Source organism: Homarus americanus, unplaced genomic scaffold (assembly GCF_018991925.1).
Source record: "Homarus americanus isolate GMGI-L3 unplaced genomic scaffold, GMGI_Hamer_2.0 scaffold32929, whole genome shotgun sequence".
NCBI lineage: Eukaryota > Metazoa > Arthropoda > Malacostraca > Decapoda > Nephropidae > Homarus > Homarus americanus.
Genome location: NW_024737097.1, coordinates 3955412 through 4099590, shown reverse-complemented (window position 1 = coordinate 4099590; position 144179 = coordinate 3955412). Strand labels below are relative to the sequence as shown.

Below are 144179 nucleotides of genomic sequence, written 5' to 3'. Positions count from 1 at the left end.
ATGAAGAGATAAATGATAGATGAATGAAGAGATAAATGATAGATGAATGAAGAGATAAATGACAGATGAATGAAGAGATAAATGATAGATGATTGAAGAGATAAATGATAGATGAATGAAGAGATAAATGATAGATGAATGAAGAGATAAATGATAGATGAATGAAGAGATAAATGATAGATGAATGAAGAGATAAATGATAGATGAATGAAGAGATAAATGACATGAATGAAGAGATAAATGACAGATGAATGAAGAGATAAATGATAGATGAATGAAGAGATAAATGATAGATGAATGAAGAGATAAATGATAGATGAATGAAGAGATAAATGATAGATGAATGAAGAGATAAATGATAGATGAATGAAGAGATAAATGATAGATGAATGAAGAGATAAATGATAGATGAATGAAGAGATAAATGATAGATGAATGAAGAGATAAATGACAGATGAATGAAGAGATAAATGATAGATGAATGAAGAGATAAATGACAGATGAATGAAGAGATAAATGATAGATGAATGAAGAGATAAATGATAGATGAATGAAGAGATAAATGATAGATGAATGAAGAGATAAATGACAGACGAATGAAGAGATAAATGATAGATGAATGAAGAGATAAATGATAGATGAATGAAGAGATAAATGATAGATGAATGAAGAGATAAATGATAGATGAATGAAGAGATAAATGATAGATGAATGAAGAGATAAATGACAGATGAATGAAGAGATATGAATGATAGATGAATGAAGAGATAAATGAGATGAATGAAGAGATAAATGATAGATGAATGAAGAGATAAATGATAGATGAATGAAGAGATAAATGACAGATGAATGAAGAGATAAATGATAGATGAATGAAGAGATAAATGACAGATGAATGAAGAGATAAATGACAGATGAATGAAGAGATAAATGATAGATGAATGAAGAGATAAATGATAGATGAATGAAGAGATAAATGATAGATGAATGAAGAGATAAATGATAGATGAATGAAGAGATAAATGATAGATGAATGAAGAGATAAATGATAGATGAATGAAGAGATAAATGACAGATGAATGAAGAGATAAATGATAGATGAATGAAGAGATAAATGACAGATGAATGAAGAGATAAATGACAGATGAATGAAGAGATAAATGACAGATGAATGAAGAGATAAATGATAGATGAATGAAGAAATAAATGATAGATGAATGAAGAGATAAATGATAGATGAATGAAGAGATAAATGATAGATGAATGAAGAGATAAATGATAGATGAATGAAGAGATAAATGACAGATGAATGAAGAGATAAATGACAGATGAATGAAGAGATAAATGACAGATGAATGAAGAGATAAATGATAGATGAATGAAGAGATAAATGACAGATGAATGAAGAGATAAATGACAGATGAATGAAGAGATAAATGATAGATGAATGAAGAGATAAATGACAGATGAATGAAGAGATAAATGACAGATGAATGAAGAGATAAATGATAGATGAATGAAGAGATAAATGATAGATGAATGAAGAGATAAATGACAGATGAATGAAGAGATAAATGATAGATGAATGAAGAGATAAATGATAGATGAATGAAGAGATAAATGACAGATGAATGAAGAGATAAATGACAGATGAATGAAGAGATAAATGATAGATGAATGAAGAGATAAATGATAGATGAATGAAGAGATAAATGATAGATGAATGAAGAGATAAATGACAGATGAATGAAGAGATAAATGACAGATGAATGAAGAGATAAATGATAGATGAATGAAGAGATAAATGATAGATGAATGAAGAGATAAATGATAGATGAATGAAGAGATAAATGATAGATGAATGAAGAGATAAATGATAGATAAATGAAGAGATAAATGATAGATGAATGAAGAGATAAATGATAGATGAATGAAGAGATAAATGACAGATGAATGAAGAGATAAATGATAGATGAATGAAGAGATAAATGATAGATGAATGAAGAGATAAATGATAGATGAATGAAGAGATAAATGATAGATGAATGAAGAGATAAATGATAGATGAATGAAGAGATAAATGACAGATGAATGAAGAGATAAATGATAGATGAATGAAGAGATAAATGACAGATGAATGAAGAGATAAATGATAGATGAATGAAGAGATAAATGACAGCTGAATGAAGAGATAAATGACAGATGAATGAAGAGATAAATGATAGATGAATGAAGAGATAAATGATAGATGAATGAAGAGATAAATGATAGATGAATGAAGAGATAAATGACAGATGAATGAAGAGATAAATGATAGATGAATGAAGAGATAAATGATAGATGAATGAAGAGATAAATGATAGATGAATGAAGAGATAAATGATAGATGAATGAAGAGATAAATGATAGATAAATGAAGAGATAAATGATAGATGAATGAAGAGATAAATGATAGATGAATGAAGAGATAAATGACAGATGAATGAAGAGATAAATGATAGATGAATGAAGAGATAAATGATAGATAAATGAAGATAAATGATAGATGAATGAAGAGATAAATGATAGATGAATGAAGAGATAAATGATAGATGAATGAAGAGATAAATGATAGATGAATGAAGAGATAAATGATAGATGAATGAAGAGATAAATGATAGATAAATGAAGAGATAAATGATAGATGAATGAAGAGATAAATGACAGATGAATGAAGAGATAAATGATAGATGAATGAAGAGATAAATGATAGATGAATGAAGAGATAAATGATAGATGAATGAAGAGATAGAATGATAAATGACAGATGAATGAAGAGATAAATGACAGATGAATGAAGAGATAAATGACAGATGAATGAAGAGATAAATGAAGATGAATGAAGAGATAAATGATAGATGAATGGAGAGATAAATGATAGATGAATGAAGAGATAAATGATAGATGAATGAAGAGATAAATGACAGATGAATGAAGAGATAAATGACAGATGAATGAAGAGATAAATGATAGATGAATGAAGAGATAAATGACAGATGAATGAAGAGATAAATGACAGATGAATGAAGAGATAAATGACAGATGAATGAAGAGATAAATGACAGATGAATGAAGAGATAAATGACAGATGAATGAAGAGATAAATGACAGATGAATGAAGAGATAAATGACAGATGAATGAAGAGATAAATGACAGATGAATGAAAGGATGACTGAAAGATGAATGAATGGATAAATAAATGAAAGATGAATGAAAGGGATAGATGATTGAAGAGATAAATGAAAGTTGATTAAAAGGAGATAGATAAATCAGAACTTACTTTCTCACTACAGTAATCTAGATAATAATAAACCACAATAAAAAATGAGAATTAATTTTTGTACATGACATAGAGAGGTAAGAAATGACCTTAGATTCAATGACCTTAGAGACAGTTGCAGCATGGGGAGACTGCCATCGGGTATTGTAGCAACAGATTGTCCTCACAAGTATGGAAAATGGCCTGAAAACGTCACTACACACTGTACTGTATATATATCGTTCCACAGCATGAGTATACAGGGTTCATGGAGAAGAGCAGGAGTACGGTACGGTCAGGTCAGGTCAGAATAATCTCGTGTTATGGTGTGACACTAATTGACAGTTGTTAGTGAGATCATCTGACCTGTCAACAATGGCTTTAACTGTGAGAAGACTAACATTAACACCAACTGGGATCACAAGGTCTATCATTACTCGTTCCTCAACTTGTGTAAGCTACGACACACCTCACTGATACACCAGACTGTAGCCATACATGTAGTCAACCAAGAACTGTACTGTACTTGGGGGGGGGGAGGGGGGAGTCCTTTTATAATTACAGTAACTGGTAAAGGATCAATTTTCCATCACTTTACCTGACAATATATTTAGGACTTTGTATCAGAAGAAATTAACTGTTCTGTCATGAGGATACAACTCCTTTGGGTGTTTACATTGTCTTACCTAATAATAAGGTGGCTACAAGTACAACCAATGAAATACATTTTGTAACGTAGAGATGAGGTAAAAACAGGGAGGTTAAAGTGTAACTATATTAACGTGAGGGATATTAGACACTATTACCTCCCGTTCTTACACGTTATTTCCCTCTCAGACTCGAGGTACAGTACTGTAGCTTGGACCAAGAGTACCACAGACCTTATCTTATTCCTTGTTCTTCACTATTTTCTACCAGCTTTTCCAGGTCTATTCTCTGATTGTCTCCTCTTCCATAATAAGGTCATACGATATCCTGATTTACCCATGATGAACCTTATATCACCCTAACATCCCACACTCGCAGCAGAACCTTCCACTCCCCGCCAGGCTTCCCCATCACTGTTTCCTTGAGGTCTACTCCTCTTCCAGCTAATGCCTCCATCACCTCAAGAATTGTTGAGGATAAGAATTCATACAAAATTTGTATCAGTTTATTTCACTTAATGTGAATTTTCATGAACTGCCTTCAAAATAAATGTTACAATTTGTCAACAAAATATTCTATATAATTTAAAAATACTTAGCCTAAAAATATGAAGATAATAAAACAATTTGTAAATGTTATTAATATATGCAGTTAGGTCTTAGATGCAACTTTAAGAAGACTAAGTGTGAAGTCTTCACCATATTGACTTTCAGTCATAATTTGACTTGGTATTTTTTCAACATCCATATTAGAAAACATTCCTGTGAAAAAGTTAGCAGTTGTTAGATTGGTAATTGAAGGTGATTTAGCCATAGAAGATTGATCATTTTCTTCAGAATGTCCATTTATATTATTACTGAGAGACCCATTAACAGTAACTGGGTCTTCAGACAAGAGACCCACTGTTAACAGGTCCTGGGTCTCTTGTGTCATGTAATGTGTCATCCATTGTTCACCCTTGTGTCTCTTGGTGAGTTTTTTTGTCTTGTTAACTTTGCCAGATAAGTGTTGGCTAGGATTTGGGATGGTGGGATTGAAGCGCATTTCTGATGGGTCGTACATCCCAAAAAGTTCGTCGGCCGGTCTGTTGACAAAAAGAGATGAAATAATATCCTTCTAATTTTTGAGGAGGAAAATTATAAAGGTCAGTTATTTCATCAACAATGTCTTAGCTTTGAAATTAGATAAATTATATTTCCACCACCACCATCGTCATTTTACGGCCATTTTCCATGCTTGTGCAGATGGCAGTTCTCCCTCATATACATTCAAATAACATACCTGTACTCCTTAATTACTTGCTTTCTCAATGCCAACTACTGACTACAACTACACATGCATATATACTACTTCACATGGTACCCTGTCAAATACCTTCTAGTCTACAAATATGAAGTACAATTTTCTCTCAAATCAAGTCTCTCGTTCATACCTTTTAGTGAGGGAGTAAGGTAAAGTTCCTTCACCTTGGAGAGGGGCCCCGAGCAATATGTGGGTCGACATCTGCTGGACAGTTTTGTGGTAGTGTCGCTGAAAAGAGCACAATCGTGGATCATCAATTCATCGTAATTAATCTCCTCTCTCAAAATAATAAACAAGCATTATCTCAACTATCTACATTCCATAGTTTTCATGCCGGCCGTCCACACTGACAGCCCAACACCCCCTGAAAATCATATCTCAAATCAACTAAACATCCCTCATGACATTCTTAACAACTAATCACTCCCTTTTTAACCTTTACCTCAAAAACTCTGAATTGGAAGTAAACTAATACCCAATAACTACAATGACATGGAACTACAGCTTCACACCTTGCACCAAAAATAAAAATGAGAGGAGTTTTCAGTTACATTTTTTTTTATTCCTTGTCTAGGGTAAAATATCAACAGAAGAGAGAAGGAAGATGTAAACTGAGATTATTATTGATACCTAGAACCCCTTAATGTGATCTACGTTCCTCAAGACTCACTGTAAGGTAATGAAGTTCCCAAAAGCACGAGGCAGCAGCATTACTGTGTTCTGGCTCTTCTATCTCTGCTGAAAACAAGCCACTGGTTCCCTCTGTGTCTGTCTCCAGTAGTGCTTCAGTGCTTGGGTGGTGCTGGAAGACAATTAACATACTGTACTACTACTCTCATGGGCTAAATTTAGTTTTTTTTATACATATCTTTCTTTGTAACCTTGCCTATAACATCTAGCTTAACCCTAAAAAAAAATCATCAATGAGCAATAATCATATTTCAGGAATACAGTATTACTCTCACTGAGCAAGTTTCAGATAAGCTTCATTGTATTTTTAATGAAATAGATTTTGAAGGAATAGTTGTATTTTTACATAAGTACATCTTCCCCAGTAACAGTACTTTAACTTTACCAATATTTCTGTCTAGTTTTACCTGCACTGGATATAGAGCCACAGCTTCTACTGAGTTCTACCAGCTGGAGTTTACCAGTGCATGGATCACAAGTCTGGTATATCTAACCCAAGTTCCCCAATCAAAACACTTACCAAGATTATACTACGAAGAGTGGCGAGGGAGGCAATGGTGCCACTGTGGAGGAGGGTGAGGCTCAAGGTGGCCAGCCTCTTAGCAAAGGCCTGGACTCGCACAGCACTCACACGCTTACGCCGCTCCACCAACATCTGCTTCAGGGACTCCACAGCAGATAAGATGTCATTGTGGTTTAAGCCTGTAAAATAATTGTAACAATCTCAATTAGTATTTATTATTTTATTCCTAAATAACATGCGATGATATCGGTGAGTTTGTTTACAACTATCTCCAATGTTTCATCCCTTTAAGAACTCCTCTGAGCCATGACACAAGTCTCTATGCTATCTTTTCTAGTGCAGCACATCAACTCTATACACCTCCAGCAATCATATGAGTTCTTGTAATTTCTCCCCAACTCTATGACATTAATAGCTACATTCTACTGTAGATGTAAGTGGTGGTGATGATGAATGCCATCTTGTTATAAACTCATCCAAGAGTTTTTCTTAAACTTCTCATCCCAACAACTGCCTTTTTTATTATTTCTATTATTTAACCCATGAAAACTGGGGACCAACCCCCAAATCCTTTTTTCATGACCAGTGACAAAAATGTGGTGCAGTCTGTTAGAGCTCGACTGTATCTGGAATAACCAAGGTTTCCTGTTTCATTATGGCAGCTAGACTATCTCAGGCACAAAGTGGAGGCATGATCTTTAGTGGTCTTGTAACTTTTGGGTCTTAAATCACAACATTCATATCCTCCAGGAACCTTTTTCTTGTTGAAGGTGAGATCTATTTCACAGGTCTTCTCTTATAAAGACATAACACAAACTTTACAAACCTAAACTTAAGTTGAACATGTTGACATATAAGTATTTGTAGAATCTATGGGGGTCAAGGGTGAGCACTTCGCCTTGGCCTGAGAGGATGGTGCACACCACTTGGATACAGTGCAGAGACTCCCGAAACTTGAGGGTGCCTTCAGCCATAATCTCACTCATACAGTTGAGTAAGTCTGCAAAGAATTCTATGTTGATCAAGTGCGCAAATCTGCAAAAAGGTGGAAACAATCATTTAGAAATTGTTCAGATATTTACTAAACTATCTACCTACCTAAACAGTTGTCCTTTTCCAGCTTGCCAGAGATTTAAGGGGAATCTTTGAAAAAATATTGATATGAATTAAAGTTTATATAAGAACTGCATAAAGGTGTACTGTACTGCATTGAATATAAGTTGAAAAAAAAATTACCATTGATCATGAAATCCATTTTTCACACACTACCCATTGGTTAGTGGTTCCCATAAATGATAAGACTTACTAAGGGGCCATTATATCTCTCTCTGTTAATCTATCTATTATAGCTGATAACTCTTCTTCCTCCTTCTGCATGTGTACAGTCAATCTCAAAGGAGGAATGTGCAGCATTTGCCCTCCCTCCTCGGAAGGGAATAGAGAGAAGGTTAAGTCTGCTTACAGCTTGTGTCTAATCAATCAGCATCAACTACACCAATACATTAAATCTCCCTCCTATGAATCCAGACTAGATGTTAATGCCAGAGGAAGTAGAACAGCACACACAAACCACCTGGCTATGGGCTCTGCCAGGTACAGTACAGGGATGCCAGAATTAATCCTCCATTCCCTCACCAGGCAGCTCTTGTCATCCAATGTAAAGTAAAACAAGAGGGAGAAGAAGGTAATATAAAAACTCCAAAAGTTAGAAAGACACAACTTCCCAAAACAAGAGTTGATCCTGGCTGCTCATACCTCGGAAAAACTGTCTTACCCAACAGGTCTCACGTTACCACAGATCCCTCTAAAAATATGTAATCCTTTAGATGACATTTACCTACCAAGAACCATGTAACAAACAACTAAGTCATTGAAGAAAGTCTTTTACATCATCTGTAACTATGGTAACATGTGATGAGGAGAGATAAAAAAATATATTAGCAAGATGATCACTTACTTGGCAAGACCTTCCAAGACAATTCCCATCAACTTCTGATTTGGCCGCCGCTTCAGCACGTGGATGAAGAGACCGAAAACCAGCTGGATGATGCTGGTGTGATATGTGTTGCGCACCTTCTTTGACTTCTCTTTCTTTATCTCTTTCACCTGTTCCTCCAACTTTCTCTTTTTTCGGTACCTCTGATGAGAGAGACGGTGGTGGTGGTACAGATACATTATACAGGTACACAAGATAAGTGTCCAATCCATGTGAGGTTAAATGTGCTTGACAAGACTACAGTGCTCTGAAGACTTAGAAAAATCAACTAAAAACGAACTAGTGACACAGAGTACACACATAAAAGGACTTCGGGACTCCTATGAAACGTTTATTAATTATTATTTGCAATTCCATCATAACTCTACGTCCACCGCCTTTTTAAACTCAATCTGAATATAACTCCAACCTGTAGATTATCATATGACTCAATAGATCAAGCTAAGGAGTCCACTTTGGTTCCTCACTTATCAAGGTAACATTGTGGTAGGGAAATAAATGCTTCTCTCATCCCCCCTAAAGTCAATTATTGCTGTTACTTATCACTATTACTATGGTCAAGAATAAAACAATAGTAAATCCTCCCAAAAGTTAAAAAAAAAAAAATCTAACCTTCGCTTCCTTATTAGACTTCTTCTGTTTGTTTTTCTCAGTAAGCTTTTTCAACAATTTCTCCTTGTGGGTTAGTTTCCTCTTGGCTGTCAGCTCGGCCTCTAATTCAGCATCTAAACTCTGGACGTTCTTGATCCTTAGCCCCAGCAACACCCTTAACACCTGTGGCTGAACTCTGAAGGTTCTCCTGCGCACGAACTGATCTATCCGCTGCACCACCTGCAAGATAGTGTTGTTAAACTTTGAGGTGTTAGGTTCCGGAGACATCACAAACTTGCTTCTCTACCATAGCAAACACAAATGGGTAACATGAAAGTATGTTCACAGTATCAGTGAGGTCTTGCACTAAGCTAAGTCAAGATGGTTCAGTTCAGTAATGTGGAAAGAATGGAGGACACCGACTGGGTCAAGAGATGCATGAGTTTGTATGTGGACGATGGAAAGTCACGGGTGTGCCAAAAAATGACAAGGGGATGAACCTGATGAGGGGAGGGGGCTCACTGTACAGTATAGAGAGTTGCCATCAGGTAATCACAGCTAAGCAATGTAAGTATGGGAATTGGCTGCAAAATAATGACAACGATGAGAGGAAATACAAATAACACAAACGTGATTAAGGGATAAAAATACATAAAAGGAACTAATACGATACGATGGTTTATTTACTGTTAATGGAACCATCTTTTCCCACTCGCGATCAAAATATTACCTCAAAGTAACAGTTTACATATTTATATAAAGAAAATAATACTAACTTCCAAAGAAATGCGGCCCTCTCTGTCGTCCTTAAAGAGCCTGGTGAAGTAAGAGGTGGCCTGAGAAAAGAAATCGTCATCCGAGTGATTGAGGTACGGCACAAGAGCTTGGATGAGGTTGCCGGTGTAGTTGAAGTGGCTGTGTTTCATCAACAGCTCACCCAGGCACTTCAGAGCCACCATAGCCATTTGCTGAAAATTAAATAACAAAGTATTTAATATAAGAACGGACAAAATATTTTTCTCTTTCACTCAAGCAAACCGTCTCCTATTATATTATAGAATGGCTAAAAACCAAGAACACATTTAAAAATAGTGACTAAATACACCATAAGGCCACAGTTAGCTGGTAATAGATGAGAGTACGGCAGATGACGTCCGTTCAGATTACCTTAAGAGCCGGGTTCTTGCGCTTCTTTCTCTCTTCCTTCAGCAACATTTCCTCCAGACTCTTCAGGTAGGCTTGGTAAGCTGACAACATTTGGTTTTCGTAGAAGTATAACCTCCTCGTCTCTTTCTTTACTGTAAAGGAACAGAATTTTGAGTGGCTGCTGTTTCATTGCCAAGATACTTCAAACCATCATTGAGAACTCTACAGCAACTGTTTCAACCATTGTTAGAATTATTAAGTTGGTGAAACAAGTAGGTGACAATTTTAACATGATCTTCAGCCACTTGGGATAACTATTTTATTATATTCTCCTCAGGTAAGGCTGACAATACAGGGAGAACCAAAGGGTAATAGGTGTTGGGGAGTCTTGTTCAAATACTTAAGGAACCCAAGTAAGTTGCTGTGTAATATAAGACCCCTAGCTGAAGACCACCAACCATAATCAACTTCTAACTAAGGATATATTCCAAATACAGTATAAAAGGCAGATATAAAGGAACTGTACTTACATTTTTGGTCAGTATCATTATGGTGGATGCTATATGATGGGATAATATAGTGGAACACCTCCAGCAAACTGAGAGCAGCGTACTTCTTGATGGTGATGGCAATGTCTGGATCTAAGCCTTTCATACAGTGCAGTATACTGGAGAGAGCTGATATCTGAAGACACAAAATGAATACAACCCTTTAAGAATGGTGAAATACAAGGGTGAGGACAACAAAGACTACATGAGTGGTGATTCAAAGCTCACACAACACTGTTACAGTAACCTTTGTGTAAGTATATACCTGTATACAGTAGTTATATATATATTGTGTCGCTCAGCCAAAAAATTAGTGATGTGCCAACTTTGAACCCTTATATTTTTATACATATTTAGAGTGGCATGACAATGAAATTTAGTTGCACACTCACACAGGTTCCTATAGTATCATGCCAACTTCAAACCCTCAATATGACCACAAATTTGAGAGGTTAATCAACTACACCAAAATTTTTAACCTTTGAGTCATGTATTGAAAGGTCTGGCAGATGACCTAGGCTTATATTCCATCCCTCCCTTGGCAATGGTCAAAAGCAGCAGTTCATATTATACATATTATATTGACAAACGACTGTCAGCATTAAATAAACAATTAACGTATGTAAACACGTATATAAATTGACAGATGTTAATACTATATACACAAAGTTAAGACAGAGATAGACAAGCACAGTACAGATAAACTATGAGCGACACGAGACACTACTCACTCTCTCTTGGGGTTCCTCAATAAAGCTGGCTGAAAGACAACCAATCTTGACCTTCATCAACTCCAACTTTCTGTGTCTCTCTAACAAAAACTCCAAGGTCGACTTTTTCTTATCTCGCTCATCCTTAGTCTGCTGTTTTTTCAACTCTTCATCAGTTGGTGGTGGCGGCTGCTGATCATCTTCGTCACCTTCCTCGGTTTCCTCTGTAAAGGTGAGAGAATAATAATAGATCAACACCAGATTAATAAGCACGGAACCCCTTCTATTGGTCACGTTGCCAGAAGAACCCACAACTAACTCACTGTGACATAATAAAGAATAACATTAAAAGGGGACTGCAATCCTAGGAGTCCCTCAGACCTGGAGTTACCCCACAGTCAACTCTCATGACCTCTATTCCACAAGCCTCACTTAACCCCCAGTGTGTCTATGAACGCTACCAATAAATGACATAAATGACTACTGGCGACACTTCTCTATCGCCTTTTAAAGAATGTATTGACGGTAAAGTTAAAATTACCCCGTGTCTTGCCATAACAGTACGAAACCTTCACCTGGGGAGTACAATACTATATATATTACTCTATAACCTGCACATTTACTTACCCTTTATTTCCATGTATCTTGGGATAATGCCCTGGTCAGTCTTGATAGGGAGCAGACTTCTCATGTTGCTGGCCAGGGGATTTTTGTCAAAGCTCCGGTCCTCGTTCTCGTGTGCTATGGTGGCCGCCTCCTTCGCCTCCTCGGCAGCTAACAAATCCTGATACTTCTTCTTCTTACCTTCACTGTTGACGAATGAAGTAAAAAAAAAAATCACTAAAATAAGAAATACTGATGACTTTATCCATTACACACTATCTCACTACAGGATATGCTTTAAGGGATAAACTTCTCATCTACGTACAAGTAATTAACAATCAAATTTCTCCATGAACCATTTTATCACTTGGATTCTGTTCCTCATATCATCATCCTTGGGTAAACCTTAACTCCCGTGGACATAAAATTTATCTGGCAGCACAACACTGTCATTCAGGTCATGTACTATACTGTGTGAGAAGGAAATGTTTTCTTAGAGAGTACATAACATCCTACACATAACCAGCAACAGCCTACCTAACATCACATTACCTATAGGGAGACCACACTATGCAAATTCCCCTCTATGCTATTTATATCATACATGAGTTATGTTCTAGGTAAGGAAACGATTACATACTGTATGCCAGATTGACCTAATTGTACCATATCTTTTTTTTTGTCAGCATAACAAAAAAACAATACTAAGACCAGTACTACTCACGTTTCTATCAGGTAAGTGAGGTCGTCTGGGTCCATCATGTTCATCATTTCCTCTCCTGTTAAACGATAAAGCGAGTCACACAATCAGTTAAAACAGAGAAAAACACCGGATAGCATTTAAGTTATCAGTTAAAACAGAGAAAAACACCGGATATCATTTAAGTTATCAGTTAAAACAGAGAAAAACACTGGATATCATTTAAGTTATCAGTTAAAACAGAGAAAAACACCAGATATCATTTAAGTTATCAGTTAAAACAGAGAAAAACACTGGATATCATTTAAGTTATCAGTTAAAACAGAGAAAAACACCGGATATCATTTAAGTTATCAGTTAAAACAGAGAAAAACACCGGATATCATTTAAGTTATCAGTTAAAACAGAGAAAAACACCGGATATCATTTAAGTTATCAGTTAAAACAGCTTATAGTGTTCCTCCTAAATCCTCTTCAGTCATAGCGTAGGATATAAAGATCATGGCTTCACTTATGGCTAACTTCTTTACCTATGGCTAACTTCTTTACCTATGGCTAACTTCTTTACCTATGGCTAACTTCTTTACCTATGGCTAACTTCTTTACCTATGGCTAACTTCTTTACCTATGGCTATCTTCTTTACCTATGGCTAACTTCTTTACCTATGGCTAACTTCTTTACCTATGGCTAACTACCACACATTTAAGGGTTAGGTTCATATACAAGTTAAACTATGCCTTGGTTACACACACACACACAGGTGATCGTGTCATCGCTGTACCTACCTGTAATCTCCGCCGTGAGAGGATACGCCTCCTCGTCCGTTGCGTATATCGCCTGAAGCTCTCTGAACTTCTTCCTGTCCTTCTGTATCTTACAGAACGCCTCGTGCTTTCTTGCTTTCTTGTCTTCATCTTTCTTCTTCTTCTGGGCTGGTGTCAGGATTCCTTTCTTGGCTTGTTTGTACTTTTGGATATTCGAGATCTTGGCCGCGGAGAGTCCCTTTTTCTTACCCTTATTCTTCAATCTGCTGACACGTTTCTGGAGGACGTGAGAGAAAGCATTAGCATTCGAGAATTACCCAGTTGGTATCGTAATACTTGACGAGAGTGGTCTGGCCTCGGCTCCCACTAGGGAAAATTTCTCCATGGACAATAAGTTTTCTTATTTCGAAATACAGACAGAAATAAAGGAGACATAACTACTGTAGAAATGGTTACTTTAACAGAGAGGAATTTTATTATATTTAGGTGAATCATATAGCAAATAACTGTAGTATATTATTTTAGGTTAAGTTAGGATAGGTTATGTGAAGCTCAAGTTTAGATAAATTTCATTTTAACAGATTGATTTGGTTCATTCTCAGAACAATAAAATACAGTAAATAATGTAGTAGTATATGACACTTGAGAAAGTTCCCCGTCTCGATAAGTGTCAAAAATGGCATCTTAAATTTACGTCCATTAAATACAAGATCACCTGATACAAGTTAGTCTCAGGGTCCCTCAACTGATAGTTTAGGTGACAGGCGCTGTGGTTTAATAATAACAGCCATATGCAATTACATACCTAACAATTTTGTTATTACAGAATGGATACAACCACCACCTCGGCTTGGGCTGTACACTTACCGCCATGGTTGTTCTGGAAAAAGTATGGGAGTTTACGTGACTCAGTAAGTCCCCCGGTGTTTAAATAAGTGCTGGGAAGGTTCAACTGTATAAATTCCCCGAATAATAACATCCAACAGCCGCCTCACACAATCTCACGTGTAGCGCAGGAGACGAATCCGTAATTTAATGTTTCCCGACTGTTGGGGGGAGTTACATAGTGACGTCATGAATACGTCATTAACTTTGTATGGTTTCTAAAACATTGTTTTTATGTCCTATGGATTAAATCAATATATAGTGTGAGAGTTTTTTCAAATAATAACCTAGTATGTTAATTATTTTTATTTAAAATGTATTTTTAACGTTACGATATATCAAAGTGGGATTTTATGACGTAATGCTTTAGCTCCTGCTATTGCCTCGGAAATAATACCAAAGGATGTAGCGATTGTAGATATAAAATAAATAAAACACATTATAGATATCCGAAATATAAACATATAAGTCGTTGATGATCCTCTTTCGCTATCGTCCTGATAAAGAGGCAGACACTAATTTGTATGTACCATACCCAATCCTCCTTACCCCTCATCGGCCTGTAAGCCACATGGGCTGTCTGTCTGTTACACACCTTTTTCTTTGAGCCTTTTCGTCGCGGATCGGCTTGTTAGCCACTCAGACGGTCGGTTACGTTTGTTACACACTGTTGGCAAGTACAGTATTGGGATGGAACTGGCTCCAGAATGTATCTGTACATGCGCCAGTGTTGGTAAAGTCTATCTTGAAAGAGCTCACACTCGGTGCTGTCACAACACTCTCTGGTATATTGTTCCAAGAGTTTACAACTCTCACTCGAAAAAGTTTTCACTTACGATTTTCTGGACCTGTGGCTTCTTTAACCCTGACTTGTGACCTCTAGAAACTGTCAATTGATTTAAGATATCCAGAGGAAGGCTACCAGACTGGTGCCTGCACTCCGGCACCTCATTCACTCTGAGGGATTGAAACGCTTGCAGTTACCTACAGCTAATACTATATGTGGGCAAGAGGTGACTTAATATAAGTCTATAAACACCTCAGAGAACATTACTCAGTTGAGTGTTGATACCTGGAACTAGCAGATGCCCAACCCACTTGATTTACACGGCCACTCTCAAGAACGTAACTTCCGTGTGTAAATCGAGAGATGGATACATGATACATAAAGATAACGCGACGTGTAGACTTGAATAGGTTGAATGATTTTCACGTGGATAAAAAACATTGTTTATTTTTAAATCTAATTTGTATCATATCTAGTATACAAAAGTTTACTCCTACATCTAGTACACAAAAGTTTACTCCTACATCTAGTACAGTACACAAAGTTTACTCCTACATCTAGTATACAAAAGTTTACTCCTACATCTAGTATACAAAAGTTTACTCCTATTAATCTAATGAACACAAATTTATTCCCTACATACAGGTATATCTACACAAGTTTACCCTCTGTTGGTAGCGATCAATCTCTCCATCTTGCACAGTTCAATCTCCTTCAGTTTCATGTCGTCTGCACCCTTTGCGTCTTTGTGGATTTTCCTCAGATTTGGCGAGAGTTTGAGACACACCAGGTTACCTCTAGAGTGAGAGATAGGTATTTTAGTTTATTTTTTAATCCCTATGGTGTGTGTGTGTGTGTGTGTGTGTGTGTGTGTGTGTGTGTGTGTGTGTGTGTGTGAAAAAAATGAAGAACAGGCATAAAATGGTGACCTAAAATGCACTTGCCACCAACACCCTAATCGACCTGTGTTGACAATAACCTACCCTTACCATGATATAAACTCACTTTTCATCCCAAACTATGATATTAACTCACCCTAAACCATGATATTAACTCACTTTTCACCCCCAACCATGATAACGGGATGGAAGGGGTTAAAGGAAACACAGGTAGCAGCCACACGTCGCCTCTGAACCAGACTCTGGACACACAGGGGCCGACATTTACGGGTGAAGAGATCGTACACATGCACACGTCCTTCGTCTGACACTGCCACGAACACACTGCTGCTGTAGGGAGACCACGTCACCCCGGCCACTGCCCCACCCAGGTCCAGCACCACTAGAGGCGACCTGTAAATGCAACTTGGTGAGAGGGATGACTTGTAAATACTACCTAGTGAGAGGGATGACCTGTGACACTACCTGGTAAGAGAGATGACCTGTAAATACTACCTGGTAAGAGGGACGACCTGCAACACTTAACAGGTCCACCTCCACCACCACTATACAAGGGATATAATGTAACACTGTAATAAGAGTGCAAATAAAAACAGCAATTACGTGATTTTTATTTCCGGTTTCCATTTCGTTCTGGTACTGAAAGCAAATTTAGAGAACTCGATACCCACAGATGGTATTAATGTTAAGAGAACTCAGTACCCACAGAAGGTATCAACATTAGACAACTTCTCGGTACTTACAGGTGGTACTGAAACCAGACTTTGACGGTCCAATCTACCGAACAGGATATGAACACCTTGTGATGATGGATATTCCACACGACTGCCCTGACCGCGGCAGTATGGGCGGGGTAGCGGGTGAGGGCGTGTACCGTAGAGAGGGTGGAGCACTGGAAGACGGCCCCTGTGTCCACGCCCACTAGTACCACGTCCCCGTCATCTGGGCGGAAGGCTGCACACGTCCCAATACCTGTTCAATAGTGAGGAATGAACCTTAGTCAGTGAAGTGGGGGGTCGAAATTCATAAAAGGTTAAAAAATGAATGTAAAAGGTTCAGATTCAATGTAAAAGGTTCAGATTCAATGTAAAAGGTTCAGATTCAATGTAAAAGGTTCAGATTCAATGTAAAAGGTTCAGATTCAATGTAAAAGGTTCAGATTCAATGTAAAAGGTTCAGATTCAATGTAAAAGGTTCAGATTCAATGTAAAAGGTTCAGATTCAATGTAAAAGGTTCAGATTCAATGTAAAAGGTTCAGAATCAATGTAAATACTGTAGTTCAAATTCGACAAGATATAAACTAATACATCTCATTACCCGTTTACATGGCAATAGAAACGCGTGTCTGATTTTTTTGGTGAAGACACAAGCCCAGCACTTACCCTCGAGCAAGATTTTGTCAGTGGTGAAGTGCTGTGAGGGTAAATCAGCATCGAGAAAATGAAGAATATCGGTGTGAACGAGAGCCGATGCCCTAACCTGCCACTGGGTAAGGCGACCGTCCATAGCCACTGAATAGAGACAGAGCTCTTCACCAGGTTCTGTCTTCACCCACACCACCTGTTGAGGGTATGATATGTGTAATACTCGTACACACACACACACACACACACACACACATACACACACACACTGTCATGTTCACCTCTGATCATTTGGTGTTGTGATGTAAGGACACAACACAAGGTATTCATATACAGTAATATACTCGAAAATACCTGAGAGAGAGAGAGAGAGAGAGAGAGAGAGAGAGAGAGAGAGAGAGATCATTTTTTTTATATCCAAACCACTCATTAAAAATCAGGGCAGAATTTAAAGTCTCATTCACTCATAAATACCAGTACCACCACACACCCTCTCATACCGTGAAGACCTCAGTACAGTACCTGGGTGACGGGGAGGAGATGCTTGCCTGCCGTGGTAGTGGATGGGATGACAACAGGTGACGAGTTGGATCGGATATCATACACGACCACAGTGCCATCACTCCACCCCGCTGCTACTAGGCTCCCGTGCTGTAAGGTCAGGTCAGGTCAGGTCAGGTCAGATTTGGTCATTTTAAGTGTTAGGTTAGATCATTTTAGGTTATGTTAGGCCATATCAGAGGTTAGGTTAGCTCAGTTTAGGTTAAGTTAAATCATATCAGGAGTTAGTTTAGATTAGGTTAGGTTAGGTTAGGGAATGATTACCTTGAATTACCTCATTACAAACTAGACTAGATCACCTTGAATTACTTTACGGACCTTTTTTTTAGATAAACACAGATTCCCTTTATTGATTTAACCTTACCACTACGGATTACCTTAGGATGAAAGGTGGCACAGGTGACGCCACAGGGGGCTCGGAAGACGCGCTCAGGTGAAGTAGGATTCTTCAAGGTGTACACACAGAGCATACCTGACCCCTCTGGACCACCTATCTCACCTGTTGGTATACACACACACACATACATACATACATACATACACACATCTGTTTAGATATGTTAGGTTACAGAGGTCAAGTTAAGGCTGTGTTAAGGGGTTACTTCTGGTTAGGTTTATGATGTATTAGGGTTAGGTTAGGGGGGTCTGTTAAGGGTTAGTTTGGTTAGGAGTAGATTAGGTTAGGTTATATTAATCTAGGTTATGTTGGGGATATTTTTGGTTAGGTTAGGTTAGGTTAGGGGGGTCTGTTAAGGGTTAGTTTGGTTAGGTTAGGTTATATTAATCTAGGTTATGTTGGGGATATTTTTGGTTAGGTTTGGTTACAAGTAGGTTAGGTTAAGTTAGGTTAGAGGAAGGATAGGTTAGGTTAAGTTAGGTTAGAGGAAGGATAGGTTAGGTTAAGTTAGGTTAGAGGAAGGATAGGTTAGGTTAAGTTAGGTTATATGAGAAGTTAAGTTAGGTTAGATATGCATTAGGTTAAGTTATGTTAGAGCAATTGAGATTAAGCTAAAAGTAAGTCAACCTAACTTAACCTAACCTGTACACATCCAACACACTACAGTTATTTTATTACTATATTTATCATTCTTTTTCATCTACCTATTTTACCATATTATCCTATTCTTCCTTATATCTATATATTTTATTTATATATCATGTATCTTCTGCCTATAACACCTCAATCATACCACTTATACCCCACTCACACCTCTCATATCCCTCTCACCCCACTCACAACACCCATTCTACCCATCCCCTACCCCCATTCACACACATACCTCTCACACCCCCACTCACACCTCTCATAACACACTCTACCCATTCCCTACCCCACTCAAACACCCCACACCCCCACACACTACCCATTCCCTACCCCACTCAAACACCCCACACCCCCACACACTACCCATTCCCTACCCCACTCAAACACCCCACACCCCCACACACTACCCATTCCCTACCCCACTCAAACACCCCACACCCCCACACACTACCCATTCCCTACCCCACTCAAACACCCCACACCCCCACACTACCCATTCCCTACCCCACTCAAACACCCCACACCCCCACACACCACCCATTCCCCCTACCCCACTAAACACCCCACACCCCCTGCTGACACACTACCCCTCCTCCCCCCCCTCCCCCACTCACTGACCAGCGGTATAAGCAGCGGAAAACAGATCGGGATACACGGGGCTCCAACACACATCAGATACTATGAGTGTACGTGACCTCTCGTGGCTAAACTTCCACAGTGGTAAGAGTGATCCTTCAAGCGGTCTAAACTCATCGCTGCCGTCCTCCCAATACTTGAAATCTGGAGAAATAGAAAAAAAAATACAGTTTATAGTTAAAGTTTATTTTCCTATGTAGTGATGGTGTATGGTGTATTTCTCTGTGTATGTGATGTATAAGTTGTGTATTGTATGATGTATGGGTACCTATCCTAATCTAGTTTAACCTAACCTAACCTAACCTAACCAAATACCTTGTGAGATGTCGTCATATGTGTTCTGGTTCACCATCCGCTCCACCACCCTGGCTGTGTTGTTTAGCTTGGTCAGGTCCGGCGCCCCGTTCGAGTACTTCTTGGGCAGCGGTTGAGCGAGTACCAGGGGGTCTGATGCTACTGCCGCAGGAGCCTGTGAAGTTAGGTGAGGTTAGGGTGATGTTAGGTGATGTGAGGGTGAAGTTAGGTGATGTGAGGGTGAAGTTAGGGTGAAGTTAGGTGATGTGAGGGTGAAGTTAGGTGCGATGAAATTTGGTTGGGTTGGGTTGGGTGGGATAAAATTTGGGTTGGTATGCAATGGGTTGGGATGGGTTAGATTAGATTAGGTTAGCATTAGGTTCATTTCAATCGAGTTAGTATTACATTAAACTAAGGCTAAGTTAAATTGTGTTAGGTTAAGAGTTAACCTTAGGGTGTTAAATCATCAGGTGAAATAAACTAGAATATCAATTTTTTTATTTTTTCCCCTTCAATTTTTCCTTTTTTTCCCTTCAATATATTATAATACCAACACGAAACTAACCTTCTTTGCTTTACCTCTTCCTCTTTCTCTCTCTCTCTCCCTCTCTATCTCCCTTTCCCTTTCTTTCTCCCTCTCTCTCTCGCGCTCTTTCTCCAGGATTTTGAGGTAGTGCTTCTGGTAGGCATCGTACACTTCGGCAGGACCTACGTTGACGGTGAAGGCGGTGCTGGGAGGAGGCTCTGTCTGCATGGCCAGGTTCTGTAAATAACCGCCCGCTGCTGTTCTAAGGGGTTCTGATACCTAGATATGCTGTTTTAAGGGTACTGATACCTAGATATGCTGTTTTAAGGGTACTGATACCTAGATATGCTGTTTAAGGGGTTCTGATACCTAGATATGCTGTTTTAAGGGTACTGATACCTAGATATGCTATTTTAAGGGTTCTGATATCTAGATATGCTATTTTAAGGGTACTGATACCTAGATATGCTATTTTACGGGTTCTGATACCTAGATATGCTGTTTAAGGGGTTCTGATACCTAGATATGCTATTTTAAGGGGTTCTGATAACAGATATGCTATTTAAGGGTTCTGATACCTAGATATGCTGTTTGCTGGGTTCTATTACCTAGATATGTTAAGCTTATGGGGTTCTGACAATTTAGATAAAGCTTGGTTTTATGGCACCTGATACCTTATTATGCCATTTTAAGGGTTCTGATACCTAGATATGCTGTTTGTTGGGTTCTGATACCTAGATATGCTGTTTTGCTGGGTACTTATTACCTAGATATGCTGTTTAAGGGTTCTGATACCTAGATATGCTGTTTTATGTCTAATACCTAGATATGCTGTTTAAGGGTTCTGATACCTAGATATGTTTAAGGGTAATTGATACCTAGATATGCTGTTTAAGGGTTCATTAATTAAATATGCTATTTTAAGGAAGTACTGATACCTAGATATGTTATTTATGTAAATGGATACCTAGATATGCTATTTTATGTTCTGATACCTAGATATGCTGTTTAAGGGTTCTGATACCTAAATATGTTATTTTAAGGGTACTGATACCTAGATATGCTGTTTTAAGGGTACTGATACCTAGATGTGCTATTTTTAAGGGGTTCTGATACCTAGATATGCTGTTTAAGGGGTTCTGATACCTAGATATGCTGTTTTAAGGGTACTGATACCTAGATATGCTGTTTAAGGGGTTCTGATACCTAGATATGCTGTTTAAGGGGTTCTGATACCTAGATATGCTGTTTTAAGGGTACTGATACCTAGATATGCTATTTTACGGGTTCTGATACCTAGATATGCTGTTTAAGGGGTTCTGATACCTAGATATGCTGTTTTAAGGGTACTGATACCTAGATATGCTATTTTAAGGGGTTCTGATACCTAGATATGCTATTTTACGGGTTCTGATACCTAGATATGCTGTTTAAGGGGTTCTGATACCAAAATATACTGTTTTAAGGGTTCAAACACCAGGACATGAAAACAAACACTATATAGTATTGGAAAACAAACATCACAGCTCTAGAAACCTAACCTAACCTGACCAAACCTGACCTGACCTAACCTGACCAAACCTGACCTGACCTAACCTGACCTAACCTAACCAAACCACAATGTAAACAGAAACCGTATGTTTACCCTGAGTGTGAACCTGGTTGTTTGGGACACTCGCTCGCTGAAGTTAAAGGGATTTGGTTGGGCATCTAATCTAGCCAACTCTTCTTTGGTGACCATATCTTGATACACCTCTTCCATGATCCTGGCTGCCTCCTCCGCTCTTGGATCTGTAAGAAGGAGGGGAGATTAGGAACACACTAACCCACCAACCCACCCACACACCAACCCATCAACCCACCCACCCATCAACCCACCCACCCACCAACCCACCCACCCACCAACCCACCTTGCTCCGTCTGTTGTTGTTGTTGTTCCTGGAGATCAACATGGATGATCCTTGAAGGGAGAGTGAGCAGGTCGAGGAGTAGGTCATCTGTATATACTCGTTGGTAACTCCCGAGGGTGAAGTCATAGCGGATTTGGTTGTTTATTCTGGCGCTGGTAGAGGTTAATCTGATAGCTACCTCTGGTTCCCGTGTCCCCTGCTGAGAGGTCAACTATAGGTCACTGTTTAGTTCCCCTTTGACCTGACCTTCCCCCCCACGTCTCTTAACTAACCTAACCACTGCCTCTACATCATCCCCTATATTACAACTACTACTACAACCACTACTACTACTACTACTACTACTACTACAATTACTACAACGTGTAATATTTAACTATCAGCATACCTATTGCCATACCTATTGTCACATTATACTAGACAACAGGGTACCAGGTTTTAAAATTGTAAACACGCTCCCAAAATCCCAAGTTGGGTTTAATCTCGGTTTTATCTATTCTAAGTTCGGTTTATTTCTACTTGACTTAAACTAACTTCTAAAAAAAAATAAAGGGTTTAACTTAATGAGTTTTATCCATTCTAAGTTCGGTTTATATTTACTTGACAAAGACTCCTTATAAAAAGTACTAAAACTACTACTACTACCACAACTTTTACTACAATCTACAACTAGCATTACACTAATAACCATCCCAACTAGCAATATATTAGCTAATTAATAACAAACTAACATTAATAATAATCAACTCACTAAACTAACAGAACTATGTATTAATGTAATCAATAAGATAACTATGTATACGTTTATTAATTAACTAGACATACGTTAGAATGATTTAACTATGCATTAAATTTGATTAACTACAGATACAATTTAACTTAACTAGAAATACATTAGATTTAGTTAACAATACAATAAATTTAGTGATCTAGTAAATAACATCACAGCTACATAAAATTATACCCGTAAAATTTATCTCCATACAAGAAAAAATATAAAGCAAAAAATTGATACAAAATTCACACAAAAACCGGCAAGCTGAAGCAAAAACAAAAATACAGTATGTTTAAAAAAAATTACATACAGCCAAAAAAATAATAATTTAATTAATGACCAAATTATGGCACCAAAAATAATGTTGCCATATGAAGGTCACTTATTAAAGCCGAGTCATAGCGGGCGATATTGGGTTAGAAAGTGTGTGTGTGTGTGTGTGTGTGTGTCGAGGGGTGATGTGGGGGTGGGGTGTATGTTGGGGGAGTGGTGTGGGAAGGGGGTGTGGTGGAAGGGGTGTATTGGGGGTGGAGAGGAGGTGGCGAAAGTGGTGTAGGTGTGTTGGGGAGGGCGTTGGAGAGTGTAGGTAGGTGTAGGAGGGTGTTGGAGGGTGTAGGTGTGTTGGGGGAGGGTGCTGGTGGAGGGATATTAGAGGAGGGGGAGAGGGGAGGGTCATAAACACAGGTCTTCTCCCCTCCTTCCCCCTCCACCTCCATCTCCTCCTCGGCTGTGTAGGGCCTTACCTCCCTCCCCTCCTCCTCCTCCAGCTCTCCACGGCGTCTGAGGCGGAGCTTAGGAGCCACACGAGCCAACATGGTTTACAGGGCTCGCTTAGGCTACAACACTGTTATTAGTTACCATAATAAAGGAATGTAAACACAAAGGCTATTTATTATAAAAGACAAGAGAGCGTCACTGTGCGTAGGAATGCGTAGTTAACACGTCACTAGGCGTTGGAATGCTCAATAAACAGTCACTATGCACAATAATGCTCAGTTAACATCACTATGCACAATAATGCTCAATAAACACCTCACTATGCACAGCAATGCTCAATAAACACCTCACTATGCACAGCAATGCTCAATAAACAGTCACTATGCACAATAATGCTCAGTTAACATCACTATGCACAATAATGCTCAATAAACACCTCACTATGCACAGCAATGCTCAATAAACACCTCACTATGCACAGCAATGCTCAATATATATCTCTAAAACTAATTCCCAAACATATCACCGTGCACAGCAACACATTATATAGGATACAAAACATTATATAAATAAGGCTCCACCAAAAAAATAAATAAGGCTCCCCCAAAAAATAAATAAGGCTCCCCCAAAAAATAAATAAGGCTCCCCCCAAAAATAAATAAGGCTCCCCCCAAAAATAAATAAGGCTCCACCAAAAAATAAATAAGGCTCCCCCAAAAAATATACACCAAAAAATAAGTATTATAACAAACATACACAAAGCAGTCAGCAATAATATGATACAATGCAGAGCGAGAAATGTGTCAGCAAAAATACGAAAAAAATAAAAAATAAAAAATAAAATTGTCAGTCAACACCAAATTGTAGTTATCAGGCTGAGTGTGACGTAGACTAATGACCTTCCAGTATCACCTGTATGTGTCACCTGTGTGTGTCACCTGTGTGTGTCACCTGTATGTGTCACCTGTATGTGTCACCTGTATGTGTCACCTGTGTGTGTCACCTGTATGTGTCACCTGTATGTGTCACCTGTATGTGTCACCTGTATGTGTCACCTGTGTGTGTGTCACCTGTATGTGTCACCTGTGTGTGTCACCTGTGTGTGTCACCTGTATGTGTCACCTGTATGTGTCACCTGTATGTGTCACCTGTATGTGTCACCTGTATATATGATGCAAAGACACATGATACATTCACTATTACTCATTCTAATCGGTATAGCGAAGATGATGGTGTAGTGATGATGATGACGAAGATGATGATGATGACTGTGGCGTGATATAAGATAGTGACAAATAAAGCCAGACTGGTCAACTCTCTCTCTCTCTCTCTCTCTCTCTCTCTCTCTCTCTCTCCTCCGTCATGGTAATTGTCTCATGCTATCACGCTAACACTATCATGCTCTTCCTCGTACTTGTGTTAGGTTGGTGAGTGGGGGGTGAAGGGAGTGGGAAGGTGTAGGGGTGTGAGTGAGAGGGACTGAGAGGTGAGTGAGAGGGACTGAGAGGTGAGTGAGAGGGACTGAGAGGTGAGTGAGAGGGAGTGAGAGGTCTTACTGAGGGAGTGGAGTATAAGAGTTGTGCATAAGGAAGGCAACAATAGGATCGATATTAGGGCGTCTTGCTATAGGGAGGAGGCGTGGGGGGCGTGGGGGGAGGCGTGGGGGAGGGGAGCGTAGGGAGGGAGGAGCGTGGGAGGCGTAGGGAGGGGGTGTGCAAAAATAATTAAGGTGTATTCCTTTGTTCTGTGGTGGCGGCTGTGACGTTAATGGTGGGGGAAGGGGGAGGGGGAGGGGGTGGAGGAAGAGGAAGAAGAGGAAGAAGAGGGGAAAGAGGGGAAAGAGGAGGAAGAGGGGGAAGAGGAGGAGGAAGAAGAAGTGGTGGTAGTAATGGTGGTTTTAAGGGAGGTTTAAGTTATACTGCTTGGGGGGGGGATTAGGTTAGGTTAGGTTACGTGTAAGTTAACCTATGTTAGATTATGTATAAGTTAGGTTATGGTTAGGTTAGATTATTTACAAATTAGGTTAGGTTAGGTTAGGTTATGGTTAGGTTAGGTTAGCTTAGCTTCCGGGTTCAGGCCAGGGGATTAATTAGTCCTTGAGGTGAAATGATGACCAACAACAACAACAACAACAGTCCAACACCGGAAGGTCATTGTCACGCCACACAAACACACACACACACACACTTCACCAACACTGTGGCCACAAACTTACCCACACCAACAGCTATATCCCCTTAGCTGCACCATACAGCTCTATATATGCCAATCTTAATAACTGACTGACTGACTGATAGAAAATTTCCAGAGAGAGGAGGAAGAGGGAACGTTTATTGGTCACAGTGAATGGTGAATGACATTAAAGAGGTTTATTTAAGGTTTATCGGGTGGTGGTTTAATCTACTGGTTTATAAAGAAGACACAATAGTGGTTTAAGCCATCCCTGGAGGAAGCAAACTGAGAGTAAAATAGCGATGGTTTGTTTTAATAGCAGCAATAGCAGCGGGCGGTGGTTGCATTTAAAGTCCATTCCATCCACTCCCTGGCAGGATGACACACACACACACACACACACACACACACACACACACACACACACACACACGTCTCAGTACCTTCTTAACCATGCCAACGAACCCACGTAGATTCCTCATCTTGTTCCCCACTTTGTCTAGAGGTGAAAAAAATAGACAGGTTAAGGCTCAAACAAGGGAGCTTCAGGTGTGTAGTGGGTCAGGTGTGTTGTGGGTCAGATGTGTCATAATGGCAGGTCAGGTATAGGTATAGGTAGTGACAACAAGAGACAGGTCTGGTATAGGTAGTGACAACAAGAGATAGGTCAGGTGTGTCATAATGGCAGGTCAGGTCAGGTATAGGTAGTGACAACAAGAGACAGGTCAGGTATAGGTAGTGACAACAAGAGATAGGTCAGGTGTGTCATAATGGCAGGTCAGGTATAGGTAGTGACAACAAGAGATAGGTCAGGTGTGTCATAATGGCAGGTCAGGTCAGGTATAGGTAGTGACAACAAGAGATAGGTCAGGTGTGTCATAATGGCAGGTCAGGTATAGGTAGTGACAACAAGAGATAGGTCAGGTGTGTCATAATGGCAGGTGAGATGAGGTCAGATCAGGAGGTCAGGTCAGGTATAGGTAGTGACAACAAGAGACAGGTCAAATGTATCATATTGGTCATATGTGTCATAATTACCAGGTCAGGAGAGGTCAGATGTGTCATAATGAGGTAGATAACTAAATAGCATTTAACACCAGACGCACGGTAGGGAAAGAGGTGGTGACCTAGCATGTCAGACGACCATTATATCATGGTGTTGGCATGCCACTGTACCATGACCCAGCTTGCCCCTTTACGTCCACTTGCACCCGTGTCAGTTAACCACACATAGACATTAACCACAGAGTAACCACAAAGTCTTAAGCCCTGTATTAGAGGATAACGGAGGACTTAACATAGATATTAATAAGGGTTAGGTTAGGGTTTTTTTTTTACCCTCCTTCTCCTTTTTCACCTCCTTCTCTAGTCACTGCCCCACTCTCATTGGATCATCGTCAGTGTGTCATACTAGATGGGAAGGATCTCTTTAGGCCTCCCACAGTCGAGAGGTTTTATTGAGTCATTAAAGGCGGCCACACTCGTATAAAAAGTGCAGGTGATAAAACTTGTGGCTTAATGTATTTACAGCTTTTGTTTATACTATAGTGATGCTCTTTTGTTATTATTATTATCACTAGTATTACCATTGTTATTATACTTTTCTCGTTATTACTACTACTATTGTTATTGTGAGAGTCTTCCTACAATAGGTGCAAGACCTCCACCAATCAGTACTCAAGACTCTGTATCTGGATGACGTTGAGCCAATCATGTAGCATTCTGCATCCTTGGAGATGACGTGACCAATCAGAGGCCATAATTTTATCATGTGTTTTATCATTGGAGATGGCGTGATCTCACCTCCCCACTAATCAGAGGTCCTATACCCTACCCTAGGCGACATTGAGCGAATCAAGTAACAGGTTCCATCATGGGAAATGACGTCAACAGATTGTATAACCAATAAGAATCCAAGAACTTATTATATAAGACGTTCAACCAATCAAGTACCATTGGAGATAACGTCACCATACCTCCTCCACCAATCAGAGGCTCTAGATCCTACCGTAGACAACTGTGATGTACTTTTGTTGTGTGTTATTTGTGAAAATGGTGTCGTGATGACTCAGGTGCTGACTATTGACCATCCTACCTCCTGCACTAACTCCTTCCTGTACCTCTCCCACTGACTACACGACTCACCAACACGAACCTAACTTAACCCAACCTAACTTAACCTAACCCAACCTAACCCGACCCAACCTAAACCAGTCTAACTTTACTCACCATAAAAAACCTAACCTAACCTAATCCCACAGGTAACGTAAGGGTGTTCAATCATCAGGTACAGGTGGAATAAGTTAGGGGGTGTCTATCATCAGGTGAAGCCATTAAACTTGAGAGCGCGGTGACCGAGTAATTAAGGAGAGCGCGGTGACCGAGTAATTAAGGCGAGCGCGGTGTCCGAGTAATTAAGGCGAGCGCGGTGTCCGAGTAATTAGGAGAGCGCGGTGTCCGAGTGGTTAAGGAGTTAGACTTAAAATCTAATGGGCTCTGCCTTCATGGGTTCGAATCCCATTCGCGCAGAAACTTTTAGGGGAGATATGATAGAGGTGTACAAGTGGGTAAGTGGGATTAACAAGGGTAAAATGGAAGATGTTCTGAAGCTCAGTAATAACGAAATAACTAGAACAAATGGCTTTAAATTAGATAAATTCCGATTCAGAAAGGATATAGGCAAGCACTGGTTTGGTAATAGAGTTGTGGATATGTGGAATAGGCTACCGAGTGCTATAGTAGGATCGGTGGCCGCTCAGGTGGGTAATGTTGATAAAAAAATGAGATAACATGATATTTGTAAACTGTCATGACTGTGTTTAACTCATGTGCGTGGACAAGAGACGGTCATGATTTGGTACTGTCTCACGCATATGGCATGAACGAATGTATTATATTAGGTATATTTATATCAAACAGACTCAAACACATACACACACATGCACACATACATGCACACACACACACACATGCACACACACACATAAAACACACACATATGCACACACACACACACACACACACACACACACACACATGCACACACACACACACACACACACATGCACACACACACACACACACACACACACACATGCACACACACACACACACACACACACATGCACACACACACACACACACACATGCACACACACACACACACGTACACACACACACACCACGAATCGCCTAATTGTCGACAGAATCACACAAGCGTCACTAAATAGAGTTAAATATTGTACCTGTGCTTCTGTGTTAATTAATTAGTGTTAATTAAATACCTGTATGGTTAAAGGTAAGAGATACAAGAAATTTATTACTTGACAGGTGAATTTATTATGAATTTATTACTTGACAGGTGAATTTATTATGAATTTATTACTTGACAGGTGAATTTATTATCAATTTATTACTTGACAGATGAATTTATTATCAATGTATTCTCAATTTATCCTTAACCAACTCCCTGTCAAACTAACTGAAATATAAACACGGTCGGTTCCCTCTGTTATATGCACCGGATGAAAACAACGTCATCTGATTGGCTGATTCGCTCAACAAGAAAAACAAAGGCTTCTCATTGGCTGATTCGCTCAAAGAAAAAAACATGGGGCGAGAGGCCGATAAATTGGAGTTTTTCGTTCTCTCTCGCCACGTAATGGGGGGGGGGGGGTTCAAGAACTCTCCGAGAGGTCAAGGACTTTCCAGGGAGGTCATTAACTCTCCGGAGGTCAATAACTATTCAGGGACGTCAAGAACTCTCCAAGGAGGCCAAGAACTCTTCAGAGAGATCAAGAACTCTCCAGGAAGGTCAGGTGAGGTCAAGTCAGCTCAAATATCCATAATTGAATGGCAGAGTTTATAAATTTCAACCTAATCTAACCCTAACCTATACCTACCCTACCCTAACCAGACCTACCCTACCCTACCCTACCCTAACCTATACCTACCCTAACCTGACCTAACCTACCCTAACCCCCCCAAAAAAACTTCCTTTCTTCTCTACTAAACCACAATAACCCGGAACATAAAGGTTATAGTTGTGATCGGAGGTGTACCCAGGAGGTTGTGTGATAACTTAGTGCAGGTTTGATGGGATTAAAACAGTGGGATATTTTTTTTTGGTTTTTGTCTTTGCTGAAAATACTTGTCAACACGCGAGGGGATGATGACCGTCTGGTACCCTGATGTTCTTACACTTCGACAGCAGGTATGGACTCATTTTTATCCTAGGATGATCGTCTCTATATCTGTACCCCTCATATAGACAACGTATTTTTTTTTCCTAGGGTGATCGACTCCTTATCCTGGTACCCTGATGTTCCTACACTTCGACAACAGGTATGGACTCATTTTTATCCTAGGATGATCGTCTCTATATCTGTACCCCTCATATAGACAACGTATTTTTTTTTCCTAGGGTGATCGACTCCTTATCCTGGTACCCTGATGTTCCTACACTTCGACAACAGGGATGGACTCGGTATTTTTTTTCCTAGGGTGATCGACTCATACCTGTTATACTGATAGACAACAACTACGATTTTTCCCCAGGTTAATCTACTCCTTAAAGATTACAATCATAAGATACAAGAGAAAGAAAGAATTGAATTAAATCATCATTTTACTTGTCTAATTAAATACAATTAAATAGATCTTTCTTATCAATCATCAACTCTCGTGCGCCATCTTGTTGTGATTGTTATTCATCGCTCATTGGTCAGGAATCAGCCAATCAAAGCCCGTCGTTAGGTTAATGGATACCTGTTGTTTATATTACAAGACGACAGGGAACCAGATGTGTGTGTGTGTGTGTGTGTGTGTGTGTGTGTGTGTGTGTGTGTGTGTGTGTGTGTGTGTGTGTGTGTGTGTGTGTGTGTGTGGACTACGTGAGCATTATAAATTGAAACAGTCAAACGAAAAGAAGAAAAATTATCTTCTCTCTCTTTCTTTCTTTCTGTCATGCGATGGTGAGTCAGAGAGAGCCCCCAGACAGACAGACAAAGGACATAATCAATACCCCCCCCTCCACAACAAGCATAAACAAACACACACAAGCAGATACATCTCATTAAACTCCCATCCTCGGGCTCCTAATCCTCATTCGACCAATCACCAAAGAGCCAACGCAACAGACGCTCCTAAATCCTCTTATGATTGGTTGGTCTGAGCCGATGCTGTGGTCCAGGTGACAAGGTAAACAATATGGCGACGACGAGGAAACAGTGTAAACAAGGGAGTAACAATGTAAACAAGATGGTGAAGAGGAAACAGTGTAAACAAGATGGTCAAATAATCACAAACACGTACACACACACACATGCACACATCCATACAGACATACATAAATACACACACACACACACATACATACATACATAAACAGTGATTGGTTTCCTAATCCTTAAATAAAGTTACTGATTACCACGCACACGGTAAGTCACCCCTCACGTCATTCCCCCATTACCTGTGCTCCCCTTACCCATTACCTGTGTTCCCCTTACCCATTACCTGTGTTCCCCCTTACCCATTACCTGTGTTCCTCCTTACCCATTACCTGTGCTCCCCATACCCATTACCTGTGCTACCCCTACCCATAACCTGTGCTCCCCTTACCCATTACCTGTGTTCCCCCTTACCCATTACCTGTGCTCCCCATACCCATTACCTGTGCTACCCCTACCCATTACCTGTGCTCACCTTACCCATTACCTGTGATCTATTTACCCATCACCTGTGTTCGTTACCCATTACCTGTGTTCCCTACCCATTACCTGTGCTCACCTTACCCATTACCTGTGATCACACCCATTACCTGTGTTCACGTTACCCATTACCTGTGCTCCCTTACCCATTACCTGTGATCTGTTTACCCATTACCTGTGTTCACGTTACCCATTACCTGTGTTCCCTACCCGTACCTGTGCTACCCCTACCCATTACCTGTGCTTCCCTTACCCATTACCTGTGATCTGCTTACCCATTACCTGTGTTCCCCCTTACCCATTACCTGTGTTCCCCCTACCTATTACCTGTGATCTATTTACCCATTACCTGTGTTCACGTTACCCATTACCTGTGTTCCTCCCTACCCATTACCTGTGATCTGCTTACCCATTACCTGTGTTCCCCCCTACCCATTACCTGTGCTCACCTTACCCATTACCTGTGTTCCCCCCTACCCATTACCTGTGCTCACCTTACCCATTACCTGTGCTCCCTTTTACTCTTACCTAACCTAACTTGGCCTAACCTTAACCTAACCAAATCTAACTTAACTGAACTTTACCAGAGGGGAGAGTGAGTGAGTGATAGAGAGGGGAAAGTATGAGTTAGTGAGAGGGGAAAGTGAATGGGTGAGAAGGGAGTGAGTGGGTGAGAGTGAATGGGTGAGAGGGGAGTGTGAGAGAGGGGAAGAATCCTGCGGTATACGAACAGAGCCATCTAATGCCATAGACTCCCCTCACCCTCTTCCCCTCCCCTCTCATCCCCTCCCCTCACCACTTCCCCTCACTGCCGCACAACCAAACACGCTCACATAACACTATACTGTTTTATTACTACTACAAATTATAACTAACCTAGCCAAACCTAACCTAACCAAACCTAACTTGACCTACGAAACCTTGCGTATATAAAGTTTGTTTTTGTTTAATTTAGCTATAGTAGTTAGTAATAATATCTATGGCAGTATAACTTAGTATAATAGCGCAGGTACTCGGTATAACTACGCCTGTAAAGTTTAGTATAATCACTACGGCAGCATAATTTAGTGTTATAGCACATTTAGTATAAGTAACTACGGCAGTCATTCATTATTATTGAATATTTATAAGGAATCAATTATATAACAAATTCGTTTATAAGGTAAATAATTAATTATATATCTACAAGTCGGTTTTAAAGGACCATAATTATTAAGTGTTCAAAGTGTGTGTGTGTGTGTGTCAAGAAATCAGTGTTATGCCAACTTTGAATCCTTGCAATGACACACACACACTTTGAACGCTCTAATCAACAACAACAAAAAACACATTATTTTCAGTGTCATTAATTACCGTTACTGTACATATCCTGTTTTCCTTCACTAGAGGGCGTGTGAATGATGGCAGATGGCTGTCGTGCCGTCAACCAGCTGGCGGAAGTAAGCTATATCACCACTACATTACCACCTGTGGTCATATATACACACAAACACACATACACACACAGATGGTTCAATGCACTAACTTACTTACATACTTGGGTTAAATTTCTATATTCTCTACACTAATACACTGTAATGTAAGAAAAGATATATTTTTTTTCGTTTAACTTGGCAGTAAAATGCCTTTGAATTAGTTAATGTCGCGGCGGTAAGGAGGTGGTTGTGTGGGCCGGAGGAGTGATGTAGCGTAGAGCGTCAGGCAAGAGCGCGCGCCACCCACTACCACCAACCAACTCCCCTCCCTCACTTTACCTCACTACACCTCACCCACCCCCGCGCCAACTTCCCTCACGCCTCGCCGCAGAATTATTCTATTTTGGGGCAAATAACAAGTTAGAGGGGATGTCAGGTAATCTTATAATACTAAAAAATCGTCAGGATAAATTTTAAGATGGGTCGAGATGATGTGGAAAATTAGGCGAGAGTTACGAGGACAGGCCAGATCATTAGGCGACGCCGTCACCATGGTAACCAGGTAACAATGCGCTCATGTAAACTGGAAAAGGTTAATGCTGACAACACAGGCAAACTTTTATAAACACTGTATGGATACAGACACACACACACAACTAACTGGAAATATAACAATCAATATATTCCTTGGAGGATATTTAGGGGAGTCTGTGTACACAACACACCTGTGGTTCTTATAAAAACACGTGTACAGGTGTATTGAGTAATGTACTCTTTGTGGGTTGTGACTCAGACTACATGTGAGTTTGTATGTGTGTGTGTGTGTGTGTAAGAGAAGACGTTTATAACGTGTCAATAAACTCATAAGCTATCGTCATGCAAAATGCGAACCTTGACCTGACCCTTACACACACACACACACACACCTCAAAATACACTAGTCAATATATAACTTCAGCAACACAACAGTTCCCCCAGCACTTACCACTAATGAAATAATCCCCACCAAACTGATCAACCATGAAATGCAGAAAATCCCCCCCTAGAAAATAAATCTCCCGTACTTTTTTAATAACTGCGCATGTGTGGCATCAAGATAATCAATGGCTCCTAATAACAGGGAAGGTTCATAAGACGAGTGGTTAATTACTATTATTATCTGTGCTGCAAAACATAAATTCGGGGTTAATTTGAGCGCCTGTGTGGTCCTGACAATCGTGTTGAAGTCCACAGACACCATTAATTACACTAGCATTTGTTTTGTGTTTATAAATATTTATACGAATATTTATATGCAGACATCGTGACTTTAAAATTGTCTTCTTTGTTAAATATGTATACGATTATTTCTTATGATGAATATAACATGATCATTACTTTCACGGTTAAATATTCTTATATTTTTATGAAGGATTTGGTGGTAGTTAGGATAATCTGGTGAGGGTCTGACGTCATCGAATGCTGAGTGAGGATGAACCGGAAGTAATTTTTTATGAAAGAATTACCAAACTTCCGTCACGAGATCTTCCATACCATGACTTACACCACCATAATTACCACCACCATAATTACCACCACCATAACTACCACCACCATAACTACCACCACCATAATTACCACCACCATAACTACCACCACCATAATTACCACCACCATAACTACCACCACCATAACTACCACCACCATAACTACCACCACCATAACTACCACCACCATAATTACCACCACCATAACTACCACCACCATAATTACCCACCACCATTACCACCGCCATAAATACCACCACCATAAACCACCACCACCCCATACTACCACCACCATAATTACCACCACCATAACTACCACCACTACCACCACCATAATTACCACCACCATAACCCACCACAATAACCTCCACCACATAACCTCCACCACCATACCACCACCATAACTACCACCACCACCAATTACCACCACCATCTACCACCACCATAACATACCACCACCATAACTACCCCCACCATACCACCACCATAACTACCACCACCATAACTACCACCACCATAACTACCCCCACCATACCACCACCACCAGCATCCTACCTGCCCCATGCGCCAGTGTAAGGTAATTAAAATCCCGAGCCATTACTCCTAAAAGACTTCATATAATTCTTAAGATAATCTGTAACGTAACTTTCCTCTTTCTATTTTTTTTCGATTCACCTAAAAATAATAGTTCCTCCCCCTCAGCTTATTTCACCTTATGATTAAACATCCTAGCATTACCTGTGGGGGAATTAAGCTGAGTTAAGCCGAGTTAGATACGGATTAGTTAGGTTAAAACTTCATTAGTTAACACCTAACGTAACGTAACCTAATCTAACCTAACTTAACATCAAGTAAAAGTGAGATAGATAGATAGATAGATAGAGATAGATAGATAGATAGATAGAGTGATAGATAGATATTGGGGCGGAAACAACAACCTGACACACACAGGTAAATGTTATAGTAATTAGCTGTGACTTACCTGAATACGCTGTGACGTTTAGCAGAAGCTGACAGCAAAGACGTCAACTCCACCCAGTAGTCCTGACATGACATCCTGGACCTTGGCTGATGTCAAGTCCTTCCTGTCAGCTGCTCATGTCACTGCCAGATGCTTTTGTGGGCTGTTATTTATCCTGTCAACTTTCAACTCGTCACTGTCACTTCTCACTGTCACTTTCACCTGCCAATGCCCGCTCTTCCTGTCACCTTCACTTGTTACTGTCACCTTCACTTGTCACTGTCACCTTCACTTGTCACTGTCACCTTCACTTGTCACTGTCACCTTCACTTGTCACTGTCACCTTCAAATAACGCTGTTAATTCCTCCTGTTACTGTTAATTCAATTCTTCCCGCCACCGTAAACGCCGCCATACACACCACGAGTTCAAACACCGACTCCTCTGAACCCGAATACTCGAGTCGACAAGTATGAACCCAATACCAAACCCCACGAGTTCAAACACCGACTCCTCTGAACCCGAATACTCGAGTCGACAAGTATGAACCCAATACCAAACCCCACGAGTTCAAACACCGACTCCTCTGAACCCGAATACTCGAGTCGACAAGTATGAACCCAATACCAAACCCCTGAACCCCTGTTGAAACGAGGCCATATTTCTCAGTAATTAAACATAATTTACCTAATAATTTACGATAATTATATTAAATATGAGTATATTTATCCACATGTAAGAAAGTTTAAGTAATTCAGCTGGACGTGGCAGATATGACAATTGTAATTTTTGAAGGAATTAATGCACTTTTGTTTGTGATGGATGTAATGCCATTTCCAATTCGCCAATATATTACAGTATATAAGATAGATCCAAGCTGAGGTAAATGTGGTTGGGCGGGCTAATCCTAATGTGTTGTTAATTTTTACCATATTTAATTGTAATAATATTTGGAGATAATTATATTCTCTGATATTCTTGATGTATATGTCTGCAAGACTGACAACCTTCCTACACTGTATCAGATAATATTGGCAGGTAAATAGCCACGTTTATCTGACCTACTATAGAGGGTTTACAGTCTGACAAGAAATTAAAAAACTTTCTTGGTATAGGAAAACATGGATAAGCATCTGAAGGCTTTGTTGGCTATCCTTCATTGAGTCGTGGTCACACAGTTATTACCAAGCACCATCAACATTTCCTGGCCAGTTTCCATGCTTGTATAGGTTAGCTTCATACACTAGATGACAGCTGTTGGGAAAACAAAAATTTTATGTCTCCCCTTCCTCCCCTACACATACCCTGATGCTGGGCCCTGCCTAAGCACACCTGACCAGAAAGTTCAGCAGATACCAGGGGATGGGCAGATCTCTGGTGAGCTAGTTACTATCAGGCATGTCGAAGAAAAGTTTTATGATTTGATGCCCTTCCTATCAAGGTGAGAACAGATGGCAAAGCAAGGATGCAACTCCTTGAGGTAATCATAGACTACCTGCCTACCCTAAGAAAAATTATAAAACCAAAATCTATAAAATAATTTATAATCAGCAATATTTGTGAACACATTGTCTCATATTATGGCTGATACAGCCTTCAAAGAAGAGAAACATCAGCTTATGCCTCAACCACTGTAGATAAAGACTCATACACTGAGTACAAAATACACAGAAAACCCTCAGTGTTCCTCTCATATGAACATTATACTGTACAGTAACATCCTAGAACTTTCCTGCAGTTGGGAAAACATGTGGTTGGCAAAGGCTGGGAGGGTCTATTGTGAAATAAGAGGTTAGGGGCAGTGACCCCTGACTAACATACCACCACCTAAAGTCCTAACAGCTCAAGGTTAAAATACAGTAAGTACAGAAGACAGTGTATGATATACTTACAAGACAGTTTATTATTCTCTATATAAATACTGAACAGTACATAGTGCATACTATACAGTATTAAAAAACATGACACTATCCCTTACATCACAAATAATAAGTGTATGAACAAATAATATGTGTACTGTACAAGTGTGTATGAACAATATATTTATTGGGCCAACCAAAGTAAGTTTATATCTGCTTCATCCATCTGGCAGCCACACTTCTCAACTCTCCCCAGCAGTACACTCATGGATGTAGTGCGTGTCTTTGTGATTATTTCTCCAGGTTTTTTCAATGTCATTCTGTTTTATATGACTCTTCTATTATTTGATATAGAAAATTGTAAAAGGGTTCTCAGAATTTAGAATATATTGTTCATCACAATTAAAAAAAAATTAACTTAGAAAAAAATTTAACACATCTTGGATGAATTAAAATCCTTCAATTTAGTGAAGAAAAACCCCTGGTGTTTCTATATTACTGAGAACATATTATTGCAATAAAAGTATAAACAGTTTAGAGTGATAGTGACTCAATGTGTGGCGAGGCTGCACCATGACCATGATGGTGTGGCTGCCCGGCCCTCAGTGTTAAGTAATGACTGTTGGCGGGACAGTAGACAGCCATACAGTACTGTACAGCTTGTAATATGGGGAATGAAAATAAGCAAATTTATTTAAAAAGTTTAGAGATGGAAGATCAGCTGTGTGTGGTAGATGATAACAACTGTTGTTTGAGGAACTTACATATGATGAAGCAAACAGTTAAGCATTCCCATCGTGCTAGCCTAAAACTTTTCTGTGCTGGCCGTGGCAACCTGCAAATACTTAACCCTTTCAGAACTTTTTGATGACGATAGTATAACCCTCTGATGATGATGACAGCTTAACTCTTTAAGGACAATAGTATAACCCTCTGATGATGATGACAGCTTAACTCTTTAAGGACAATAGTATAACCCTTTGATGATGATGACAGCTTAACTTTTAGGGCGATAGCTTAACCCTTTGAGGATGATGACAGCTTAACTCTTTTAGGACAATAGTTTAACCCTTTGAGGATGATTATCTAACCCTCCAGGCCTCAAAGGGTTAAGATTAAATAACATGGTTGGTAAAACAGTGACAGTGTACAAATTCACACCTTGTTGGTTACCATTCTTATTACAGTACTGTACATATGTAATCCAGCCTCAACCAAGGTTTATTTAAAAGAAAGTATCACAGTTCCACCTATTAAAATATTACATAACAAATTCTGTAACATTATACAGTAATATATATGAAGTGTACAGTAGCTAAAATAACTATCAGTGCAGGTGGGGGTCGATATGGTCCAAAATTTTACGTGTGACTAGTGACAGCCCTCATATACCAAAATTTATCGTCCATGGTCTCATATTGTTTCCCACAAAGTATACACAGATAGTTGTTTTAGCTACTGTATATTTTTAAGATATTTTTTTTAGGCAATGTTATAACCAACCTTCCATTTTATTTGTTTTATCTTTGATCTAAAGCCAAAATATCAGCTGAAAACATTTTAAAGCAAGCAAATTAAATGCTGTGTTTGCACCAATGTCACCACCCTCTCCCTCCCCTCTAAATAAAAGTGGCAACCATTTTATTTAATTTTTGGATTAAGGAAACTGTCCAAAAACACAATGAGTGATTCCCTCTGGTTGACACTTGAGGTAAAATAGATCTCTGGAGGCTCACTATAAACAGGACTGGAATATGTTTTTAATCTAATCTAAGCCTAGCCTAACCTAAACCTGAAATAACATCACATAATCTAACCTAAACTAAACCTGACATAAGCTAACCCAATCTAACTGTAACTAAAACCTAATCTAAACTAACCATCACAAGAGCCTTAACCTTAGGCCACCTTGACAAGACTTCTATACAGTATTCCTATCTACTGACTCCACTGTACTGGGTCACATTACTGCAAATACAAGCATTCACTTATCACTTATCATGGCTGTGTGATGCTGAAGAAACGTGCATAAATATTTTTTCCCTTCTGATGATTATTTATCATAAGATATTTACTGGTTAGTTAAATGAAATAGTACAGGTAATGAAAATAATAAATAAATACAGTACAGTATATACATTAAAATATTATTATTATTAAATATGAAACCTAGAGAAGCCCCCTTTATCATACAAGCTCGTTACAGTCTCCCTCACTTGTTCTTGTCAACTATTACCAAACTCTCTTAGTATTTTCCTCTGGCTAAAAATTCATAATAAACATAAGTTCAAATATAATCAACTCTTTCTCAAGGCAATATAAGATCCAACGATTTTCTGTCGATTGATGTTCACATTGTTGATATGTTTTAAATTCAACAATAGGTCCCAATAAATATGAAAAAAGAGATAAATTTCCGAGCTGATACGTACAATATACTGTACAATAGGTATATACAAAATGGTTTATCAACATTTTGGAATGTAACGGAACAGACGTGAGGTTATCTTTTTGGCTGTTTTTAGGATATGAGTCTTCGGGACTTTAACATCCTTTCGAGGCGGGCGATCTTGCTCATCTCGTGTTCTGGGCTCGGAGCAGATGTGGGGTTCATGCCGGCTGTGGGTGAGGTCTGGCTAATGGGGTGCTGGGCGGCGGGAGCAGGTGGCTGACTGCCGCCACCCGTGACTCCTGCATTACGATGAGGAGAGTTTGTCGAGGAACCGGTGGTGCGCTGGCGGTACATCTCCAGCACTGAGGCTCGATCCTTTACCCCTCTCATCTCCAACACCTGTAAAGTGACAACACACACATACCATATTAATCTGCTGATATTTCACATTAACTTAATTGAGAAAAACAATTTTGAATACACTATCTCCTCTATCTATTTTCTTTTCTACATTCTTCTTTTTGTGTTGGGTCAGATGTAAGGACTCAGGAGCCTCAGGAAAGAGAAATTAAAGACACATGAAGAAAGTAAATAGAAAGTACAAGTATTAGAACAAGTAGCAACACACACACACAACTTGCTCACTGTCTATAAGCAGTAAATACAAATGTCTCCTAGGACAATAAGTGCTGATAAGTGTGTTATCAAATTCAGGTAATACAGTCCTCACCTTCTGGAAATCTGCAATGGTGGCATCAGGCAGAAGACGGTTAAACTTATCAATGAGGTCACTGTGTGTTGCGTACTCCCCCATCACGACCTATAAAACAATTTCAAGTAATAACTTTAAACCTGAATACCTCAATTGTCTATACATAATCTACAAAAGCATTGATAGCAGTTATACATATACAACACAGTAAAAATTCCCTAAGCAGTAAATTCTCGACACATTGCTATGTTTCATCAGTAACAGATTCTCTACCCACCTGCAGTACCAGTTCAGCCCTTGCCATGCCTCGGACCACCATTCTGGTGTATGTTTGAGGAGGATCACGTCGTACCTGCCATAAAGCCATAATGAATTTCTTGGTCATCAATTAGCACATCAAACAGTATACTGTACTCACTTTGCCCCTTTAGCCTAATGTAGAATCTAAAAATTTCAACTCCTCTGCATTGGATATTTATAGACTTAGAGCCTGTTAACAGACCCCACTGGGGGGTAAGAACTATAGAGACAGATAAGTGCCAAATCAGGATATCTCTTACATGTGAAAGAGGTTCATAAAAATTGGTATATTTTTCTACAACTAAGGAGAAATCAAGGACATTAAAGTCAGAGATTCATTTTTGTTAATGAGTGAAAAATATGGTCTTGGAGTGATGTGTGAGGCTGGTGTTGAAAGATATGACAAGCAAGTTATTAAAGTATATGTTCCAACGTCGTATTATCGGGAGGTTGCAGATAAATGTAAAGGGTTTTAATCACTATGGATGGCTCCCACACCGACACCAGACAACAGGAGCTACACTGTACTAACATTACCCAGCACAGGAACATATTCAGTCCTCTATGGTATTGGAGACCTTTGGAGGTGTTTATCTTCTTGAGCTTTACACAACACAAGAATTTTATTATACTAACTGTAGTCAGAATTAAACAAACAACTACAAAACTAAATATTGACAATGAGTTTTAATTCCTTACTTGTGAGGCAACAACCGGCAGCTGAAGCATGACAGCCTTGAGAGCATGGCAGTCTAACAGCAGCTGCTCACACCCCACGCCACTGATGGGACGGCACTTGTACACCTGCATATAATGTGCCAAACCTTTAGTAACAATTCTTTTTTATTAAATAGTCATGAAAGTAACCACTACTGATAGAAACTTGAATATTCATATACTGTACACACAACATTCTGAAAACTTACCTGCTGCACGAACTTGTTGAGGATCGCAGCCGCTAACTTGTCACAAAACCTGTAAGAGAGAACAATAGTTTACCTCACTACTGTAGGAGAAATGTACAATAATTATCAGAAGGAAACAATGATCACACGACGGAAAAGTTTATCATTGAGGTTGAAATGGATTACTAAAAACCAGGAGAGAAGATTAAACATTGAATGATATCTGTGGAACGTTCAGTAAGGGAAATAAAACTGTATTGCATTTTTTGGAGGGGTGGGGAAACATCCATCTTGTTATGTGGGTTATGGTGACTACTGTAAATACTAAGAAGATTAATTAAAACTACACACCTGGTGAAGTATTTACGAGACGTGTGAAGGTTGTGCCTGACTAGTGGTACAGAGGCAGTGATGTGTTGAGAGATGGCTGTCACGTACGGGCTCTGATCACCAGTCTGTTCCATCATCCAGTTCACTTTGGTCATGGAGGTGAGAGCTGGATCACACAGGCTCTCCACATGAGTCACAAGAAGAGCAATACACTGCAACATTCAGAGATTTTATCGTTGAGGTGTCTGTATGTCAACGGTGCAGTGGATCAACAATAAAATTTTTCTCATATGTCATTACCTAGACAACATTCTACAATGGATAATATTTATTTCCTCTGACTAAATACAATTCCGACCCATCTAGTACCTTCTATCCTCCTCCACTTGTGTGTTAGAGGGGCATGAGGTATAAAAATCTCAAAGGACAGGATAAAGATGAGTGAATGATCCTGAAACCCCACGTATAATAATCACTCTTGGATCACGTGACTCACACGGCTCATGACCGGGATGCTAAGGACCATTTGAAGGGAAGTACTGTCGAGAAAATCCACTGACCTGTGCTAAGACTGCATGGAAGAGATCTTGTTCCTGGGTAAGACTGATGGAAGGTACAAGTGATGGGTGACTTTTTTCTTTCAGTTTAGCTTCTAATCGCCCAGTCATCTCTTCGCAGTATTCGGCAGACACCAGCACTGAACACACTCGACGGACATCATCATCCCCTAACTTGGGATGGTCACCCTCACGCCACAGTGTCTGCACCTGGAAGCATCATTTGTCATCTAGAATCAAGCACACTTCCTAAAAATAACAACATTATATCACTTTCAAAAGGACACAGTTTAATAATATCCCTCAGTAGTTAAAATTAAATTACTGTACATTATCAGGTGTTTTTGTTAGTGATGGAACAAACCTTTAGAGAACCAGCATCCTACTAAAAGCTTCTTCATGCACACAGTGGCTTCCTGGATATCCAAACCCTTCACATCTACTCTAGTATGTCCTTCACCCCATCCTTTCATCTCCTTCTAAGTCTTCCTTTCTCCTTCCTACCATCACCACTTGATTATATTCTGTTTACCTTAGCCCCATCAGTGCTAAAGTTGAAACACCTAACATTACTGAAGTGTTGTGCCAATGTGAACAAAATCAAGGATGCTTCATTGCTAATCTGAATATTGCTTCCCTCATTTGAGTGTTATTGCATATTTAAATAAACACTGGAATTACTGTATGTTATTGATTAACAATATCCCATTAATGCTGGTTGAAAGGTTCTATTCTTCCACCAAGAGAGATCCCAAAGTAATGATAATATACCACTGTTTCTTTAACCCCTTGTGTATGTGGTTGCCTCTGAACTGAATAAAATATTAAGTGACATCCCTGTAGTGAAGGGATTAAATTGACAAACCCTTTAATCCAGCCCTTATAAAAGTAAGAGAGAAGCAAAGAGGTACACAAACATCAGCCATTACAACAGATTCTATGTGGGTTTACCTGTGCCAGAACGGCTGTCAGCTCCTTCATGTTAATGTCCTTAGGCATGGGGATATTGGCCCCAACTTTTGGAAGCGCTGCTCGCACCACCTTCGTACAAAACTCCCGCAGGTGTTTCTGAAGTACCTCCACCAATCCCCCAAGACCCTCTCCAGGTCCTAAGCGTAAGAACTCGACCAACACATTCTGTAATATAACGTACGGTATATTTTACATCATATTTCAAAAACATTAAATATAACATCTTAATAGTACCCAATGTGAAAGTCACTAAGTTGTAAAATGGATAACTAGACACAGTTAAATGATTTAAAAACCTGCCAATAAAAGTATTTACCTTGTATATAGTGAAGAGCTCTCCACAGTATGGAACAACATTAGACTCCTCAGCATCAATGTGTTCAAACTTATAATTTCTCATTTCACTGGCAAACTTCTCTATTTGATCATTAAGACGCCTGTTGAAGAACGAGAAAATACAATATCAGGACAAAAGAAAATAACCATGACACACTGATCTAAATGACCTGCACACTGCTGAATTACTGTAATTTTAAAATGTTGGCCAATATTAGTGTTCCTTTAATGTCAAAAATATGCCTGAACTTAATAATGTGTTTTGGCACTTGAGGTCATATAATGGATTTTGTTCAAATTTCTTACAAAGGTACTGCTTAACATGCTGATTAAGGATCTGGGTTCACAATTTAAAAATTCGAGTAATGAGTGTTAATTAATGACCTGTGAAATAATTAAAGACATTCAGAATATTAAAAAAAAAAGTCAATTATGCTGTGACGGACTGTACATTCATCCTGTACATTTTAATTACCCACTTCCTAAACCTTATTTTCCATTTACTCTAAGACAAGTCCTTCCCTTTCTCTAATGACAGTTCAACTAAGTTCTTTAACATAAATTTTTATCCATAATTCGTCCGACTTTCTCTAAAATTACTCCTCTCATCCTTAGTTTACTCTCACAAAAGAAAGTCTTACTTGTCAACATTATCTATGTAGACCCTGAGGTATGGCTGGAAGCATCGGCAGACAGCTCCATGGAAGGGGGACACAATTGTCTCTCCTGGAGCTTCACTCTCCACAAATGGGTTCGTATTGATTGGATTGGCCGACTGTTCATTTTTGTGAGACTGTTCATCCTGAAAATATTTAATAATTTAATGATGGAAGTACCTACACATGCACTAATGGATGAACAGAAAGATGGAAGGCTGGGCAGGTGAATATCCATAAGCCTCTGTATGGCACATAATAATATTTTCCTTATAATATACAACACGAACGCACATGCTATCACCTACATCAATATCTTACCTCCAGGAAGGGGTTAGTTGATATGGAGGAGCGAGGAGTTCGGTCATATATCTGGAACCCTGCATATTTTCTCACCAAGAGGCTCTCCAACTCGGACATCACCTGTACAATAGAAAACAGACACAGTTATACCTGAACACCTTATCAGATATACAGAATCACACCCTATACATTCACTAGACATCTAAGAGAGCAGCTGGCCAGTAAGATCTTCATACGAGCTACTGGTTATAAAAACATACAAGAAAACAGACTTGAATTTGATCATGTGGTCATGATTCTTGTACACAATGCATCCCTTGATGGTTATATGAAGCATAACAAATTTAATCCCACTGTTAACTCTTATCAGATTCCTGTTCCTGGATAGAGTCAATACTGTATACTAACAACTTAATCGTTCAGTAAACATAAAATGAACAACAGACAACTGCATGAATTCAATCAGCCTTATGAATTGTTACAAGTATTAACCCTTAAACAGTGACCATCATCGGTGAAAGATAGTTGTAAGGACGGCAGCCATCATTAGTGGAAGTTTCATGTTCCTTGCTGTCACTTAAGGGTTAAAAATTACTGTTCAGAATTAAACCATAAACTATCAGTTCCAACACACAAAAATACCCACCTTGTGAGCATGAAGGAGAGTTCCAACATCAATGTCTTGGGTTCTCAGCTCCATGGCCCGAGATAACTGGGATCTGGTCACCTCACAGAAGGAAAGTGCTAAACGTGCTGGCACCTAAAACAGGACACACACATATACTGTATAGTGTGTCTCAACAAAATTAATACACACTACCTTACTTATTTTTGTGAAGATTATATTAATGATTATATTACAAGAGAAACATTACCTTCATTTGTGGGAGTCATTTATTTCTGAGATTAAGATGAACAGATAAACACAAATACAGTATTCAAATCCACGTGACCAAAGACGTATTGTATATATTTCATACCTGCCAAGATGGAGGAAACATCGCTGCTAAAGTTTTCTCAAATTCTACAGCAGTTTTCAGGAACCATTTACGTCTCAAGTCCACTTTGGTGAGCCAGGCGTCACTCTCACCACCGGCAAACAGCACCTCATACTCAGCCAACTGTGTCTTCACTACATCCTCTATGATGGTTCGCCTGGAAGTGATTAAATTTATAAAGGCATCGGTCATTTATACTTGCATTTGGATGGGCGTGTATATAGACTATGAAGTTATACAGTTTAGCATAAATATGGACAAGGTACTGATGTAGGTATACAGCGTACATTGACCATGGGAGTACAATACAGTATATAGTTTCCTGCGTGCCGAGACAGTGCCACGACAACTTACTTGACTTTAGGGTCCAACTCGGAGACGACTAGACAAGCTTCCGCAAGCTCTTTGGTGGGAGCAAAACGCCTGGCATTGGGGCCGTGAAAGGCTTGGTGAAAATCGTCCAAAATTTGTTTCTCCAGTTCACTCCTTATCTGTTCAATCTGTGAAGAAGTAATATTTTGTACAGGAGAGACAAATCATTCAGCTAGAAACATTGAACAATATGACGTTCTTCCCTTATATTTTCCCAAGTCTGCCTAATTGACTGAATGACTAACTGTTTATCTACAAGACTGACTGAATGATTATGTCAGACTGATTAACTGTTTTACTGCCTATCTAATTGACAGACAGATAACCTTCTACACTCAGACAATTATTTTATTCGGGATATATCTTCCCTTAAATAGAAAATGCTTTCTCTTAATAGGTTTATGCTTAAGACACCATTTTCTAAGTGATACATTAGCTGAAAAAATGAAGAGACAGATAGCAAGCTACAACACCCACCTGGCAAGCTACAAACACCCACCTGGTGAGCTACAAACCCACCTGGCAAGCTACAAACACCCACCTGGCGAGCTACAAACATCCACCTGGCAAGCTACAAACATCCACCTGGCGAGCTACAAACACCCACCTGGCGATTTAAGTCAGCAACCTGGGGAATGTGCTTGTATCGGTTGAGATGGTCCAGCACGTTCATCACCCCCTGGAGCAATGTGGCAATCTCCCCATACTCTCGACGGACCTTTAGAGCCCTGTAAGTGGGATTAAATATCACTGAATCTCACGAACCTAAGACTCCTCCACTTAACATTAGGTTATTTAATCATCAGGTGAGATAAGCAAGGAGTTCCTCTTGTTCTGTTCTTCATATCGTCTTATTAAAATGATCTCCTATTATTACTGCTGTCTGATAAAGTCAAGCACATAATCCAAACAGTGTCTCATTTTCTCATCAATTCTGTTTGACAATAATTAGGGTATAAGATTTGGGAAGAACATATAATGCAAGGAGGTACAGGTCTTACAAGGCTTGGGAACTCAAGTCTGAAAAAGGTGGGATTTATTTACACTAAAATCCTCAAGGAAGTTTTTAAGGATTTGCCCAATACTGTACATGAAAACTCACATCATCTCTGGGGATGTTGGATAAGGAATGTTCCTTTTACAGTCTACATGAGTCTTAAAAGCAATGAAAGATTTCCATACATTTATCCAGTGAAGAAAATTCACCAAAGAAACATTGGTGACTGAAAGTTTAACTTATCCAACTTCCCAACTGACATAGCCTTCAATACTGCATAAAATAAGTTTGAATTCCCTATGCTACTTCAACTAAGAATTCTTGAACACCTTGCTCTCCACATATTTACATACACCGCTACTTTCTATATGATTATGATGACAATACTACTCACTGTAACTTCTGGACGCCCTCCACTAACATCTGCAGGTGGTTCAGTGTGGTGATAGAAGTAGTGAGGTTCCTCTTGGCTGTGTCCAGCTGCTTGATGTCTCGGGTGATCTCCTTCACTCGCTGCTCTGACTCACCCGCCTTCTCCTGCAACACCAAGTCTTAGTAAACATATTGATACAATGGTAACCATTATATAAAAGACCCTAAGACTCACACACTACACTAATAGCCAATCACATCCAACCACATCAGTTAAAAGTGACATATACTGTACAGTAAAATCTTCATCAAGAAAGCATATTTTGGATTATGATCAATTGTTTACACAACACTGTTTATCAAGGATGTAACCACTGTGTAAACTTAGGTCCAATTATATTGACAAACAAACTGTATATACTATATTGTCGTCCATACCTTGATGTCTTGAAAGCGTAAAAAAAGCTCAGTGATGGCTTCCTGGGCATTGAGTAACGACGTTCGTCCATCCTGAAATACAGAGAATGTGAAGAGTCTACAGCACCATCACCTTATTCCTGCTAAACCTGAATGCTTCTGTTTTCTCCTACTGTACTAACTAGTGTGCATATTCCAGTGACCCAAAATGAATCCGAGTGTTAGTGATATATTCGTGAAATCACCAAGAGTCACACCACGGTACATACTTACGCTTTATACTCTACATTAAGAGGTTTAAAGTGGATGGAGTGATCCCCTATACGTAAACCATGACCACCACATAATATTTTTTAAATTTTGTGTTGGCACAATAATCTAACAAATATTGTGCCATTTCTGGGGTCAATATTCATTCTATTAGCATCTACCAAGGTTAGTAAGAGTACAGAGCAGTGTTCTTACATTTTAGTACTGTACACCTTCCAATAGTTATCTAACAAATGGAGTCAAATTCTTCACATTGGTGTAACCATTCCCTAAGTTCTGACTATTTCACTTACAGTTTTTCTTGACCAAGCAGCTATTACTGAAGGTTTACTATAATAACAGTGTAAATGTATGTGTAAGATAACTCAGCCGGAGTAGGACCCATTTTTAGTCATATATGGTGTAAGGTTGTAGTTAACTTGAATAAAAGGAACAACACTTTCTTTCAAAATATGTCTTAGGTACCCACTATTGTATGGAAACTTTTTATTTTCTCCAACAGCCCAGTCTTACTCTATGATTATTGTCTTATTAAAATACTCACTTGATCAACATTAGTGAGAGACCTAACAACTGTCCTGATATGATCGTCAGTGGATGTAATTTTCAGTCTCATCTCCTCCAATACATCGTCAATATGATGTAGAGATTGTTCAGCTGGGAACCGTGTGTTGATGTACTCCACAGTATTAAAGTCTGGTGCATCAAACGGGTCATCACTGGGCAAAATCTGGAAACATAAGTATATAATATAATGTGGTCTACAGCTTGTATAATGTAGTTATCATTAAAATATATTCATTCTTACAAATACTCAAATGGGATTTTTTGAGTTAAGAATTTTTATTCTATAGAGGAATTTTCTGAAGTTATTGGTTAACCTGCAATACTGTCATTAAGTATTACACATATTGTTTTTCATTACAAGTGTATTTTCTTCAATAATAAATACAATTATATACATGTCAAAATATCGTTTAAAACCGTATGCAGTTGAACATAAACTTTATCTACACTACCGCCGGTAATAACAGATCGCGGCTAAACCTTACCTCTTGTATAGCTTGGACTACTTCTGGTGGGAAATCCAGGTTTAGCTTCTCCACTTCTGTGATGTTGTCAGCCTCCATCAGCCCGCCCGCCACACCTCTCAACTTCTCCGTCTATCAACGATTCTCTTCTTATTGCAATGTCAACTTGGAGTGTTTCTCCCTTGGTATCTTCTCAAACTAGGCTTCTGTTTATTTTCTTCTAATTTATCGATCTATTCGTCCTGTTTCGTTTTTCTTCCCCCTCTTTTTCTCAGCACTTGCTGTTGTTGTTGACACGACGGCAAAACTACCGAAGTTAAATACGGACCACGAACAGCTTTGCTTAAACCATTATTATTCTTTTTTAGTGATAGACAATCTTAATTTAGTCAATTTATAATTAATAATATTCTATTATATCTATCTATATAAAGATATACTTGGTTATCTTGGTTTGTATGAGCTGACTGTAAACTAAATAGGATTCTCGTTTTTGTTCGTGGTCTTATTTTAACGTTAAGCATTTTGTAGTGGCCCTGTGTTTACCTGAACATTCGTATGTACAAGAACCATAAATATAATTTCAAGTTCACAACAAATATATATTAATCCAATAATTTATTAGATTTATACAACATATTTATATGTGATAAAATGGATTAATTGAAATATATTAGTTATAAAATACACTCCATTGCAAACGCGTGACACTAGAGAGAGGGAAGAGGGAGGGAGTAGTTGAGTGTGATCCTCATGGCAGGTTTTCTTCTCTCCTGAAGTAACGCTGCATAGCCAAGTACCGGTAACAACGAACAAACCAACTTCCAGAACGTCTAATAAACTCATAAGTGGTGAAATGATGAATAAGATCTTGATGAGACAAGTGAGTGTTCAATTGACCATGTACAATACTTTGACCAACATTTTCCCTTCATATTAATATTAAAGGATGACCCCCACCCCCTTACTCTCCCAACCTATAACTCTCCGTAAATATATGTTATACAGTACAGACAGTCGGAGTACAGTATGTATAGATAGTATTGTGTAAGCTCGAGAAACCCGTCAAGTACTAATGCGAATGAAGCATTTATTAGGGATAGCCTCGTGTATAAGTTTACACCCGCTACATAATTTTCATTGTAGCCAAATAACCTATCCTTCACACCTACCATAATACTTACTTATTTTCTCTATTACACCTGTTGGCAAGTACTGGGTATCATGTAGGGGCTATCTGTTAAGCATTGGACATAACTAAGTATATTTTCCATAGTAACAGCACTTCATTTTTACAATTCAACCCACGAGTTCAATCAATCATATAACAGATTCAAGTAATTATTATCTTCACAAACAGCGTCAGATCAGGCCAGTCAGAAGTACAGTAGCAGTCAGTAAGTCAGTCAATCAATCAGTCAGTCAGTCCTAACTTGGAGTGCTGCTCTCATATCTGGGGTGGCTCGCCTCCTTTAGTCGACAACCTCTCTTCCCTTTCTCTTCGCCACAATGTTGCTTCACTCTCTCTCTTTTACAGGTACTTTAACGGGCAATGTTCAGTGGATTTGGCATCCTGTGTACCGCCGGCAAGGCCGTGGGTTCGTAACACACGTCTTGCCCGCGGTGCCCACCGTTTCTCTGTGGATGTCGGTCACACTAGAATAACCCGTTATAGTACCTCCTTCTTTCCTCACACAGCCAAACTGTGGAATGCTCTGCATTCTTCCGTGTTTCCATGCTCTTACAATCTGTCTCACTTTAAAAACTGGTTTTCCGGCATCTTCGTGGTGTAGATTAATACAGTATAACCTTTTTTTTCTATATTTACAATTTCTTTCCGTTCTTTTTTTTTCGCCCCCCCAGGCTCCGTTGTGGGTCGTTTGACCTGTGCCCGGGTGGACTTGTAGCGTACTGTATGAGGCCAGTTGTCAATTATCTGTAGTTGTCTATTTTCTCTTTGTATGGGCACACAAACGTACGTACATGTAGATATCTCACACTCAGGAATGAGGTAGAATAGAAACTCACAATGCGTTTTCTGTATATATATATTGTTGTACAGTGCAGTGCTAAGGAGTTACTAGGTGAGGAGTAGCTTGCTCAGAGGTCCTGTAGGGCGAGGAGGTTTCTGAGGAAGCTGGGTGGTGAGGCGCTGGAGAGAGATGTTGCTGGTCCGGTAGCCGAGTGTAGAATGACCTCCCCGAATGAATGAATGAATAAAAGCTAGTGACAGGGGGGAAAGAGGTTCAGGGGAAGGATACAGGGAGGATTGAAGTGAATTTTAGAAGGAGAGAATAGGTGCAGTGGCTAAACACCGCTTGCGTGAGGGGGCAGGCAATGTGCCCTGTAGGTGTAACACTCACATTCAGGACGAGGCAGAGGGAGGGCGGGAGCAGGATCGGGTAGGCAAAGGTCCAACGCGGGTGCTCTGGTTGTCGTCTTAGCTCAGGCAGTGTTGGCAAAGCGGAGGAAGAACCGCCCCGCCACGGCGGTGGCGCAAGCAGAGAAGCGCAGGTGGACGGACGCACAGGCCACACACGGTCAAAGTAACAATGAAGGTGAAAATGGAAATGTAGCTAGTCGTAGGGTTGTTTGGAGAAAGATGAAGGTAAAGTCTTTGAGCTATGTCAAAGAGGAACGGAGCGAGTTGGAGGAAGAGTTTTAAATCTTTGAACTTGAAATGTGAAAGTGTTCGTAGTAAGGAAGGATGAACGTATCGTAGGAGAGTTTTTAGTAATAGCAGGAGACAGATTTGAGCTTTTCTCAAATTATGAACGGAGATGAGGATGAGATATAGGTTGATTGGTTTCAATGTTGAGTTAGGTCGATTTTATTGAGAGTGGATGTCACAGAGGTCGGGTATGTTTGATTTGGTTCTAGAGAGTTGTAGTATTTATGTAAGGCTTTGTCTGGGGGGGGGGTGTTGTGTTTGGGGTTGGTTGTGGAGGTGGTATGTTGATTTGTGCTGAAATTAGGATTGCTTAGAGGGTTGTTGTGTGAGTCAATATAGTGGGGAGGAAGGAGGATATTAGTAAGGTCAGGTATGGTGAGTTGTTGGGAGGAATTTGGGTTTTGGGGAGAGAGGGGCTTTGGAGGTAGTTAGGTTGATTTATGGTGTAGTAGGATTTCTTAGGGGTGATTTGATTTGTGTGGTTAATGAATAGTTGTATTGAGTTAAATGTACATTTTTTAAAGGGGGGTCGAAGGGGGTTGTTAGAAAGGTCGGGTATATTAAGTTTTTGTTTTGGGAGGATTGTAGGTTTTGATTAGTGGTTGGATAAGTTTAGTTTTTTTTTTTTGCCAGCCGGGCCCGTATTTATGTGATTTAGAAACCTCACGATTTGAGGCGCTCGTAGCGCAAGAGCCAATCACGGGAGAGAAAGCATAAGGTGTGAAACTCTCTGATCCTGAGCTGGAAGTTGAAGGTCGAGACTAGGTCGGCGATCGTACCCCTACGTCCACTGCATAGACCTAGTCTCTCGGCGTAGCTGGCTGTACGCTGATTGGCTGGCAGGCGCACGGCCGGAGCTCAGTTGGGAGTTGTAGGGGAGAGGAGCCACTACAGGCTAATTCCCGTAAAGAAAAAAAAAGTCTAGCAGTGTGAATATTTCCACAGAATCAAAGAACACTATCCTTACAACCAAATTCCATAAATATAAATAATAAACAAATAAATAATCTCTTACTTATTTAGTATTTATAACATAAATAAATGCATTTACTTTATTTATTGCAATGGTAAAAAAATATAACAGAACAATCGGTAAGTAATCGGTTTTGTATCAGCAAGAACTAGGTACTGTATCTTGCTGATAAACAGTGATATCAGGGGAAAAAGTGCTGAATGATATGCTTGACTTTACGGAATGTTATTGGTTTGGTGGTTGAAGTTAGACTAGGGTTAGCTAGGTTAGTTTATGTTAGGTCAGGATAAATTATGTTTAAGGTTAGGATAAGTTAGATTAGGAAAGGTTAGGTTAAGTTAGTTTTGCGATAAAGTGACTAACAATTAACGGAAGTACAAGTTAATATTTCCGTTAAAGTCTTCAAAAAATAATAATTATAAATAAATTAATGTAATATACTAGTAAATGTGTGTAATTCTGTATATAAATTCGTTAAATTCCACCTAAGATTATTTTTTTTTCGTTAGGTTTTGCCTCAAAATATTACATCCACTTTGAAGTGTTTTTGATGAAGATAATGTCGCGATACTGAATAAAAAAAATATTTATCATTTAATATATCTGATCTTAGTTTTTTTTCCATTACACGCAAGATATTCAAGGTATCCGTAAATTGTTTGACCCATTTTAAAGCTCTAATTAAAATCCGGAAACGCCTCAGTGGCCATGATGGATCACGTCATCACGCATCAAATTTGTTTTCTTTTGTAGACGGTGTTAGGCCCAGACTCCCAGAGGTCTCCTAATTTTTCTGCAGAATTTTGGATCTACGGACACCACTGCTCCATTCGATTGACTGCGGACCTACAAAATGCCTGAATATGCTGCCTATGGATGCACATCATGACAACATAAAATAAGAGAGAAAGGAGTAACTTTCCATGGTTAAGATGATTTGAGCTGTTAAACTGTTTCCTATGTGTGAAGAAGTGTTTCCTTATATTCGTCCTGAGTTAGTTTATTCCAAATGAAGTTCAAGATGAGATTTATGTCAGCTAATTCATGCCTAGTACTTGCCAATAGTGCGAAAGAGCGACCGCCCAAGCGGCTGAAGAGCCGAGATCAGTGGCGAAGAGGATAAAAGTACAAAATAAAGTAAAAGGTAATACAGTTTGAAACAATCAGATTTACAAAAACAAAAATAAAACAGGATGGAAATTGAGCATATGAATATTCCTTGAAAATTCGTGTAAATTGACCATTATTAGTTATATTTCCTGTTGAAATCACTCTTATGGCGTAAGAGCAACGTTAGGAACACCCGCTTATTTCACCTGATGATTAAACACCCTAATGCTAACGTAACTGAACTCAATCTAAAATGACCTAAACTACCTTAATTGAACATAATCTAACCAAACCTGACCTACTAATATAACCTAACCTAAGCATTAGCGTGTTTAATCATAGGTGAAATAAGCTGGGTTTCCTATTCGTCATGATATCCACTAAAGCCAAACTTTGGAAGGTGTGCAGGTAATGAGCTTGTTTGCCTGTTTCCATTTTTTTTGAGGGCAGGACATTGTTTGGGTTGTCTCCTGTTGTATACTAGTGACGTCGCACGAGACATCACGAGATGCTACCCTTGAAAGCATCCGTTGAAAACACAAGAACATCGAAAATCTGTAACGGTGAGGTGTGTAATAATTTTACTGAGGCAGAAATTTACGTCTTTTCAACTAACTGTTCTCGTGTGACTGTGTGATGCAATTATCTGAGTCATTTGCACCGATGAACACCTCCCTCCCCCTCACCCCTCCGCCACCCTGCACGACCAGTCTCGTCCTCGCCTCAGGCTGGGGGGTCAAGGGGGGTTTTGGCCATCTTGGGAGGCCGGGTGACGGGCCTCACCCAGGCTCACCGAGTTACCGTCTGGATTTTCAGCAACTCAGTGTGCATTGATGATGGCGACAGTGAGGACGTACGCAAGTTTCGGTGCGAGGATTTCAAATAATATTACGTGGAAAAACATAAAAGGAGAACGAGTAAGTGTTTAATGTATTACTTGGTACTGCTGAATGTATTAATTGTAGTTTTATCAACAACTCGTGCGATAAAACAATGAGTTTGGGTAATAAAAGCGCGCGCTTTGGAATCAGCTGAGCTGAGAACTGAAATCGATGCCGGTAATGTTTAAAACTCATTTTTAATGTTAGTAAACAATACTATCTGATTTATTTTCCTTAGACATAGTCAATCGAGGGTTATCTGAACATGAATTTTGGTATATTTCTCTCATAAGTTAATGTAATTTTGATGACTTGAATATACGGCGGCAAGCCCCGACCATCATGAGACCCTGACGTCACAAACCAGCCTCCCCAGTCCACCAATCACGGGCCGTGGGTGTGGCTTACGTCATTATGCTGTAAGCGTGTGTTGCGTTTAATGCATTTCTATTTTTTCAATACTGCAGTTGAAGCATAATTTACTTCTCTAATATGTACATTTTCTTTGATGCACACGCACGTTAAGTTATACCAGAGTGGAAGAGAGAGCAGAATTAGGGCAAAATAAACTGAGGGAGGGATGTATTGATCGTAGGTTGAGACAGCACGCGGAACTCACCTGTGTTGACTGCAAGGCGAACAAGCTGCCGTCTGCCCTGGCGGGGCGTAAGCTGATAGCGTTTCCTCCTCACTTATCAAGGCTTTCCGGGTCATGTTTCAATCATCACGTGAATGTTATCTACTCTACCTTTACACTAGTCACCACATATTCAGAAATGATAAGAATTAAGGAAACTGCAGCTGGCGTTGTAAGGAAATATGCTCGATGCTTTATAAAATCAAAACAAAAAATCGTGTGGTTTCTCAGGTTAATTAATACAATCTGGTCAAACTTACAATAGTCGATAGAATGCCATTAATGGCTTTATACTAACCATAATAGAACAGACTTAAGTCGGTGTGTATAAACTGAGAAAAGGTAGACAAATAACATAGGGAGGGGCAGGAAAGATATGCCTCAGACCTCTTGGAAAAAAGAAGAAAACAGGAAAATAATTCAGTCGTTTAAGATGGATTCACTTATCACCAGACAGTAATCCTATTGAATATGAGGACATTACTCATAAGACATCACATCATCATGCAGTCATTGTACTCATGGGTTTGTGTTAAAGGGGTTAAATCTTCATACTCGAGGGGTTGTCATTGTACTTAAGGGGTTAAGGCATAAAGTCTTTCAAAATATCCAATATCCTGTTATTTTTTGTTCTTAACAGTTACCAAGGGAAAGCATCTAGTTCAATTAAGTTCACTACATAGGTGTATTCTTAAATCTTGACAGACAAGGAACATCCTGCTGGCCAACCTTTAAGAATGTTGGCTCAGGGTAAAACCAATATCCCGTTACTGCTGTACTGTTTCTCATCATGCCCCGAACAAAAACAATAACTTTGCTGTTTATTGATCAGTTATAGTGATATTTTATTATTATTATTTACTCACATAGTTTAAGAACAAAGTTGTACGTATATTGAATTAGATTTTGGTTATATGGAAAATAAAGTGATAAATTAGTTCATGGCGTTAATAATGCACAATAATGAGCACTATAAATATATATAATTAATTACCTGAATAGAACAAAATGATAGATGTATATAATAAATTAAAAACAAAAATACTAAAAAATAATGCGGTCCCGTTTTCTTTGACACTCCCGCGGTATCGTCATCCATCCACGTTTGTCAGCAGAGGACACCAAAATAAAATATGTTTATACTTTTATCCAAATGCGTCTTACGAAACACACACATACGTGCGCTCCCACTAACCGAGAAGATAATTTGATGCAGCCTGGTGGTCTTTTACAGTATATTAAACATTTTTTTTGCTTTTGCTTTGAGAAATATTCAAGCAAACTTTTAAATCTATCTACCTCACGACTGGTGGAAATAACTGGATCAAGTGGTTTTATCTTTCAAGAGGTGTTGGAGAAGACTAACTTGGAATGGAAAAGGATGAACGCAGTAATTGAACATAAAGAAATATGAATAAACTCTTGAACGTAATAATTAGGAATAAAACGCTGAACTGAGTACAGTATTTACTTCTATCCTGAAGAGAAAAACTAAGGACATAATCGCTTAGAGTAACAAATATGAGACTGATTTTATAAAACCTAATAATTGGGGGAACACAATAGTTTTGTAGGTAGTAGGCAGCTAACAAACAGGGAGGTACTACTGCCTGGGAAGATATTGGAACCATAATGTGTTGTCTAATGGTAGACATTGCTGCCATAGGCGTCACGAAATTGTGACCAAGTCCCAGGTTGCTGATCTGACTTTCTGCTTCATTTACACACAATTGCAGGGTCTCAATTGATTCTCTTACCATTGACAACACAACATACATATATCGTTTCTCACTTTTGATCTTTTTTTAATTTTTGTATTTATAGTTCTTTATTATTAAAATTATTATTATTATTACAGTTACTGTATTATTATCATCATTATTTTATTATTATATTTTTGTTTGTTTTATCATAAATTTTATTTATTATGAATTATTATGGCAATTATTATTATTATTATTAATTATTATTATTATTATTAATTATTATTATTATTATTAATTATTATTATTATTGTATTATTTATTACATTTTCGCCCCCCAGGCCTCGATGTGGGTCAGTGACCTGTGTCCGGGTGGGCTAATCTCCGTAAAAAAAAAAAGTTAAATTTACGGTTAATCCAATGCCTGGCTACTGAGCGTCCCCTGGGGGGGAGGGGCTGTGATTGGTTAGTTAGATAAGAGCGCGTGACGTCATATGTCCAACAAATATTGGTGCGTCCAGTATTTAAGATTAAGGAAATGAACTTTAGCAATTATCTGTACTATCCGTGCCTCAGAAGACAGTTGTTAAACGATGTGAGCGTTATAACCTTTGAACTTTATTTTATCGGTAAGTACAGTATAAGTTCATTGGGCGGACATTTTACTACTACTACCGCAGGATTTCATAGTTGATATAAATATTTTGGATCGCATGAAGATTCTCTCTCCAGTTTATTTCACATGAAGATGAACCACCCAACCACTATTTGATGGATTAGGTTAGGTTAGCTTGGTTAATCTTTAGGTGAAACAAGTGATCGCTGGCACCTTCGTGCCATGACCTTCGCATGACCTTGGCTCTTGAACACACACACGACTTAACTGGGATGAACCTCCGTAATACAATATTTAATTCTAACTAATAAGGATATTCCCCAAGGTGAGAAGTTGATTGGATAGGTAATATTCAGTAACAAAATAATAATAAACAAAAGAGGAGATAATGTAGTAGCGGTTACCTGTGTGTGGAATGTCAACAGTATTACATCAGTATTACATCACTGTCTTAAGTGTGTGTGTGTGTGTGTGTGTGTGTGTGTTATTGACAGGATCACGTTGATATCACGAGTCGTCTTCTTCCTGAGGTGTTAATTAGGTTCAGTACGAGATTTTATTAAGTTTATTGATTTTCTTTCTTTACGAAATATAGTCACTACACTAGTCTTATAAGCGTTACTTTAGATGATGGTTTGTTAAAGGAAAAACCCAGATTTATGGACTTTAAGCCAAAAAAATCCCAGATTCCGAGATCAAAGCAAAAAAAAAAAAAAAATCCCACCCAAAAAAAGCCTAAGACTCCAAGCTGAATAGTCTCTAACCTAACCTGACAAGCCCCTGTAAACGTTCTAGTGAAGGGGACTGTACCTGTTGCGGAAGTGAAAGCTGTTAAGTGCAGAGCTGGCCACCGCTGTGTTCTTAGTAAGGAAAGCCTAGGACTCTACCCCTATACGCTGAAGGGGACTCAGACGATGTGGAGACAAGTCAGGTGAAAGTAATTAAATTGGGACCACCTGTTGATTAGACACCCTCACATTATTTCAATTGACGATTAACCACCCTAAAAGTTAAGGTGGGTTAGGTTAAGTTAGGGTAGGGTAGGTCTGGTGAGGTTAGGGGAGTAGGGTAGGGTAGGTCTGGTGAGGTTAGGGGAGTAGGGTAGGGTAGGTCTGGTGAGGTTAGGGGAGTAGGTTAGGGTAGGTCTGGTGAGGTTTAGGGAGTGAGGTTAGGGTTAGGTAGGTCTGGTGGTTAGTAGGTAGGTCTGGTGGGGGAGTAGGTTAGAGTAGGTCTGGTGAGGGTTACAGGTCTGGTAGAGGTTAGGTAGGTTAGTAGGTCTGGTAGGTTAGGTAGGTCTGGGGAGGTTAGGGAGTAGGTTAGGTAGGTCTGGTAGGGAGGTGAGGGTAGGTCTGGTGAGGTTAGGTCAGGTCTGGTGAGGTTAGGGGTAGGGTAGGGTAGGGGTAGGTCTGGTGAGGTTAGGGGAGTAGGTTAGGGTAGGTCTGGTTGTAGGTTAGGGTGGGTCTAGTGGAGGTAGGAGTAGGGGTAGGTCTGTGAGGTTGGTTGTAGGTCTGGTGAGGTTAGGGAGTAGGTTAGGGTAGGTCTGGTGAGGTTAGGGGAGTAGGGGTAGGTCTGGTAGGTCTGGTGAGGTTAGGGGAGTAGGTTAGGTCTGGTGAGGTTAGGGGGTAGGTTAGGGGTAGGTCTAGGTTAGGGAGGGTTAGGTCTGGTGAGGTTAGGGGGAGGTAGGTTAGGGGTAGGTCTGGTGAGGTTAGGGGGGTAGGTTAGGTTAGGGTAGGTCTGGTGAGGTTAGGGAGGAGGTTAGGGTAGGTCTGGTGAGGTTAGGGGAGTAGGTTAGGGTAGGTCTGGTGAGGTTAGGGGAGTAGGTTAGGGTAGGTCTGGTGAGGTTCGGGGAGTAGGTCTGGTGAGGTTAGGGTAGGTCTGGTGAGGTTAGGGGAGTAGGTTAGGGTTGGTCTTTGTACCATTTCCTGACAGACTATTTCCTCCCCGTCTTTCTACACAAAACAATACAACACCATCAGAAAGGTTAAAAGTGTCGACCAATCAGATAATAAGAAAAAATCTAAAAAGAAGTTAGGTTAGATTACGATAGGTTATATCAGGTTAGGTTACGTTAGGTTAGATCAGGTTAGGTTACGCTAGGTTAGATCAGGTTAGGTTACGCTAGGTTAGATCAGATAAAATAAAACCCACATGACCTTGGCAACACTTCCTCCCGGTGGTCAGTTATCCCTGCCTTATACCAGATCCTCACCACCTCTCAGGGTTACGTGCAATTTCTCCTATTACCTAAACAATACCCACTCTAGCTTTTACATTTCACCTGATACGTTAACCTACCCCCCCCCCAGGTGAAATAAACTTGGAAGGGGGGGGCTATTCTTCATGTGATTCATACCTGGTTTATTTACGTGTATCTTGAGTCAGTGGCAGCAAGGGCGGTGTTGTGAGCCGGAAGGTACGGGTGGAGAGGGCGGGGTATCAGAGGCGGCAATACAAAGAATGTAAAAAAAATTAAAATAGACTACAAACGCCCTTACCTGTACCTCACCTGTGTTAATTGGCTTTATAATTACGCTTCATCGACTAAAATCCTTCAATACGGATTCTAGGTTAATTTATACACTAAATCCTTTTAATTTACTGACACGTGATTGATTGACACGTTATTTAAAGACAATTGGGAAAATGATCTTACAGGTGGATACTATATTTATATTTCAATTAACACGAAAAATATTTCTTTATTTATGAATTTAATCCAAAGGGTAATGAATTGTATATAAAGCTAAGCTATATGGGGAAAGTATTCATATGTATACTCGTACGTCAACTACACACACACACGCGCACACACACACGCACGCGCGGACTTGAGGGAGCGAGCTGTTATGTAATATTGATTTCTGCAATGAACAAGTCCTTAGTGGTGTCTCAAGAGATTAGGTTAGGTATATGACCTTAACCCTTTGACGATGGTGGTTTAACCCTTAAAGGATGATATAACGTTTTAAAGACTACGGTTTAACCCTTTGACTCCAATTTAACCCTTTAGGACTTAAATGTTTAAATCAAATGTATACTGAAATATATTACCGATTCACATAGGAAGTAAAACTAGTCTGGGAATTTAAAGTGTATACGGTAATTTATTTTTGTTTATCTCTGTGTTTTTATGTTTTACTGAAAATTTAATAAAGAAAATAACGTTCATTCAGATACTATTGTCAAGTGTCCCGGGGTTTTTATCAGTCATTGTAAGTTATATTTAATGTATTCCTGCTACCCGTGTATTCACTTGTGTTCATTGCCATTCAAGTTGAAGGAAATACCGCTCTGATAATGAGGTGACGTAACACAAGCGGTTTTCACAAGGTTACGGCGTAGTTATGCATGAAATAACTTAAAACTGGGTGTCCTGGTATAAGTTATCGTGATTATAGCGTATACTGATAACATTTTGAAGTGTGATAATCGTATGAGCCGATGTGAATAATATTAGTATGATATCAGATAAGTAAAGTTATCACTGTGAGCGGTTTGTAATATCATGTAAACGCGCAAAGTTGTAAAAAATCTGTATGTAGATGCACGTTATATAAATAGATAACAAGTATATATTCAGTACAACATAAAATTCTATGAAAAATAACGAAATTATATATAAAACAAGTGTACGGGTTATATGTTGCCTAAGAAAAGCTGACCAACAAATGTCTGCACCGAACGGTAATTTATAGTCTACATAACTAACATATAAAGTAGTGCTAATACATTCCCCTCAACATATTTTATCCCCCAGGGGTCCATGGATGGGCTTCAGGGGGTCCATGAAGGTCATAAAATTTAACATTTTTATTCACGATACTTTGTGTATGTCATACACTGTATGACACAATGAATTTTCAATAAAATAAAGTATATTCATTGCATGCAAAGTTGTGCTTATGTGCATTTTTCTAGGAAGGGGGTCCATAGCTTTCACCAGATTCTCAAAGGGGTCCGTCACTCAAAAAAGGTTAAGAACCACTGCCGGGGTCTAAAATATCCTTGACACAGATCTACTACTACAAGTATAACAAAAAAAAAATAAAAAAAAATATTAAAAAACCTCTTATCATATCCTCGCGCCATAAAATTCCCAATTGATAAACTGACGAGGATGTTGAAAGTTAACGATAGTGTTGCCTCCCCCCGTCGTGCCTGATTATGCCGCCTGACCTCCTGGGTGTCACTGTTGGTCGTGGTGATGATGTGAAGGTTATTGTATCTTGTTGAGGTGGAGTGGAGGTCGAGTTTTATGTGATTGTGGAGTGTATTGGTGTGTGTGTGTGGTGGTAGTGCAACGGTAGAGGTCATTTTGAGAGGTATTGATTAGGCTACTGCGTTCTCCCTGACCCCTGAGAGAGAGAGAGAGAGAGAGAGAGAGTACTTGGCTTTAATGAACAGGTTTTATTACCATAGAATACCACCTATAGTGTTCTAAAAAGGTTAATTATGTGTATAGCCTGACAATTAGTGTTACATTGTTTTTTTTTTTTGTAGTTAAATGATTAGTGTTAGGGAGGTTTTTTTTCCAGGGTCTTTTGTTAGTTAAGGTAGCAGATATTGTTATTGCTGAGGCCTACTACAAATTTAGAGGCGTTTTGAGATAAATTATGCCATTTCTTCTTCAGTAATTCCAACCAAATGCAGCCTTGTGGTATATGTCTTACACAATGCCTTTGTTGAATGATTTTATTAATGTTATTTTTTTAATATATAACAAAAGAACAACAGTCGTGTTTGGGCAGTGTTCAGATCTGCCGAATGTTCCCTCACTCCACCACAGTTGGGTTAGTCACCCCAGTGTCAGCATATCCTGACTTGACACACCATAATGTTGTTTTCTTCAGGAGTAAGGGAGTTTTTTTTTTCCACATACGATTCCTTATAGGGGTAACAGGGGCCACATACTCATCTAGGATTCACTAACAAGTTACCAAACATCATCATTAACTCGAATACGCTGGGTAGCTTCAAACATAGGTTGGATGGACATATGAACAATAGGGGTTGGGTGTAAATGGGACTGCCCAGTATGGGCCAATATGCCCGCTGCAGTTTCCTCCATTCTCATGTCCTTAACTCTTTGTTTGTCACAGCAAGTCCCAGTTTTCGGGAGTTAAGATTCCTCCGCTGTAGTGCTGACGTGTTATCAGTGAATTCTTCATACTGCTCCATCAGCTTCTTGAACTCTGGTCACCTTTCAATGTATTTTTTTTAAGGTTTTAAGGTGATCCAGTAGTGTGTTACAAATAACAGTAGTCTTGGTAATGATGCTGTGAAGATGCAGTACATGGAATACTGTTGGTGGAAGAGGATGCACGACAAGGCACGGCACACAAAATGAGTCTCTTCTCTTCAGCGACAGTTCTGGTCACGTCCTGGCTGTTAGTGTAAACTGAACAAATTGAACTCTAAACTGGGAGGGGGGGGGGTCTCCCTCTGGGGAGGAGCTGTCGGCTCCTTCCTTCCTAGAATAGTATCCGAATGCGACTGTGTTGAGGTTGGTGGTTGGTTATACAGAGAGAAGAGAGCAGTAGCTCAGAGTGGAAGAAGGGTATAGTACAAGGTAAAGTTCAGAAGTGGGAAATAGAAGAGAAGGTTAACAGCAGGTGGGCTATCCACCTTGCGGAGACGGGTTTTTTTTGTCTTCCGTAACAGTGCTGCCTTAGAGGTTCATGGGGTTAGGGAAGGCCGGTCTCAGCCAAGCTAAGCTAAGTTATTCTAAGTTGTCCTTGGGGCATATATATTAGGGGGGGGGGGGTCCCTCCAGGTTCTTGTGGCACTGGAGGGATGATCCCCATCCTTTTTTTTTGTGAACTATTTAGGTCATTTGTTTATTTGTGGGGTCCCTCCAGGTCTTTGTGTGACTGGAGAGTTGTGCCCATCTTTTGGTTCTTATTTATTGTTATTTTTTATTGTTATTGTGTATATGGAGGCTCTGGTTCTTCGTTATCATTTTTCCTGCTTCTAGGCCACCATCTGTGTGATGTGTTGTTGTTGTTTTCCTCGATTAGTTGGTTTAGTATGGGATCCTGTTCTTGCTGGATTTTTTCCCATATTGCATTTGCTTGGGTGTGTATTCTGATGTTGAGTGGGTCTATAAGAACATAAGAACATAAGAAAGTGGGATACTGCAGGAAGCCGACTGGCCCATACAGGGCAGATCCCTTTCACACCCATCCCAGCACTTCCATGTGCCGATCCAACTTCGTCTTGAAGCTCCCTAGCGTCCCCGATCCTACTATAGCACTCGGTAGCTATGCTGTGATCTGTGTGTATGTCTTGTACTGTTTGTGTGTATGGTGGTTGGTGTTTTGCTGCTCTTCTGAGGGCTATATTTTGCACTGCTTGAAATTTAAGTTGATTAGTTCTTGCGATTGTGTTCAGAGGTATCGGAGGGTATTCTAAGTGTGGTCTGATCAGTGCTTTGTATAGATGCAATTGCGTGTTGGTGTCCAATTGGCGGAATCTTCTGAGCTTTGTAAGTTGTGATCTTGCCATAGCTATTCTTTCGTTGATGTGGGGGATTATTCCGCTTCTGGATATCTTGAGTCCTAATATTTTTCCCTTGGCAACATATGGTATTTGTTGGTTGTTGATAATAATAGGGCATGGGTTCTGTTACGAGTTGGGGATTTAGAATATAGTTATACGTCTACCCAGATCCCAACAGGTAAAAAAAAAAAAAAAAGACAATCGGACTATAAAAGGGTAGACAAAGGATGCGAGTTTTCGTTGTGTATAATATAGTACCATAAATCCCTTAACAAAATATTCAGCTTATAAATTACCCTTAACCAAACTTAACCTAAACATTAACAGTATATACATATTAATAAAACATAAAACAATCTTGAAGCAAGTGGACGTGGGGGAGGCAATACAAGATTACAAATACTTAAGTGAGGAGCTGAGATGGCTGACGAGTAAGGCTGAGTATTGTAGAAGACGGTAGGTAGTCACTGTGCGTAGGTTTAGAGGATAGATGATCCTGTGGTCACTTACCAGAGCCAAGTCCTCTCTCCTCGAATTGGAGCTCACAAAGAAGACTTGGAGGAAGTGACGCAACAACCAGGAAATGGAGAAGGGAAACCCCAGAGTGGTAACTAAGACGAGTCATACTCGTGTCTCGTCCCTAGATGGCGTTGCTCGTGGTGCTGGGTAGGTAGATCAGGACAATAGATGGCGTGGTTCGTAGTGCTGGGTGGAGGGGTTCGTAACAGGTTCGTTTTTGCGATGTGAATTATTTGGAGTTTTTGGACATTGGTTTTTATCTTCCATTTTCGTTCATAGTCGTTTATTAACTCTATTTCTCTGCATGTTCTAATGGCCATCATTTGTTTGGATTTCCCGGGTACCTGACTATCTGTGTTGCATCATCTGCGTATGCTATATATTCTGATTGACGTGGTTGCGGCATGTCTGCCGTGTATACAGTGTATAACGTCGGCGATATATTACTGCCTTGGGTTGAAGGTTTGTCCTAGATGGTTGTCGATGATTAATTTGGCCTTTCTGTTATCTAAGAAATTGCATAGTAGTGCTGTGATATTGGTAGGCATGTCCAATTTTATTATTTTTAACTTCAGTCCTTCATGCCAGACTTTATCAAATGCTTTTGAAACATCTCTTAGTATTATATTGCATTGGTCTCTGTTACTTGCAGCATTTGCAATTGATTCGTATATTAGTGCTATTGCTGTGTTGGTTCCTCGGTTTTTTCGGGTTATATTTGTTTTCTTGGTCTAGAAAATTTCTGAGTCTGTGGTTGATTATTTTTGTCCAATATCTTACCGGGTGTTTCCAGTAGCGAGATAGGTCTGTAGTTTTCTGCTTGAGTATGGTTCTTTCCTGCTTTCGGGATGAGTCTGATTTTTGCTAATTTAAATTTGGTAGGGAAAAAGCCAGTTGCAAGTGAGGCATTGTATATATTTTTGAGCTGCTCGATCATAGATTGAGGAATGTTTTGTAGTACGATTTTATTAATTTGGCTTATGCCAGGTGCTTTATTCTTAAAGCTTGCTATTGTTTTTACAATATCATTTTGAGTTAAAGGAGCAATTATTGGGTTGTTGATGTTTAATGAATTGGGGTTGATTTTCCTGGTAGGTTTCCATTTCTCTGTGTTCTGGCTCAAATATGTTCTAGTTGCCTGTTCTGTTTCTTGGCAGAAGCTTCTATTGTCATCGTCGTTGATTCTGAATATGTCTTTCCAGTATTCTCTAAATATTGGTTCTTTATCGTGTGGTTCTGTTGCCTTTCTACCGTTTTTGTCCTTTATGTAGCTAGTTTCTTCTGAATTAGTTCCCATTAGGTTTATTATTTTTTTCCAGAATGCTTTTGGATTTCTGTAGTCTGCTTGTGTATCCTGGATCAGTTTTTTCCATTTTTCATTGTGTTTGTTCTTGCTTATGTCTTTCAGTTCTTCTTTTAGATTCCTGTATAATATTCTGTTGTCATTGCTCCACCCGTGTGTTTTTGTGTATTCATAAAGATTGGTGAATCTAGTTTGGATCATTTTCTCTTCATGTGTTAATTGTGCATGTGGTAATGTACGGTATGTTGTTTTTGGGATGTTGTTTTTCATTGCTGTTGTTACTTCATTGTACCATGTATCCAGCGATTTGTCAATCTCAGTTGTGTCTTTGTTTTGTAGGAGTGTTGGTTCGTTTTTGCTAAGATCCAATTTAAATTTTTCCCAATTTGCTCTATTAAGTGTAAATCTTGGGATTGATGGAATTTGTATCGGGGATGTGGATAAAGTTGCTAAAGGAGGGAGCTGCAGGGTCTATATATTGGAGGTCACAAGCCGGAAGATGTCGTCACTAATCTGGGTGTGTCTAGTCAGGTGACAGGTGTACTGGCTGGAGGGTAGCTTCTTTAGTAACACGACCATGTCGCCGGGTTAAGCTAATCGCGTGGCGGTGAGAACTCTGGGACCGTGACATCTCCTCATGTGTTTGTCCAGGTGTAGTTTCTTGAGTAATACGGTCATAACACCAGGTTAACTCAGGTACCTCGTCCGTGACCTCTCCTGGGTCAGATCTTACTGTCACTGTAGGGTGTGTCAACTTGCGTGGGTGACCATGTGGGCATCTACTTACTGTTATATGTGTTGTATTTCTCTGGGCTGTAAGCCGTGGTCTGATAAACAATCATTACATAATGCTGCCAACAAAGACGGATTCTCCAAGTTTCCTTCGTAAGTAAAAAATTACCCCATAACTGGAGCCTTCAAGACACATCTGACTGACTTAAGCCTCAGTAAAATGGCGTGGAAATTACACCAGGACTTCACCTTAACTAGTTTATATTATGCAATTTAAGAGTAAGAATGTAGACACGGGTTGGGATATTTTTCCTCAGCTCCAACGTGCCTCAGTTGTTCGTACGGGTGGTGGAGGCTAGACTAAACAAGCTTGGACCTTCTTTGTGGTGTAACCGCCTAAGGCTCATAGTTGTGGGTCGGCCATGGGAAAATGACACACACACACACATGAATGGTATATCTGTAATGAGTAATAAGTGTTTTTTTATTGCACGGTGGTAAAAGCGGGGGTAGGGGGGGTTAGGGTTTGACTTAGTTGACCTTGAACATATTTACAGACTATGACTGGTTTGAGGGACTGATGAGTGATATGCGCACGCAATACACTCACTGTTACTGTTAATCAACGTGGATCACCGGAAGATTAGACTCCCTAACTTATTTCACCTGAAGATTAAACAGCTTAACTCTACCTGGAAGGGTTAGGTTAAATTTTGCGTAGGTTAGGTTAAATATGGCGTAGGTTAGGTTAAATTTAGCTTTGGTCAGAGTTGTTTAATCCTCAGCTAAAAAAAAGAAGAAAAAACTGGGTATTCCCCGGGCAAACTTGGGAGCGTGTCGACCCTTTCCACATTCCAGTAGTTTATGACGGGGGGAGTTGGCGTCTTGAAGAATACTTGTATCTCCTGAAGATTATGCACCCCAGTTTATTTCACCTGAAGATCAAGCACCCAAGATTATTTCACCAGAAGAGTAAATATCCAAATGCGGATTTGGGGCAGAAAATCCTTAGAGCCAAAAGCTTCTCTTTCAAGTTGTTGACCATCTCCCGTTTAACAAAGACAACAGAATCAACCAGAGCCAAAGCAACAGTCACTATAGGATGGGGCTGAATACTGAAGAGAGAGGCCAGTGGGCTGGACTGGGAGTGAACCATCCTTTAAGGTACATTAACAAACAACATGTTGTTATCGACCAAATCCTGCCATGTAAGAGTTAAACTTCCACCTGTTGATGGGGAAGTTGACGCCCTTGTCTGGAGCTGAATGTATCAGTTGCACGTGACGATCATCTTGCCCTGTGAGTGTTCCCTGGACGCTTATACGCCACCGAGAGCTCCAGGAATTCACAATAGTCATCTCTGGAGTAGTTGTTCCTTTGGTGAATTCAGTGACATTAACCCTGAATGGAGTTATACCACATTGTTCACCATCTATAAGTTTCTGAATCGATCAAAGAACTCAGTATTTTGGGAACTTTGGTTTATCCTTCAGAAGTGTGTTGTAGACTTCGATCAATATGAGTTCATTAATATAGTGTGGGCAGTGTTAGAATAAGCACTTACTTCCTCGAGATGTTGTAACTCTGACTCCCGTGTTGATCGTCGCGTCGAAAGATAAGCAATTTGATCCATGAGACTCCACCTCCCATACAACTCTATCCCTAGCCTGTCCTGTGGAGTGAAGGAACTGTAGTACTGACAAAAATTCCCGGATTCCTTTCCCAGTAACAGCAATTAGAAGACGATCAACATTTTCTAGCTCAAAGTCAGTGAGATAAGAGAACAAACCCCTCAAAAAAGATAAAATTTCTGATTACACTGGCATTCATCACACGGTGCTTTTTATTTACATTATGAATCACTTGGAAGGTAATGGTGAGGTTGACGTCCTCTTCAAAATTCTTAGCTAGTGTAGACTGGCGTGGCGGTAATACATAAAAACTTGCACTGGGAGGTGATGCCTTGTGGTAGCCTGTAGCCTGGCCAGACACAACACATCGAACACCCAGCAAATATGAACCAATACCAACGACAGTATACAAACATAACTTTATCTTAACACGAGAACAGTAGTAGTAGTGGTGTCAAAGTTGTGCACACACACACACGTTAATTTCACTTACTCATTAGCACTAGATAAATCCATCCGCCTCTCCCGGAAGTAAACCTTTTTCAGTTAACATATTCTGTACCACGAACATAGTGCTTTTATGATCAAACAATTAATCCATTCAGGTGTACTTTATAGGGAAACAGTGCAGGTATATAAAGTGTCTAAAGCAGGTATATAAACAGTGTACATAGACAATGCAGGTATATAATGTACAGTGGAGGCAGGCAGGTAGAGCAAACAATCGAAGCAGTTGGTAAATATCAGGAAGGACTAGAGTCTAAGATATAATTTCACCCAGTAACAGGTAATAGGAGCTACCTGTTGCCCCGTCCATCCTGAAGGAGAAGAACGAGTACCTGGGAGGATAAATTCAGGTGTATTGTCTCTGATTAGCAGGAAGTGGTGGTGGTGGTGAGAGGGGATGATGATCAGGGGAAGGGGGGTGGGTTAGGGGGTGTTAGGAGTGGTGAGGGAATGATTAAACACCACCTTAAGATTACATGAGAGAGGTTAGATTAAGTTAAATTAGTGTTAGGACGTTTAAACATCAGGTGAAATAAGCTGGGGTGTTTAATCTTCAGGTGATCCTGCATTATGTACAGCATTGAAGAAGACCACACTGGGTGATGATAGATAGCCTGGGAGAGGAAGCTTTGGGGGTGGAGGAGGAGGAGGGGGGTTATCACTGATGTAGACACTCCAAATGAGAGATGGTGTGAGTTAGTAATAATGTTGTCAAGGTAGTAGAGCTGACGCAATGGAGACAAGAGGTACGCCACGTGGGAGATGCTTTTGAGAGGAAAAATTCTTGTTCACTTTTTTTAATCAGTTTCAGGATAAAGTGAGATACTGGTGTTACATTTTGCTTCTTTATAGTGTAGTCTCTTAGATATATAGATATATAATAGATAGATAGATAGGATATTAGACACACAAACACACATACCTACATGCATTCGTACACACACACACTACATCCTTGACCACCGAAGGGTCGAGACGTGCCTGGCGCTCCTCTCGGAGCAGCCAGGTCAAGTGTTGTGTTGGCCCATGCCAGCCCCCTCCCCTGAACCCTCCTCCCCACCGGAATATCAACATGTTCTCGCCAGAAGTTGCTGTTTCATTTAGGAAAGGAATGGAACCAGTGTTAAACAGTGGTGAACGGTGCTTAAGTCAGTGAGAACAACTCAACAGTAACAGTTGTACCCGGGTTGACCTTCACACAGTGAGGTCCCAGGTACCCAGTGGTAGCGGCCCGTGAGACCCAACAACCAGCGATGTGTTAATCCGTCTACGATAGGAAGGCCTGGGACCACACCTCACTCATATAACACCATCTGTGAGGGAATTACTACACCACGTCAGGCCCCTCATAACACCATATGTGAAGGAGTTACTACACCACGTGAGGCCCCTCATAACACCATCTGTGAGGGAATTACTACACCACGTGAGGCCCCTCATAACACCATCTGTGAGGGAATTACTACACCACGTGAGGCCCCTCATAACACCATCTGTGGCACGTGAGGCCCTCATAACACCATCTGTGAGGGAATTACTACACCACGTGAGGCCCCTCATAACACCATCTGTGATACACCAACACCATCTGTGAGGACCACTCACACCATCTGTGAGGGAATTACTACACCACGTGAGGCCCCTCATAACACCATCTGTGAGGGAACTACTACACCACGTGAGGTCCCTCCTAACACCATCTGGGAGGGAGTTACTACACTACGTTTTTGCTGTTCAACACCTACAATAATCTGTATGTTCACTGAAAAATGGCAGATGAAATTCAACGTCGACAAATGTAAAGTACTCAGTATAGGAGATGTAAACAGGGAAACCAGATACCAGATGAACAACGATGCCATAGAGAAATCCGACTGCGAGAGAGATTTAGGAGTAATGATAAGTAGGAACCTTAAGCCAAGTAAACAATGTGTTTTTGCTCGTAACAAGGCTAATAAAGTACTTGGGTTCATACAAAGGAGTGTTAGTTACAAGACTAGCGAGGTCATCCTAAAACTGTATCTTGCTCTTGTGAGACCGCACCTGGATTACGCAGTTCAGTTCTGGTCACCGTATTACAGAATGGATATAGAATCCTTGGAAAGAATTCAGAGGAGAATTACAAGACTAATCCCGGGCATTAGGAACCTTGAGTATAGAGACAGGTTAAAGCATCTTAATTTGCACTCCCTTGAGAGACGTAGAGCGAGGGGCGACCTGATAGAGGTGTATAAGTGGAAGGCAGGGCTAAACAAAGGGGACATTACAAAGGTACTCAAATTATCCAACCAGGAGCGAACTCGTAACAATGGTTTTAAATTAGACAAATTTAGATTTAGGCGTGAAATAGGTAAACACTGGTTTGGAAACAGAGTAGTGGATGAATGGAACAAGTTACCAAATATCATCATTAACTCGAATACGCTGAATTGCTTCAAACATAGGTTGGATGCTCATATGAGCAATAGGGGTTGGGTGTAAACGGGACTGCCCAGTATGGGCCAATAGGCCCGCTGCAGTTTCCTCCATTCTTATGTTCTTATGTTCCTTTACCTTTCTCTAATGAAGGCTTTTGTTAAACCACCAATGTATGTAATAAGTCATTTATGTCCAATGTATGTTTTCAGCCTTCGGGCTGCAGAACTTTTTCAATAAACCGTCAATTATTATTATTATTATTTATTATTACACACACATTGGTTATTAGGAAGCATCAACACACCCAACACAAAATATACAACGACCACTACAAGCGTCAGGCAAACACACTCGGAGGAACAGGATTCGGTGTGTGAGGTTCGTTTCACATACCTTCAATTACCGAACCCCTGAAGGCAAAATGACTGACGTACTGTGTTAACCTTGGGTGTCCTCGTCTCCAGACAACACACATACACAGACAACACACAACAAACACACCATTCTAGTTTATTATACCTGGCGATTTGGGTGTAATGTGAGGTAGGTGTAGTGTGGGATAGGGGTGGGTGGGGAGGTGTAGGTGTAGCATGAGGTGCAATATGGGGTGGGGGTGGTGAGTTAGGTGTAGTGTTGGGTGGGGAGGTGGGATGGGGGTGGGGAGGTATTGGTGTAATGTGGGGGAGGTAAGGAGTGGGGGGATGAGGGTAGCAGAACTAAAACCTTGGCAGCTATCATAACCACTCATCCTCCCTCCCTACCTCCCTCAAGGTGTCTGGCAAGCAGCGGGAGTGTGCCAGGCTGTAAACACGCCCTTCCTCTGCCTATATATATAACACCCCTAATACCTTAGACTGTGGGTCATGACAGTATCAGTATGAAGTCGAGGTGCTGTGAGACAAATACATACACAGGCTAATATATTACAGAAAAGTGACATGTTTTAGACAATTTACAGATCTCTTAGTGTATTGTGCCTCAGTGCATATAAATGTTAAAGAAAAAAAATAGTGTCTCCTCTTCCTCTAAATTACTTTTCCTTCTCACCGCCTCCTCCTCCTCCAAGCATCCAGTCTTCCTTCCCACCTCCTTTTACAACTCTTCCAACCCTCAATATTATCATGGGTTATGGCTGAGTTTATTATTGGTAGAGGGACAATCATAGGTCTTTGGTCGGTGTTGGATAACATGTCTGTTACTCAACACCCCCCCCCCCCACAATAAATATAAACTTCCTCAAATTTTTTTATGGTTAAGTGGTAATTGACATATCACTCACTTCTGTTACCTGTGCATCCTATGACAGTGTCGGCAAGATAACCCGATATCCCTGCCTGACATAGTTCAGCACATACACACACACACTGGTAGGAAGCAAAACCAACCATTGCCTCCCTGTGTATCAAAGCCTCAGGGGGTCTGTATTCACAACGTGTCAAGCCAGTGTGTTACACTTTCACTTTTCACTTAACTTAAGAAATCAGTCAAGACATTTTGTTGATACCTGGACTTAGGTTCTCTAACATTCAAAGCAATTCAAAGATTAAATTTTAATTCTACAATAAAGTTTTCAATTTATATTCTTGTACTGTACTGTTCTTGCTCCACATTTACAGTTTATTTGTGTTGACTTTTTTCTCTGGTCTGATGACGCAGGTAGATGTGGAAACCCATGCCAAGACAGTCCCTTACGTATCGGGCTGCCACTGTGCCAAAACTATTCAAGTTGGTCTCACCTTTAGTAACGTCAGGCTGAGATGAGTTAAATATTTATATAAAGATACCTATTATGGCTACAGGCCAAATAGGTTATAATCCTAATAGACTCCACTCTAAATTTATCATTAGATTGGGTTAGGTTATATTTGGGTAGGGGGTTAAAGTCTGGTTATATTTACCTGTACATTAAGTTTGGTTATATTTAACATAAGTTAAGTTAGGTTATTTAGGGTAAGTCAGTTTAGATTGTGAAGTCTAGACTACCTGTACTAGGTCAAATGAAAACCTGAATGCTGCACTGAATAGACAGATATACAGTACATATATGCTGTAGATAAAAAGTACAGTAATGTATAGTCTATGTCATTTATGTATATCATGTTAACTTGAACTCATAGTGTTTTTAGATGATGTATTTCATTCTCTTTCAGGTTTTGAGCCATGGAGTGCGGTTTATGTCGTCTGTGCCCAGCTTCAAGGTATGGTGACTTAACCTTTGATGCTAATGATAATAATATATAGAGTGGGCCATTTAGATATTACTTTATCTTTTCCTAAATTCTGTATACAGGGTCAGATTGTCACAAGTCAGTTTTAGGACTTCCCCCACTTCTTTTATTATAAGTCTTCACAGCCGTCTTCAATCAATAATCACTCAATAACACTTGCTGTACTTCTCCACAAAGTTATACAGTACAGTATATTGTATCATACATTTCACTATATTATTGAGCCTTGATTATTGTATTTTATTTCCAGGCATCGGACCTTCACATTGACTTCTGTCCACCTGAACAACTGAAGAGCAAACCAGCAGTGAAAGACCTGGTGTTTGGCCGTAACTTTACCGACCACATGCTCAAAATATACTACAATGATCAGTCAGGATGGGGCAAACCCAGGATAACACCCCTACAAGACCTTCGGTTACACCCTGCTGCTAAGGTCCTTCATTATGCTGTTGAGGTAATGTAATGATCCACCTGATCTACTAAATGGTTAACACACATACATACATACACTAGTATACAGTATAACAGGATTAAACTTAATTATAGAACCAGGATGTTTGTGCTTGTAGGTAAGGGATGTTATGTCAGAACTCTGAAAAATTGCTTAGCTTTCTGAGGAAGTAACACATAAGCACTGTGCCTTGTGTGCTTCAGCATATTGACTAAAACCACCATTGAACTGTAGGGTAAGGTTAGTTTGTGATTTACTGAAGTATGTCTGTACCCGGTGGAAAATGTGTGGAACTAGTACAGTACGGTAAGGCCTCGGATATCCAGAATGCATGGGGAATTGAGTGTGCTGGATAATCGTTTTTTTGAGGATGCGTCTCAAACTCAAGAACTTCTTCATAGTAAATATTATAAAAGGGCTGTACTCACTCACTATGTAGCACTGCGGTGTTTAATCTTGTTGTACAGTAGCAGATGTTACTTGTTGAGCTTGAGTAAACACTGGTACAGTAATCACTTAGTTCACTACTCTTTTATAGGCTTGTTAAGTTCACTAAACACTAAAGTTTCCTAAGATTACTTACAGCTAGTTTTTCTTCACTAAAGGCTCTGTAATGGCAGCCCCCAATGTATTTGGCCAACATGGAGGATGCACACAGCACCTCTTGTGGCCAGAAATGGAACCAAATGCAACTTATTTTCTTGCCTTTTTAAATGTGATTAGGCATTACTTACTGGAAATCGAACCCACCCAAAAAGTGCTGGTTGTTTGAGTTCCAGATACCTGAGGTTATACAGTATACTGCACTATATCAGGTGAGAGTATTTACATGTCAAGAGCTATTTAAGTTTAGAATAAACAAAATCAATAAACTATATGTTAATAATGTAATATAATTAGAAGATACAAAGCAGAGTGACCTCTATAAATACAGCACAAGTGCATCTCAGGCACACAAATGCATATTCACACTAAATCTTGTACATGTACACTGACACACAAAACCAACCTACCTATAAAGTATCAATATCTCCTTCAGTCTATGAGGCTTCTGTAGTATTGTCTCCTAATAAATCATATACTATTATGTATATTTTAATTGCTTAACTTGTATGTGTATTGTTTGCAGTTGTTTGAGGGCATGAAAGCCTTTCGTGGTGTTGATGATGAAATCAGACTCTTCCGGCCTGGCAAGAATATGGAGCGCATGAATCGAACAGCCGCTCGATCATCTCTTCCTACTTTTGACAGTGAAGAGTTGATTAAGCTCCTAAAAAAAATTATTAGCATAGATCAAGAATGGGTACCTCATACTGAATCATCTAGTCTATATATAAGACCCACCATGATTGGGACAGAGGTAAGTAGTGTTTCAGTGGGTAGTGTAATTTAAATGAACACCTACACAAGTCTTTTTCCTTCTCTTGTTTTTAGCCTATTTTGTGTGTTTTCTTTCTTGGTATACAGTGATACATACTGGGAGAGAATGGAGTAACTGTGTGAATAATCAGGATATAGACCTTCAGAATGAGTGTAATACAGTACAGAAATTGTACTTGTTATCTTAGCCCTCTCAGAGAGCTTTCTAGATGTTGTCTTTCTGCACCATTCTCTTCTGTCATTTCTCTCCTTGCTAAACACCCTGTACAATTTTCATGTACTTACTCTTATTTATTCAGTAGGTTTTCATTGTTCTCTGGGTACGAGTGACTGTTGCAGGAAGATGCTTCTTGTGCTATAAGGAGTTTATACTTAATAATTGTTGTTTTGAGAGTAATAGTTAACAGTGGTTGTTTGCTCCGTTTCAGCCTACCCTGGGTGTCCAGCGACCAACTGAGGCACTGCTATTTGTAATACTGTGCCCAGTTGGGCCTTACTTCGCAAGTGGGTTTAAGCCTGTTTCTCTGCTAGCAGATCCCCAGTATGTGCGAGCCTGGCCAGGGGGTGTTGGCATGATGAAAATGGGATCAAACTATGGACCAACTCTTGAAATCCAGGTACTAAGGTGTAGCCTTCTGGGATGAACAAAATTCATATACTACGCATATTGTTTATGAAATAATTAGGTCTTCAGTATCCTGTATTTGTCAATATGATAAAAATTTCCTGATAATACAGTACTTACTGTAATTAATAAAATCAAGTATGAAGCTGTTTAATGAAACCACATAATGACAAAATAAAGGTGTCAGCATAATAACATTTTGAAGTTGATGCATCCCAGTAGCATCTTCAATACCTATACCATTAATCTTGGCTTGTGTGATTGGGAGTCCTCAGTGATTTTAATCTTCCATCACTTTAAGTTCTGCTCCTTGAGACAAATAGTCCAAAATATTGGAGGAGAAAAAATACCCAAGCTTTTGATATTAAGGTTCTTGAGAGCTTTAATATAGAGCTTTGGTCAGCATCCATAAAGAAACTCAAATTTTTTTCCTCAGCTGCATGCTCTTTGTGTACTGCATCTGTTCTTGTGTTACATTTTTTACTGTTTATATACCTTCCACTATGATGTAACTATGAAATGTACTGTACTGTAATGACATCACTATTAATCTCCATTTTTATGTTTTGTTACTTATACTGTATGTTCACTCAGCCTTTATATGGCACAGGCCAAGGATCCTTTATCAATCTTCAGATTAGAGTAGCCTTCAGTTTTTGAAATTTCATATAAAGGAGCTTCAAGCTGTATGACATTCACTAATTCTCTGTTCTCAGGAAGTGCTCATTATACACTCGCTTTCATCACATCTTTTCAGAAACAAGCGGAAGCTCGATCTCTTCATCAGGTCTTGTGGTTGTTTGGTCCAGAACACAGAATCACAGAAGTGGGAGCAATGAACATCATGGTGTTCCTAGATAAAGGAAATGGAGGTTAATTAGTTATTATAAATATTCATGTGAAGTCTACATCATTACACTATACGAGGAGCACAGAACCAAAGTAGGACAAATGCCAGTTTTCCCCAAAACAATATGTATGATGTCTTTCACTAGCATCAATTAAATCTGCACTAACAAAGTTACCATCTGCTATTTGAATCACTTCAATATCTTCACTGTTGTCAAAGCTATGGTAACTTGAAGGTTCGTAAATTTAACAGCATTTTTCTCTGCTGTTCATTTACGCCTCTTGTCCTACTTCGGTGCGCCTCATTCAAATACCTTGGGGACAGATACAGTATATTCAGTTGTGAAAATCTCATGAGTGACAACAGTATGTAAGCTTAATGATCCTGGTGGTGTTGTGTCTCACTCCAGTGTGTATTTAAAGGGAAGATAAATAATGAACCATATGACAGCTCAAGTATAGTAACAACAAACCCTCTATATAATGGTTAAAGAATATGTGATGAACTGAACTGATAGTGATATTACATTGAGCTCATCATATTTATTTTCAGAAAGAGAACTTGTGACACCACCTCTTGATGGGTTGATTCTTCCTGGTGTAACTAGAGACTCAATCTTGTCATTGGCACGACAGTGGAAAGAGTTTACAGTGTCAGAACGGGACATAACCATGGCTGAGATCGTTCAGGCAAAAAGTGAAGGCAAGGTAAGTTATAATCAAGGCTAACAGTGAATTTTATAAATAATGCAAATAACAGATGCTGTACATGTGAAATAACTAATATTCACAACTACTTATGCTCCAGTATATTGAAAAACAGTACATAATCTTTACAGCATTGCATTACTAAATCATTCATTTTATTATTGCAGCTCTTGGAAATGTTTGGGGCTGGAACAGCAGCTGTAGTGACACCTGTTGGTGAGATCCATTATGAAGGTCAGGTTATCAAAATTCCCACCATGGAACACGAGAACCCACTTACACAGCGGTTCTTTGATGCCATCAAGGATATACAGTATGGTCGAGTCAAGAGTGAATGGACTGTTCCCATTGAGTGAAATATTGGATGATTAGAATGAAATTAAGGTTGTGCAATTCTGAATGTAGAGTCTGAGTTCCCCATCAAAGTATATTTTTGTTGATTTTGTAAATGGGAAAACTTTGGAGTGTGATTGGTATTTATAAAGTTTGATAGCTCTACTTTAGCAATAAACTTCATAAAACAATGAAAATAAGATTGATTATATTCACTGATTATATTACAAAATGGCTTTAACAAATATTTGATATCAAATACAGAATAGCCACATAAACAAAACTTCTTCACCATTATTTTTCACTGATTTTATAATTAAAGAAAATATAACTGATTAGATTACAAAATTGTTTAAAACAACTCTGGGTGAAATATTCAGCATTACATTCATAATTACTGTAAGACTTAACCCCATCCATATACAGTAGGTCCTCACATAGCAAGGTTACCATCACTATAAGTTGGTAAAAGAGCCTTTATAGGACTAATTGTAAGATAAAGGTAAGAACTATGACAACAACTTAAGACAGAATGAATTAGAGTAGTTAGTATAGGCACAAGTATTGCTCTTGCATGTACAGGCAACAGAATAACAGGCATTACATTATATATTGCAGCAGAATACTTCCTTGCTATAAAGTATCTCTGAAATTAGATAGCAGTGCTTGCAGTTCATACATTATTGCATAGCAGAATTGTTTATTTTTCAATTTTAATTTACCCCCTGATGTAAACTTCATAGAGCGGGTGCATGTATGCAGTAATAGACAAGATGCTGTCTAATATGCCTGAACTGTATCACTGCATTAAACAGAGACTGTACACGTTCAGTCTTAAGTAATACACAAATCAATGCAATATTAAGAAATGCAAGTTGGGCACAGAAGTAGAGAAATTGTAAATTATGTATTTAGTTATTGTATAAGTTATTTAAAATTTTATGTTTGTTATATTTTAGTAGTAATGGCCATTTTTGTACAAAAATCAAAATTAAGGTTAGGTTTATAGTTACATTTGTTTACTCTTTGGTAACTCACAAAACATGGGAACTCAAAACATCTAGCAGGGACAGTTACTGATGATTGTTAGGAGGAGCATTGTAATAATTTATTATCTGTGATATTTACTAAATACCATAGATGGCGCGGAGTGAGAATGAGCAGACGCTCTAACAACACAGCTGTGGGTATTATGTTTATTCTTGTCAGTGTTAGGAACTACAGAACTCATTTACTGCTGTACTGTGTTGTTAAAGACAGTGACAGAAATCTGTATTTGTTTAATGGTTTTAATCAACTAATTAAGTGTTAACATTGCCACTTACACTTCAAAGAATATACTTTACAGGCAGACCTCCTCTTATGACAGATGCAATACATTCCAGGAGGGGGGGGGGGTGTTAAATGATGAATCCATTACAAGAGATCATCATATCATAGTCCTGACAGCGTCAATTCTTACCTTATAAATGTTACAGGATGGCTTCCTTGGGAAATAGTAATGGCTCTGCAGATGTTATGGCTTTTTATAGATATTGTTTTAATCATAGTAGAAGCTCGGCAAAGCGGCCGGTCCACGTCTGCCTCAGCCGTCCATGTCATTAACTTTCCTGGTCACCTTGACTCCTTTACCAATGCTCTCACTTACTGACCATGTTCCAGACATGATGGGCCTAAAATTTTCACTTAACACTTGCAGGAGATTGTTAAAAGGACGGTAAAGAGACAGAACTTATTTAAGTTCTGGCAGGCTGTACAGTACAGAACAAATTGATTAGCTGAGAGGATGTTCTTTTACTTTTGATGGAATTTGTTTCTTTAGAGTTTCCTTTTAATGATATTATTGTATATCTATTAAATTAATATTTTTTCGTGGCTCTTCAATGAAAATATGTGAGATGAGGTTCTCTTAAAAGAGGTCTGCATGTGTATATAAACTAACATGGGGTATTTGCAGATAATTCCTTGAGAAATAAGTGTACAGTATTATGTTTATATCTTAACACTATGATTTATAAATAATTTGACTGACAACTACATGGGAAGAAGAGCACTGAACTAAATATTAAATTGATGAAACGGGGAGGAATGAGTAATTGTAATGATTTACATGTGCCCTGCAATCTGACCAGGCTGTAACAGTGGATCCCTTGCCAAATACCTCAGGTTCCAGGTTGCTCCTCACCTGATTGGACACTTTCTCATATTGCTTCGGGTTTTGGGCAGCTAAGTGCTTTATGTATTAAGAGCATTCAATTAAGGAATTGACTTTGCAATTTTTTTTCCAAAAGTCTGGAATGTTTTAATTGCAGGTTCCTCTATTTGGGAACAAGCCATTTTAAGTGTGCCTGTTTTGTTCTCAGGTTTGAGGTCCATCCATTGACGATAAAGTAATACTGCACATGTGAGGTCTTGAAGAATTCTTGTATTTTTTACTTTGAGAGTCAACATGCACATCATTTCTCTTACATGTGCAATCTCCTTGTTGCCCACAACTTAACTTCCAGTCCTGCTGAGAATTGTATCCCAAAGAATATTGTCATATTTTTGTTTAAGCACTGGTTAAAACCTTTTACAAACAACCTCTCGATCACATATATTGTACTCCTTCCTTTGTTGAGCATAAGAATGAACTTCACCCCATCCACCAGTGTTCACATCTTCATGATACTCTTCTTGTATGTATATGTGAGTTTCTCTCTCCCTCTCTAGAAAGCACTTTTCTGGTATGGCACAGAGTAGCCGAATCAATGCTGTAATAATCGAGTTGAGCTGTCATGTTCTCCTTTCACAATAAGACCCAAAGATTTCTACATGGCCTACTCGTATCCTATTACAACTGAACATCTCCAATGGACAGCAAATGTTTTCCTGCAGATTTTGCATTTCATTGTATAAATTTTGATATTAAACCATGAGACACTAGTGTAACTTCTATCAATATTCCACAGAGACTCAGGTTTGTTTCAGGAGCCAGTTAGGGTTAGGGACTTCTTATTTGCTAATACTGTGTTCTTGGTTTCAATTCCTGGCCCAGGTCAGATGTGACAAGGGTGTTATCCAGCGAGACCCTACCAAACATGGCAGGTTCTTTCTATGTACTCTGGTTATCCTCCTGTACTAACACTGGACAGTAAGCAAAGAAGAGATCGACCCCCTAAATGGCTAATGAGCTGACACGTGAAATACTGGACTGTACTATACATGCTCCTTAATTAAGAGAATTCCAGTAACTGATAATAAGAAATTGTATAAATTAGGACAGCATATCAAGTTCGTGCATTTTATTAATTTTAATAATTTTTTATTTTCAGTGAAAGCTACTATACACTAGGCATGTTTTAAGTACAATAGTGAGATGAAACATTTTTCATCTGTCTGAAACATCATATTTGCTTATTAAACACCAAACAGTAAATCTCTACTTACTGAACACTGGCCAGAAATTCTCTGCTTATTCAACAAGTAACAAATGCCACTTCTCATTGGAGAAAACTAAAATGATTCCAGGCAGGTAAAGGAAGACTCCAAACACACTGAGGAAAAGATATAACAAATGAAGACATGAGAGGAGGTAGGGGGAACAGAGAGTAAAACATATGAGTAACAGAGTGGCCTGTTGGCTCCTTTGATGTGGATGCAAGCAAGGCATTCCAGGTAAGAATTCAAATTTTTCTGTACTGTACTTATTATATGCCATGTTCATAATGCCTTGGTGTGTCTATAGTGTGATAGTAAGTTAAGGTCTGAACTACAGTATTCTATAGTAAGATTAATCAGACAACCAACTAATTAACTTATTTCACAGTAATGTATTAATGTTAGTCGTGGTTAATGAGTTCTATGGTGTGTGTGTGTGTAACTGGCAGAAACTTAAGATAAGTGCTGGTAGAGTTAAAGATGGCATAAAGTAGAATATTCAACATGAGATGTAACAGAAATAGACCTGGAGGCTTTCATAAGGGATGGTACAGTATTTCAATAATTAGCAGTGATGAGAGCTTTAAAGTAAGGCTCCATGAGGGTTAGGGTAGGGAGGCTGACGAGGAGGAATTTAGCATGGGCAACTCCATAAGCTTTAACTATGGAGAACAAACCTCGGACATATAGTGAAACAACAGCAGTACAGTTTGACAGTAAAGATCAATTTGAATTTGTATGTCAACAATATTTGAAGTAGTCCCATAAGAATGTGATTTACCATAGTTTGCATCAGTTCTATAAGAATTCGTTATCATTCATCATTATTTCACTGTATTAATACTTATATATTTAAAACAGAATAAGAAAGGATTAATGTGTTAGCTATCCAATACTTGAAATTTGAGAGAACAACTGTATTTGACTTTACATTGTCTTAAATAGTATAAGGTGTTACATACTTTTTCTCCCTGATGACAAATCCATAATGAACAAGTGTGGCTTTGGAACTCTACGACAAAATTTATTCCTTATAACAAATTATGAATTTGACAATGAATAAGATACTGAGTATTATTAAGACTTTTGTATATTGATGTTTTATTTATTAATAAAGAACGACAGGTTAAAAGTAATATTAAGGCCCAAAGATTGACAGGGCCATAGTCACACCATCACAGTGTATTGTACCAAAAAATGTATTTGACACAGAGAGAGTTTGTACAAGAAGTTACGTTCAGGTTGTGGAAATAATGAAATTGAAGAGGGGGAAAATTCCTCACCTATCTACCTAATATTTTTTGCTCATATTACAACAGAAAACAGGTACTGTATTAGTCATATACAGTACATCCTTACCTGTATAGCACTGGTCAGTACTAAAGCACGCAGACTAGAGACTTTGATCACTGATACCTAGAGCTCTGTATGGTATATATTCTCATCTGACCAGTGCTTGTTTAGTTCTCTCTCAAAGGTCAACACTCATACAAACGCTTCAATCTTTTTATTTTCTTTCTCAGTGACATATGTACTGTACTGATTAACTTTCTTAGTACAGTATCTTATATGTGCTATACAGATATTGAATATGTATATAGGTGGAAATATTTTCAAAGAGTTAGTTTTGTAGTTTTTAGCAATTGCATTTCCAGATACAGTACTCATTTTTTTTCTAAATGCCTTTATAGTTCTGCAATTTCTGTTTATCAGTTGAAGGAATTTATTTTAAAATTTCGTTCAAGCAAAACTGTTAAAATATGTAAAAGAAATGGCATCTATTAATATTGAAATTTTTATTTATTTTTTTATTTTATTTCTGAGTTGTTCTGATATCTATATTGTAAGTGAACAGTTTAAAGGATTGTCTACAAGTGAATAAATAAGTGCGGTAGATTTTGAAAAGTGGACATATTTCATTGTAAGATTATAATTATAATCCTTTACAGTATTTAGATGTTTCTGGACATTGTAAATTGCTTGTGTATATTGCCAATACAGTAGTATGTGTGACAACTGTATGTACCAATGTAAATAGTAGAAATTTCAAATACAACAAATGCCTTTTTATTTACCTTTGCAATTTTATGCAGCATTTCCAAAAGATGAATAAACCAGTGTGTAGACTAGTGGTTGTGCTTCCCAAGTCACTGCCCATGGCCACAAATAACCCAAATTTCTGAGATGCCAGTCAACATTCTCTAACAAATGAAAGCAACTGAAAAATTTCAATAAGATTAGGTGATATACAAAACATTTAGCGAATACTTTAAATATATACGATAATTTTGTCAACTTTATATACTGATTGCCGAACCTGGTACAGTATGTGTTGCCATTTTGGGTGTTAAAACTAGAATAGCATCTGCAATTTTCAAAAAAATTTGGAAATGGATAATTTAAGAAAATGAATATAGAAGCACAAAAATGTGATCTGATACATGCTGGAACAAGTAATGTACTGTACATACTGAAGAGACTCTGTACGATTCTTCCCTCTGATACTTCCCTTGAACACCAAGAAACTTAGTTCATGAAAGCAATACAGTGAAGTACAGTACAAGGAAAAATTTCCAAGATTAACTAATGCACAGGATAGGCTTCTTCCACTGTCATTTACTGTTCTACATATCAAAGGAAATGCTGTACATTTATTTTGGCATGTGCAAAATATCACTACTATATTGTAATGAAGCTTCCAATTCATTGCACTGTTACAATATATTACAGAGTAATCTTACCTGTCGTAAGAATGTAAAAATCTTCTCATGCAGTGGTTTACCCTCTTCATCACTGGTCAGTTATTTCTCTTATACACACAGTGCTGGTCAAACTCACTGGCTTGTAGTTGTTCATGGAGAGGCGATCGTCCTTTTTGAATATAGGACTCAAATGTGCCAGTTTCATTGGGGATCTTTTGTTCATGCCTGCTTATGCAGAACAGGACTTTAAGGGAGTTCTGAGAGCTCATTAAACAACTCACTCACTACACACTCTTGGATGCACATTATCAGGACAAGCACTCTTACAAAGAAGGGCATTGGGGAACAGGAAGACACAAGGCATCCACTTGAAGGCAACTTTTATTTCATAATAAGCAGCATCCCTTAAGTATGCTGGTATTGATTTTAACTGAGCCTCTTTATATTTTGCTCTTAAAAGAACAAGAATAAAATGCAAATTTTAAAACCAACAAATTCATTAATACTTGCATGTTACAACTCGGTGAACTTTTCATCCTCATAACCAGATGCAATACCACTTCGCCCCTCAATTACAGAATTAACAGGAACAACAGAGGGTAGTGAAGGGTCGAGGCCCTGCCATGTACGGCCCTTCAGAGCCTCTCCACCACCACCTACATGTATGGCAGCAATTGTACGTCCATCTTGAAGTACCACTGCACCTGTACTGCTGTCTAAAGCTACTTCTACGTCACCTCTGAAATAAAACATAAATCCTGTATGAGTTAATACATGTTGCATATTGTTTGATTAACATGATCTGTACTATCAATGTTTTTATACCAATTCATTCACAATAAAGACAAACTGCTCTATACAGTACAGTATACTGTAGTACAGTTAGACCCAGATTTAACAGATACAGTATACATATAGTATGGATTTTCAAAGATATGATAATATAAATACGTACCAATATCCATTGCATCAATTTTATATTGTGGGGTCGGGAAATTTTTTTCCCATTTTCATCAAAACATTGGAAGATGCTGAGATGCTGACACTGGCATCTGGGAGCATCCCATACTGAACCACGGCAATAAACTGAAGTCTACCTTTACATGCATAGTAAGGTAGTACTCTACTGTACACCTATAGCTGAATGCTGAATACATTCACTCAGGTAAAACCATGAAAATATAATATCAATTGAAAATGACATACTGGAATCAACATACAGTAATTATATTATATTAGAGAAATAACCTGTAGATAGGTGAGAACTTACCGGACACCAAGAGTCTGTGTCTTATTGGTCAGCAGTGACACACTAGCTTCTTCTTCCCTTGGTTCACTTGTAGCCTCAATGTATCGACTTCCACCAGGAAGCAACTGCCTGAAGTCTGTTTCAAAGGCAAGATTCCACTCCTGCCCTGACAATAGTGCCACCTCAAGTTCCCATGGTGTTATCAGCTTACTGTAGAGCACTGGGTCTGTGTTGCGCTCAATGATGGTTGTCTCGGGGCACGCCACATAAACAAACACTTCCACTTCTGATATATTGGCTAATTTGGCTTCATTTGGTTTACCAACAACAAACGTATAACTTCGTTTCCCGGCAGCTTTAATAATTGTTTTCATTCTTGATATAACATTTTGATAATTAGCAACTCCCAGAGTGCCTACTAATATTCCAATAATTTCAGCATCTTTAGCCTTTTCTAACTTAGCACCGCGACTCATCACAGTACGAACACCTGATGTGACCTCCAATGATCCGTCTTTTGGGTCAACACAATAAAATGTTTTCTCTGAAAATCTCATCAACAAACTGTTCAGCGGTGGCCCACGAGTACCGAGATAAATAAAGTTGAAATCTCTAATATTAGATAAACTAGGTAAACATACAGTACGACCATTGAAAGTAAGTCTGCCAGTAAAATCTTGAGCGCTCTCTTTTGTGCTGTCATTATTCTGACAATCATTCTTACATTCACTATGTGGTGGACTTGCACTGTTGTGACAGTTGTTCTTATTTTCACAGGAAGTTTCTCTGTTGGTTACAATTTGTTGTGAACTGCCCACATTACTGTTACAACCATCATCAAGCAGGAGGGTTGTAACTAAGAGGTAAGGGAAGTTCTTCTTTATGTTTTCTACCATTTCATCTGTATAATGACAAGATAAATGTGAATAATATGAAGTGCTGCATTATGCAAATAAATATTCTAAATTAAGTTTTTGTAAAATCATTAAGTTATAACCTTCAGAATAGCTGCATCATGAACAAGACAGCTTAGGCACCTACAACCCACACTACAGTATACTAATAGTGAAATCTAAATGGTAATTTCTAGGCAAAGGCCTCAGTAAAAATAATTAAAATTTTAAGAGACTTGATCAAATTAGCTGCAGTTACCATATTTGTACTGCATTAACCTCTGTGAAGATTACATAAATATAACAAACTGAAAGTTTGCTGTACGTCATTATTTTGTTGTATATTCAATGTGAAAATGGGGACCTCTCATACATGTCCCAGCTTCATTGGCTTCTTCAACACTTAACTTCAACCTACTTCTTTCCTATACACCTCGATAACATCCACTGTGAACACTGATTATCCCCAACATACACAGAGCAACCTCAGAAAACCCCCTTGTGTGATAATACTCTGAATGGTCGAGTCTCTTGCAGAGAAACTAAGGGAAGGGGGGGTGAGAGTTGTGTTGTTCTAGAACCCAGCCTAAATACTTTCAGAGAATGAAGAGAGTAAAATAAACCTACCAGCAGCATAATGGCACCTTGTGTCATACACCAATATCAAACCCTTCGTCCGGTCCTCAATAGCGGCATCCAGACTGGAGACCACAGCAGGGATGTTCACCTTTATTCTTGTGAAGATGTAGAGAACTGGCAATCTTCTGGAGGGGCTGAGACAAGTGCGACCAAAGTGGATGACAGCATCAGCACCGATGTGTTCAGCTGCCACCTCATCAACACAACAGCTGAAAATATATAAAAATGTGAAACTATAAAGAAAAAAGAAAGAAAAAGATTTCATGATTAATTAGTCATTTTTCTTTCATGTGTATCCCAGTACTGGCTTACACTGGACATTAATCCCACTCCGCATCTTCATACACACACATCACTGTGCCTGGAACTGACCTGCCATATGTGGTGTCTCCGAGGATGAAAACATTGAATCCAAGCTGTAGTGTTATAGTTTGACATACACCTGCAGCCTCCCCTAACAGCTCATCTGGAAACTGGAGTCCAACCTGATAAGAGAAAACACATATTAACACGGGAGTAAATTTTCAAGCTAAATGACTCATTACCCCAGAGTGTAAGGAAAGTGCCACTGCTGGTATAGCTACAGTTCAGCATGTATACTGTAGACAACACAGGTATATAGTTCAGCATGTATCTAGACAATGTTGACACGTACTGAGTGTATGGGTGGGTAGGAATAGAGTGCTAGTGAGTTACAGCTGGCTACTACCATTATGTGACTGCATGGGATGCCCAAGATTGGCTGATAAAATAAAGTGTTCTTTCACATTAACCACCAAAAACACCAACAGCCAACTCTCACCTTCCTGTAGCCCCCCGCCTGGATCCACTGAACACACCGAGTGGTTTCATACATCTCCTCCATATCCAGTGTGGGTGGTGGTGTGACCCCGTCTTCAAGAGACCGGCCCATAGCCTCACACCCAGAGTTAGTGAAGGATGTCATCTTCTGATATTACTACACACACACACCAAGAGAGGTCACCATCTAATCTATGAGAAAAGGAAATATCATCATTTTAATATTATGCTTATTGACAACCAGAAGGAGCTGTTTGATTTCGATCATTTTTCCACAAATGTTCTTATCATGAAGTACAGTATTTTAAAAGAAGCAACATTTACTAGAACCTAATAGAACTTGACCAAACAAACCAAAGACACATACCTAACCTTACCTAACTTACTAGTCGGGGGCAGACCCCCACCATACTAAACAGAAAATACATATTTTGATATCTAGTGCCAATGAAAACAGCTTTGTTCAAGCTTCATGGTGTAATTTTACCCTTTTTGTGGAAATGGGAGTACGCTTGGACCAAGCAGGTTGGTTGTAAACAAACAGATGACATGCAGTGACTTGGCAGATATTTTGGAAGCGTATTTACGGTATTAAATTCATTCTTCACATACAAATCACGTACTGTACAGATATCAACTTAGTGTCATATGATAAATTTTTCACCTGTTTTAATCAGCACTTTTCCTCATCCTTTATGCCCTGCCCACTACAGGTGATTTATGATCATAAATAGAGAAAACTAAAAATACTTATAAATAAAAATAGAGTCATTGCCTCATTTAAAATACTTTTTATAGCGATAAGAACACCTATGGAAAAAATGAACGAAATTGAGCAATTCCTTTTGGTGGCAGAGGTGTTCTCAGAAATTACCAGGTTCTGTTAGATTCTATGTACTGTCATTTCCATTTTCTTGTTTGTTATCATAAGAACATAAGAAAATAAGGAGTCTGCAATAGGCCGGTTGGCCTGTACATGGCAGCTCCTGTCGAGAGTTACTACCACTCTCTATCATCCATGAATCTATCTAGCCTCTTTTTGAAACTTTCCAGCATTCCAGCACTTACTACAAAGTTGCTAAGCTTGTTCCACTCGTCCACCACCCTATTTGTGAACCAGTTCCTTCCTATCTCCCACCTAAACCTAAACTTATCCAACTTAAATCCGTTGCTACGAGTCCTATCCTGCTCAGATATTATAAGAACGTTATCTATATCCCCTTTATTGATTCCTTTCACCCACTTAAATACTTCTATCATATCTCCCCACAGTCTTCGTCTTTCTAGGGAATGCAAGTTTAGTTTCTTTAACCTATCCTGATATGGAAGGTTTCTAAGACCCGGAATCATTTTCGTCATTCTTCACTGCACTGACTCTAGTGAATTGATATCCTTTCTATAAGGGCACCAGAACTGAACCGCATAATCGAGGTGCGGCCTGACTAGTGCAAGATATAGTTGCAATAAGACCTCTGCACTCTTATTATTTACACTTCTAGATATAAAACCCAATACTCTGTTTGCCTTATTTCGAACATTAACGCACTGTTTTCTAGGCCGTAGGTCCGGGCTTACAAGTACCACTAGGTCTCCTTCACAAGTCGACTTCTTTAGGTTGATGTTTTTAAGGCTGTATACATTGACAGTATTTGTTCTTCCAATATTAAGTACGCTGCACTTGCTGGTGTTGAATTTCATTTGCCATTTTTCAGACCACCCCTGCAGTTTATTTAGATCCTCCTGTAATGCATTTGCATCCTGCCCTGAATTAATCTGCCGCCCTATTTTGGTGTCATCCGCAAACTTGCTTATGTCACTGCTGATCCCAGTATCTAGATCGTTTATGTAGATTACGAACATGCAAATAACATCTCCAGAAATTTTGGTGCAATTCCATAAGTTAATTTTGGTGCTAACCGTCTGCTCCACCATTACCTAAGATAAAATCCAGTTGATCATAAAACGAGCCTATTAGAGACGAAGAGGATAAAAATAATTGTTCTCAGTTTTGTGGTAATGGGTTCACACGTCTCGTTCACGTGTATGGAGAATTAAATCCCTTAACTTACTTTATACATCTAATATTACTTGTTTTGTGCTTTACTGTCCCTACAAATACCAGTTGTTCGTTTTCCATACTTACATATATTGCCAAGGTGTTAGATATAGAGCTGCACTGTCGCCGCGTGCCCGAGCTTGTTTATTTACATGTGACGTCATAACCTTGCACACAGCGACCACTGGGTTATTTGTAGTGGGTCGGGTTATTGTAATTCACATGAGTGATAATCTGCATACGATATTCACTGTATTTTAATGTGCACTAAGATAAAAAAAATACACTTTTCTTTTATATTACGGTCTGTGATAACTTTTCTTGTAGTATAGTAATTAATACACTGCATGTTTTCACCAGACCTGCTAGGGTATTTAGTATTGAGTACTGTACTGTATTCAGGTATTGTATTTGATTAGTTATCGAGTATTCACATGTATTAGGTGGATTTCATGAACACAAGGATTTCTTTTGTATTTTCTGACATTTCCAATTATTCATATAAAAATTAATACTTTTAAGTCATTTGAATGCATGTATCCATGATTTTACTATACAGTACAGAACTACGGCGAGCAGAATAGTCACGTGGCGTATGAGCGCCAAGCATAGGGTTCTGTGGACATCAGCTGAGGGGGTATTGAGCAGTTCTAGAGAAGTTTTATTTTGACATTACTTTAAACTACAGTATATTACTTACGATTAATTCACCAGACAAACAAGAGTCAAGGGTTAGTCCCAGGTATTTCACTGAGGCTACACTTGAGATGGTTCATTCCCACACATTACAATGAATTAATTTACCATTTTGAATGTTGTGACGGCACCGAGTGTGAGCTGTTTCAACTTTCAAGACCAGACTTGACCAACAGTGGAGCAGGTACAGATACATTCGGGAGCCAGTGCATGCCCAGTACTTGCCAACAGTGCGTAAAGACGGCGTCACACTGGCATTTTTTCGTTTTTTTTTTGTCAACCTTCAGAAAATCGTCAAACTTTTTTGTTGTTCACCGTCACACATGCGTTTAGAACTAACTCGCCTGAGTTTACCTTCGACAACTGTCAACAAACAAGATGAATCCAACTGACGAAGAAAACGCAGCAATTATAAGCCTTTTATGGTGTATGAAAAGGTGATCCCAGAGACAGCGGTGCTGCCTTATCTGGTCCACCAAGAAGTCCTCGGAGAGGCGTGTCCATACTGGGGAAATTATTTTATCTGTTGGCTCCGTCATGTCGTTGCTTTTCCCGCGTCGTCAAAATATGAACAGCAAATGACATTTTCTTACCTTTTGGAAATCACTAAATTAAACATAATAATGAGTAATCTTGGGGAGAAGAGTAATAATGACTTCATAATAATTTTAAGTTTATATTTGAAGTAGAAATTACTTTATTTATATAAATATTTGTAGTATCAATTAAAGATGTTAAGTTGACTCCGGCAGAGTGTGAGCAGGTTCACCAGTAGCCGGTTCATGCCCAGTACTTGCCAACAGTGAGTAACAGAGACGTGGCCGATCAGCGGTGAAGAGGATAAACGTAAGTAAAAAAGTATAAGTAAGTTGTTAGGTTGTCGTACGAGTTGCCAGTGCAGATGGTCTGACAATTTGACAAACCGCCGACGATTCGTGAAAAAAGTTGACAATAGAAATGCAAGTGTGACGCCGCCTTAACAGAGACGTGACCGATCGCCAAGCGGCCGATCAGTGGCGAAGAGGATAAAAGTAAAAGTAAATGTTTGCAGGACTCCACTTCAGATGATAACTCGTTAGCTATATCATTTGGATCTTCACCTGACACTAAGAGAGCATTGTTATCAGCATTTTTATTTTATTTTACGGGCATTAGTCCACCCGACCACAGGTCATTTTATGACCTACATCAAGGCCTGGTGAGCGAAAATATAATAAAATAATAACAATAATAATATTAATAATAATAACAGTTTACAATTAGCACTAATGGGCATGACGTTTACATAACAGAGGGGAAGCAAATTACGCTCCTCCAAGGATACTCCATTGTTAGACTCCACTATTACTAAAACTAATACAGTATTACAAAACTCACACCCTCTCTCACTACATCCTCACTTGCCCTTGATCTACACCTCCCCAGCCGCTGCTCTCAACTGGTATCCCTCCTTGACATTACAGTATACAGGCCTGTTGGCATTTGATATTATCAGGGACCTGCCACGCTTTGTCGTAAACAGATGAATTATAGCGAGAATAAAGAAAACACGTTGTAGCGCTTGATATTATTTATTGACAGACATAAATGAACTTAAATCTAAGTCCTGAGATGTGGGATGGGTCCCTGAAAAAAACAAAAATATATATATTAGTATTATTGATAATGCCTAAAGTTCATGCGCTATTACTCCGATTGTATAAGACTCATAATAAGTTTATACGGATTTATAGCTAAGTACTTTATGTAAACAATGAACTGTCTTAATTCTGATATTTACGCACCTCTATTTTTTAATTCATTTTACGCTAATTCATATGGGGGCGCATGATAAATAAAAATAAAAGATTGGTGAGTTAACTTATTGTATTCATCCTGTAATGCGGTATAGTATATTCAAAGATAATTAAAATAACACAAGAATGATGAAAATCGAATTAAAAATAACCGAGAAATGACAAGGTCAATAACTTACTTTTGAGAAATATTCTTCTAAACAAGTGAAGCGCTGTGACGATATCGGCCTTCTATTCCTAATTTTCTCCTTGATGGGTTGATTCATCGTGGCATCCATATTTTCTAGGTACGTGTACACTACTCTGGTATAGGGGGTTCCTTCCACTTGTCATGCTACCCCGGTGAGCCATGACCCATCAGATGTTTTGTCAATATCAAGCACCCCTTTCTCGTCAGGACCACGACCCAGTTCTATATAAAACTATTACTGTAACACAACTCCTCTCTTAAGATGTCCTAAGCATTGTCAATGGCTTGTGATGTAATAAATTTTTTATATCTAAGTTGTTTGTGTAAAGTGGAGTATATTCTCAACAGTCCACAGCACTAAACCCACCCCCCAGCAACATAACTAAATAAACCATTATTATTGTCACAATATGCATATTATTCAACTGCTACTTAATGTCCTTGACATTATCAATAATCACTGCAGTACACACACGACAGATAAGCTTTACACCTGTGTGTGCCCGATGATGAGAAAATTTACATCCAGTCTGTTTCTTTCCACACTTATCACACTGCACGTGCTTCGCAATATTGAAAATGCACTCTTTCTGCACCAGTACAAACTCACTTAATGATATAATTCCTTCAGATTTACCAAAAGTGCGTTTTTTTCTCTTTTCTGCACTTGTTAGTGGACGGGAGGGAGAAGCGTTAGAAGGCCCAGGCTGAGGTGGTGGGGGAGCAGGAGGCAGGGGCGCCTGGCTACCACGTGTTCTTTCCTTTCTCTTCTCTTGTCGGGTCTTTCTTGCATATGCAAGTAGTTGACGCTGTCTTATCTGGGTTTTACTAAGTCTACCCATGATGCAAACAATACGAGGAAGATAGAGCAGCTATGAGCGGAGAATTTTCGGAAAACACTGGACAAGACACGCAAATTGTGATACACTCCCTCTCTCTTTGAAAGCTGACCAGCTACTGGTAGTGTGGTACCAGGTAAGTAACCAAGTTAGGGTTCAGCAGGTAGGAACTTGGTAGTGGCTTGGGTACTGGTACTACTGGACAGCTGGGCTACTCATAGGAGAGGTAGTTTTATATCGGCTCGGTGATAATCCTAGTTGGCAACTTTTTTTACCTGACCCCACCCCTTTATTCCTCTGGCTTCCCACCTACATTAGAATTTTTATCAGAGCTGCTTACTGACATGTGTTTACTTGAAGTTGTCTATGTTTCAGACCTTTAGTGAGGACTGTATTTAGCTCCAGATCAACCGAACAAATTGACCCCCAACTTGTACTCATATCAACTCTAGTTTGTTTCTTATTATGTTCTATCAAACACATCTCTGCGCTTCAACAACAAAGATCTTTTAGCCCATAAGGTTAGTAATTACATTAGTACATTGACGATTAAAGAAATTATAGTTTGAGAGACTGTACTTTCTCTTTAGTCATATTTATTAATAGATATTGATACAAGAAATGATAAAATAATCTAAAGACGGCAGACGTATTATGATCAACCCACAAGTGATATACAAAAGTGGCAATTTCAACTCGAAGGAAAAGCACAAAAGCACAGCAATACTGAGTGTGGCTGGATCTGATCTAACCTGACCTAACCTAACCTAACCTGACCTGACCTAACCTGACGGATGGAGCACACCTGAACTGCCCCAAGCTACTGTCCTGGCCACGTGGCCACACACCTGCCCAACCGCATCCCATACGAGCACGAACCGATTGCTATAAGAACAGCCCAGTCCCAACCATTGTAAAAATTATCAACACATTATTATATATCATATTTGTATCACTTAGGTTACTTGTATATCATTTGTATATCAAGAGACCCATTCCCCAATTATGCAATTGTATATTTTCAGCCTTCCGGTTGCCATGCTCTTTCAATAAACCGTTAATTATTATTATTATTATAATTGTGTCACTCACTTAGACTCCCACACCACTGCCAGTTACCTGAGGCAGTGTGGCAACTTACTCTTTCTCTCTCCTTTACGGTCTATTTTTTCACACAAACTTAAAAATAAACTTATAACAATACTAATGTTACCTCTTTTACATCTCTTCACATAAGAACATAAGAATGGAGGAGCTGCCATGCACAGGCCAACCGACCTATTGCAGACTCCTTATGTTCTTATGTACCACACCATCTACTGTAGTGAAGCCTAAAGTAACATACACATTCCCTTGTTAATACTCGGACACTATAATTTCTATTAGATTGTTTATACCTCGCCCAGCACATTATGTTTAACGGTGGATATCTTGAGAATGGTTTATCCAAATGAATTCACACGTATGAGTTATTTACAAACGATAAAGTTAGAAGGGATGTTTCAGGGTCACTGTAGAGAGAGGTTTATACGAAGAAGCTGTGTGGTGTATTTCAGGGGCGGATTCAGGGAGTAGGGGGGGGGGTCATTATACATCTTTGGTTGTAAAAAAAAAATCTTATTCTAATTTCTGTTGTGTCCATTTCAGACAACTATACACCTGTAGTCTTCATCACCATCGACGGCAGAATAGAATACATGATCACAGGCTCTACGTTCTGGACCTCTTCATCTCTCATACTTCCTTCATCTCTCACACCATCTCTCATACTTCCTTCATCTCTCACACTTCCTTCATCTCTCACACTTCCTTCATCTCTCACACCCTTTTCTTGTTGTGTAAGCTCCCTATCTCTACCGTCATCTCCTGTGTGAGTGTGGTTCATCGTGGGGACCTTCCATTTACCAGAGGACCTTCTACCTGCCGCTAGCCTCGACATTTTACGGAAACTTCTCCTGATGGTTGGACTGTTTCTCGTTCCACCGTCAAAGAAAGAGAAAGACGGCAAGTTGTAATGTGTCTCCTCCAAGAGTTCGAGATGTTTAACCTGTTTTGAGACCAGCAGGGTGAAGAAGGTACTTAGAACGAAGACTACGCAGGCCAGTCCGTGGAATTTGTACCTGTGGGGTGATGGAGCGGTGTCAGTGCCTTAGGTCTGTGTGATAATGAGACTTTAATTACTGGTGCGATATCCTTAACTCCTCTCTGATGTAATAGTTATGGGGGAAACATTCCTAACTGGTGCCTCTCGTAACTCACCTGAAGTCAGTGGTGTTGTAGAGGGAACAGGAGGTCTGGGCGCCACATGCTACCTCCCACATCAGACAAGAGGAATCCATTATAGTGTCCACCACAAATGGACTGGTCATGGCTGCCAGGGACATGACTGTGCTCTTAATACCTAATACGGCTGGCTTGTCCTGCATGGCTACACACCTGACACACCGTAATGATGAATGTAAGTAATCATCTCATAAAACAGGAGAAACATTTAAAACACAGGAACACCAAACCAGAAAACATGGAATACAAGACATTACAACACACGTGATGAGTAAGGTACCTGAGGGTGATGAGGAGGCTGCCGATGACCACCGCTGGGAGGAGGGACTTGGTGATACAGGTGACCACGTTGTACAGCATGAAGGAGGGGCAGGTGTGGCGACAGTATCCCTCACTCACCTTAGCCGCTGCGCTCCCACACCTGACGTACACGGAATACTATGTGAGGCGTGTACAAAAAACGAACACACACACACACAGTATATTTTCCTATTTATATTATACAGTATATATGATATTAGCTTGTCTTCGTGTTTATTTCCCCCACGTGTGTTTATATACTTCAGGGAGAACTTTGACGATGTGTATGAGGTGGTAACTGAACTGCTTCTCTTAGTAACAGACCAAAACATGTTGTATATTGTGGATGTTATTTTGCTTGGTCTTGTGTTGTGTTGACAGGTAAGGTGAGTGGTGATAACAAAGATAACAGGTACTAACGTGCAGTTTACGAAGGTGTTACGGTGGGTGATGGTGTGAGGGGAAGGAGGAGGACACCCAGCATGACATGGGGAGTAATAGGAGAGTGTGATGGGTCCGTCCTGTACACACACTGGTGATACTTTGGCGGCTACACACCTACACCCCTCACTACACCCACGGTGAAGCTCTATACTTCTGTAACAAACCCTCTAGTTACAGTCACACAATCAGTTGGATCTTATTCACTACTAAAACATATGATACAGTATTAGGATGGTTTACACTGTAATATTCCATATACATTTTGCTTAAGTCAAACTCACATTACACTACTTGACTCACATCCTCGTTGCCCACAGTATGTCAACATAAGACACTAACACGTGTGACACACCCCACACAGACTCAACCTTTCTCGACACAAAAACGCTACTCCCAGGAAGGTCTTACCTGAGGTCAGGGGTCAACACACCCGGGTGATCATCATCGAAGCCACAGGACACAAAGGTCAGTGGTAGGAGGCAAGCGGCCTGGAGAGCCATACAAGCAGCCATCACCAGGGCTAGTGTCTTGGCTCGCGGGCGGCACCGCCTCACCCACACCCCGCCCACACCTACACCCACGATGGCTGAAGATGTCCCACAGATACCTGAAGCAGACACACTTAGTACACCTTCACTCTGATCACTTTTGTCTTTATACTGAACTAATTGTTTGAGTTTGTTAGCTTGAGATCATTACCTCTCGTGTGTCCAGCCGGACACTGTGGCTGGTGTTTCATCTGCCTCTATTACAGGATTTTGTATATAGAAATAATGGTTGAATCTCTAACACCTATTGAGAACCTGTACTATTGTGGTGTTAAGTAGTTTCAGGAGAACTGGTAATCTTAACTGATTCTGAATAACTTACAGTGATTCTGAGTGACCCAAAATATCTTAAGTGAGGTCAAATGTTTCCAGGAGACTTAAAGTGATCCCACTGACCGGTGTAGAAGGAGGAGTTAGTCTGGGTGACCCTGAACTGATGATGGATGTACTTGGGCAGCCAAACAACGACAGCGGAGGTGGCCAGCACCAGGAAGAAGTCACTGCAGACGGTGTACACAACCACCTTGTTCCTCAACAGTCTCACAAGGGTCGACCACACCTCTGTAATGACCACAAGTTCTCAGGTACATTCTCCTCCATTGTTTTATAGCCGTTTCCATGTTTGTCTGGGTTAGTCATCATCACGTTAGATACAGTAATCTTACATCTAAACAGCACCGGAAGGTTTTCTGAACTACCTACAAGTGCTACCATCTTCAGGAAGCACTTATCACAATTGACAACTTACCTTTGAGTCCAAATATAATTTCCTTCGACTTGACGTCAGTGTTGTTGGGTACATCCTGGTCCAAGGTCCTGTGTTGGGTGTGTGTGCTGCCTTCCTCCACCACACAGTGACTGAGCCTCTCGTCACTCACGTCCCCGTTCTCCAGTTCTTCCATGGAGTACCCGCTGTCTCTCTCATCCATCGCGTACCCTCCTACAGGATCTATCTCCTCTATACTATACTCCTCGTCTGTGACTTCAGGTGCTTCATCATTATTATTGCTTGGGGCTGGAGGGGGGTAGTGTGTGTGGGTGGTGTGTGGCGGGGGGTCACAAGGCACCACTGATGTACTCACCATCTCTGCCACCGTCACATCTATGTCTGTGGTCGTGGTCATCCTGCTCCTTGGCCTGTGTTGTGTGTCGGTGGTCGCCTTCCCTAGTGTCCTGTTGCACACAAATCTTCATTACAATAATATTATTAATAGTCGGTAAATTCACCAAACAGGTTTTCAATTGGTTTCACACACACACACACACACACACACACACACACACACACACACACACTTAACTTACCTGTCTTCCCTTCTCACACATACCCCTAGGAATTAAAAAGGTCAGCATACACTACATAACTCATCTACCTGGAGTTAATTAGATCATCTTACCTACCTGGAGTTAATTAGATCATCTTACCTACCTGGAGTTAATTAGATCATGTTACCTACCTGGAGTTAATTAGATCATCTTACCTACCTGGAGTTAATTAGATCATCTTACCTACCTGGAGTTAATTAGATCATGTTACCTACCTGGAGTTAATTAGATCATCTTACCTACCTGGTGTTAATTAGATCATCTTACCTACCTGGTGTTAATTAGATCATCTTACCTACCTGGAGTTAATTAGATCATCTTACCTACCTGGGATACGTGAGTAGGACGCAGCCTAAGGTCAGCATCACCAAAGCAAACCCAAGCTGACCAATCCACCAAGCTCCTACCCAGCCCTGCTCCCCGACACCCATACCTGTCACATACACATCATATACATATTAACACAGGTACTATATAGTTAATGACTTTTATGAGAACTTAACACAATCAGTTCTTGAAAATTATTACTATACTGTATATGGATCTAGAATTTAGGAGGTATTATTTAACAAGGGTACATATATATCTAGAACTATAGGGAATTATTTTAAAAACTACGGGAATATATTTAGACAGGGGATACAGTTCATCTAAAATATCATTTGTTAGTTATAATGATAATACCTCTACTACTACTACTACTGACCTGGATAGTGGCCCGGGTAGACGTGAATGTTGAAGGTAAGGGCTGACAGAGAGAGGCCGACCAGAGGACTAAACACACCCGTGGAGATGATGACAGCTGACCGTAATTAGATATTTATATAGACATCCAGGTATACAGTTTACATAGACAGTACAGGTATATATGGAGTACTGTACACCCACAGAGAATTATTATATAACCATTACATTGTACTATATGTAATAAAACATACCGAGATAGAGTGGTGAGTCATGTTTGTTGATGGCATCGTCCAGGTATGGTATTCCTATGGTAAAGATGACGGAACTGCCCACACCTGTAAATATTTTGGTAATAACACAACTAGTATTTTTATGTTGTACTATCATATATTGTACACACACACACACACACACACACACACACACACACACACACACACTACACTTACCATTGAGTATAGAGGCAAGGAGCCACACCATCACTACCAGATTATGTGCGGGATGACAGGAGGCAGAGGCAGGCTGGGGGGTGGCGGTGTGGAGGCTGAAGGAGGAGGAGGAGGAGGTGTTGTTGGTGTCACTGTTGGAGGATAACTGGAAGGTGGTGACAGTGGTGGTGCTTGCCAGGGCCACCAAACGTTCCACATCACAGAAGGACTGTTTGTTTACCTCCCACCATGTTGCTACTGCTGCTGTCCATCCACTCTGTGTACGACCTTCACTTGTTATTGTTTCTTAATACACCTACACTTGTTTGTTTACCTACGTCATCTATTATGGACTGTTTGTTTACCTACGTCATCTATTATGGACTGTTTGTTTACCTACGTCATCTATTATGGACTGTTTGTTTACCTACGTCATTTATTATGGACTGTTTGTTTACCTACGTCATCTGTTATGGACTGTTTGTTTACCTACGTCATCTGTTATGGACTGTTTGTTTACCTACGTCATCTGTTATGGACTGTTTGTTTACCTACGTCATCTATTATGGACTGTTTGTTTACCTACGTCATCTGTTATGGACTGTTTGTTTACCTACGTCATCTATTATGGACTGTTTGTTTACCTACGTCATCTATTATGGACTGTTTGTTTACCTACGTCATCTGTTATGGACTGTTTGTTTACCTACGTCATCTATTATGGACTGTTTGTTTACCTACATCACCCATTATAATTACTGGGAAAGGGGAGATCGAGTACTCACCTGCGGGTGACGGTGGTGGCGGGTGGGTGAACACGGTGGCGAGGGTGGCAAAGGTGGCGAGGGCGGCGAGCAACTGGCCGGCAGCCACCCACCTGGGACGATGACCACGCCCACCCAACTGGCTCAGCACCACGCCCGTCAACACCGGACCTACAGAGGGGGGGGGGGATGAGAGGGGTCAATCAACATTATATTTCACTCCCACTCCACCAACTCTCTTTCCCACTTTTCCCTCTCATTATCTTTCCTCTGTTTTCTCCCTCTATCCCTTTGTATCTCCCTTCTCTCCTCCTATCCCATTCTCTCCCTCTATCGCATTATCCCCCTTCTCTCCTATTCTCCCCCATTCTCTCCATTCTCTCCCTTTCCCCGAACTTCTACTACGTCAGCTTACCCAAGTCACGAAGGAGTAGTACAGCAGCGAGGTGCCTGTGTGACAGTCGTAGGTGGCGGTGTAGGTGGGTGGTGGAAGCGGCCAGGTAGGTAGTGGCCCCGCCCCCCACCACCTGCTGTAGACAGTAGATCACCAAGAACCCCCCAGGACCACACAACCTGCCAGGGGGGACACGATACGGTTTTTAATGGCTCCTAATATCAATGTCTGGGTTTTTTGTATCATATTTTTACACACACACACACACACACACATACATATATACACACACCTACCTTCGTAAACATCTCTGGTACTGGTTAAGGATCCCACACTTTGGGTCTTTTGAGTGGATGTTGCCTTGGGTATGTGGTGCTCCCAGGTGGCTCTGTGGTGCTCCATGGTGGTTCTGTGGTGCTCCTTGATGTGGTGTTCCCTCCTGCTGCTGGTGGTGGTGGTAATGGTCGTCGTGGTTCATCTTGACACCATCACCATCCTCTTGTTGTTGTTGGTGACGTCCGCTCCTCTACCGCCCTACACTGTAACGTATAATAATAGTACTGTAGTAGTGATGTTGTCTACTATTCATTAAACATTAAAACATCAATTAACAGGCAATAATAAAAGATGAAATACACTGTATGTAACTTCCCAGCACAGTCCGCGTCAGTACCGGATATACAGTAGACTAAGTAGAATTATCGCCAGGCGCAGATGATGGCTAGCGATGGCGCTGTTATGGTAGGAAGAATCACAGCCCATTATTTAGTGGGAGACAAAGACTGCGAAATATGGGAGGTGAGAGAACGGAAGGGCGTGAGTGAGGAAAGAGAGAATCCAGGTGTTGGTGGTCGCTTGAGTTAGTTTGCTCCCGCACCACGCCCTCTTTTACCCGTTTAAATCCCCCTACGAATTCACACGAGAGAGAGAGAGAGAGATACTAATTAACCGATACAGATAATAGATCACCGCGATATAAATAAAAAGAGAAGCAATTTTTTTATTACGGAACTTTCAGGTGAGTGAAATTTATTATCCACCGAGAGACGCTCAGTGTGACAAGCCAAGGATTGGTGTTGAAAGTTTTATGCTTTACGGGATTTTATTTTTATTTTTTGTTTTCTGTAATCTAGTATATAGTGATGTTGGCCATATTGACGGATGATCTTACTGAAGTTTTGTAGATACCAAGGATCATATATATACTGTTTATAGTCATTAGAAGATACAGTATGGAAATAAGACAGCAGTTTTTTTTGTAATATGGGATACAGTGAAATAACATCTCAGATATTTTGTTGAAGCTGGAGGTTTTCTCTGAAGATACAGTAAAGAGGTTATAATAAACGGTAGTAACAGAAGTATCGGATGTTATCGGCATGAAAATTTGAAGCTCCCTGTTTAGCGCCCCCTGGTGATGACGTAGGGACGGTGGCAGGGTTGCGACACACAGCTATGAACCACAATCTAACCCTCAAACCACACTTCCTGCACATACACTCCCTCACTCTTCGCCGCTCATTCACTTAATCACCATCAAGTGTATGGAGTTTACTGTTATATGTCGGAATAAATAACAATATTAAACAAGTCCAACTTAGTATCACTTGGCAGTCTGGGTTACGCAAAGGATCAGCAGTTAAGCGACCTTTTTTAGGATCAAACGACGGTATGCTTCAGGCAGAATGATAGAAAGGAGGACGGATTATATTTGCCAGTTGTAGGGCGGCACAAGTCACGTAGTGCACTCACTGGGCGCGACCAGTAACACGGGCTGAATAACAAGAGTGATGAGCGGCCAAACCCACCATGTTTACCCTCCAGTGGGCGCGCGTGTGCCTTCCGCCTAGTTGGGGATTTCGTCGCCAGGGCTTGTGGTAGCGCTGGTCACGGCTCAGGGCGTCTGTTATTGTGACGCTAATGTAACTGTGTATGATTATTATGATTAGGATGATAATAGCAATAAATAATTATAATATAATTAATGACTGATGATAAATTGATAATTCTACTACTACTTTAACCGTGATCATTCCCACAACAACCACAACCACCCTCTCACGTGTACCGTAACGCGACTATAGGGGTGAATTACAGTATAGAGATATATATGCCATCAATCACAGGATCGTGGTTACAGAAAGTTACGTCACGAACTACTTTACCAGAGCGACGAACACTCATTATTGTTTATGTAATTAAGGTTATGAACAAGTAGACGATAGTAACATCACACACGCAGTTGCGCCCTTGTGAATAAATCCCACATTATTATTTCTAACCTTCAATATTATTCCGTAAAATTAAAGTCACTTTTTTATTATTATATTACTGAATACATGTATGTGTTGTTATTTTTTCATTTATTATCCATGCTGGATTGAGTCACACACAGTTACACACACACACACACACACACATGTATCACAATCCATTGCTCTACATAACTCTCATAAAAAAAAGTATCAGGCATCTCAGAGGTAAACACCATAAATCATATTTCAACATGTAATGGTTTATAGCAACGATCCCTTTACCTCCACCACCACCTCCCTTCTGTGTAGCCTCAGGGCGCTGTGTCAACCTCAGAAGATAGATTGAGGCTATATTACAACATGGGTCCAGAGATTTTTTACGCTGTGGTCACCTTATGTTATACAAGGTCACCGACTATGAGTAGTGATAAATGTGTAGTTTATTTGGCTAGATGTAAAGGTATGGGGTATTAGTATATGTATGTAGGCCATTTACTTACACCACCATTATCATCATTCAAACAGACAGGCTTATCTCACTGTTTCATTCAGATAGTAAATTTCGTAAGTTAGTTCAAAATATATTGATATGAAAATTATTGAGCTGTCCTAGTACAATGTATATTCAAGCACGTTCATGAAACTACGTACAAATGTCTGAACAAATATGATCTAGTTTGTACATATATAAATCCTTGTATACACTTTAATATGAATATACTTTGGCCTTTCAAAACTTATATATATATATATATATATATATATATATATATATATATATATATATATATATATATATATATATATATATATATATATATATATATATATGATATACTGTTGGTGATTATTAGGGATAAAGGTACAGGTGATTTGATTTAGTGTGTGTGTGTGTGTGTGTGTGTGGGTGTGTGTGCTGGCCGAGATGAAAACATTACCTACCTCCTGACGATGCTCGCCTATTCGTCACACTGTACTCCACGGGCGATTCTTGACACCTTATACTATAGATAATTAAAAGTAATATTTATCAAACTTCTTTTAGTTGTTTTTAGTAATCAATCACGTTGTTTGCGATGAATTTAAAATGATAGTTATTGTTTTAGCACTCAAGCGACATTGTGTATCATCTTTGCCACTTGTTAATTTACTCCCCGGAGGAAAAATGGTTTTGATTAAGGAAAGTAACACCTAGTGTCGACTGAGTTGGGGAGTGGAGACACAATGACTGATACACTAGGAGAGCCAGCAAACCATGTTGAACACCCGCCGCAAACAGAGCGGTGACACTGCGCATGCGTGAAGCTGCCGGAGGAAATTTGCCAGGGAAACTCATACACTGTATACTGCAGTGTTGTATAGGTAAATACAATGGCAAATAACTGAATGAATAGCATGCCTTACTATTGTCCCAGGTTCGATCCCCAGCCAGGGACAGATATGACTAACAAATATGACACTGAGAAGCTTTCTTGACGGGCAGCAGTTTCCTCGGCTCCTGTATTAACAATGAAGATGTAACAAAGAACTGATCTACCGCCCGAACAACTGGTAAAGTGGTATTGTGATGAGTGGTAGAAATGAATAATTAAGTCTCCTAAATAAATTACAGTATATCCTATCATAGAAAATGGTGATCTCAACAGGATGCACTACTGCAGATCCATGGTCGCTACTGTTCTCCCGTTGTCTTCGTCAGTAGTACCATATCTCGGGGAAAATTCCTCTTAAGGTTGAAATTCGTTTTGTTAAATAGTGTTTTTAACAAATGAATCATGTGTTACACGAAAGAAATCATGGAATCGTAAAAATAAAAGCGTTAAGTTCATTGACTCCTGTTTTATGTGTGTGTGTGTGTGTGTGTGTGTGTTTCTGCTCCATGACTTACACACGCTACCAATTTTTTATTTTACAGGTGTCACAAGACGATTAAATATAAATTTTTAGTTGGTAACTGTTGGAAGTTAGTTGTGCCCCGAGGTGAACTTGCCTGCACTGTCTATGAACATTATATAACTTTACAATGATTAAAAGTTTACATTGGGTTAGGTTAGATTAGATTAGTATTAGGGTGTTTAATCGTTAGGTGAAATAACTTCACAATGACGTCACCATAGAACCTGCAAACGTGTAGCAGAAATTGTTTTGCTTTATCGTGTATATAGACCAAGGTGACCGGAAACATAAAGTTATACACCCACCTCAAAACTGCTGTCTGTATCAAGGCCGTGGTGCACTCATGATGCAGTAATACGCTCTAATACTGTGAATTGCGAATGTCGAGGTTACCGCCAAGATTACTGAGAAAAAATGCATATTGCTCTGTATTTTTAGCGCTATTTAAACCAGTACAGTCGCCCACAAAAGTCGTGTCTCCTATCTTGGACCACGAACCCCGAGAATTTGACCAGCTTGTGTGTTGGGTTCAAACTACAACCAAGTATAGATGCGAGAAAGGTGTTGTTATCCAGCGAGGCAGGTTTTCTCCAGGTACTCCGGTTTCCTCCTGTACTAACACAAGACAATACAGTTCATGACAAAGTAACAAAGAACAGACCAACCGCCCAAACAGCTAGCGAGTTGGTAAATGGTGAAATAATAAATAAAAGTGGGAATGCCAGCGTCAGTTAGGTTTGTTTAGCCAAGTCCACCGCCTCCTGTAGTACAAGTCTTTCCCACGGACCAATGCGTCTCTCTCCATAATCTTTGCCGCGTGCTCAGTTAAGTCTATGTACTCTATCTGCCTAATATTAGCAGGAGACGAATATAGTACTTGCTAGTGTTTAGAGTATAATGGGATCACGTGAAGAATCTCCATCCCCTCTAACTTCACCGAAAGATTAACCACCCCTAACAGCATTTGGGTAGATGAGGCTAGATTAGGTTTAAGACAGGTTAGGTTAGCGGTATGGTGGAGATACTTCAGGTGATCTGTATAATGTATTAGTATTTTAGTGTTTAACTATAATCAGAAAAGTCTTAGAAAAAAATAATGTTTTTGAAGGCGCAGAGTAGCTCCCGTGTGAGGCGCCGAACACAATAATGATGCACAAGTAACATGTGGCGGAGACTCATCCTTTTAACTGACATTTAGTGGAAAGACGTGTTGTACAGGACAGCCACTCATCCTCTTCATTGTGCTCAAAGATTTCGTTCTTGATGATTTCTCTAATGGTTTGCATTCAATCTATCTGGACTCTTGTCTTGAGTAATGCTGAATAGTATTTTATCCAGATTTCATGAGTATGTTTATTTTAATTAACATAGTATTCAGTATTATGTTCCTAAGTGTTTTTACGAAGTTTATAGAGAACTCTTTATAGTTAATGAAAATGTGTGGAAAATGGAGGCACACTGCCGATCTGTCCCAAGGAAGTGGTCGATCATTGAAGGTAGACGGGGAAACCATACAATCACATTTCATGTTTAAATATAGATTACCTTCGTAGATTATTTGAACATCTATAAACATTTTTAATAATTTTACATAATAATTATTACCTTTTTGATTCCCTATAACGCCAAGCTCAGTTACGTTAATATGACAGTCGGAAAAGACTTTTAAATATTTCATTTTTTGGGATGTGAGGACACGAGCCTCTAAAAGGTATCCCACAGTCTCCAGATGTGCGGAAGTGTGATATTTTCACCTATATCTACGCAACACTGATATATTCATCCAATATTAATGATCTGTATGAAGGGACATTTAAAACTTTATTCATATCTTCAGGCCTCGGTCGGAATGTCCTTTCCGTGTTTGTCGAATTTTGAAGTGAGTAATGTAAGGAACTGGTACCTTAAGTTGACCATCCGGGAAGCAGCAGCTGTGGGTGTGAGGCGCTGAAGGAGAACAACAGTACTATATTACATTTCTTCTCTACCGTTACATTTTGCTGCTCACACCCGTAACTAATTCATCTTCAGTGGATTTACGTCGTTTACAATAATTCATATCACCACACTAAAAACTGCATTATATTTGGTTTCCGAAGCGTTTATGTGAGTACAAATAATGTAAGGTAGTATGTCAGTGTGTGTGTGTGTGTGTGAGTTTAATGTCCATCTATTGTGTCTGTTATTTCTAAGATAAAATACAGTAAGCCTTTTGGCCTATTTTAGAGGGTAAATGGGATACCAATTACCAAGGTACTTCACTCAGCAAATTGATTATTTTTATAGTTATATCATCTTTAACAGCAATTAAATATAAATTCTTAATGTATATCATAAAATATATTCAATATAATAAAATATGGGGTGGAACTATTTCATCTATGCATTTTTAAAGGTACAGTGTATCAGAAGTTCAGTCACTTGACATTTAAAACTTCCGCCAAAACTCACTCCTCTATGCATTATAAATATGATATTGTACATGGATAAATGACTTCAAATAGGATCGTAATGATTTATACTAATTATGAACGGTTTTTTTAAGTGTAGGTTAAAATAATTTATTATAATTTTTAGATTCATTTGACGTTGATAGTTCCCAGCTGTGTGTGTGTGTGTGTTGATGTTTATGTGAAGAAAATCAACGGTTAAGTTTAAAATTCCTCCACAAATATTGACAAACTTCAGTCTTACTGGGGTGTGACACGTGGCCAAAGGTACTAGATATAATTCCCTCGACCTTCACACATCCTCGAGGGTGAGTAGTGACACTTGAAGCCGAAGAGGAAGTTGTTTATTGGTGGTTTATGGAATCGCCAACAAAATCCAGTAAAGTTATGTTTTAGTATTTTAAAGTTGACATTTCTAGTCTTGTTTTTAGAATTATACTTGATGTTATACTTGATTAATGTTTATATATGTATGTTAATGGGTAAATTTGCATAAGTGCACACAACTCTTAAAAAGTAAAATATATGTTTTTCTAATGTATTTGTGTGTGTTTAGATTGGTTATGACCTTCATTTCTGTCGGAAATTGGCCGTTTTTTTATCGTTTTTTTTCTGGTGTAGCGTTTTCCGACAAAAATTGTGGCTAAGCGAATACAAAATACACACAAAAAAACACTAGAAAAACATAAACCTGACCTAACTGACTCACCACATGATAGGCGGGCAGCTTGCACTTAGGACACTTTACTGGGGTCGGGCGGTCCGACTAATTACCCAAATGTAGCCAAATATAGCCGGAATGAAGTCAAATGATGGTACTAGATGAATAAATCGGACTGCCAATCACTTATCGACTAGTATTTGGTGTCACAAAGTCACAAAAAATTGGTAAACTTAATTTAATCTGAGTTAATAGATCGAGTGCATGTACCTAACCTAACCTAACACAACACAACACAACTCAGAGTAAATTAAGTTTACCAATTTTTTTTTACTTTGACACCAAATAATAATCGAGAAGTGATTCACAGCCCGAATTACGCTTGTACGACCATCATTTGACTTCATTGCGGCTACATTTGGGTAATTCCTCGCTCCGTCGGTACATGCACACGATCTATTAACTCAGATTAAATTAAGTTTACCAATTTTTTGTGACTTTGTGACACCAAATACTAGTCGAGAAGTGATTGGCAGTCTGATTTATTCATGTAGGACCATCATTTGACTTCATTCCGGCTATATTTGGGTACATTTGGGTAATTAGTCGGACCCGGGTCAGGAGAACACCATGAGATCGAAAAAATGCTATAGTTTCTTCTTTTCTTTTTTTTTTTCCAAAAAAACTTGCAATCAGCTCCATATAATTGAAGTGACACCCATCGCAGACTTTCATGGTCGGAAATGAATTTGAATTTCGAAATATGAGACCCAAAATGAAAATCGAATTTGATTGGGCCAAAATACCTGAATTAAACCACAAATCATTTTAATTGGTTGGCCCAAAAACGCTTTTGATTGGCCGTGTGACATGTACGGGAATGCATGCGCGTGATGATTTATGAAGGAGACACTCAGTGTGGGAGGTGAGGTAGGCGATAATGCCAGAAGATTAATGGAAGAAAATAGAGAAAAATTTGAATACGCTATCTCCGTTATTATACATTTGCGACAATAATGTAATAGAAGAAAAATTTCTCATAATTAGACGTCTTATTCGGACATGATAAGAGATTAGGGGTAGGAATGTTGTGTGCGGAAATGTAATAATACCTGTTAATGTTTATATATGTTTGTTAATGTTTATATATGTATGTTAATGTTTATATATGTATGTTGTGTTTATGTTAATATGTGTATGTTAGTGTTTATATGTACGAAAATGAGCTGTGAAAATGTGGGTAAAACTTATCTGAATCACCTAATTTATATAAGTGCTTCTTTCTTATCTCTAAAACACTGTAAATGAAGCGCCCGGGTCACAATTGTTGTACTGTATAGTTTTATCCATAATGGACCACATCTGCCAATTATCAAGAGAATATTACAGTAGGTTGGGTTTGGTTAGGCTTGGTTATGTTAGGTTGGGTTGGGTTGGGTTTGGTTCGGCTCGGCTCAGTTATGTTAAGTTAGGTTAGATTGGGTTAAGTTAGGTTGGATTGAGTTAAGTTAGGTTGGATTGGGTTAAGTTAGGTTGGATCGGGTTAAGTTAGGTTAGGTTGGATTAGGTTAAGTTAGGTTGGATTAGATTAGAATAAGGTAGGTCAGGTTTAGTTAGTTTATATTATCTGCTCACAAAACTAATGCAGTATTATAGTTGTTATCCGAGTATCATTCGCTCATCTTTATTATTACTTTGAAAATTAAAAGATTATACGATTCAAATAAATTACGATTCATTTGCAGTCTACCACGTGGGCGGTAGGTCACGTCTCTGTTACACATTGTTGGCAAGAATGTACTGTACCTGTGCCTGTGTTGGTCAATTATGACAGATTATTCTACCAGTTCTCAACTCTCCCTTCCCCCCAAAAATTATCTTAGGTATTTTTTGCTTCGTTATTTATTCACTTTAAATAGAAAGATATATTGTTAGCATTGTTTTAATTTTTTTGTCTTGATAGGTATGAAGCAATGCCAACTATGATGCAATATATAAAAGCAGTTGGGTGGTGGAGGTATGGCTCCCTTGTGTGCTGAAGCTTGGGGGTTGGCCTCAGATGTCACCGTGCATTATCCTCGACTGCCTCCTGCCCAACAGCATCATAGTCCCACTCACCTGCCATAGAGATGTCACCCTTAGTGAACTTAAAAGTGAGTGTGTCAGTGAGGAAGGTATGAATGTTTTAATATAGGCAAAATTTAAATTACTCTTATTTATTTTCTGCTAACCCACTCATGATGATGATATTACAAGCTATTTTCTTTTGTGATGATGGGTGGGTGTACAGTTGTTAGTCAGGTGATTCAAAACATTAAGCAGTATCAGAGGGTAGTTCCACTATTGACATGTATAAATTATGATATATTGGTGAAAGCACAAGATGTAGTGTATGAAGAGGAACCCAGTCTTCCACTCCAGTTGGGACTTGAACCCCGGAGTCTTGCTTATAAGGTGAATAGTGTACAAACTGAGCTGTAGCGTCACTTTAAGATTTTATTAACATTTCAATTTTATCCAGATGTTTTGGTCTTGTGTGTTAATATCAAGGTTAAAGTACACCATTTGTCTACCCAACTTAAGGTGAAATATGGCAGGAGGCGAAGAAGTACCCACTGTATCGTGTCTTACGTGTACCCGAGGAGTATGTGTTAGTTGGTGTGACTCAGGATGCTGAGCAGGAAGAATTTTGGGATGAGTCGCGCCGTCTGTGTGACCTACGCCTCTTCTCTCCCATCCTTAAGATTGTGGAACCACGTGGCAGCAAGGAAGAGAAAATCCTTAATTATGAGATCAGTAAGTGGTCCTGGTAATGGTTGCTGAGAGGAGCATGCTACCACAGTTGTATACGCTGCCTGTTTGATACCGTATTAAGTTAAATTTATGGCTGAGGTTAAACGTATGGATAAATCTCGTTACTTATCTCGTGAGGGTTGATTGAATGATTCTTTTTTTTTTCTTTTTTCTTTTAACTAAATCCCACAAGGAATCATCAATTAATCATAAAAAAAAATGGGGTTTATAAATCTTAGTAAGAGCAGCAGCCTGTAAACTCATAGAAGGCTTATCAAAAGTTTTCTTGGCTGCAGGTTTGGCCATTGGGCGGTCAGTCCATGATCTGGAGGACTCTAAAGATGCTGAGTTGCAGGAGTTCAGGAGAAGCATCATTAAGGTGAGTCATGTGTGCTGGACGGATGATGAGAGATATGATAGTGTGTCATAGGAGCCACTGTACTGCCCCTTTCTTGAATGGACAGGAAGAAGCATTGGCCAAATGAATTAACGTATGGTATTAAACAATTGTAATTCATTATTTTATTGTATTTGCTAATGAATACAATTACCAATACCAAAGTAAGGCTGGAGAAACTCAACACTGTGCTCTTTATTGATAACAAGAGGACTTTCCTTCCATGTGAAAAGAAAGATGTGACATAATATGGCAATGAAACAGATGATATGTGCATTCTTGAGTGAATGGAAAGGAGAATGCTGAGGTGGATGTGCAATGTGACACTGAAAGATAGGAATCCAACTCGGGGTTCAGATGACGGCTGGGTAATGAGAGTAGGATATTGGTGAAGTTCTGCATTGAGGTAAGCTGAGATGATTTGGGCATTTGGGGAGAATGAAGAAGACCAACTGGGTGAAGAGTTGTATGATACTAAAAGTGGAGAGGGGAGGTGAACTAAGAATGACATGAGAGGTTGTAAGAAATGACACCAGAGACAAGAACCTGACAAGAGAGACTGCAAGAGACTGTACAGCCATTACATATTCATTGCAAACCCACACAAGTGTGAAAAATGAGCGTAGAACTTCGACAAATTTATCATTTGATGAAATGCTCCACTTATGCTGCTGTGTAATATTTTTCAATGCTTTGTAATGGCCTTTTGTAGCTTAACATGTAGTGTTTTTTGCAACCATGACCCTGTTGATGTGCTTTGAAGACCTGGGACATGGGAATTATATAAACATGCTAGTACAGAAAAGAACTTTACTAACTCAGGTAACAAGCCACAACACTTGCGCAAGTACCATCACTAATCCACTAATATCAATTCACATGCAACCCGACAGGTGGTGGGTGAGGCCGTAAAGGCTCGGCAGCAATGTGGCTTGGCTTCACTGGCCTGTTACCAGCATCCTCCCGAGCTGGAGCCAACAGCCAAGCTTCCCACCTCTGTAGAGAAGAACCTGGACCAAGGTAGGCAGGTCATGTGCCGGGTACTCTTGTGTGGTTACTATCATACTTTGCTTGTTTAAAAGTACGTACTGTTCAGCAATAAACTTCTCATCATTCATATATAGATAGAAAGGTACCCTATTCAGTAAAGTCGTCACACAAGTTGACTTTTTGTTCAGTTTGTATATAGCCAGTTAGATAGCTATCTTATTATCCTATGATATTTGGTTTCCACATTTACTTATACATGTAAACTTTTCTTAGTATACAGCACAACATTCTTCCCTGTAGCATCTGCTGGGTGTACTTTGTATGGTGTAGTATACATAATTACTGATATCTTCCTCAGTTAGTTTGTATTTTGAATCCTTGTCTTTCATGTGTGTAGTAATAATTAAGTTTGGTATTGACTCAGTTTATTACAGTACAGTATATGGATTTTCAGTTCAGTCAGTTTAGTTTATTAAATGAATCAGATGTCATGAAAGTGTTGAACCCTTGTTTATTTCACCTGATAATTAAAACAGTTTAATCCTAACCTTACTTACCCTAACCCAACCTAACTTAACCTCCCAATTTTAATCCTCAGGCAAAATATGTGGGGGATCCTAATATTCATTCATGTATTTGTCCAGGTTACTTGATGGTAAATGTGTGGAGAGGCAGCACAGAATCAACAAGTGTCCGGATCACATGGGACACTTACCCCGAAGGTATAATTGCCGAGGCCCTGAAGCGTCTCTCTCCCTCTCACCCTCTGGATGACTTCAGCTCGGCCCCGCTAGTGCACAATGCTTCTAGACATGCACTTAAGATATCCGGCACAAATGAGTACCTGCTTGCCGGTCGTCCCATCACTCAGTACAAGGTGAGTCTGTGGTGATGTCAGTTGTAAAAAATCTTTGGTATGGTTTATTAGAGGAAACTTTATTATGTTGTGCAGATTGTTACAGTAGTACTTCGTCTATAAGCTGATATCTTTACAGACAGTTCGAGTGTGGTTATCCCGTGGCAAAACTCCTCAGCTTTCTGTGGTCTCCCGCGGTGAACTTTACGCCTCCCTCAACACGTTCGAGTTCCTGCAGCCGTCGTATATACGTTCTCCAGTCACGAAGTCTTCTCCGCCTCCTGACCACTCATCCCTGACGTTGTGGCACCCGAGTATGGACGGACGACTGAAGGTCCACATCCTCTGGGCAAAGTGCGTCAATGTGAAGGAGGCTCAGAAGGTTAGTGCAGACGTTCGAGTGTAAATGTGTTGGAGACAGTCTCTATTAATTGTTATAATACTTCGATAAAATTTCCCTCGTCTGATCAGTTTGTTTACCTCACTGTAAGGTTTCACTTGTTTTCCTTAGCCTCGTAAGACAGTGCCATCTCCAGGTTTTTCATGACCTTTCCTTTTCAAATAAGTTAGTGGTTGCTGTTGATTCTAGTCACTGCCATATAGTAAGAGAGGGCATAAAGTATGATAAAAAATTAATCTCCATATTTTCTCCTGTAGGTCTATGTTCGGGCTGGAGTTTTCCACGGAGGAGACCAACTGTGCGTCATCCGCGAGACACAACACGTGGCCGGTAATAATCCCAAGTGGGGAGAATGGATCCAGTTTGATCTCCCCATTCAGGAGATTCCTCAAGGGGCAAGGCTGTGTCTCTCGGTGTGCTCGGAGCGCCGACACACAGACAAAAAGAAGAGAAAAGAAAAGATGGTAAGTTGAGGTCCCTGGAATGTTTCTAACTGACTGACTTATCTGAGAACAAATATATTTCTTCATATATGTACTCTACAATATTTTCCTCTTTGTCATTTGTGCTGTAGTGTTGATTGGGGCTGTTCTCTATTAAAATTTAATGTCCTTCAAGCTGATATTTTTTTCTATTATGTAAATTTTTGGGGGTCCATTGGTTCCTATTTTTAATCTTCATGACCCAATCCTTTTTTCTGTTAATGGGTGGGCTCCAGTGTGGTCATTACGACACTCTTATTCCTCTCATGGTAACTGGATATAACTGTTGAATCACAGGGATTATTGGTCAATTTTTCTACAGGTATACTGTATGCTGGCCTGGGGTAATGTCAACATCTTTGACTTTCGGAATCAACTTGTCCACAACAGAATATCTATTGCCATGTTGCCACCACCAAAAGGTTACGAGGACTTGCTCAACCCACTTGGAACTACAGGTACAGTATATTGGTGTTAATGCTTTAAAAAATTGCACAAGAGCCATTCTCCAGATAGTATTAGAGGAATGCATACAGCAATAAAATAAAGGAGACCGATTTCCACATCCTGAATCACTTTTACTATAGCAAATTAATCATTAGTTACTCGAGCTGTGTGTGTGATATGTAGATTAACTTCAAAATCACCCCTTGATTTTTTTAAGTCTTTTCCTCCTATAATACAAGATGACAAGAATAGAAGGGAAACACATTCATCCATCATTTGGTGTCATTCAGTCATTCTTATTATTGTAATAGTTACCTTTACCTCCCTCACTCTAGGACACACACCAGGCAATGACACCACCTGCCTGGAGGTTGGCTTTGAGCGACGGTTCAACCAACGGGTGATATTCCCCGACACTCAGCAGATGGAGGATTATGCCCGTTACATCATCAAGTTGGAGCGCAGAGAAAGTGACGAGGTGAGACGAGAGGGAACTGTCGGGAGGTGAGATGAGAGGGAAGTGCTGGGAGGTGAGATGAGAGGGAGGTGAGATGAGAGGTGATATGTTGAATGTAAAACAGGTCATAGGAGTAACAGACCCTCGATATATTGCAAGAATGGGATAGAGAATTACCTTGAAGGATCTACTAACAACAGATTTTAGCTTCCCAGTTTTTCACACAAGTACAGTATTCGATAACAAGCCAGCGACCATTTATTATTGTGGGAGTTGTTGTAGTAATTTGTTTCAGTATTCCTTATTTAATTGTCTATTCTCTCTGCAGGACATGGATAAGCACTCCTCTGACTTGTCTAGAATCAATAGGATAGCAGAACGTGACCCATTGAGTGAACTGAGTGATGAAGACAAGGAGTTTCTGTGGTCTAGACGGAGACTCTGCCTATCTATGCCTAACTCCCTTCCTAGGCTCCTGGATGCTGTGAGGTGGTCATCAAGGGATCATGTCAGTCAGGTGAGATTCCCTTAATGCCAAGAAGTAGATCCCATATATGGCCATTTTAAAGACGTATTTATGAAGTTTTAAAAATATTTTCTGCACCCCAAACATTTGCCGACCCTGTTGCTTCGATGGTCTTACAGTGCCTCTTCAGAATGTGTTGTAAGAGCAGTACCCTATCATATGTGTATTGAGTATTAGTATTACTTTTCTATTAACTTGCTCACACTGCAGTTTCATACATTAATAGGAGACCGATCTAAGATAACATTGTCCCTGTCCAACAACACTTATATGTTGATGATATATAGAAGGCTGCTGTGGCCAGTGTTGTACCTTGATGGTTTGTGGTTTCATTTCAGTTGTACCTTCTACTAAAGGAGTGGCCGGTTGTGTTACCAGAGACAGCCCTCGAGCTGCTTCAGTGTAAATATGCTGACCCGACTGTACGCAGGCATGCAGTCAAGTCCCTAGACAAGGCCCTTCCTGATGAAGGCCTATTTCAGGTTAGTGTGAGCATGATGGGAACAGCCATGAAAGGAAGTAATTTTGGTAAGTGATTTGAACATAATTTTAAACCCTTTTGTGCCAATTCAGAACCAATGAATATGTGCAACAAGGAATATAGAAGTTTCTCCAATTACTAGTAGACTAAAGACCACTCACTTCCCATGACAATATTTCCCTCATCCTCTCTGTCCACATATCCCAACTTCCACTGATGATGGCTGGCATTTGTGGTTAAGTCAGCACATACTGAATTCAATAAAGATCGTGGTGCCCAGGTGTAGTGATTAGAGTGTACAGACTTGGCTCTAATAGATCAAATCCGGTGTTTTAAGACCTTAGGAACAATAAACTATGTATATGACTTTATTTCTGCTGTATTTTTATTTAATATTTTTCTTCTAGTATTTGCTACAACTGGTACAGAGTCTGAAGCACGAGCCCTACCTGAACTCAGCGCTTCTTAGGTTTCTTCTGCGGAAAGCTTTAACCAATGCCAAGATTGGACACTTCTTTTTTTGGCAGTTGAAGTAAGTATGAATGCTCCTTGTAAGTTGACTGAACCACAAGCCTCACCTCTTAGTTTTAACTGAGTAAACAGAGAAGTCATTCACTCATTGTCATCATCATCAGTCATTATCATTATCATATGAACCAGTTAGGTAAAGGGGTACTAGGCATTTCTTGTCTTGGTTGTCTTAGACTTGTAAGAAGTGAGGATGTACTTAAAACTCCAAAGAGATCATTTGGTACATGCACTTCACTCCCCCTCATGATTACTATCATGATTGACTCAGAGAACTCATATTTGTTTGCTGACTGGCTCTAACTGTCCTCACCAAGCACACTTTGATTGATAAGTTCAGCCATTATTATTAATACTTAACTTTTGCAGTGCAGGTATTCTTGAACATACTGTACTTGTAAATTTTACTCTCATTATTGGGTAATTTGATCAACCTGTATTTCTATTTACTTTAGATTAACAAGTTGTTGTTGTTGACAGTACAGTATATCAGAGAACATGGGGCATGAACCTCTACTCATCTTGTTGTCGTCTACATTACAGATCAGACGCCTACTTATGGCCCGGTGCTCATCGCGTCATGGTCATACTGGAAGCTTACTGCCGTGGCCTTGGTCCAGACCTGAGGCCAGTTGTCCGACAAGTGGAAGTAGTAGACAAATTGACAAGGTTGTCAGAAGCTGTTAAAGAGCGAAGTAACAACAACAAGGTTTGATCCTGTTATTATTAGTACTGTAATCTGAATAGCAATTTCATCAACATATGAATTATTATTCTTGTATCCAGGGATCATCCACTTATTGTTGTAGATCCATTTCTAAAAAAATTATACTTTAAACAAAACAACTTTAAGTAGGTAAATTTTTCTCATAAGAAATAATGTAGATGGAAAAAGCTCGTTCTGGGGAAAATTTGTCTTCAAACAAGACATACAGCAATATATTAGTCAAAGTTTTAGGTGTCTGATTCTGGGGTACAGCCTAATTCTGTATATGTAGTAAAATACACAAGACATTACATTTTGCTTTCAAACCCAATCATAAATTTGGGTGCTGACCTTACTAGCTGAGAAGGGAGTGTTGCTATGGTCTCTGTTTAGTTGTGTACTGTGCATCAGAAAGTTGTTATTTGCCAGCAGATGATGGTCAGTGATGTTACAAAAACAAAAGTGTCATGTTAGACATATCCTCATCTTTAATTTATCACCAACATAATAACAAAACAAGTGGGGATCCCTTGTATTTATTCAGTGTTTAATGCTATATGGAAAATAACTTACTTTTTTAACTTCCAGTACCTGAAAGAACAACTGGCTGAGTCAGAATACTCCAACGTCTTGCAGCATCTAACATCTCCTCTCAACCCAAGCCACTCCCTGGGTCGTCTCAGAATTTCTGAGTGCCGGGTGTTAGACTCAGCTCGTCGGCCTATGTGTCTGGTGTGGGATAATCCTGAGCCCATGGCCCCTCACTACTCACTCTCACATGGCATAATCTTCAAGAGTGGAGATGGTAATTCATTCAGCAGTTTTTGTTTACTTGGTAATTCCTGGTATTGGAAGGTTGGGTATAATGTGTGTAACATAAAGGTCTGGTGTAAATGTAAAGGAACTGGAACTATAACTACTGTTATTAGAATGTGTCAAGGCAATTATATATTATTATTAGAATGTGTCGGCTAATTATCATCACCCGGCCTTCATACAGATCTCCGACAAGATATGCTAACCCTTCAAGTTATTGGCATGATGGCACAGCTGTGGAATAATGAAGGGCTTGACCTGCGCATGATGCCATACTCCTGCCTGGCCATGGGTAAACAAGTGGGTGTTATAGAGGTGGTGCGAAATGCCAAAACTGTGTACAACATCCAGCGTAGCTCCAAGCTGGGAGCCATCCAGGTTGACTCCTCCCAGTTGTACAAGTGGATCCGTGATAAAAACAAAGGCCTCAGGTGAGTTACACATTGTCGATGGTGTTACCGTAATGATTAACCTTTTCAGCTGTTCGTGCCTCTGCTTACTGCGACTGTATCATATACAGTACTGTAATTATGACACAAGCCGTTTGAGCCTCACACCTCTGGCTGGTAGTCTCATGCTCATTACTGTATTTTCCTCTTGGGGTGTACAGGTTGGAACAGGCAATAGATAACTTCACTCGGTCCTGTGCGGGCTACTGCGTGGCCACTTTTGTGCTGGGCATTGGTGACCGTCACCCAGACAACATCATGGTCAATCAGGAAGGACTGGTAAGTTATATGACAAACTATTATCATCCTTCAATATTTCTATTTATTCTTTGCCCACATTCACTCAGTTGCTGTATTTGATATTCTTCCACACTTTATCAAACTGTATAATTCCTATTTTCTGTCTTCTGGTTTGTGTAACTTGATAACCTGTTTGAGATGGGTTAATAGTTAAGCATTTTTCTTCCTTCAGATATTCCACATTGACTTTGGACATTTCTTGGGAAATTTCAAGAAGAAATTTGGTATCAATCGGGAGCGCGTACCATTTGTCCTGACGCAAGACTTCCTGCGGGTGATTGCTGGAGGAGCAGAAAATCCAAAGGAAAGTCAAGAGTTCCAGAGGTTAGTGGCCGTCAGTTATCTCTCTCCTTCTCCCTCCCTCTCACATTAAAAAGTGTCATGTTTTTGTTTATATTCATCTGTTTATCCACCTATTAAAGTTGTATTATCAGATGTTGATGTCTAGTATTAATAGTACAGTACTTTACCAATATTACCTGCCCCCCTCCCCCACACACACACACACACTCTTTACAAGGAGTATCTAATATGTGTTTTCTTGTTATTAATTGTTTGTATAAAGTGGCTTCCTCCTATCAAAGTTCAAACACTGATTTAGTAAATATTTTTGAGATGATTGTAACTTAACCAAGTACAAATACCGGATGATTTATTTATTCGAGAACCCAAAATGATTATTCTAGGCCGTACAATAAACAGGAACCTAAAAATCAGTAGGCATAAAGTTCCTAAAATATAATAATCCTTTAGGCTTCTCTAATAAAATAAAATCATTGTGTTGATTATGGTGTTTTAGGGAAAATTTCTCTCCAACTCCCATTGTAAGTATTATTGTGTGGATGAATAATGATTTTAATATCTATGTGCTTTCATACCAACACATTCCATTTTAGGTTTCAAGAGCTTTGTGGCAAGGCATATTTGGCCCTGCGCAAGTATCACCGCCTCATTATTAACCTCTTCACACTGCTACTGTCTACCGGCATGCCAGAACTCCAAGTAGGTGATGAGCAATGGCTCTCTCTCTCATTGTTAGTTAAGTAGGACAGTCATTAGTATTTTCTACCTTTGAGTTCCTTTGTTGGATCTTAATGAAGAAAAGGAAACCTTGCTTATTTTACCTGATGATTAAACAACACTAATGTTACCTGTGAGGGGGTGGGGGGACCAGGTGAAGGTATGTTAGATTATAGTAGGTTAGTAGTTAAGTTAAATTAAGTTAGGTTTGGTTAAAGTAAGTTTAGTTAAGGTGGTATTGATAGATAGTCCTAAGACTATATTATGTGGTGTGGTAAGAAGTGTTCACTTTCAGATGACCTCTATTTCAGACCCCAGAGGATATAGCCTATCTGCGTAAGACCTTGGCTGTTGGGGCCTCGGAGCAGGAAGCACTGGAGTACTTCCAGAACAGGTTTTGTGAGGCTTATGGAGGCGCGTGGACGACAAAGCTTGACTGGTTCTTTCACTATGTAAAGCACAGGTAGTATCTTAATTCAACGGCTGGACACAGGACTTTGCATTGGTTTCTGTTGGTGTTTTTTTTGGCATACTTCTGAGTTTTGTTTCGTTGCTTCTCATGTGACTTGCAGAGATCATGGTGGGTTGGAAGGATGGTCCATTGTCATACACCATAAGTTTTTTTAGTTTTTTCAACTCTGTTATTAAAGGAAAAATAGTTATTAAAACAACTGTAATATGATGTTGTTCTTTGTGAGTGATATTTGTAAGTTGAAGTTAAGGATGGAAGTCATATTGTTTGGTATGACTTGTTTTATAATGTAATGTATGTTGACAGACAAAAAGCAGCTTTACCTGAACTCCTTTATTTTCCCTCACTCTGATATATGTGTTAAGCATACAGTACCTGAATGGGCTTTTATAGATCTCTAGAACAAATAAAATAAAGAAACTACAGGTATGTTGTCTGTGGTTAGTAGATACGACGTAAAGTTTGGATGTGGTGCATCGGAAACATGTTCCTCTGTCCATCCATTCTGAAACAGTAATCAGAACTACGTAGGTATGTGTGTGTCATTCCACTTTTCACCACATTTTGTAATTTTTCATGTGTATATTTTTTCCCATTTGATTCTCCCTGATTCTATATGGTCAGAGTTTTAATGGCATGTCTTGTATGAATGACTGGATGAGGTATTAGCCTGTATGATTATTTATCTTACGCCCACAAAGGGATGATAAATAAAACCTTAACTCGAGCCACTGATGGGAACGTGTCTCCTTAACGTATTGATTTTTTTAAAGATTTTTGTACTTAAGCATTATGTGTTGTGACATTCCATAAGGCAATAGTTGATTGCGACTTTATATCTCATGAAGCTGAGAATGACAGGTGATTCAGATTTGTCAGTAGGAGTGTTAATAGGATGCTTGTATACTGTATGTAGTCTAGGTGTTTGTAGGATGTTCTTATGCTGAGTGTACATAGGATGCTCGTTGCTAAGTGTATGAAGAATGCTTTTACACTGACTGTACATAAGCTGCTTGTATGTAGGATGCTTGTATACTGAGTGTATGTAGGATGCTTGTATGCCGAGTGTATGTAGGATGCTTGTATGCCGAGTGTATGTAGGCTGCTTATATGATGATATATGTCAATTTCAAGTTTTATTACATTACCTAAGCTTCCAGAGTTGTGTGGTACTGTCTAGCTGTATTGCACCAGGGAAGAAAATAGAGAGCTGTTGTAAATATTAAGTAGCTTTTAATGTCAGAGGCAAGATACACCGCGATGAGTCTTCCAGTGCTGTGGGTCCATTGTCCACTGTAAGTTTATCTGAGATTTTTTAGAATTTTATCTGTATATATCACATTCCATGAATCTCTTGGCATGGGGCTGGGGTGTGTGTGCATTCTGAGGCAGGGACCACAGTCTTACTCAGATCAGTTTGTGGTTAACATAGTTGAAACTGGTAGTTGGTAAGGGCAACACCTCAATCATGATCCTTTTGTGGTTTCAAAAAGCATACAAGTTTGATAGTCACTGAAGTTAATGTTATGACGTAATGGTTGAGATATATTCCTTTTTTAACTACTGGTTGACCATTGTAAGGAAATTATTAACTAATCTGTGCTGGACAATTTACTCCGTCTCAGAATGTAAATAACCTCATCAAGGTAGGTACTGTCAGGGAGTCATAGACAAACACCTCACACATTCCTTGTCTCTTTGTCTTCACCGTAGACTTAAATTTTTATGTTCAGTCCAACATGTTTTTAGTATTATGATAAGTAATGTTTTAAAAGTTAGAAGTTAAGTATGACTTGTGTTTGGTGCATGATTAGTACTTAAAATGTTGTGGTGGAATCCTGTAAACTGTAGTCTAGATGCCCAAACATATTAAGTGTACAAAATTATGTTCTCAAGCATATAAAGTTGGTTGAGGTTGTATATTCTGTATATTACTAGTGCTATACATACATAGTTTTATTGGTAGATATCAGTTGTGGTAATTGTACCTTTAAAGAGTGCAAAATGAACATAATTTTTGCTTCCAAAGATGTATTTTCTTAAATATCATTTAACTTAAGTGAAAGCATATATTGTACACCATACCCTGTACTTAATTTAGTGTTTGATGTTTTAAAGTTTTTCTTTGTATCTGTAACTACAACGTATTACACAAACAGTACAGTATTGAGGAAATTAACCCATTTTGCTTGTGTTTTCTGGACACTAAGGTTGCTAAAGTACTGTACCAAGGTCATGAATATGAGTGCTGCTTATAGTGTAGTGGGGGGGGGGGGCTTTTGAATCGTAGATTGAGGGGCATTTGAATTACAGATTAAGGGGCATTTGAAGGGTAGATTGAGGGGGCTGTTTCTTGCCTTCTCAAGCTGCCATTGGAACTCTGTTCAGCTCTACACAAAGGAATATATGGGACCAAAATGGCAATGTACTTTCAGATAACTTTATTTATTTATTTTTTTATGGATCCCTTAGAATGATAAAATTCATTCATAGAGTCTTAATGTCAATAGACTGATGAATTTCTTAACAAGGTCTTGAGTCATATAAACAGTATTGCATATCATTGAAAAATAATTCATACTAATCAAGTAATAACACCTGTCCTGTGATATGTTGTCTTGTCTAGGGAAATGTTCTTGAAGGTTATGTATAAACAAGGTGTCTCCATATTGGTGATTAGTTTTAACTTTATATTATAAGGATATTTTAGAAATTTGTCTTTGAAACTATATTTTTATATATATTTTTGTAGTAAGAATAATGAATTTTACAGTTCTCATTTGTGTAATGGTGATGTGAATGTAACAATTTATTGATTAATGAGAAGCTTAATAGCATTGTATGAAACTCAGCAAGTATATAATTGGTAATGCCAACACATGTGTAATTTTCTCCTTTTATGACATCCAGGACGTTACAATGGACCTCCGAGTACACCTTTTTTGTACGGCCTTAAGATGAGTCATATTTTCACATTGACTCCCACTATATAACTGGAGATTCATTCCCAAGGAAATGTTGTCAACAAAATACGTAATACTGTACAAGCACACACGTGAATGAAAATAAACCTTTTTAAACACATACATTGATTATTTCATGATGTAATATGATAATAAATGCACACAACACTTGAATTGAACACACTAGAAATGATGTTAAGTGCTGCTTGAGGTGGTGAGGTGAGGTTCACTACCAACAACAGTAATGTAATTAACTTCCAAAATACTACTGTTACATACATACACTAGTAACCATATGCTAATCTAATGTATACAGTACAGTATTAGGTCCTGCAGCACACACTAAACTTTAATGACCTACTAAGAGAGATATCTACAACACATTGAGAAAGAGTGAGTGGTACACATACACAAGTTTCTGTCCTATGTCTTAATTCAGAGAAATTATCTTAAGAAACTAAAAAATTGAAGCCATTAACCTTTTCTCTGAGAGGCATACAGATGATGTAGGTAAGATAATGTGAGAGAAATATATTTGTCTTAAAATGGCATAACAATAATAACAATATGCACAGGAGGAACTACTCTCTTGTGAATGGTTACAATAAGTTGAGGGATATATTACCTAAAGTTACAAATGCAAACCCTTATTACAGGTAAATCCTTGTAAGGAAAGCCCCATGAATCCTTGTAAGGAAACACCCATGAATCCTTCTAGAGAACCACCAGGATAATTATGAGGTTTCTTGAATCCACCAATGAAAACTTTTGATGTGACTTGAAGCTACCAATGGAAGCTTTTGATATGACTATAGAAGCCACCAATGGAAGCTCTTGAAATGGCTATAGAAGGCACCAATGGAAGCTCTTGATATGACTATAGAAGCCACCAATGGAAGCTCTTGAAATGGCTATAGAAGGCACCAATGGAAGCTCTTGATATGACTATAGAAGGCACCAATGGAAGCTCTTGATATGACTATAGAAGGCACCAATGGAAGCTCTTGATATGGAAATATCACTAGGATTGTACCCCACTAATGTTAAATACAATATAAAACAGACTAGTGACCTTTATAAACAACTGCAGTACTGTAGCTGTTTCTGACACTATCTCTTGTTTTACTGTCACTGGTTTTGTTACTGTCACTGGCTCAGGTCATCACCATGTTTACACTCAACCATTTCCCCTTCCCCATAAAAATTGAATGAAGTTTAGAAAGACGGGATCGATGAAAAAAAAAAAATATATATAGTTGAATCAGATACAGTACGGTAGATAATGTGAGAATGGTGAATAAATAGATGATAATAAAAAGATAATAAACGTGTGTAGAAGAGATACATTGAAAAAAAAAGAACTGTTTGGCTTTTGTTTTTTGTTTTAGTTAGCGCTTATTCTTTTTCTTTTGTTTCTTTTGTCGATCTTCCTCATCATCCTCAGCTAGACTTGGGGAGTAGACTGGGGAGGAGGGGCTATAACCAGGAGTACTAGGGCTGTAAGTTGGGGAAGTTGGGGAATATTTGGGACTGCTGGGACTATAAGTAGGTGAGGTTGGGGAATATTTGGGACTAGTTGGGCTGTATTGGGGACTAGAGGGGCTGCATGTTGGCGAAGTGGGCGAATACTTTGGCGAAGTTGGCGAGTAATTCGGAGAGGTTGGCGAGTACTTTGGGGAAGATGGGGAGTAGGATGGCGAGGTCGGCGAGTAAGTGGGGCTCGTTGGGGAGTACTTGGGTGATGTTGGGGAGTAGGACGGCGAACCGGGGGAGTAAGTCGGACTTGTCGGGGAGTAGTTTGGGCTCGTTGGGGAGTATTTGGGAGAAGTTGGAGAGTAGGAGGGTGACGCTGGTGAGTACTGCGGTGAAGTTGGGGAGTATGAGGGGCTGGTTGGGGAGTAAGAAGGACTGGTTGGGGAGTAGCCCGGGGATGATGGGGAGTAGTTGGGTGCATAGCTCGGGGAGGTTGGCGAATATGACGGAGATGTCGGGGAGTAAGATGGTGAGGTTGGGGAGTAGGAAGGACTGGTTGGGGAGTAAGAGGGGGAAGTGGGACTGTAGCTTGGGGAGGTTGGGGAGTAGGAAGGACTAGTTGGGGAGTAAGATGGAGAGGTTGGAGAGTAAGGTTGGGGAGTGGAAGGGGAGGAGGTTGGGGAGTAAGAAGGGGAGGTTGGGGAGTAAGAAGGGGAGGTTGGGGAATAGGAGGGAGAGGTTGGACTGTATGAGGGGCTTGTGGGGGAGTACTGGGGAGAGGCTGGGGAGTACTGGGGGCTGGTGGGGCTGTAGGTTGGGGATGTTGGGGAGTAGCCAGGAGATGCTGGGGTGAGGCTGGGTGAGGTGGGTTGATAGGCTGGGGAGGAGGGTGAATACGACGGTGACACAGCACTCGCCGGGCTGGGGAAGTAAGGGCTCATGCCTCCTGGGGACCCCGGACTGCCTGGCTGGGGGGACCAAGCTGGGGAGTATCCGGGGGAGAGACCAGTGGTTTCAGCGGCAGTTGCAGGGGAGAAAGCCGGACCACCAGGAGTCATGCCACTGCCCACTCCAGGCGTCCAACCTCCGTATGGCGACATGGAGGGTGTAGAGTTAGATGCCCATGGGGTCTGGGCGGGCGTCATTCCTGAGGAGGGTGATGCCTCGCTGAATATGCTGCCGGGGAGCATCATTGCTGCCCCGGGCATGGGCACCTCCATGCCCAGTTTGCATTTCTCGTCATCGAGTACCAGGTCAAAGGCTCCAGTCCCAATCTTCGGTAGTTGACCCAGCATGATGTTCTCTGAGACGCCACGGATGGGGTCGACCTCCGCATGTGACGCAGCCTCCATCAACACGTCGACGGATTCCTCAAAAGAGCACTTCATGAGGGCTCCGGTGTCCTGCCTGTTGATGCCGTGGCGGGTGATGGCCATGAGGTGGCCCTTGCTGGTCATGACGTCACACAGCAGAGCCAGGTGTCGGTAGTTGACGTACAGACCGTAGAACATGAGGACGGCGTTCATCTCCTTCTCGATACACTTCCTCACCGCCTCGATTCCCAAGACCTCGAATACCTCCAGGATGTCATTGGAGGACGTCCTTATGGGATCGACGTCGCGCTCAGAGAGGACTTTCATGAGTGCTGTGCCGTCAGTCTCCAACAACCACTCTGCTATGGCCTTGAATTCACCAGGTTCGTTGATGATGATTCGTTTCTTCTCGTCGGTCTGTGGCAAGTGCATGTACACCTTGGAGATGGACTCGATGCCCTGCAAGGTGAGGTCGTTCAGCATGTTCGCCTCAATACACCTCAGGAAGGTGTCGTCCTCCATCTTGTCCACCTGAATGATGAAGTCAATGTACAAAAACAGCATACAACAGTCACATTTACAATTACAACATTCATCACTCACATTTACAATTACAACTTTCATCACTCACACTTACAATTACAACTTTCATCACTCACACTTACAATTACAACTTTCATCACTCACACTTACAATTACAACTTTCATCACTCACTTACAATTACAACTTTCATCACTCACACTTACAATTACAACTTTCAACACACTGTCACCCTACAAGACACAAAACTGAATCACTTTCCCATTAATCCCATAGAGAGTATAAAGCCATCATACTCACCTGAATAAAGTATTGTATTTGATTGGGTAAAACACCAAACTCAAGGGGTGAAGCTACTGTAATCAAGGGGTTAAATTATTGGTACTCCAGGAATAAATTTGTTGTACTCAGGCCAGCATTGTACTCATGGGATTATACTACAGGAGGTCAGTATCGTAATCAAGGGGGAGGTATTAAATGACCATGTGCACACAAACTAACCTGCTCTTCGGGTTCGTCAGTCAACTTGTCATCGCCCACAATAATACGAATCCTCAGTACCAGTTTTTCAGCGTTGTCATCGTTGAAGATACAGTTGAGGTCGTCGCCGAACCCTGAGTTGATCTTCTGGGAGATTTGTTCCATTGTCAACTTCTTATCTGGTGTAGTCAATGATTGTCTTGTTAGAAATCTACTATTATATTGTTAGTAGAAATACGTCTAACTTAACGTCTTATGTTGTCAACAGAAAGATATCTACAGGCTACTAAGATTTTCTCTCTCTTTTGATTCCTTTATCCTTCCTCTCATATTATTCCTATCCAGTTTAATCCTTCATACTTTCTGTCTACATATTACCTTCCTTTTCCTGTTCAATCCTCCATCCTACCTGTCATCTTCTTCCTATCCAGTTCAATCCTCAACAACCAGGGGGAGATCCTAGAAACATCGAAGTCAGGCATCTCATAGTAGACATTAACAAACTCCTGGTCCTCCGCCACCACTGTGTTCTGAGGGTCTGGATCGTAGTAGATGGCTGTGTTCGAGGTCACCTGTAGAGAGAACGATCAAGGTACAGTTCAGGTATTGGTGATTAAAAGATATCTTGGGTGGTTATCATAGGTGTAGGGTGGTTATCATGTGTCTTGGGTGGTTATCGTGTGTCTAGGGTGGTTATCATGTGTCTAGGGTGGTTATCTATCAAAAATATTACAAGAATCTCCGACTTAACTTCTGACAACCTAAATGACAGTCTCACTTTAGGTGTGTGTAATCTAAATCATTCTAAGCCATGAAAAGTGAGCTGACCTTCTTGAGGGTGGTGTGCTCCATGCGACACAGGACATTCTTGGCCTTCTCGGCGTCCCTGGCAGCGGCGCCCACCAGGAACACGGTGAGGGAGGGCGCCTTGGGTTTCTTGCTGATGTTGATGATCTCCTTGAGGCGGGGCACACCCAGGGTTACGTTTTTGGAGGAGACGCCGGCGAAGTGGAAAGTGTTGAGGGTCATCTGTGTGGCAGGTTCTCCCAGGGACTGAGCAGCCAGGGCACCCACCATCTCTCCCGGCACTGCCTGAAGTACAGTACCACCAAGACACATAACATTAACTTACTGTACAGACACACATCTGTTATTGTAAAAGACAAAATAATGTCATGACCACACTAATTCTGATATTTTACGGCTAGTCCCTGATGACTTTTTTTGTATACAGTAGTACTTACATTGTCTGTGTACATTATTTTTATACCTACACTGTTTATGATCATGCTACATCAGTGTCATTTGTATGAGTATTTTTACCGAGTATCTTTCTGTTCTATCTATTTCCCTACCTATCTATCTATCAATCTCTACAGGAAGGATGAACCATTACTCACGGTGGCCTGGTTGAATCTGGTCTCGATCTCTCCTATAAGCCAGTTGAAAGCCTCTGTGGTGAGTTTGTATTCCTCGGCAACCTTCTTGGTGCACAGTGTGGACCTCACCAAACATTGGAACAGGAAGGTGGCATTCTCATTGGCCTGCTTGCTGATGCGGTCGTTGCCGGACACAATGACACACTTATCCAGCATCGTCTGGATACTCTCCACCACCCGCACAGGTGATAGATCTGTCTGGGTCCTCTTGTTGATGTGGAAGATCTTCTGCACGTTCCAGATCATCCGCTCCAAGTTACACGGCAACACCACCTGTGCCAACACGTGTGAGTTATATATTATTTGTTTATCTTAGCAGCTAATAATTATGGTCGTCTTTTATAAGACTATGATGATACTAACCATATATTTAACTCTTGTTACAGTTGATATGTCATGTACAGTGTGTCAGTGAATTCAATAAAATTATGAAACAAAAAGGAATAATAATTCCTTTTTTGAGAAGTACTTCTGTGCATTGTGGCAAAGTTTATGAACAAGTGAGATAACTGCCTTACTCCTCCGAGACTTTATGGTGTGATTATAGAGAATTCTTGTGGTAGAACAGTTTACCTTAGTGTCACCCTTGGGGAAGACCTGTCGGAGGGTCTGTCTGTCCTCTTGCAGATGCTGCCACTCACCCTCCAGGATGTTGATGGCGTCAGGGGAGCCCAGGATCTCTCGCACCACCTCCTCCGTGAAGAGCTTCCTCAAGTAGCGTTCGTTGGACGCTTCGAAGCGATAGCGATCATCAAAACGTCGATTGGAGAGTTTGATAGTGGGCAGATTCTGGAATTCAACGAACTCTCCCGCAAGGCCGTCCTCTCCATACCTGAGCTGGATCACCTGACTGACACTGTTCCTCACCGTGCCATCATAGTTGACCATCACACTCTCCATGGCCTTGATCAGGCGCCGCTGGATGTAGCCCGTCTCGGCGGTCTTAACGGCGGTATCAATTAGACCCTCGCGACCTCCCATGGCATGAAAGTAGAACTCTGAGGGTGTAAGGCCGGCCAGGTAGGAATTCTCTACGAAACCACGAGATTCTGGACCGTAGTCATCTTTGATGAAGTGAGGCAATGTTCTCTTGCGAAATCCGAAGGGAATCCTCTTACCCTCAACATTCTGCTGCCCCACACAAGCAATAACCTGAGAGATGTTAATGTTGGAGCCCTTGGACCCTGCCACCACCATGGCCTTCAGGTTGTTATACTCCGTCAACGACTTCTTGGCAGAGCCTCCAGTCTTGTCACGGGCATCGTTGAGGATGCGATTGACCTGATTTTCGAAGGTCTGCCTGAGTGTGTTGCCGGGTGTGGGCTCCAGCTCGTCGTTGTGAGCCTTGTGGATCACCTCTATCACGTCCTCCTTGGCCTTCTTGATGGTGTCCTGGATGACCCTGTAGGTGTTGGGGTCGGAGATGGTGTCACCGATGCCAATACTGTGACCCTCCAGCAGTAGCCAATTGTTGACCACAGTCTGGATGTTACCGTAGAAGCGACCAGCGATCTCATGACCCAGCTCCATCCATGACAAGTGCATCATGGACCCCGAGGAAGCCCCAAGGGTCTTCTTACACAGGATACCCATGATGAGCTCCCCGTGTTCCACCAGCACCTGCAAAACTCATCAAGGTTAACACTTAACTATTTACCTTAACCTAACTAAAACCTAACCTAACTCTCCAAATAACTTTTATTATGTTGAACCATTATGTGATGTAAGCTGAGGTGTCTAATCATCAAGTCATCTATGTACTATAATACCTTAGTGAGTAATGCACTAAATTTTTACCTTATGAAGATTAGGTTTCCCAACTTATTTCACCTGAAGATTAACCAACCTAACACTACTTGGGGGACTTAGGTTATTTCAACTAAGGATTAATCACCCTAATGATAACCTAACCTAATTCCTCTTGGTAGCATTAGGATATTTAATCATTATGTGAAATAAGTCGAGGTGTGTAATCTGGGTCTTGCCTTGGTGTCCCCAGGAGAGATCCACTTGTAGGGGCCGTCGTCCTCGTCGTCAGGGTGAGTGGCGTGGGTCTTCACCAGGTTCAAGTTACCTGGGATGATGAGGGAGAAGAGCTGCTTGCCTGTCCACAGCGGTTTAGGTTTGAGTATGGCCGGGTGAGGCATCCGGCCATCCCAGATTGGCAGGAACATGAGGAGGTTCATCATTTCAGCCTGTAGGGAGGAGGACACATCACCTATCTCCAACAAATAGGACATATCTGCAATATCTATCTCCAACAGGTAAGAGACATCTATATCACTTATCTCCAACAAGTAGGACACAGGACACATAAAATGGAACATAACACCAACAAAACTACTGAAGTTAGCCAATGAGCGAGAGAGATGCACCCACCTATTGCCTTACCTTATCAAGAAACACGTCCCTCTTGGTCATCTTACGGACAGCAGTTAGGGTGTCCTGCACAATACCCATGACTGGTCTATTAGATTGCGGGGTGACGACCATTCTGGGGGTAAGGTGGAGGTTCTCGATCTCCGCGCGGGTCTCCATACTCTGAGGCACGTGGAGGTTCATTTCATCCCCGTCGAAGTCCGCGTTGTATGGCGACGTCACGGATAGGTTCATGCGGAAGGTGGACCACGGTAACACCTGTGGGATAATGATATGACTATTTAAACCCCCTTTTCATTGACCTATCATGACTGAGATCTATCATAACCCTGTAACCCACCACGACCTTATAACCCTCTGTGACCTACCTTGACCTTGTGACCCATCATGGACATTTTATGTAGGGTAGGTTGCCTGTTGAAGATGATCAGGTCACCGTCGGTAATGTGTCGCTCCACCTTATACCCACACTGAAGGTGGAGGTCGGAGGGTTTTGGGTGATAGCGGAGGTCAATACGGGCACCGTTATCCCTCATTATATATTTAGCTCCTGGGTACTGATTGTTACCTCTCTTAACCAGCTCCATCATCCTGTAAGAGAGAATTGATGATGGTGAATGTGACTAAATTATGTCATTTGCTTAAACCTATATAACCCAACATGTGAAAACCATACTGTATGAATTGTACCTTTAACTTATGGGTAAATAAATCGTTTCGGTTTCTAATTAGCGATGATGATTTAACAATAACATGAGTAAGAAGAAGACCATGAACTCACTTGGTGATATTGAAGGGTGTGACAATCTCTGGGTAGGTGAGGTTCTGAGCGATGGAGCGAGGGACTCCCACTTGGTCGATCCGTAGGTTGGGGTCGGCTGTGATAACCGTCCGGGCGGAGAAATCCACTCTCTTACCCATCAGGTTACCTCGTATCCGGCCTTCCTTACCCTTCAGGCGTGATTTGAGAGCCTTGAGCGGACGTCCAGATTTCTGCAGAGCCCTGGGCATACCGGGCATGTCGTTATCCGTCATGGTAGCGACGTGAAACTGTAAGCTCTTGATGTTCTCCGCGATGACGTGAGCGGCTGCGCCAGACTGTTCATTACGGATCAGTTCATTGTTGGATTTGATGATGTCTGCGAGTTTGTGCGTGAGGTCGTCTTGGTTACGGGCTGAACCATACATCACCACGGCCGGTCGGACTGGCAGCGGCGGCACGGGCAGTACTGTCATGATCATCCAGTCAGGGCGGGCGAACTTAGGATCCATCCCCAGCAAGTAACAGTCTTCATCTATAACACATCAGTAACAAGTAATGAATCTTATGAAGATTAGGATCCCCAGCTTATTGCACCTGATGATTAAAACACCCTAATGATTAATTAAGGGGGGGAGGGGATACGTTAGGATAGTGCTAGGATATTTAATACAGTAGTGGACGTGAATGAAGAATCAATACTTTGTTGGTTTGTTTAAGTAAGTAACCCACAACCACACCCACACACCAGAGATATGCCTGAATATCTCGTGGACTCTCTCTGCCGTGACGGACTGTTTCCGATCCTGCGTGTCCTCGTTGACGTGTTTCCACTCCGCTACCAGCTCAAGGCCCACTCGCTTCACATTGGGTTGATACCTGTAATATATATGTTGCTCTGTAGTACATCGTCTGTATACCTGACCTTATATAACGATTTTATTCTCATTCTATCTCTCCATCCATCCCTACCTCCCACAACCACCATGTCCTTGCGTTTTCTTAATCTTGGTTGGGTCGTCTGGGTCCTTGGTTATGTCCACCTCGTCCCCTCCTTCACAGATCATCTTCCCCTTGCAAAGATTGTACACGTGTAACAGTCTCTTCCTGGGCTGACCTTTCGACTTGGTTACGATCTCTCTTATCTTGGGGTGTTGCTGCAGGAGGAAGGAAGATTGTGTTGTTGTTGTGGCAGAGAGATTGTGTTGTTGTTGTTCTTTATAAAGCCAAAGTAATATTTTGTATCATTTTAATACTGTGACATTTTCCTGTAGGTTACAGTCGAGGATTACAATAGGTTACAGTAGATTATAATAGAGAGTTATAGAAATTATATTACAGTAGAAGGTTATACAGTAAGTTACAACACATTACAGAAACGTAGAGTAAAACAAAACTCGACTCACCGTATTAAACAACAGCTTGCTACAGTAGAAACACACACAGCGGATAATCTTGACAGTCTTGGTGAGGAAACCCACATGAAAGACGGGTTTGGCCAGATTAAGATGACCAAAGTGACCTGGACAATCGGTCATGTTGCCGGCACAGGTCGTACAGCGGGTGTTACGATCTAGACAACCTTGGCGAGGATCCATCAACCCACCTAATTTCGGGCGGCCGTTCTCGTACACCTCCGAGTATTTGATGCCTCCTTCGGTGACTGACATGTGACGCTGTGGGAGAAGTTTTGGAATGGTGAATCAAGCTGTAGAAAAGGTCTTAAATTATTATGGCCCAAACTGTAGAAAACGTGACTAAAACTAAAAAACTAAAAAAAAATAACCCAAAACTTTAGAAAAAAGACCAAAAACTGTAGAAGTAGAGCAAGACTGTAGAAAAGGTGACCAAACTCTCTCTCTCTCTCTCTATATATATATATATATATATATATATATATATATATATATATATATATATATATATATATATATATATATATATATATATATATTCATCTGGATATCCCCCCACCCACCCCACCCATGAAGTTATATTTGAGACACTACAACAAATCACTTCCAGAATATAAATACACAATGTTCTAAAAGTAACTCCACTCCCCAACACACATACCACACACGTCTCCACTGAGCAGTTAGAATTATTGGTAGTAACTTGTGGCCTACTTGTGGGCCTTCTGGTGGACTAGGCCTGTATTATGACCACAAACATCACCCGGCCCTACTATTTATGGCGTCATGTAAACATACAGGGTGTTCCAAAATTCCGTACTCGTCGTCATAAATATTATTTGATGCCTAAATTTATTATTAATGTACGAGGGTATGGTGTGTGTGTGTGTGTGTGTGTGTGTGTGTGTGTGTGTGTGTGTGTGTGTGTGTGAGAAAGGAATAACACTCACAATTTCATCGGGACTGAGAATGCCGAATTGAACTCTCCTTACTCCTCTGAGGGGCGCTTTGCTGTCTAACCCTGTCATGATGACCTTCCCTTTCCTGTTTCCTTCCTCTTGATAAGTCCTCTTCTTCCTCCTCTTCCCCCTCTTCCTCTTCTTCCTCCTCCTCCTCCTCCTCTTCTTCCTCTTTCTTCTTCCTTCTTGGGTGTTTGTTTACGTCACTACAGCCAGCAAAGGGGGGTATAGTTCCTCCGCCTGTCAACGTGAATATAATTTTAACCTATGACAAGCTATTAGCATACGGCAAATTATTTGTCTATGTTATTTTAGGTTAGGTTAGTTTAGGTTATGTTATTTTAGGTTAGGTTAGTTTAGGTTATGTTATTTTAGGTTAGGTTAGTTTAGGTTATGTTATTTTAGGTTAGGTTAGTTTAGGTTATGTTATTTTAGGTTAGGTTAGTTTAGGTTATGTTATTTTAGGTTAGGTTAGTTTAGGTTATGTTATTTTAGGTTAGGTTAGTTTAGGTTATGTTATTTTAGGTTAGGTTAGTTTAGGTTATGTTATTTTAGGTTAGGTTAGTTTAGGTTATGTTATTTTAGGTTAGGTTAGTTTAGGTTATGTTATTTTAGGTTAGGTTAGTTTAGGTTATGTTATTTTAGGTTAGGTTAGTTAAGGTTATGTTATTTTAGGTTAGGTTAGTTTAGGTTATGTTATTTTAGGTTAGGTTAGTTTAGGTTATGTTATTTTAGGTTAGGTTAGTTTAGGTTATGTTATTTTAGGTTAGGTTAGTTTAGGTTATGTTATTTTAGGTTAGGTTAGTTTAGGTTATGTTATTTTAGGTTAGGTTAGGGTAGCTCAGCTTAGGCTATTGTTCGGGGTGTTTAATCATCAGGTGAAATAAACTGGGGTATCTATTTTTCACGTATTCCAAAACGTCTTCACATTACGTACTAAAATACATACCTAGAGTCCACTGAGCAAGGTAATCTATACTAATTAACAGGTGTAGGTATATAATTAACAGGAGTGGGTATATAATTAACAGGTGTGGGTATATAATTAACAGGTGTGGGGTATATAATTAACAGGTGTGTGTTTATAATTAACAGGTGTAGGTATATAATTAACAGGTGTGGGTATATAATTAACAGGTGTGGGTATATAATTAACGTGTGGGTATATAATTAACAGGTGTGGGTATATAATTAACAGGTGTAGGTATATAATTAACAGGTGTGGGTATATAATTAACAGGTGTGGGTATATAATTAACAGGTGTAGGTATATAATTAACAGGTGTGGGTATATAATTAACAGGTGTGGGTATATAATTAACAGGTGTAGGTATATAATTAACAGGTGTGGGTATATAATTAACAGGTGTGGGTATATAATTAACAGGTGTAGGTATATAATTAACAGGTGTGGGTATATAATTAACAGGTGTAGGTATATAATTAACAGGTGTGGGTATATATAATTATTCATACTGTAGGTTTCATTATACACTAATTTAGATTATTATGGATTAGCAGCCAAGCATAAGTCAAGAACCCTACTAGTGTATCCCATGGCTTTGTTGGGTATCCATGGTCGAATTGCCTTATTGTTTAAGTAGTACATTGTTTAGGTAGTACATTGTTTAGGTAGTACATTGTTTAGGTAGTACATTGTTTAAGTAGTACATTGTTTAAGTAGTACATTGTTTAGGTAGTACATTGTTTAGGTAGTACATTGTTTAAGTAGTACATTGTTTAGGTAGTACATTGTAGTACATTGTTTAGGGTAGGCTATTGTTTAGGTAGTACATTGTTTGTTTATTGTTTAGTAGTACATTGTTTAGTACTGTTTAGGTAGTACATTGTTTGTTGTTTAGGTAGTACATTGTTTAGGTAGTACATGTTTAGGTAGTACATTGTTTAGGTAGTACTAGTACAGTACATTGTTTAGGTAGTACATTGTTTAAGTAGTACATTGTTTAGTAGTACATTGTTTAGTAGTACATTGTTACAGGTAGTACATTGTTTAGGTAGTACATTGTTTAAGTAGTACATTGTTTAGGTAGTACATTGTTTAGGTAGTACATTGTTTAGGTAGTACATTGTTTAAGTAGTACATTGTTTAAGTAGTACATTGTTTAGGTAGTACATTGTTTAGGTAGTACATTGTTTAAGTAGTACATTGTTTAGGTAGTACATTGTTTTAGGTAGTACATTGTTTAAGTAGTACATTGTTTAGGTAGTACATTGTTTAGGTAGTACATTGTTTAGGTAGTACATTGTTTAGGTAGTACATTGTTTAGGTAGTACATTGTTTAGGTAGTACATTGTTTAAGTAGTACATTGTTTAGGTAGTACATTGTTTAGGTAGTACATTGTTTAGGTAGTACATTGTTTAGGTAGTACATTGTTTAAGTAGTACATTGTTTAGGTAGTACATTGTTTAGGTAGTACATTGTTTAGGTAGTACATTGTTTAGGTAGTACATTGTTTAAGTAGTACATTGTTTAGGTAGTACATTGTTTAAGTAGTACATTGTTTAGGTAGTACATTGTTTAAGTAGTACATTGTTTAAGTAGTACATTGTTTAGGTAGTACATTGTTTAAGTAGTACATTGTTTAGGTAGTACATTGTTTAAGTAGTACATTGTTTAAGTAGTACATTGTTTAGGTAGTACATTGTTTAGGTAGTACATTGTTTAAGTAGTACATTGTTTAGGTAGTACATTGTTTAAGTAGTACATTGTTTAGGTAGTACATTGTTTAGGTAGTACATTGTTTAGGTAGTACATTGTTTAGGTAGTACATTGTTTAAGTAGTACATTGTTTAGGTAGTACATTGATGATTGTATACTTCTATGGTCATATATACTGTATACCTACATGCTGAAGTATACTCCTGGATTGTATGCTGAACTGTACTCCTGCATTGAACTAATTGTGAACTTTTATGACTGTTTTACTGAATATCTTCCTATCTATCTCTGTTAACATCAGTTCTGGCGGTAGATAAGCTTATTAAACCAACGTCTTTTAGTGTTTAGTTAAAAAGTATTGTAATTTCTGCAACACTCGAATGCACTGCGTTGTTCCCTGCACGTGTGGGGCCTGTTTTACCTCTCTCTCCTCTCGCTACCTTCTCCTCCCTCCCCTCTTCTCTCTCCTTCCCCACTACCTCCTCCCTCCTCCCTCCCCCCGCTCCTTCCCTCTCTACTTCCTCCATCATTATCCCTCTCTCACTACCCCCCACCCCACTAAGACTAGTTGCAGGAGGGAGTATTGTTACACAAGTAGATCTGACAATGAGGTTCTTCCCGGGGGACACACACACACACACACACACACACACACACACACACACACACACACACACACACACACACACACACACACACACACACACACAGTCATTCTCTCTGTCTCTCATGCCATAATGTACACATGAAACACACATACACACACACACACACACACACACACACACACACACACACACACACACACACACACTGTACATTCAGGTGAAAATTACATTACATACTAAATAATAATGAAAAGGTTAATAAGACGAAAATATATCAGCAATTAGGATCGAAATTATTAATGTATAAAAATATTTATCTGGTAATGGCATCAGAGTCGTTCACACCATTCATATATTGGCGCGCTGCCCACATACTTGGTGTCGCCAACGGTGGGGGTCCCCAGAACCAAGTATGACTTATCTAACCTAACCTATATATCTAACTTTTCCTGTACTAAACCAACCCAACCAAAACCAAACCCAACCTAAACCAAACCAAACCAAACCTAAACCAAACCAAACCAAACCTAAACCAAACCAAACCAAACCAAACCTAAACCCAACCTAAAACTCAACCAAACCAAACCCAACCAAAACCAAACCCAACCTAAACAAACCCTAACCAAACCAAACCTAAACAACCAAACCCAACCCAACAAAAACCAAACCCAACCTAAACCAAACCAAACCCAACCTAAACCAAACCAAACCCAACCTAAACCAAACCCAACCCAACCTAAACCAAACCAAACCCAACCTAAACCAAACCAAACCAAACCAACCTATCCTAATCTAACCACATTTCCTCTGGTATATGGCAATTTCTCTGTAACAAACTATATTCTTTAATAATGTGTAGCCTCTGGTAATAAGAAACATGGAGAAATTTCTTTAATAATACGTCACCAATGTAAACACGTTCATTACTAGTAACCGCATGGGAGAGTTGACGGTACTGTTGCGTCACTGATACGTCACCAATGTAAACAAATTCTAATTAAAGTGACTATGTTGGATATTCTCGAGTAGGGGAGGGAGGAGGTAGAGATGGGAGGGTAAGGTGGAGATGGGAGGTGGAGGTGGAGATGGGAGGGGGTAAAGGTGAGACAGGGAGGAGGTAAAGTGGAGATGGGAGGGGTAAAGGTGGAGATGGGAGGTGGAGGTAGATGGGAGGGGTAAAGGTGGAGACGGGAGGAGGAGGTAAAGGTGGAGATGGGAGGGGTAAGGTGGAGATGGGAGGGTGGAGGTGGAATGGAGAGGTGGAGGTGGAGATGGGAGGGGTAAAGGTGGAGACAGGGTAAAGGTGAGATGGGAGGGGGTAAAGGTGGAGATGGAGGGGTAAAGGTGGAGATGGAGGGGGTAAAGGTGGAGATGGGAGGGTAAAGGTGGAGATGGGAGGGGTAAAGGTGGAGATGGGAGGGTATGGAGATGGGAGGGGTAAAGGTGGAGATGGAGGGAAAGGTGAGATGGGAGGGGAAAGGTGAGATGGAGGGGTAAAGGTGGAGATGGAGGGGTAAAGGTGGAGATGGAGGTGGAGATGGGAGGGGGTAAAGGTGGAGATGGGAGGGGGTAAAGGTGGAGATGGGAGGGGGTAAAGGTGGAGATGGGAGGGGGTGGAGACGAGACGTTCGGGTATATATCGCTTGTTCGAAACCAAAATCATTTATATCGTTTTAATCTTTATCACTCATTAATTAAAAATCAAATCCTACTAGCAATACCATTTGTAGTATATATAACAAAGAACTATTAGTATTATTGATATTTGACGTATTTTTTAATTGTTAGTCTCACTGTTATCATGAAAGCTATTATTTTGTTATTAATGACCACAATGCATCCTTACCTACCAGAAGATTGCAAATGGCGACCCCAAAAAAGTTACTATCAAGGACAATATGGCACCTGTTTACCTGACATAATTGGCCTTAAGAAACAGGTAACCAGAGAAGATAATTATGTTGTGTCTTAAACAGAATAAAAATTGGTGAAACTAACCTGCTTTTTTTTTTTTTTTTTTACGTTGGCAATGATGGGATATTAAGGATGTTTTTTGGGGGAGGAAAGATTATTGGCAACACTGACACCATACCACAGTACTTGTCATTGTTAAATTTATCACTCCGGGAGGATATAAATTACAATTAACTTTCCTAATTAACATATTTTCAGCGTCACACAGCGTCACATATTGTAAGGTGGTTGTTGATGAGAAATAATATATTATCTCGGGGTTGGTGAAGTAGAGCGTGTGCGCGCCAACTGTGTCCGGCGTCAACTGCTCCATTGGCAAGTGTGCAAGTTTATATATATATACGAGCATACTTAGTCAGTGTAAAGTCTACATTTAGTTAGCTTGTGTAAGTTTCCTATACTGAACCTCATACACTGATAATACACTCAGTATACATTAATGCAAACTAAAACAATATATATTTGAGGTAATTTGGAAAGTAATGGTATTTTCTGTTTGCCTTACCTTGGCATAATAGTCTAATTTGTTTTGTTTCACTTGCAGACTCACGTTGCGAAGTATCAACACATCAACATGCAAACTTATTTCATATCGGGAGATAGTGAAATATTATGAAAGATTTGTTGTTTTATGAAATACACCAATTGGTGGACAAAATCAAAACAGCTTTTTAGGAAGGATTAATTAGAAGCAAGATGAAACTAATTATTCGACTTAGAATCGTAGACTGGTTGTAGGTGACGTCACAGACCATACAGGGGTTGTAGGTGACGTCAAGAACCACACAGGGGTCGTAGGTGACGTCAAGAACCACACAGGGGTCGTAGGTGACGTCAAGAACCACTCAGGGGTCGTAGGTGACGCCACGGACCACTCAGGGGTCGTAGGTGACGTCAAGAACCACACAGGGGTCGTAGGTGACGTCAAGAACCACTCAGGGGTCGTAGGTGACGTCAAGAACCACTCAGGGGTCGTAGGTGACGTCAAGAACCACACAGGGGTCGTAGGTGACGCCACGGACCACACAGGGGTCGTAGGTGACGTCAAGAACCACACAGGGGTCGTAGGTGACGTCAAGAACCACTCAGGGGTCGTAGGTGACGTCAAGAACCACTCAGGGGTCGTAGGTGACGCCACGGACCACTCAGGGGTCGTAGGTGATGTCAAGAACCACACAGGGGTCTTAGGTGACGTCAAGAACCACACAGGGGCCGTAGGTGACGTCAAGAACCTCACAGGGGTCGTAGGTAACGTCAAGAACCACACAAGGGTCGTAGGTGACGTCAAGAACCACTCAGGGGTCGTAGGTGACGCCACGGACCACTCAGGGGTCGTAGGTGACGCCACGGACCACACAGGGGTCGTAGGTGACGCCACGGACCACTCAGGGGTCGTAGGTGACGCCACGGACCACACAGGGGTCGTAGGTGACGAATACAGGTCAATTTTGCCCTGAACCAGCCATTCACTGCCAAGTCCTCTTCTCGGTATAACACTTTACTTTTTCCTCTCCGCCACTGATCGGTCTGTTAGCCGTTTGGTCGATCGGCCACGTCACTGTTACACACTATGGCAAGTATTGGGTATGTACTGGCTCAAGAATGTATCTGAACCAGCTCCAGTGTTGGTCAAGTCTGGTCTTGAATGGGCTCACACTCGGTGCCATCACAACACACTGGTAGATAGTACCAAGAGTTTACAATTCCCGATATATTAACAAGTGAACCCTCCCCCCCCCCCAGGTTAATATCCCTATTAGTTGACAATACACCCCTGGCAAGATTAACCTAATATTAATCTTAAGTAACGGTAACTTAACATAATATTAACCTAACACAATCATAACCTATCACAACACTAACCTGACTTGACATGACTTAACTTAACCTAACCAATTATATGGTTACTTCATGGTTAAATATTATTATGCTCAAGGTTAAAAATTAGTTAGCTTACGTTAGGGTGTTTAATCTTCAAGTAAGATAAGTTGGGGTGTATAATCAATACTACTGTATTACCACTACTACCAACACCACTAACCTAACCTAACCTAACTTAACAGATCTTCCTGTAGCTCTAAACAGTCCGTTTGGTTCTTAATTTCTCTAAATAAGCACCCCAAAGGGCATCACTTAGTCAATGTACTGTACATATATGGAGTTAGTGGATGACCACTCCACTCGGTACGCTGCGGTGTATGTATGCACAATTGTGAACTTGTATGACAATTTGCTGAATAAAAAAAACCGGTGTTTGCCATCAGGTCGAACTTGGCGGGTGGTGATGTCATCAAGATGGCTGCCACACATACCGTGACGTCACTAATGGGACACCCACAATGGCGGCTGCTCGGGACAGCGATATTTCGTTGTGGCTTCACAATAAACTGGGAACATCCGCCGACACCTGGTCTGAGGGCTCTATATGTGCACAGCTGAATGTAGAAGTGCTCAGGAATATAAAGGAATGCTTTGTTGAACTCCAGACCCAAGTTAAACTAAAATTACTGCTGTCTTTCTTCCACATCCCTAAGCGCAATGTTGAGGAGGTGAGGCAGAGTGTTGTGTTGTGGATAGATAGACTAATAGACGTATAGATATACCGATATTTATTCATTAAAATCATCATAACAAGTTTATAATTGGTTAAACATGTAGATAGAGAGTACAGTTATGCCTGTATCTCGCTAACAGGTACAGGGTGGCCCCAACTGTACTCGACTCAACTTTTGTTTGACTGTTTATGTTGTTGAGATGTGATTATGTAAGAGTGTTTTATTGACTTGTGTACTATAGTGTTTTTGTGTTTGAATGTTTGTTTTTAAGTGTACCCTATTGCTTAAAAGTGCACTATTCTTTATAAGTACACTTGTTTACTAACGTACTATCTTGTTCACTAATTAACTGTATGTATACTATTGTACTATATTATTTATGTACTCATTATTTGTGTACAATACTGAGTACTCTTGTTTGTGTGTTAGTAATTTCATTGTTTGTGTACAGTGCCATTTGTGTAGTACATGGTGTTATGTGTATGAGTACTTATGTGTACCGTTTGTGTACACCTGTCCCCTAGTCACACTATACAGTCTGTGCGGAAAGTTAGTTCGTATGCTAAAAAAATGCATATTTACTGTTATGTTATATAAATACAGTCAAGTAACATTTACCACTTCAATTAATACTTTGTAATGTTCCCTTTGCGCTTCAGGCAGTCCTTTAGCAAAGTTTAGCAAGAGGTCAGGTGGCAAGTTAGCCCAGATATTCTTGATAGCTGCCTCTAGCTTCGGGATTGTTGACATGTCAGCGTCGCGCAGACGACGCTTAACAATGAACCACAAATTTTCTATTGGGTTGAGATCTGGGCTACTGCCAGGTCAGTCATTAACCCTTTGGATGCGACATGCGGGTAAACCCGCCCAAAATATTATATTAATTAAATGCGACAAGCGGGGATATCCCACGGCCTTGAAAAAACTTCCCCAAATGAGACGACATGCGGACATATTATGTATTGAGGTATAGGAGTATTTCCTGAATGCAATATAGCTTATTTTTGTACTATTTTGTTTGATATTATCTGAATATGTAATACATATCTAAATTTGCTGTTTAGTAACCAAATTGATTAAATTTATTTGCCATATACCAGACATTGATTTATACCAATTTCCTGCATTTTTGGGTATAAATGTCATTTTTTCTCTAAAATTTGCACACATATGTGAATTTTTGTTCCAGATTTGGAAAATATACTAAAAGTTCTCTCGGAAAAACGTATAGAAAATGTGATTATATGAAATTCATTTTTGGCAGGATAATTGACACTTTTCAGGAACCGGCGCGAAATTTAATTACGCACCTAAAGGGTTAAAGAAAGGTACCTCACAGTCTTTGAGCCACTGTATGACACTTTTAGCCGTGTGGCTTGGGGCACCGTCCTGCATGAAAAGGCTTGCCTTAGCTTTATCAAATGTTTCAGCTAAGAAATCACTGAGCAGCTCAAGATAGTTGTACTGATTCATCATCTGGCTCCAAGGGAGGATTACGAGTTTGCCAACACCATAATATGAAAAGCAAGCCCAAACCATAAGCGAGGCAGGGTGCTTGACATTCTTCACTGTGTACTGTGGGAGATGTGCATCCGAGTGAGGAGGGCAGTACGCCCTCCCTCCACCATTGCCAGTCACAGAAAACGTAGCCTCGTCAGACCACGAAACACTCCTCCTTGACTCTAAACCCCACACTGCATATTTCTTGCAAAATTTCTCTATTTTTCTTCTGTCTCTTTGTCAGTAGAGGTTTACGACGGTGCACGGAAGCTCTTAAACCCAAGGTCATCATGTAAGGATTGCCGAACACAGCGTAAGGAGACGTGGCTGAGAAGACAGGGGCTTCTCTCTTTCACTTCGCGTGCTGTGAGGGCGGGAATGGACTTAACTTGGCATGAAATAACCTGAAGTGTCCGTAGAGACAATAATTTAGGCCTACCAGACATGGGTAGGGGAGCTGGTAACACGTCCTCTCCAAGCTCACGGTAACACTTCACAAGTTTCTGCACAACACACAACCCCACACCAGTCTGAGCAGAAATATCTCTCAGGTCATGGTTTGCTTTGTACAATGCAATCACTGCTGCAATGTCATCCCTTATAGTAACCCTCCTGGGCATCTCTGATGGCCAGTATGTCGGGGTAATGCACCGTAAACGAGGCAAAAAATGGCCACGGGGCGCTCAAACCCGCAGAGTTAATATTCCCCTCATGATTGCCAGAGGCGCACTGAAAGTAAGCCGTGACGTGTGCTCAGTTGCCAAGTGTCACCACTTGCCAACCAACCAAGCTTACTAACATCTCGCGTCCCGGGACAGCCTTCACAACATGTGAATTTATTTATGCGAGAATTTTGTTCGTCGGCCCTATCGCGACCTAACTTTCTGCTCAGATTATATATATTATTACAAAAATATCTTTAGTGTAACCTAACCTAACCCTAGTTAACTTAACCAAACCTAACTCAACCAAATCAAACCTAACCTAACCTAAACATTTTATAGACTGCACAATACAGTAACACCCAATTTTCTCTTCAGTTAAA

At 39.8% G+C, this 144179-nt stretch overlaps 10 protein-coding genes and 1 non-coding gene across 12 annotated transcripts in view; 4 read left to right on the top strand and 7 right to left on the bottom strand.

Annotated features, from left to right (window-relative positions):
- Window positions 1-4438: 4438 nt before the first annotated feature.
- Window positions 4439-14551, bottom strand: LOC121873171 (nucleolar complex protein 3 homolog). Its single transcript, XM_042376497.1, has 15 exons — window positions 14389-14551; window positions 13543-13798; window positions 12781-12835; window positions 12081-12262; window positions 11475-11677; window positions 10726-10879; window positions 10217-10347; window positions 9826-10017; window positions 9071-9289; window positions 8420-8601; window positions 7289-7497; window positions 6460-6641; window positions 5920-6051; window positions 5380-5477; window positions 4439-5031 (listed from the first exon to the last, which is right to left on the bottom strand). The coding sequence occupies exons 1-15, from the start codon at window positions 14392-14394 to the stop codon at window positions 4599-4601; spliced, it is 2634 nt and encodes an 877-aa protein (XP_042232431.1). The 5' UTR covers window positions 14395-14551; the 3' UTR covers window positions 4439-4598.
- Window positions 14552-15667: 1116 nt separating this feature from the next.
- Window positions 15668-23134, bottom strand: LOC121873170 (dynein axonemal intermediate chain 1-like). Its single transcript, XM_042376496.1, has 11 exons — window positions 22430-23134; window positions 22165-22310; window positions 20559-20756; window positions 20015-20168; window positions 19682-19843; window positions 18396-18517; window positions 17980-18108; window positions 17476-17653; window positions 16836-17064; window positions 16252-16485; window positions 15668-15990 (listed from the first exon to the last, which is right to left on the bottom strand). Exons 2-11 carry the CDS (start codon window positions 22279-22281, stop codon window positions 15855-15857), a joined length of 1659 nt encoding a protein of 552 aa, XP_042232430.1. The 5' UTR covers window positions 22282-22310; window positions 22430-23134; the 3' UTR covers window positions 15668-15854.
- Window positions 23135-28540: 5406 nt separating this feature from the next.
- Trnal-uaa lies at window positions 28541-28622 on the top strand. Its single transcript has one exon. It is a non-coding gene; the product is annotated as a tRNA-Leu (tRNA).
- Window positions 28623-37580: 8958 nt separating this feature from the next.
- LOC121873166 (vacuolar protein sorting-associated protein 53 homolog) lies at window positions 37581-49850 on the bottom strand. The gene is made up of 19 exons (XM_042376492.1): window positions 49503-49850; window positions 48995-49180; window positions 48202-48273; window positions 47786-47928; window positions 47002-47122; window positions 46377-46522; window positions 46005-46179; window positions 45671-45784; window positions 45043-45144; window positions 44707-44867; window positions 44046-44166; window positions 43709-43894; window positions 42761-42967; window positions 42222-42412; window positions 41892-41940; window positions 41665-41769; window positions 40943-41017; window positions 40684-40773; window positions 37581-40352 (listed from the first exon to the last, which is right to left on the bottom strand). The coding sequence occupies exons 1-19, from the start codon at window positions 49578-49580 to the stop codon at window positions 40083-40085; spliced, it is 2592 nt and encodes an 863-aa protein (XP_042232426.1). The 5' UTR covers window positions 49581-49850; the 3' UTR covers window positions 37581-40082.
- Window positions 49851-50233: 383 nt separating this feature from the next.
- LOC121873168 (branched-chain-amino-acid aminotransferase, cytosolic-like) lies at window positions 50234-81182 on the top strand. 2 transcript variants are annotated; one of them, XM_042376495.1, is made up of 8 exons: window positions 50234-50364; window positions 73831-73878; window positions 74159-74365; window positions 75492-75722; window positions 76171-76359; window positions 77125-77239; window positions 77770-77924; window positions 78092-81182. In XM_042376495.1, the coding sequence occupies exons 1-8, from the start codon at window positions 50338-50340 to the stop codon at window positions 78278-78280; spliced, it is 1161 nt and encodes a 386-aa protein (XP_042232429.1). In that variant the 5' UTR covers window positions 50234-50337; the 3' UTR covers window positions 78281-81182. The 2 variants fall into 2 exon arrangements, with proteins under 2 accessions (XP_042232429.1, XP_042232428.1); XM_042376494.1 differs by lacking the exon at window positions 50234-50364 and adding an exon at window positions 55041-55152.
- A 3560-nt stretch (window positions 81183-84742) lies between these two features.
- Window positions 84743-90179, bottom strand: LOC121873167 (2-(3-amino-3-carboxypropyl)histidine synthase subunit 2-like). The gene is made up of 6 exons (XM_042376493.1): window positions 90105-90179; window positions 87963-88153; window positions 87533-87645; window positions 87149-87369; window positions 85650-86529; window positions 84743-85118 (listed from the first exon to the last, which is right to left on the bottom strand). The coding sequence occupies exons 2-6, from the start codon at window positions 88104-88106 to the stop codon at window positions 84893-84895; spliced, it is 1584 nt and encodes a 527-aa protein (XP_042232427.1). The 5' UTR covers window positions 88107-88153; window positions 90105-90179; the 3' UTR covers window positions 84743-84892.
- A 4941-nt stretch (window positions 90180-95120) lies between these two features.
- LOC121873087 (solute carrier organic anion transporter family member 74D-like) lies at window positions 95121-99775 on the bottom strand. The gene is made up of 11 exons (XM_042376396.1): window positions 99576-99775; window positions 99378-99461; window positions 99146-99241; window positions 98767-98872; window positions 97862-98286; window positions 97510-97674; window positions 96974-97172; window positions 96542-96718; window positions 96102-96242; window positions 95798-95974; window positions 95121-95658 (listed from the first exon to the last, which is right to left on the bottom strand). Exons 1-11 carry the CDS (start codon window positions 99604-99606, stop codon window positions 95190-95192), a joined length of 2070 nt encoding a protein of 689 aa, XP_042232330.1. The 5' UTR covers window positions 99607-99775; the 3' UTR covers window positions 95121-95189.
- On the bottom strand, window positions 99773-104175 carry LOC121873363 (solute carrier organic anion transporter family member 74D-like). The gene is made up of 5 exons (XM_042376915.1): window positions 103910-104175; window positions 101009-101251; window positions 100734-100891; window positions 100340-100489; window positions 99773-99831 (listed from the first exon to the last, which is right to left on the bottom strand). Exons 2-5 carry the CDS (start codon window positions 101188-101190, stop codon window positions 99773-99775), a joined length of 549 nt encoding a protein of 182 aa, XP_042232849.1. The 5' UTR covers window positions 101191-101251; window positions 103910-104175.
- Window positions 104176-107463: 3288 nt separating this feature from the next.
- Window positions 107464-121161, top strand: LOC121873164 (phosphatidylinositol 4,5-bisphosphate 3-kinase catalytic subunit alpha isoform-like). The gene is made up of 20 exons (XM_042376490.1): window positions 107464-107621; window positions 109938-110127; window positions 110558-110770; window positions 111064-111146; window positions 112058-112184; window positions 112799-113031; window positions 113150-113392; window positions 113668-113874; window positions 114215-114350; window positions 114675-114817; window positions 115125-115313; window positions 115661-115804; window positions 116211-116335; window positions 116875-117040; window positions 117626-117842; window positions 118038-118284; window positions 118464-118581; window positions 118775-118926; window positions 119499-119604; window positions 119934-121161. Exons 2-20 carry the CDS (start codon window positions 110034-110036, stop codon window positions 120087-120089), a joined length of 3099 nt encoding a protein of 1032 aa, XP_042232424.1. The 5' UTR covers window positions 107464-107621; window positions 109938-110033; the 3' UTR covers window positions 120090-121161.
- A 1817-nt stretch (window positions 121162-122978) lies between these two features.
- On the bottom strand, window positions 122979-139378 carry LOC121873163 (DNA-directed RNA polymerase II subunit RPB1-like). The gene is made up of 15 exons (XM_042376489.1): window positions 139104-139378; window positions 133808-134056; window positions 132849-133118; window positions 132415-132599; window positions 132191-132321; window positions 131464-131977; window positions 131051-131273; window positions 130695-130940; window positions 130289-130498; window positions 128877-129923; window positions 128265-128576; window positions 127693-127956; window positions 127274-127436; window positions 126886-127043; window positions 122979-126374 (listed from the first exon to the last, which is right to left on the bottom strand). The coding sequence occupies exons 2-15, from the start codon at window positions 133883-133885 to the stop codon at window positions 124446-124448; spliced, it is 5730 nt and encodes a 1909-aa protein (XP_042232423.1). The 5' UTR covers window positions 133886-134056; window positions 139104-139378; the 3' UTR covers window positions 122979-124445.
- A 1980-nt stretch (window positions 139379-141358) lies between these two features.
- The window catches only part of LOC121873165 (negative elongation factor A-like), a 10269-nt gene continuing 7448 nt past the window's right edge, over window positions 141359-144179 (top strand). The window contains exon 1 of the mRNA XM_042376491.1: window positions 141359-141628. Within this exon, the coding sequence (XP_042232425.1) occupies window positions 141419-141628 (210 nt within the window). The 5' untranslated portion in view covers window positions 141359-141418. The remainder of the gene's footprint in view (window positions 141629-144179) is intronic.

Bases quoted from the DNA above. Each gene is read 5' to 3' on its own strand.
- LOC121873171 (XM_042376497.1), bottom strand. The intron at 10,880-11,474 runs GTGAGTAGTGTC...TTGTGTCTTCAG, and splicing joins TTGAGGAACCCCAAGAGAGA to ATATCAGCTCTCTCCAGTAT. The intron at 8,602-9,070 runs GTTAGATTTTTT...CTCTCTCATCAG, and splicing joins AGTCTAATAAGGAAGCGAAG to AGGTACCGAAAAAAGAGAAA.
- LOC121873170 (XM_042376496.1), bottom strand. From the start codon at position 22,281: ATGGAAGAGGTGTATCAAGATATGGTCACCAAAGAAGAGTTGGCTAGA. The intron at 18,109-18,395 runs GTAATCCGTAGT...CTGACCTTACAG, and splicing joins GTGCCACCTTTCATCCTAAG to CACGGGAGCCTAGTAGCAGC. The intron at 17,065-17,475 runs GTAAGTGCTGGG...ACTATTGAACAG, and splicing joins TGACAAAATCTTGCTCGAGG to GTATTGGGACGTGTGCAGCC.
- LOC121873166 (XM_042376492.1), bottom strand. From the start codon at position 49,580: ATGGAGGCTGACAACATCACAGAAGTGGAGAAGCTAAACCTGGATTTC. The intron at 47,123-47,785 runs GTGAGTAGTATT...TCCCACTTACAG, and splicing joins GAGGGCGTCCAGAAGTTACA to GGCTCTAAAGGTCCGTCGAG. The intron at 46,523-47,001 runs GTGGGTGTTTGT...ACTTCTTCACAG, and splicing joins TTGCTGACTTAAATCGCCAG to ATTGAACAGATAAGGAGTGA.
- LOC121873168 (XM_042376494.1), top strand. From the start codon at position 55,069: ATGATGGCGACAGTGAGGACGTACGCAAGTTTCGGTGCGAGGATTTCA. The intron at 73,879-74,158 runs GTATGGTGACTT...TTTTATTTCCAG, and splicing joins CGTCTGTGCCCAGCTTCAAG to GCATCGGACCTTCACATTGA. The intron at 76,360-77,124 runs GTACTAAGGTGT...ACATCTTTTCAG, and splicing joins GACCAACTCTTGAAATCCAG to AAACAAGCGGAAGCTCGATC.
- LOC121873167 (XM_042376493.1), bottom strand. From the start codon at position 88,106: ATGACATCCTTCACTAACTCTGGGTGTGAGGCTATGGGCCGGTCTCTT. The intron at 87,370-87,532 runs GTCAGTTCCAGG...ATATATTTTCAG, and splicing joins GGAGACACCACATATGGCAG to CTGTTGTGTTGATGAGGTGG. The intron at 85,119-85,649 runs GTAAGTTCTCAC...GTTTTATTTCAG, and splicing joins ACACAGACTCTTGGTGTCCG to AGGTGACGTAGAAGTAGCTT.
- LOC121873087 (XM_042376396.1), bottom strand. From the start codon at position 99,606: ATGGTGTGGCTCCTTGCCTCTATACTCAATG. The intron at 98,287-98,766 runs GTAGGTAAGATG...TGTGTGCAACAG, and splicing joins GTCCTACTCACGTATCCCAG to GACACTAGGGAAGGCGACCA. The intron at 97,173-97,509 runs GTCAGTGGGATC...TGTCTGCTTCAG, and splicing joins TAACTCCTCCTTCTACACCG to GTATCTGTGGGACATCTTCA.
- LOC121873363 (XM_042376915.1), bottom strand. From the start codon at position 101,190: ATGAACCACGACGACCATTACCACCACCACCAGCAGCAGGAGGGAACA. The intron at 100,490-100,733 runs GTAAGCTGACGT...CCCCCTCTGTAG, and splicing joins ACTACTCCTTCGTGACTTGG to GTCCGGTGTTGACGGGCGTG. The intron at 99,832-100,339 runs GTGAGTACTCGA...GGTCGTACACAG, and splicing joins GCCACCACCGTCACCCGCAG to AGTGGATGGACAGCAGCAGT.
- LOC121873164 (XM_042376490.1), top strand. From the start codon at position 110,034: ATGTCACCGTGCATTATCCTCGACTGCCTCCTGCCCAACAGCATCATA. The intron at 110,128-110,557 runs GTGAGTGTGTCA...ACCCAACTTAAG, and splicing joins CACCCTTAGTGAACTTAAAA to GTGAAATATGGCAGGAGGCG. The intron at 110,771-111,063 runs GTAAGTGGTCCT...TCTTGGCTGCAG, and splicing joins AATCCTTAATTATGAGATCA to GTTTGGCCATTGGGCGGTCA.
- LOC121873163 (XM_042376489.1), bottom strand. From the start codon at position 133,885: ATGACAGGGTTAGACAGCAAAGCGCCCCTCAGAGGAGTAAGGAGAGTT. The intron at 129,924-130,288 runs GCAAGACCCAGA...TGAGTTTTGCAG, and splicing joins TCTCTCCTGGGGACACCAAG to GTGCTGGTGGAACACGGGGA. The intron at 128,577-128,876 runs GTAAACTGTTCT...GTGTTGGCACAG, and splicing joins TCCCCAAGGGTGACACTAAG to GTGGTGTTGCCGTGTAACTT.